The sequence below is a fragment of the Trichosurus vulpecula genome, chromosome 2, assembly GCF_011100635.1.
Source record: "Trichosurus vulpecula isolate mTriVul1 chromosome 2, mTriVul1.pri, whole genome shotgun sequence".
NCBI classification, from domain to species: Eukaryota; Metazoa; Chordata; class Mammalia; order Diprotodontia; family Phalangeridae; genus Trichosurus; species Trichosurus vulpecula.
Window position 1 is genome coordinate 271353793 of NC_050574.1, and position 137393 is coordinate 271491185.

General features: G+C 46.2%; 10 protein-coding genes across 16 annotated transcripts; 5 read left to right on the top strand and 5 right to left on the bottom strand.

Moving 5' to 3' along the window:
- Positions 1 to 3575: 3575 nt before the first annotated feature.
- On the bottom strand, positions 3576 to 14228 carry C2CD2L (C2CD2 like). 2 transcript variants are annotated; one of them, XM_036744796.1, is made up of 14 exons: positions 13587 to 14228; positions 11327 to 11422; positions 10693 to 10812; positions 10391 to 10501; positions 9788 to 9904; positions 9540 to 9675; positions 9117 to 9225; positions 8835 to 8899; positions 8612 to 8739; positions 8322 to 8496; positions 7715 to 7816; positions 7383 to 7516; positions 6704 to 6989; positions 3576 to 4639 (listed from the first exon to the last, which is right to left on the bottom strand). In XM_036744796.1, exons 1-14 carry the CDS (start codon positions 13941 to 13943, stop codon positions 4428 to 4430), a joined length of 2148 nt encoding a protein of 715 aa, XP_036600691.1. In that variant the 5' UTR covers positions 13944 to 14228; the 3' UTR covers positions 3576 to 4427. The 2 variants fall into 2 exon arrangements, with proteins under 2 accessions (XP_036600691.1, XP_036600692.1); XM_036744797.1 differs by lacking the exon at positions 13587 to 14228 and adding an exon at positions 12452 to 12968.
- An 8592-nt stretch (positions 14229 to 22820) lies between these two features.
- DPAGT1 (dolichyl-phosphate N-acetylglucosaminephosphotransferase 1) lies at positions 22821 to 30621 on the top strand. Its single transcript, XM_036746986.1, has 9 exons — positions 22821 to 23262; positions 24395 to 24515; positions 24927 to 25140; positions 25733 to 25879; positions 27179 to 27263; positions 27691 to 27879; positions 29574 to 29661; positions 29814 to 29969; positions 30122 to 30621. Exons 1-9 carry the CDS (start codon positions 23099 to 23101, stop codon positions 30185 to 30187), a joined length of 1230 nt encoding a protein of 409 aa, XP_036602881.1. The 5' UTR covers positions 22821 to 23098; the 3' UTR covers positions 30188 to 30621.
- Positions 30622 to 33909: 3288 nt separating this feature from the next.
- LOC118838270 (histone H2AX) lies at positions 33910 to 34907 on the top strand. Its single transcript, XM_036745514.1, has one exon. It carries the CDS (start codon positions 34006 to 34008, stop codon positions 34441 to 34443), a length of 438 nt encoding a protein of 145 aa, XP_036601409.1. The 5' UTR covers positions 33910 to 34005; the 3' UTR covers positions 34444 to 34907.
- Positions 34908 to 35149: 242 nt separating this feature from the next.
- HMBS (hydroxymethylbilane synthase) lies at positions 35150 to 42503 on the bottom strand. Of its 2 annotated transcripts, none has more exons than XM_036745511.1 (14): positions 42314 to 42503; positions 39558 to 39611; positions 39195 to 39267; positions 38723 to 38772; positions 38574 to 38629; positions 37768 to 37845; positions 37459 to 37536; positions 37269 to 37344; positions 36969 to 37082; positions 36602 to 36640; positions 36237 to 36356; positions 35966 to 36019; positions 35676 to 35762; positions 35150 to 35596 (listed from the first exon to the last, which is right to left on the bottom strand). In XM_036745511.1, the coding sequence occupies exons 1-14, from the start codon at positions 42341 to 42343 to the stop codon at positions 35423 to 35425; spliced, it is 1083 nt and encodes a 360-aa protein (XP_036601406.1). In that variant the 5' UTR covers positions 42344 to 42503; the 3' UTR covers positions 35150 to 35422. The 2 variants fall into 2 exon arrangements, with proteins under 2 accessions (XP_036601406.1, XP_036601407.1); XM_036745512.1 differs by lacking the exon at positions 42314 to 42503 and adding an exon at positions 42017 to 42027.
- A 988-nt stretch (positions 42504 to 43491) lies between these two features.
- Positions 43492 to 55466, bottom strand: VPS11 (VPS11 core subunit of CORVET and HOPS complexes). The gene is made up of 16 exons (XM_036745238.1): positions 55286 to 55466; positions 54778 to 54926; positions 54541 to 54676; positions 53711 to 53874; positions 52917 to 53164; positions 51668 to 51869; positions 51085 to 51236; positions 50602 to 50788; positions 50013 to 50159; positions 49712 to 49900; positions 49455 to 49616; positions 49096 to 49235; positions 48796 to 48998; positions 48533 to 48704; positions 45263 to 45485; positions 43492 to 45074 (listed from the first exon to the last, which is right to left on the bottom strand). Exons 1-16 carry the CDS (start codon positions 55452 to 55454, stop codon positions 44910 to 44912), a joined length of 2808 nt encoding a protein of 935 aa, XP_036601133.1. The 5' UTR covers positions 55455 to 55466; the 3' UTR covers positions 43492 to 44909.
- A 12206-nt stretch (positions 55467 to 67672) lies between these two features.
- On the top strand, positions 67673 to 85903 carry HYOU1 (hypoxia up-regulated 1). 3 transcript variants are annotated; one of them, XM_036744598.1, is made up of 26 exons: positions 67673 to 67766; positions 68450 to 68547; positions 68690 to 68783; positions 68972 to 69050; positions 69247 to 69401; positions 69595 to 69671; positions 69875 to 70056; positions 70280 to 70395; positions 70523 to 70715; positions 70956 to 71090; positions 71288 to 71370; positions 71514 to 71646; positions 72282 to 72466; positions 72911 to 73049; positions 73307 to 73367; positions 73511 to 73590; positions 78377 to 78562; positions 78676 to 78848; positions 78949 to 79036; positions 79160 to 79282; positions 79463 to 79596; positions 79925 to 80009; positions 83600 to 83840; positions 83954 to 84019; positions 84104 to 84154; positions 84294 to 85903. In XM_036744598.1, exons 2-26 carry the CDS (start codon positions 68466 to 68468, stop codon positions 84359 to 84361), a joined length of 3009 nt encoding a protein of 1002 aa, XP_036600493.1. In that variant the 5' UTR covers positions 67673 to 67766; positions 68450 to 68465; the 3' UTR covers positions 84362 to 85903. The 3 variants fall into 3 exon arrangements, with proteins under 3 accessions (XP_036600493.1, XP_036600495.1, XP_036600494.1); XM_036744600.1 differs by having other exon boundaries at positions 67715 to 67766; positions 68425 to 68547; XM_036744599.1 differs by having other exon boundaries at positions 67723 to 67981.
- A 16885-nt stretch (positions 85904 to 102788) lies between these two features.
- Positions 102789 to 110491, top strand: SLC37A4 (solute carrier family 37 member 4). Of its 3 annotated transcripts, none has more exons than XM_036744213.1 (9): positions 102789 to 102857; positions 104492 to 104856; positions 106358 to 106590; positions 107005 to 107248; positions 107769 to 107927; positions 108223 to 108308; positions 108860 to 108973; positions 109514 to 109652; positions 109794 to 110491. In XM_036744213.1, exons 2-9 carry the CDS (start codon positions 104709 to 104711, stop codon positions 109958 to 109960), a joined length of 1290 nt encoding a protein of 429 aa, XP_036600108.1. In that variant the 5' UTR covers positions 102789 to 102857; positions 104492 to 104708; the 3' UTR covers positions 109961 to 110491. The 3 variants fall into 3 exon arrangements, with proteins under 3 accessions (XP_036600108.1, XP_036600109.1, XP_036600107.1); XM_036744214.1 differs by lacking the exon at positions 102789 to 102857 and adding an exon at positions 109167 to 109232 and having other exon boundaries at positions 104177 to 104856; XM_036744212.1 differs by lacking the exon at positions 102789 to 102857 and having other exon boundaries at positions 104180 to 104856.
- Positions 110492 to 111585: 1094 nt separating this feature from the next.
- On the bottom strand, positions 111586 to 114130 carry TRAPPC4 (trafficking protein particle complex 4). The gene is made up of 5 exons (XM_036744215.1): positions 113875 to 114130; positions 113397 to 113571; positions 113129 to 113232; positions 112133 to 112259; positions 111586 to 111927 (listed from the first exon to the last, which is right to left on the bottom strand). The coding sequence occupies exons 1-5, from the start codon at positions 114047 to 114049 to the stop codon at positions 111849 to 111851; spliced, it is 660 nt and encodes a 219-aa protein (XP_036600110.1). The 5' UTR covers positions 114050 to 114130; the 3' UTR covers positions 111586 to 111848.
- A 407-nt stretch (positions 114131 to 114537) lies between these two features.
- On the top strand, positions 114538 to 118905 carry RPS25 (ribosomal protein S25). Its single transcript, XM_036745261.1, has 5 exons — positions 114538 to 114629; positions 114878 to 114973; positions 115833 to 116016; positions 118681 to 118776; positions 118864 to 118905. Exons 1-4 carry the CDS (start codon positions 114627 to 114629, stop codon positions 118770 to 118772), a joined length of 375 nt encoding a protein of 124 aa, XP_036601156.1. The 5' UTR covers positions 114538 to 114626; the 3' UTR covers positions 118773 to 118776; positions 118864 to 118905.
- Positions 118906 to 118947: 42 nt separating this feature from the next.
- On the bottom strand, positions 118948 to 127344 carry CENATAC (centrosomal AT-AC splicing factor). Its single transcript, XM_036745260.1, has 11 exons — positions 127170 to 127344; positions 124824 to 124987; positions 123693 to 123791; positions 120844 to 120910; positions 120697 to 120759; positions 120233 to 120297; positions 119904 to 120003; positions 119740 to 119770; positions 119339 to 119431; positions 119134 to 119266; positions 118948 to 119046 (listed from the first exon to the last, which is right to left on the bottom strand). The coding sequence occupies exons 1-11, from the start codon at positions 127287 to 127289 to the stop codon at positions 119016 to 119018; spliced, it is 966 nt and encodes a 321-aa protein (XP_036601155.1). The 5' UTR covers positions 127290 to 127344; the 3' UTR covers positions 118948 to 119015.
- Between the last annotated feature and the right edge of the window lie 10049 nt (positions 127345 to 137393).

Here is a 137393-nt window from a genome sequence, read left to right on the forward strand (position 1 = left end):
TAGCTACGGCAAAATTCCAACTGCTGCAAAATTATGACCACACTTGGCCCCAAAGAGAAGATACCTCTCTTCTTTATAGGGATTGGAACACTGGATAATGTCAGACTTTGTTCCAATATGTTAATTAGTTCGGTTGAAGTGATTTTTTTTTTCTTTTGGTATGAGGAATGGCTCTCTTAGGGGCAAGAGAAGGGATACATTGGGAAATGTAAGTGACATAAAAACAAAGATATAAAAATTTATTCGAAATTAAAATTTTTAAAACTTTCTATGTGTAACCCTATGTTTCCAAATTCAGTGTTCTTTTTTAATGTTGTTTTTAAATTTTTAACTGAAACACCAAATAAAATGAGCTTTTCTATATGCAAGGTAGAACAGTGAAAGGATTGTTCATGAAATGGCAAATCTATTATGTACAGCATGATTTTCCTTTTAAGAATGACAAATTCAACATGTAATTTTCAAAGCTGTAAAACTTGTGTTTCTTGTCTGGCCTTCTGTGCATCTTTTAAAATGTTTCAATCTTTCTTTTACTTTTTTTTTTGCTACACTATCCTTACCCCCCACCTTCTTTCTACCTCCCCAACTCCAAACAACTAAAACTAAAACTAAAATAAACAAAACCCTCTTGTAACAAATGTAATCAAGCAAAACGAATTCCTGCCTTGGTTATTTCCACACAACAGTCTTATTCTGTACTCTGGATCCATCACCTCTTTATCAAGAGGTAGACAGCATGTTTCATCACGAGTGCTTTGATCATGGCTGGTCATTCAGAAAATCAGACAGTGCCTAAATCTTTCAAAGTTGTTTGTCTTTATAATATCGTTGTCATTGTATAATTTATTCTCTTGGTTCTGTTCACTTCACTTTGCATCAGTACATCAGTTCATATAAGTCTTCCTAGATTTCTCTGAAACCAGCCACTTCATCATTTCTTAAAATGCAATAGCATTCCTCATATTCACATAACAAAATACATCTAAGTGGCACAGTGAATAGATATCTGGGCTCAGAACCAGATAGATCGGAGTTAAGGTTTGGCTTTAGACACTTTCTAGCTGTGTGACTCTGAGCAAGTAATTTAATCTCTGTTTGCCTCAGTTTCTTGAACTATAAAATGGGGTATAATAGTACCTGTTGGGTGGCTAGGTGACATAGTGGATAGAGTGCCAAGCATGGAGTCAGGAAAGCTCAACTTCCTAAGTTCAAATCCTGCCTCGGATACTTACTAGCTGTATGACCCTGGACAAGTCACAACTTTGTTTACCTCAGTTTCCTCATCGGTAAAATGATTTGGAGAAGCAACGACAAACCACTATCTTTGCCGAGAAAACCCCAAGTGGACTCATGAAGAATTGGACTCAGATGAAATGACCGAACAGTAACAATGGGCTATTAGATGGAAATGAAATCCTACACTAAACGTAATCCCTGGGAATGATCATTTTGGATCTTTCAAATGGCATGGTTTAAGGACAATAACCTGGCACACAGAAGACCTGGTTCTCGGGGACAGCTAGGTGGTGCAGCGGATAGACTGCCAGGCCTGGAGACAGCAAGATTCATCTTTGTGAGTTCAAATCTGGCTGCATGACCTTGGACACATCACTTAACCCCATTTGCTTCAGTTTTCTCATCTGTAAATGAGCTGGAGAAGGAAATTGCAAGCCACCCAGTATCTTTGCTGAGGAAACCTCAAATGGGGTCATGAAGAATTGCACACAACTGAAAATTACCTATCTCTCAGGGTTATTGTAAGGATCAAATGAAATAATATTTGCAAAAAGTGCTTAGCAAAGTGCCTGGAACAAATAATTTTGATCATTCTTGCTTTGTAGAATAGTTGGATATCTGGTAGTGCTAGGCTCCCTTCCCCCCCTTTTTTTTTCATAATTTCCCTTGACATTCTTCACCTTTTGTTCCTCCAGATGAATTTCATTATTAGTTTTGATTGGTATGGCACCGAATCAGTAAATTAATTTAGGTAATATTATCATTTTCATTATAACAGTAAGACTTAGCAATCAGCAATTAATGTTTTCTCCAATTTTTAGGTCTGTCTTTATTTCTGTAAAGAGTGTTTTGTAATCGCCCTTATATCATTCCTCTCTCTGAGTGTGTTGGCAGGTGGACTTTCCTGTATTTCTTTCCATGGTATCAAACTCCCTTCCTTGTGGGCTCTGGGGTAGAAGGTCCCCAACTCCTCCAGAATCAGATGTGATTATTCTCTCTCTCCTCCCCTTTAATGATTCTAATTTTTCCCCACCCTCCAAAACACCTTTCTCCACCCGATCCATTCATGATGTAAATATTACGTAGTTTCCTAACAAGAAGGACTGAGGTAGAAAAAGTCCTGGACTTAGGCATCAGGACACCAGATTTAGCATCTAAGTGTGTCTGTGTGTGTGACCTTAAACAAATTTACTTAATTTCTTTGAACCTCATTCGTCTAAAAAATGGGAATACTGCCTCATAAAGAAAGGTTCTTAGAAATCACCTAATCCACATACTTCCTCTAACAGATAAAGACCTTGAAGCCTAGAAAGGTCACCTACTTAGTGTTCATTCATAGAATCAGACCTATAGCTGGTAGGGACCTCGGAAGGTCTCTAGTCCAACTCCCTAATTTTACAGGAAAGAGAGTCCTAGAGAGGGTAGGTAACTTATCCAAAGTAACTGCGGTAGCTAACATCAGAGGCAAAATTGGGATTCCTATCCGGTTCCTCCCCTGGACTTTATCCTCTCCAGAAATTCTTCATCCTGCATGATGAAATCGACTTGAAAACTCACATCTCATCAACCACCCCAGCCCCTGGGGCCTTTTCCTCCTTCTAGCTGGAGACTATGGAGGGGAGAAATCAGAGCTCCTCCCAGCTCCGTAAGGACAGTGATCAGGGAATTCTCCTCATCATTTCCCACCTGGTTGCTCTCCTGGATTTCATGATCTCCAACAACTCATCATTCTGTAAGATAAAATCAACTCAAAAACTCACACCTTCCTGAGACCATTTCCCACCCCAGCCTCAGGACTCTGTGCCCCAGAGCCCAACTTTAAGCTCCTTTTCATGTGTTCTCTTCTCCAGTTAAGATTGTGAGCTTCTAGAGGACAGGGACTATCTTATTTATGCCTTTCTTTGGATCCTCAGCACTTAGCCTGGCACAAAGTAGATATTTAATCAATGCTTACTGAGTCTGACCTAGAAGTAAGCTGCTCCCTGGCCTGACCTGTATTATGGCTCCTTATCACTTCCCTGTATGACCCAACACATGGCCATACAATGAGGCACTCAAGGCTTTTGGATAAGATGAGAAGCTCTCATGTCTGGATTGAGGAAACAGTTTGCCTAACCCAAAGGCCAAGTCCAGACAAAGTCGTCCCTATGTCTCAACTGGTTGCAGGGATGTGGAGAGAAATTCCTTGCCTCCCTCTTCAATGGTCCTCCTACCCATCAGGCATTTTACAGATGAACCTCACACAAATGCCACTAAACCCTCTCAGCCTCCCTAAGTCTGTCACCCCCCCCCCCATAGTGGCTCCATCTCCCAACTCACAGATTAACTACTGGTTTTTGTAAACTCCAATTTAATTTTAATTCAATAAGTTAAGTTCCAGGCCATCACACAGCAATGGAAATCATTGTCTCCTGAAATTCACAAAGGTGCAGAGTTAACGCTTCCTCCTTCATCACACATTCCTTAAATAAAAGCCAGTCATGGCCGATACTGGCCTGGGGAAAGTTCCCGCCTGGCCCCTGGCTCCTTCCTTCTGCCTATGGAGAAGGCATCAAGTACAAAAACAGTAATAAAGAGGGAGGGAAGGATATGGAGGGTGTTGGGGAGGGGGGGAGTACCTGCCCCCCATCCCGGGCACCGGCCCGGCTTCCTATGAGCTGCCAATGTACTGTAGGGCAGACATTGGTGCTGGTCTGAGTGATGATCTGAGGCCTAGATACCCCAGGCCAAAGGAAAATGCCCTATCCTGGGGCAAGAAAGAAAGGGCACCTGGGAATGAGGCCCTCTTTTGTCCACTCACCCAACCCCCAGCCCACTGAGGGTCAGAGACCACATGTATAAATAGAATAAATAAAGGGAGAGAGGGAAACTGGGCATCCTGGGACTTCTATGAGGGGATAATATCATCAGTAGGCACCAATTCTGGGTGCAGCCCATGTGTACCAAGACTAAGCCCTCCTGCATGCTCCCTGCCCTTAACTACCCTCTTCTTGATTCTCAGAATTGTATGTCTGACACTCTGAGCCCCCATCATGAGTACCTAGAAAACTGGCCCAAAAGTCCAAGGGGTTCCCAGCATCCAGAAGACTGCCCCCAGCCCAGGTTGCCAAGGGGCTGGTAGGGGGTGTGGTAGGGGGAGGGCAGGGCTGAAATCTCAGCCCTTTCGTGGTCCTGTGGTAGTTGGGAGACGCTCAGAGCTGGGGACTGGGGCTGCCATTAGCCTTGGGTTTGGATTTAAAGGAAAATCGCTTAATGAGGCGCCGGGAGAAGCTGCCAGCCTTCTTTCGGACACTGGGCACGGCAGTTGCATTGGAGAGGTCGTCGTGTGACTGGCTCAGTCCTGCCTCCTTCTGTCGTGGTCGCCGGCGGAAGATCAACTTCGTCCCACTTCGAAGGAAACTCACTGTGGGGGTTGAGGCAGAGAGGAGACTGAGACCCAAGAAGTCTAAAGAGAAACTAGTGCACAGGATTGGGGGGAGGAAGGATAAAATGGGGAAGACATGTACACAGTCTAGGGCTGTGGCCTGAAAGGTCCTGGGCATCCCTGGGGGTGGTACTGGAAATAGAGCGCAGAACATCCTTCCTGTCCATAAAATTTGGAACCCTGATGCATCTTCAAACCCTACAGCTCAGGAGAGAGTTAGGTGCTTAAGCTCTTCAGGCTAGAAAGATGAAGGCTGACAAAGGGGGGCAGGATAGTGGGTAACATCCCCAAAACAGGCCATGACGCTGTTCAAAATCCTTCCATGGCTCCCTATCGCCTGTTAGGTAAAGTGTTCTCTCCTAAAATAAACTTGGTTTAGGTCTCTCCTGGCCCCCACCATACTCTGTCTTATGTTATGTTATGCTTACCAGTGAACGTACTTATGCCAGAAGAGTAGATGGCCCATTTTGAGGGGGCAAGGGTTATAGCAGTCACTTAATAAAGGTTGGAGAAATTGAAGAGAGTTAAATCCAAACTCCCTTTTTCCAGCCTTCTATAATCTGAGGCCAGGATTGATTTCTAGCCTTTTCCTATACTATTTCTACACTATACTAGAGAGGCAGCTGGGCTTGGAGTCAGTAAAACTCAGTTCAAATTCAGCCTCAGCCACTTCCTGGCTGTGTGACCCTGGGCAAGTCATTTCACCTGTGCCTCAGTTTCCTCCACTGTAAAACTGGGATAATAATAGCACCTGCCTCCCAGGGTTGTTGTGAGGATCAGATGAGATAATGTTTGTAAAAAAACACCTAGCAAAGTACCTGGCACATACTTAGGCACGATATAAATGCTAGCTGTCGTCATTATTACGTGTAAAATGAGAATCCTTAACAGCGCCTACCTCACTTGGTTGTTATGAGGATCAAAGGAGAGAATATTTGGAGAACACCTAGCAGAGGGCCTGGCACATAGAACCACTTAATAAATACTTGTTCTCTCCCCATCCCCACCCCAGCCATTCTTCCAGGCCCAGCCCACAGGTCACTTCCTCTGGGGAGTTTTCCCCAGTCCTCATGACAACTACAAAATAGGACGTGGTCCCTACCCTCAAGGAAGTTAAAATCTTTCCTTTCTCAGGTCTTCCCATAGTATTTTCTTCTCATGGCCTCTGGATTGTAATGATTTTCCATTTTCATGTGTGCTATGCCCCCCAGTACTGGAATATAAGCTATGTCAGAGCAGGGTCCATGCTGGACTTCAAGCACCTAGCAGGGTACTCTCTATATCTTAAGTGTTTAATGTTTGTTGGGTTGTTGACTCAGGCAAGAGCCTCTTAAAGCTTGAAAAGAGGTAATTCAGGACCAACTAACGAAGGCCTACTTGACACAGGAAACAATCAACTTAACTCATTATCCCAAGCTGGAGCAGAGGCTAAACACGGAAAGAGGTTCCTGAAAGGCTCAGATGAATTCACAGAACGTTAAAGCTAGACAATAGGTACGTGGAATGGAGGAGTCGAGAAGAGAACTGGGATGCTTTCTGGTAAGCCCCTGCCCTTTGAGGCTCAGGACAAAGACTACCATTCACTTCCACAAAATGTGTCACAATCACAAACAAGCCTAGTCTGGAATCATTCTGGGTCTCATCCAATGTGGCAATTCTTACGTCCTCAGGGACAGTGGGGTATGGGATGGGCATGAGTGAAGGTCAAAGTGAAGGTGAGACAGACAGAGAACAAAAACTGCAATGAAACCTATGGGAGAAGAGAAACTGGTGCAGAAGAGGAATTAAGATCAAAGGGTAGTTCTGAATCCATGAGGAGACATGGAAAACAGACCCAGAGAGCATGGGGAACTAGCTAGATCTGTTAGATCCTAGCATCTAAGGAATCCCTCTGTGCCCTCGACAGAGAACCTGGTGATCTATGTAGAGTAAGGTCTGGCACACTAGGCTGCGGTCGATATGCCCCTGGGCGAATGGATCCTAGGTCACTGACCCACGAGCACCAAGGAAGAAGGTGGGAGAGTCGTTCTTCCCACTTCTTACCTTTGTGGTCCTTGAGGCTTCGGGTCTCCAAGGCTCCCGTAGAACCGGTTTCTGATTCCACATCATCCACAGAAGGCCGTTCTGAAATGTCTGAGCGAGTTGTCTCATCTGTCTCCTGAGTACCTGCTGGACTACACAGGGCTTCCAGGGGTCCAGGGGACATGGCTGGAGGATCCAGGGGAGGCGAAGAGGGGTCCCCACTGCTCTCTACCTCACTCTGCATTGAAGCCTCCAGAGAGGCTGCATAACCCAAGGACAATGCCAACTCATCTTGGGCAATGGGAACCTGGGCAGGAGGCACAGGCAGTTAGAGGCCAGCAGGACACCCTTCCCAGTCAATGAATAAATCAAAAAAACATTTATTAGGCAATTCCTCTGTATGCCAGACACTGCGCTAGGCAATGGAGATAGAAAAAGCAGAAATAGGAACTTACATTCTAATAGGGAGGAGGACAAAAACATATATAAATCAGGATCTACAAGGTAAACTCAGAGTAGAAGGAAGGTAATTTTGGAGGGGATGGCACTAGCAACTGGGGGTGGGGATGAGAGCCTCCTGGATAATGTGGTACTTGATATGAGTCTGAAAGGAAACCAGGGATTCTTAGAGTCATCCAGAATGGAAAGCCACAGCCAGTGCAAATACATGGAGGGAAGATGGCATTAGACGTCTCATCACCTTGGAAACACCAGAGATGATGAGGGTGCTACGCTTGGTGGGGGTCTTCTTAGCTGGACGTCCGCTGGGTTCTGTCAGCTGCCGGATTGCCGTTTCTGCCACAGGGTCCAGGCCATTGGAAAGGTGGCTGTCCCCTGCCAGAGAGTATAGACTTATGAATCCTCCTTGTCTAGATCCCAGAGTCCTTCTTGGGAACAGGGCTCTCCCAGCCCCGCTCCCGATTGCTTTGATATCTGGTGCCTGGGTGTTGGCATCATTCTGTGGCACTGCTGCCTCCCACTGTGGTCACTGCGCGCGCGCGCACACACACACTCACACACACACACACTCACGGCTGCTGCTGGGGGAGGTGCTGCTGGGGACGCTGCTCTCACTCAGCACAGTTGTTGTTTTCTCTGTTACCTCCACCTTGGATGGGGAACGGGAGGGGGAGTCTATGGATAAGGAGAAAGATCAGTGAGTTGAAAGCACTTTCAATTCCACCCCTGCCCCCCAATAATTTTTCTAGGCAAGTCAACACTAAGGTACTAAGTAGCTTAGGGCCAGAGAAAGGAAATGCAGGTGCTGGGGAGGTGGAGGAGACATAAGAAACCCACTGGTGTATGGACAGAGACCATGGAGGCCCAGAAGGTGGGACAGGGAGACCGGAGAAGACGAGTGAGGAGATGGAAAAGAATGGAGAAGGAAGAAAAGAGACAGATGGCGGGTAAAAGGTAAAATGGAAAACAGAAAGGACTGGAAACTGTGTCCCCAGATACGGGAAGACAGAGACAAGTGGGGGTGATTGCAGAAGTCGGGAGCGTCCTTGGAGTTCAGGGTCTGCAGCCATACTTTTGCCACCCCTCCTCCAGAAGGCTAAGGTCAGGTTTAGCTGACCAGAGCCCTGTCTCTGAGGGTTTCCCGTTCCTTCCCAAGCCTCTTCGCTGTCTCCCCTTTTACCTAGCTTGCCATCAGCTCGAGGCCGGGACTGGACAGTAGTCACTGTGGTGACGATGGTGCCATCAGGCATGATGGTACGATCCAATTCAATCTTTTTAGTGGGTGTGATGCTGGGTCGTGGGGTGGGTGGGGCTGGGCTACTCAGGTTCCCAGGGGAGCCCTCTTCATATAATAGCTACCAGGAAAAAGGAGAACACAGAAAATGGGCATCAGGGCATGGGGTGCCACCTCCACGCTGACAGTGCCCCTTAGGAACGTCGCCATCCCCCAATAGAGGGTCAGTTTCTCACCTCTAATGCTAGAGTAGCAACTGGTCCTGAGGTCTTTCCTGGCCCGGGAGTCAGGGGACAAAGCTGCCTTCTGGATGTCTGCCTGGAGGGGGAGCCCACGGGCAGTGTGGCATGGCCCAAGAGTACATCTACAGAAAACCAGGGGTGGCATGGTAAAGAATGCCCTCCTCAAGGCCAGGTCTACCTCCCCCCACTCCAGGATACCCTCTCTGTGCACACTCACTGTCTCCAACACTGCTGCTCCTTAGCACCTTCAGCGTCAGCTCTCGGCTCTGGGGACCTATTTCCCTGTGGGTCAAGGAAGGGGGCAGGGGAAGATTATCGATCAATTGGGAAGCTGTATCCTCCTAGGCAACCCCTCTCCTCCCTGTCGTGGAGCCATCACCCTCCCAGGGTCCCACTGAGTTAAGGGCAATTGACCAAGGTCATCTCTTGGAGACAGCTTCGGGATGCCAGGACAATACACGATGTCATATGGGAGAACGAGAGTGATAAGATTCCTTACAGAGCCAGCTCTTCCATCCACTCAATGTCTGCAGCAGCTCGTACTGGTTTTGTCCACTTCTGCTGCTGAGGGCTGTCCAGCTCAGCCACGCAGCATAACTCCCCATTTCCTGAAAGGGAGCCAGAGGTCAAAAGTCAGTGACTAGGCAGGGTACAAAGGTCATTTAGAGCTGAAAGGGACCTTAAAGTTTATCAGTTCTAACCTCCTAATTTCATGGGTGAGGACATTGAGAGTCTGAGAAAATAAGTGACTTGCCCAAGGCAACACAGCTAAAAAAAAAAAATTAGGAGCCAGGATCAGAGCCCTAACTCCAAACATTTCAAACATACTACAAAGAGTCATGAAGGAAGAAAACTGGTTTAAAGATAGAACACCAGAAACCTCAGTGGCCCCACCAGCCCCTTCCCCACTCTAATTGCTCACCTCCCAACTCGCCTCCTGACTCGACTCCTGTCTCCCCACCTATGTGAGTTGCTCTTAACTGTCGTAACAGAAGCCGAACAGGTTTGGGGGCAGCTGGTTGAACTGGGGGCCCTGTGGTTGGCTTCTCACAGGACACCTAAGAACAGGTGGAAAGGAACAGGGAAAGGAGATGTTAAAAGTCCCCAGAAACATAGATTATAGGAAACAGCCAGTGATTTCAGCTCTGATCTCCTCAGACATCTACTCACCATGCCCCCTGGAGCTGGGCAGGCCCTGAGGTTCACCATCATGGCAGGTTGTGTACTGACAATGGTATCCTCAATCAACTCCTGTATGGTAGACAGATCCACCTGTTCTTCACTTCTCTGCAACGACGGCAAAGAGAGGGTAAGGAATCACAGCTCCCTAGCCCTTTGTTCAGTCATGTCCCACTGACCCTATTTGGGGTTTTCTTGGCAAAGATAGTGGAGTGGTTTGCCACTTCCTTCTCCAGCTCATTTTACAGATGAGGAAACTGAGGCAAACAAGGTGAAGTGACTTGACCAGGGTCACACAGCTGCATCTGAGGTAGGATTTGAACTCAGGTCTTCCTAACTCCAAGCCCAGCACCTATCCTAGCTGAACCACCTAACTGCCTTCTCCCCTAATTATCTGTGATTCTCCATTGAGATTTACCACATCTACCTCCTAATCCCCCCCTCCCCCGATCCACTTTCCCTTAGTCCCCTCTTATCTAATCCTCCAGGCCTTCCCAACCTAGTGCAGGCCCCTCTCTTACTTAGTCTCTTCCTATCTTGTCCCAACTACTCTCCACCACCTTACCTGCTTCCCCCCAACCCCAACCTACTCACCTCCTTTCCCTGCAGCTTGGGACAAACTGTCATGTTCAGCTCAGGACAGTCCTTGAAGGCCCAGGATACCAGCAACCCCTCATTGGCTATTTCTTCCAGATTGACCTTCAACTAGGAATGGGAATGGGGGGTGAGGGGGAGAGATAGAGGAGGCACATGGGTCTAGTGCTCACCCATCCCTTATCAAATCATCTTCCTGGTCTCCATTCCCAAAAGGAGGTTATGATTTAAATCTCAAAACTGAGGCAACCTCATCCTCCTCTCCTTACTCCTAGTCCCCAACATCCCCCTTTCCCTTCTACCTGTGCTGGAAGAAGTGTCAGGGTGACATGGTAGGTCTCCATGGAGACAGCAGCTGGGGACTGCTGGGTCACTGAGACTGGAAACTGAACCTCCTCGGCAGACAGCTGGCAGTGAAGGACCTGAGAGCGGCACAGGGAGGAGAGAGAGGCAGAGCTTCAGGCCCCCTCTCTGCGCACACATTTCAACACAGATCCTTCCCCCCTTCGTTATCACAGATCTCTGGGGAACTAGAGGGAAGCCCAGAACTCTGCCACAAGCATTACCTCAAGCCCAGAGCTGTGCTAGGCAGTGGGGGAAAGATGAAGTTTAGCTAAGTCATGGTCCCTACCCTGGGAAAGTCTAGTGGAGAGATAGGACATATACATGGATAACAATAACACACATGATCGTTTTTATTCCAGCAGAGAGACAAAAAAGCAAAAGGCACTGTGATATGAGATGGAGGGGGAAGGAAGGGCACTGAAAGGGATGGTTATGGAATACTTTTGGGGGGAGGTGACATGTGAGTTGGGCTAGAATTCAACAGGTAAAGGAAATTAAAGGAAAGATATAGAGAACTGATAGGATTCTAGGAGTTCATCCTATGGATCCAGAGTTGGCTGTCACCCACCCAAGCACTATACCACCCCTCACCATACTGTGCTCTGATTGGTCCATGCAGGTCACGTGACTGATAGAAGCATTGGGTGGAAGCTGGGGTACCTCTTCGAAAGTGATCTGGATGGAACTCTAGAAAAATAATTGGGGGTTGAGAAAAGGGTCAGGCTCCCTGGAGCTGACCCCACCCCCATCAGAATTGGTCTGTTTCCATCTGGCCAGGTTCCTGGAAGCTGCGGTCACTTCAGCTGCAGGGTTGGCTCCTGGCCTCCCCCTGGACCAAGACCTGGGTACAGGGAGCTCTCCCTTCTAAAAACCCCTCCCCACCAGAGGGCCTGGTTGATGCCACTTCTGCAAAAGAGTGGGGGGGAGGGGGGGAGGCAGGACCAAGAAGACAGAGGCACCTGTTCACCGTGAAATTCATTCTCCCCACCCCCAAGCAAAGAAGGCTATGGATTATCCTTTAAAAAAATAATAAAAACGAGGGAGAGGGGACCAGGATGCAGTAATAACAACAATAATTCATAATTATTGATTACTTCAAAGTTTACAAACATTATTCCTAAATATCGAAATGCTAGGGAAGGAGTGGTTGAAGCCTCAGGCTTGTTCTGAGGATAGAAATCTATTGGGTGGAATGTTTCAGGTTGACACATAGGGGTGGGGTTGGAATTTTGTTTTAAGGATAGGGGAGGGAGTGTCAGAAATAGAGAGGTTTTGAGAATATAGTCTTGTCCCAAGATCAGCAATATATACTGAGCTAGGCATGGCTCTGGGGGACAGAAAGGACCGGAAAAACAGCCAGCATACAAGATTCAAGTCCCTAAGGGGCCCAGGATGTGAGCTAATTCTCCCAGCCAGACACCAGGGTGAGATTAAGAAGAAAGCTCCTTAGCTCAAACCTCAGAAGAGCTAGCTCCTAAATCACCCAGAGCTCAGCAGGAGTGGCATGGGGACACTATAGATGGTAAGCTCACCCAGGGTTCAAGAAGGGGTACAGGCCAGGAAGAGCTCACTGGTTGGGGGGAGGGGCACAAGTTGGCTCCTTCCCTAGGACTTATTGGCAAAGGGAGCAAATCCCCAGAGCTCATTTGCCTGGCAAAACAAGTCAGTAAGTGCTTCTGATCCGGCAGCCTCCCCCCATTGCTGGCTCAGACCCACCCACTAGAGGCAGATGGATGCTGCTCAGGCCCCAGACTCCCAACACCTAGGGTAGTCCAATGTTCAGCTGAGTTGGCAGTCTTAGAGAAACCTCTCTTCACCTGAGGACAAGGTGCACAGAGCTGGGCACAGGGGAGGGAAAGGTCAAGGTTTGGACTGTCAACTGCCCCCTTGACCCTAGAAGGCACAAAAGGGAAATATAACAAGTCTGTGTTAGCTGCTAATTCTTCAGAGCTATTAAGGGAGCTGGAGAGGGACAGGAAGTTTAATAGTTTAATAAGGAATCCCTTCCAGGAACTGAGCTAATGTTCCTAGGGGGTGGAGCGGGAAAGGGGGCAGAAATAAAATGTTTGGGCTGGGCCGGTGGGGGCTCCAGAGGAGGGAAGTCCAGCCCCCTCCACCCCAGTCTCGTGACAAATGCTTCCTGCCCCACTTCCTTGGTGGTCAGATGTCCCATGGTGCAATCCCGGGGACATGAACTGATCCCTGGTCAGGTTGGAGCCTCTGACTGACCCTTAGGGGACAGGTCCAGTTGGGTCCCAAGCGTCTCATACGAACAACTCCCTTCTAACCCCGTCCATCTATCTATATGGAAGAAGATATAGAGACTGAAAGAGCTGAGACTGCTAGGGAGGAAGCAGGTAGCAGTGGATTTTGGAGGGAAGGTCAGGGATTTGGGACACAAGGAGTGCCTGTTAGAGTCTGGGGAGAGGACGGTAGCAACCAGGTAGATTCCTAAGGCTGCTCGGTGCTTCCTATCCAACCGGCAACCCTCCCACCGCCCAATCACCACCACCACCAATACCACAGCTCCAGGTGGAGAAGCAGCTCCCTCAATACAGGGATTAGCGTTGCTATGAGAACAGCAACTTCTCCGCCGGTTTTGGACAGCTAAGGTTCCCCCGCCCACGGGGACTGGGGATTGGGGGCATAAAGCGGTCCCTGCACCCCTCACCTTCACCCACACCCCTTTCTCCTAGGTGAAGGGTTTAAGGGAGGAGGAGAAGGCTGAGGGGGTAACACACACACACACACACACACACACACACGAGACCTGCTTTTTGTGCACCTGAACAGTCCTCCTGCTCCGAACGGGAAAGTGGAACCAAGCCCCCAAGACCCTTCTCCAACTTACCCCAGCCCTGCAGGCCTGCTCATTGAGCGCTCGCACCCAAGCTCGCTGCCAGTTTTCCCGGAAAGACTTGAAGGCGAAAAGTGAGGCCAGGAGGCCCCGGACACCTGGCTCCTCCGGAACGCCAGCCCGGTTGGACCGTAGGCGCAACAGGGAGCGCCACACGCCCAGCTCTCGTAGCGACCCCCCCGGTTCGGCCACCCCGAGCCCCGGCCCCGGCCCCCGGCCCCGGCGCACTCGCCCCAGCCATACGCCCCGGGCGTACTGCAGCAGCCAACCGGCCACGGTGAGCAGCGAGGCGGCGAAGAGGAGCAGCAGAGCCGCCCAGCCCACGTCCCGCCGCCCCCAGCCCGGATCCATGCTCCGCGCGCCGCCCCGGCTCGGGCTCAGTAGCCGCCCCGGGGGAGCATGGCCCGGGCAGCCCTGCGGCCGGGGAGCGGGGGCGGGAGTGGGCTCGGTTGCGCGCGGAGCTCGGTTGGAGCTCGGGACTTCTTAGGGTTCGGAGGCAGCCGGGGCGGGGGCCGGGGCGCCGGGCTCGCTCTCGCTGGCGCCGGGTTCTCTAGCCTCGCCCGGTCACATCGCGGGCCGGCGCCGGCGGCTCAGCCTCGGCTCTCTCTCCCTCTGGCTCCCCCCGGCCTGCCTGCCTGCCTGCTCGCCTCCTGCCCGCCGCGCTGGCTCCGCCGGAGCTGGCTCGGGCTCCGCTCCGGGGGCTCCGGGGGCTCGGGCCGGCGCGGGGAGGGCTGCGTGCGCAGAGCTGACACTGACAACACCGCCGACGCCCCGCCCCCACCGCCCCTTAAAGGGGCCGCGCCCGACCGGGCGGGGTGTCGGAGGAGCCAGGAGCCCGGGGAGGCCGCCCGCATGGGGCGGGGGCTGGGGGTTCCAAGGAGGCGGGGTCGTCACTCGCCTCCCCATCCTGGGATGGGGGAAGTGCGCACGCCCCGCATCCCAACGCACACCAGCGGGAGTCGGTGCAACCTTCAGAGTTGCCTTCCACTCCCCCCAACCCCCGCCCCCTCCTCTCCCGCCTGAGGTCACACCCCTGGGGGACTTCGCTGACCCCGAAGGAGCCAGGGCGCTAGCAAAGTCCTGCCCCGCCTTCCAGAGCCACTTGTCCCTGCACCCCGTCACTCCTCCACGCCCTCCCTTTTGGGCTGAAGCGGGGATGAGGGGCGTCCCATGGCAGGGTCAGATGGAGGAGCTAAAAAAGGGAGGGGGGGATCCTGGCCATGGTGAGGAGCTAGGAGATGAAACTGGGAGGAGGTGGGGACGGGAGCGGGGGCAGGATGCGCTGTATTGAACGCGCTGCCTCCTCAAGCTATATATAGAGAGCCTGTACCTTCGAATCCTATTTCCAGGTGTCAGGGCCCTGGGAGGAATCTGTTTTCGGGGGGATGGAGGGAATCTGGTGTCGGTTCAGCTTCTGAATTATCTCCTTCGTCTAGCTATATACTTCCATAGGAATACCTCCTGCCTATGGAACCGGATGGATAAGGTAGTTTGAGTGGTGGTGGGATAAAAGCCTTGGGAACATCTATGGCAACCCTTAGAAGACTCAGGCTCCTGAAACCCAACAAGCAGAAATCAAAGGAGGGGGCATTGTACACGTACTCGGTCCAGCCCTGGCTGTGGGAACCAGGACAGGATGATTTAACCACAATAGGATGGAATTGGGGCTATTCACTACCTGCCAGGAGACTGAGGGACAGGGCCGGTAAGGAAGGGTGCAGAATGCAGCCCCCGATGAGAATAGTTTCTTAGATTATTCCTTTAATAACCTCCTCGCAAAAAACACGGAAAGAATGGAGGTGGGCATTCAGCCCCTTCTTTTGGAGAAGGGAGGAGAAGGGGTTAAACATCTCCCTTTTCCTTTCTTCTTACCCCCTCCTCCCAACTCATAAATCCAGCTACTAGTCAGGGGAGTGACCCAAACCGCAGTAAACAATGGAGTGCGAGACGTTGGAGAGCAGGACGAGTCGGATCTAGGCTGGGCTATGGCTGTACCAGCCCCAGGGGGCCTGAGGGGGTGGGGATGCAGGCTTAACTAATGTCGGCTCTAGGCCCTACAGCACAGCACCTCTCCTTGGGAGGCTTAGAAAGCGCAGAAGTTTCTCAGGTTTATATCCCTAATCCCAGAGGATTTAAGGGACTGGAGATTCGAGGAGCAGACTACAGGTTTTTGGCCTGAGGGAGTGGTTAGTAGTGAAAGGGTAGCTGGGGTTGGGGGAGCCCTGCCTTTCTATATCCAGGCCCTCTTATCTGAGCAAAGTGTACACATCAAAGCCAAACTGGAGGCCCACTTCCAGAAATCCAGGAAGCACTCTCCCACTACTTTGGTGGCCACAGGTCCCTTTTTTCTTTGAACCACAGTAGCATCTCTTCTAGGAGGCAGGCTAGGGTGGTGGGAAAAGAACAAGACCTGGGTTCAAATTCAGTCTCTGATGTTGATGCTAAACGGCTAATATTTTAGCACTTAACAGTCATAGAAAAGCAAAACAGAAAGGATTTTACAACCCTTCACTTTACAGAACTGAGGCCCCAGAAGTCTTGTCCAAGATCACACAGTTAACAGTTGTAGGCTGTCTTATCGTTCTTATTTTCCTAACTAGATTGTAGGCTGCTGGGGAAGGGAACTACATCTGAAACCCCTCATTGAGTTGGCTTCAAAGAATTACAATACTTTCTCAACCAGAGGGAGGATCCAAAGATTGGACATTGCTCAAGAGGTTGGGAGGGACTACAGATTCAGCCCAGTAGTGGGACACACACCTATGATCTTCTAAACCCACGAAGGAAAAATCTAGTGATTGGCTGTGGGAATGGGTCACACCCCTTGGGCCAATATGAAAAAAACAAGTTGTAGAGCAGCTTGACAAGGTTTCACTTCTAGCCAGAAATAAAAGAAAATTTAGGGTCTCAGTTGTCTGGTTCCTCCTCAGTCTCCTTTGCTGGATCATTGGGTTGAGGGTCCCTCAGAGCTCTGTCCTGAGTCCTTTTCTTTCCCATCTCTATAACTTTCTCCCTTAGTGATCTCTACCTAAAGAACAGGCAAAGGAACGCAGCTAAAGAGGAAAGACTTTCTGAGGGGTAGATGAGGAGGCATGTGCCAGGCAACTCAAACTACTACTATTACCCCAATCACCAACTCACTTCAGATCCGCCATAAGGAGAGCCCAGGACCCCAAACCCAAGAGCCTTGGGAAGAGCAGGGCATCCTGTCAAACACCCACAGCTATCATCTATCAACGCTGCTCTTGTGAAGATACCACTTGGCAACTGCTTCCACAGGCACTGTATTAGGTGAAGCAAAGCATGGTTTTACCACTCAAATTCTTGGCCTTACCATTGCTTTTGCTGCCTCACCCTAAGAACCAGGGGACCTTTCTCTTTGACCTGCATTTGAAACTTTTATGTGTTGTCTCCCCCATTAGAAGATCTTTGCCTTACTTTTCTATTTGTATCCCCTGTGTTTTGTACAGAGTAAGCCCTTAATAAATGCTATTTCATTTATCTCCCGTGGGTTCATAAGTAAATCACTTTGCAAACTTTAAATCCCTATGTAAATGTCAGCTGTTATTCAACTTCCAGATTTATATATCTAGCTCTACACTTTTGCTTGAACTACCATATGACCAACTGCTTGATGGATATCTCTACCTGGAGAGACATCAAGAGCAACATGTCCCAAAGAGACCTCATTATATTTCTTCTTTTTAATTCTGAATTGATACACCAAAAAAAATTAGCACTTCTTTTTTACAAATAACACAAAAAGAAGACTGCATGTGAAAGTAAGAAACTTCCATTCTTCTTACTTTTAAAAAAAAGTGTATAATAAATTTGAACTGTTACTTTCAAAACTGTTTTGTTTGTTCCTTCCATACTCAATCGGTACACTCTTAAAATTGTATCAATGACCAACATTTTTCTTTTTTTTTTTGGTATCATCATTGATAACCTCTGCCCCAATTAAAGACAAAAAGAAAAATTCCTTGTAACAAAATAAATACAGTCAAGCAAAACAAATTCACACAGTAGCCATATCCAAAAACATGTTATTTCTCTGCTATAATGAAATATATAGGGTTATAAAGGAAACTAATTATATTGAAATACACTTATCAAAATATAACATGCTTCATCTTAGGTCTTTTGGGGACACAGCTGGTCACTACTTTGTCATTCTTAAGTCAAATTTGTTTTTCTTTACAATGTTGTCATCATATAAATTGCTCTAGTTCTGTTTACATCACTCCATATCCTTGCTTCTTAGGATTCTCTGAAATTATCTCTTTTCTCATTTTTGTGGTGCAGTAATATTCCATTATATTCATATAGCACCATTTATTCAGCTCCTCCCCACTTGATGAATATGATGAATATGCTAAGTGTTAAGAACCTGGATCTGGAATGTCTGGCTCTGGGTGTTGCCATGATCAGACTGGTCACTGCTATGTCCATTTTACTCTAGGTTCTAGAACCACCGGAGGACTTTCTCAGTGGGGCCCTCAGCTCTCGCTGTCTATGGAGACAGAGTAAACTTACAGGCTACATGTGCCTCTTGTAGTGTCTGGTCACTTTAGGAAGTTTCTGGTTTAAATGAGGGCATTGGCTTTTCTGGTGAACCCATTGCCTATTACCCACAGGCTTCTAGTTGAATTCTTAGGCAGTTCTAGTGTATTTTTTTAGGTTTTTGATAAAGTAGGTAGGTGGGGGGAGAACTGAGTTGCCTGCCTCAGATCGAATAAGTTAATGTTGTCAAGTGCTCAACACAGTGCCTACTATGCTCTGTAGGGCATCCTCCCCCCAAAACTATATTGAGAGGGAGTCCAAACTTATATTTCTCCCTAAATGCATGATTCCCTGAAACCTCATGATGCTGCCCTTAGCCTTCAGGTCACAAAGTTTCTTTTGGAGTCATCCTTGACTCTTTCTCTTCCCCAACTCCTCTATCCTATTATTTGCCAAGTTTTGTTGATCTCACCTCTACAACTCCCAGATTCATTCTTTTCAATATTCACACAGACTCTAACCTTGTTCAGGCCCACGTGACCTTATACCTGTACTGTTATAAAAACCTTCTAATTGGTTTTCTTGCTTCTAGTCTTCTCTCCCTCATCAATCCATCCTCCACACAGTCATCCAATTGATATTCCTAAAGCCTAGATCTGACTGACACTCCTTCTCCTTACATCTTTGATGGCTCTCTAGAAATAATTTTTTGGATAAAACACGAAGTTCTCAGCCTGGAATTCAAAGCCCTCTAGAATCTGGCTCCTGCCGAATTGTCTTATTTTATATTACTAGCCTTCACAAAATCTCTATACTAGTCAAATGCGCTAGCTTCTCAACTCCACTGTCCTCCTATACACCTATGACATACTTCCTACCTTCTTGCTTTTACACAAGAGGTCCTCTATACTGCTTCTTAGAAACTATCACCTGAAGCTTAGCGGCTCCCTCCCACACAGTGCCTTTACCTGACTCTTCCTCTTCTGCCATTGCTTTGTACGCACTTGTGTACATGCTATCTATTCCCCAGTAAAATATAAGTTCCTCAAGAGCAGGCATTATTTCATTTTTGTCTTACTATCTTCAGTGATTGGCACCTAGCCGGTATCTAATAAATGGTTGTTGAATCGAGGACTCTTCCTATTCACTGGTCTTTCCACCTCACAAAGTTCTCCCGGCTGAACCTTAGCTGGTTTTAGTCACTAGAATTCCACTTTTTTCTCAAATTCCCAGTTACAGCATCCAAAGCACTTTCCCCAGAACGAGGCAAAGGTAGGCAGTACTAGTATTTTTTGCACATGAGGAAACTGAGGCTGAGAGATGAAGTAGTTTGTCCATAGTCACACGGCTACTAAGTGGTAGAACCAGGATTTGATTCCAGGTTAGTATTCCATGTTCAAGAGCCCTAATTCCTTGGCACTGTGCTTTACTTCTATTTATTGTGTTTACTTATGTAGGTCAGTGTTTTGTCCTAACCATTCAACTGGAAATGCATCAAGGGCAAGGATTGTGTTTCCTTCTTCCTCTAGCTCTCCCATTGTTCTTGTACAAGATTCTATACAAAAGCAATATGGAGTCGGTGTATGCCCTGACATGCTTCTGCCCTGCCCACCTCCTTGGTTGAATGGGGTAAAGACAACATGGCTAACCTATGTTTCCCAGGTCTCTGTCCAGCTAAATCCTTTGAGCTATCAGGGAAAATGTATGGAAACTTAATAGAGGAGGAAGATAAGGTTTTATTTTTATTTCTCAGATTAGGTTAAAAGGACTTACAACAGAAAGGAATCCTAGCAATCCAGGGTTTCTTAAACTTTCTTGTGGACCCCTTGTGGCACTACAGTGAAGCCTATGGGCCCCTTCTCAGAATAATGTTTTTTAATGTATAAAATAAAATACATAGAGTTACAAATGAAACCAATTATACTGAAATAGCTATCAAAATATAAACAAAAAACAAAATCCACAGACTCCAAGTTCAGAACTGATATAGTTGAACCCTTTCATTTTACATGGAAGAAAACTAAAACCCAGAGAAGGTATGTGAGTTATCTAATGTCACATTGGTAGAGAGTAGTAGAACCAGGATTTGAATCCAGTTCTTTGATTTCACATCTAGTGTACTTTCCAACTTTGCCATACCTTATGGCATATCATATTAATATATTATAAAATAGGTCAAGTATAAACTAATGCAAAGTCTATTCTAATCATTTCCTGGTTCTATGACAGATAACATTCCTTAACAGGTCAAGTTCCTTTTTAGTGAGGCCTTCACACTCTGGATAATAAGACTTCTATAGAAGAGGCAAGGCAAAGTGCCAGGTTACTAGAACAAAACTCAGGCTTGCCTCCACCTGACCTAATAAAAAAAGGTATTAGGTACAGATTATCTCTAATACCTTGTAGCAAACTCCCTTAAGGCAAATAAATGGTCGGTTGAGTATCTGTACAACCTCATTCAGGGAGAATGTCATCAGTCAGAATCTTAACCAGTAGTTCAGATTATCTCCAGAAAAGTAAGTATAAAAAGACCTTCTCTCCTATCTATCTAGCTGTTCTGATACCTCATCTGCCTACTGCCTGTTCCCTACACCTAGTAAGTTTCTTCTCTGTCCCATTCTCACCGTTTCCCTACCTCTTCCTCCACAAAGTCCTCCTTGTACTCCAGGTATATGCTTTTGCCTCCACTATTCCACACACAGAAAGGGACCACTGTGGACTCTCTCTAGATAAACCTCCACAGATCAACAAGAAAGAGCTAAGTCCTGCTTTTCTTTCTAGCCTGAAAAACCTAGTTAGCAGAGACTTCACCTCCTACTATATTGATGAAGCCTCATAATAATAAAAATGTTGCATTTGGAAGATGTTTTAGGTTGGCAAAGCCTTTTCCTCACTATCTCCCAGTGAAGTAGGAAGATCTCCCTTACAGGCCATCTCTTAGAGAAGAAAAAAACAGGAACTTAATGGTCCCTACAGTCTACAGAGCCACCAGTCAATTAGGGTTGAGGCTAAGCACCCTGAATACACAGAACCTTATCCTGGGCAACAGAGAGGGGAAAAGGGGGGGTGGTCCTTGCTCTGTGAGCAAGTGTGACGGGAAAACTTGACACATAGGCAAAACATATAGGAGACATGAAACATACAAAGAAGTCGTAATACCTAGACCTCCTGGCTGTTCCAAGAACAAGATACTCCATCTCTCAGCTCCCAGAATTTTTTCTGGCTGTCCCCCATACCTAGAACACTCTCCTTCCTCCATTCTGATTACTGATCACCCTGGATTCCTTTAAGTCCCAATTAAAATCCCCTCTTTTACTGGAAGCCTTCCCAATCCCTCTTAATTCTAGACCCTTCTCTCTGTTAATTACTCCTGTTTATGGTGAACATAGCTTGCTTGTATATATTTGTTTGCGTGTTGTCTCCCCCACGGATAGTAAGCTCCTTGGGGGCAGTGACTGTTGCCTCTTTTGGATCTCCAGTGCTTAGCACAGCGCATGGCACACGATAGGAACTTAATGTTTACTGATAGATTTATATAAACGGGCATTTGGGGAGGATGAAGAGATAACAATAATGAGATGGGAGTAACCGGAGCTAAGAATATTGAATCAGGGGAAGTTTCACTGATGGAACTGAATTAAAGCCTAAAGATTGTCGATCTAACCCTCGTTCCTATAGGAATTCCTGTGAGGCTTGACCAGGGCGTCCCAAGTCCCGGATTCGCTCCTGGATTTCTGAGAGATGGTGGGTTGCTGTAAGGGCCCCAGCTCTCCTGGGAGAACAAGAGCATCATCACCTGATGCACGAGGGCCTGTGGGCGGCAGAGCCCTGCTGATGAGCTGTTCTTACAAAGGCCTCCTAGGAAGCAGCTCCTAGGAAACCAGCAAATACAGAACAGACACTTGTCTGGATGCTCCGCGCTCGGAGGAAGCCCAGCGTGGGCTCGTGGCGGCGGCTCTAAGGCCCCCTCCTCTTCACCACCCTCACCTTCCATCTTTACAGCTGGAAGGTCCTGAGCGGGACTAGCCTAGGCCAGACGGGCCGGGCAGCCGCCTCAAAGCTGGACTTGGGGGCTGCTGCCAGCGCTGGGGAGGGGGGTTGGACAGGGGCCCCGCCCCCAGCCGGCATCTGCAGACTGCAAGGAACCAGGGAAAAGCTTGGCGGGGCGTGGGGGGGCCAGGAACGAGTGCTTATGAGGCTTCTCCCCTCCCCTTCTTCCCAGCCGTGGGATTTCCCGACAGGCACGAGCTTCTCACTGGGGCTTGGGGGGGGAGGGGGGCTCCGGGATCACTTGTTTGTACCAGCAAGAGAAGAAAAGGTCGGCCAGCCCGTCCCGCGGCGCCCGGCCGGACAGATTGGCGAGGACCAGACTCTTAAGGCCTCGGCAGGGGCTGGCCAATGGGGAGCCTGACGTGGAAGCCGACTAGAGGAGGTGGCGGCCACGTGATATGAGGAGGCGTCCATCTTGAAAAAGGGCGAGGAGTGATTTCCGGTCTGGGATGTGCCGGTCCCTTTTCTTCTATTTACTCTGTGATGCAGCCCAGCAAGGTTGGGTTTCAGTCCATAGTACTATGCCTGTGCCTTGATACCTCGGAGGGAGGGCGTCCTGTAGAACAGCGCCACCCCACTGCCGCCTCTGCCCACAAGAAAAATGGCCGCTCGCCGCCTTCACTTCCCACCTCTGCGATCGGCACAGAGGAAGTGCAACGCTAAAAGAGTCCGGCTGGAAACCTCAGCTGGGCAGGTGCGGCAAGGGAGTGGCCGAAGAGGTAGCTCGCTCGGTAGCTTGGCAGGGCTGACTCGGGCGCCCGTGGCACGGCCAGCGCCGCTGCCGCCGCCGCCTCCTCCGCCTCCGCGAAGCCCTCAGCCCCCTCGTGGCCCCGGGCGACGCAGCCCGTGGCCAGCCCCAGTTGTCTAGAAGGGTACCGTACGTCGGCGGGCTGTGGTCCCCGGGCCCCCCGAGCGGGCTCCTAGCGGGGCTCAACCCCGCTAGGGCGCCTTTCATGGCTATGATGCGGCCCTTCCCGGCGCTGCCGCTGCTCATCAACCTGGGCGGCTCGCTGCTGGGCTTCGTGGCCACGCTCACGCTCATCCCGGCCTTCCGCGGCCATTTCATCACGGCTCGCCTCTGCGGCCTGGACCTCAACAAGACCAGCCGCCAGCCCATGTGAGGAGGGCGCGGGTGGGGTGACGGGAGACGAGGGTGGGGGTTCGGTAAGGGGAGGGGGCGGGACACGGGGAGTGGGAGGGGTCAGAGGAGGGGGGGAAGCGGGGCCGAGGAGGAGGGGGACAGCTGGGGATGGGGAGGAGGATCCCGCTAGGGATGGAGTGGAGGGAACTAGAGATGGGGAAGAGGAGGTCAGCTGGGGATGAGGAAGAGGAAGCCAGAAATGGGGAGGTGAGGGATACTAGAGATGGAGAGGAAGGGGCCAGCTGGAGGTGGGGAGGAGGGAACAGCTGGGGATGGGGAGGTGGGGGATCCTAGGGATGGGAGAGGAGGGAGCCAGAGATGGGGAGGAGTGGGGTGCAGTGGAAATGGGGAAGAGGGGACAGCTGGGGATGGGAAGGAAGGGGGACCCGAGATGGGGAAGAGGGAGACAGCTAGGGATGGAGGGAAGGGGGACAAGTAGGGATACTGAGGAAAAGGGACAGCTAAGAGTGGGGAGGAGGAAAGGGAAGTTCCAGGGACTAAGGAGCAGTGTGGTTTGAGGAGAGACAGAGACAGCCTGGAGGAGTTTGGAAGACAAGGGACAAGAAAGAGGACAAGTGACTGAGTAGAAGAGAGAAAGTTAGGAACAGAAATGGAGAAGCCAAGAAGGGCTAGCCAAAGGGGCAGTAGATCTAGGGGGGGGATAAAAGACTGAGCTTTGAAAACAGGGCTGAAGAGAAGAAGCCAAGAACTTAGGCTACTTGGGACATGAGGTCCAAGGGAGACAGAAGAAATTTCTTGATAGAAAGAGGACTAGGGGTGAGATAGGAAAGTTTGCAGAGAGTACTGGGCCTTGGGGCGTCTGGTTTGGGGAAGTGACAGAGAAGTACGGACAGGGGGAAGATATCAGGACAGGGGATGCTATTTGTCAGAGGATAAGGATGTGTGGAGGGGATAGGGTGGGATGTTAAGAGTGATGTCCTTGGAAATAGGGTCTTCTCAGACACTAGCAATAATATCCTCTTAGTTGGGACATGGGTGGAGGGGAGGAAAGAATGGGAGGATATGTTCCTGGGCTGGTAGACTCTGGAATCTAGTTCTGGTGAGTGACGCTATGTTTCCCCCACTCCTCACCTGTCCTGTGTCACAGCCCCGAGTCCCAGGGTGTCATCAGTGGTGCAGTTTTCCTCATCATCCTCTTCTGCTTCATCCCCGTTCCCTTCCTAAACTGCTTTGTGGAGGACCAGTGTAAGGCCTTCCCCTACCAGGAGGTTAGTGGACCTGACCTAAGGGAGGCTCATCTGAGGATTTAAGGGTTTTTTGATTTGTTTTATTTTGGGGGGAGGGGGAGGGACATACATGAAGGTTGGTGGAACATGAGGGAATAAGGTATGGAACTGAACAGCATAGTGGCTGTTGAGAAGAGGGCTGGGCTTGGACTTAAGGCAAACCATCTGAGTTTGAACTCCGTGGCTTCCTCCTCGAAGGCCTTAGTCTTCCCGTCAGTAGCATGGGAACAATACTTGTACCACATAGCCCATAAGGTTGTTTTTGAGGAAAGCAGTTTTTTGAGTCCAGAATGCAATAGAGAACTGTTGGGCAGGCTGAGGAATTTGCCCTTGGGCTGGTAGGGAGAACTAGGTGTAGAGGGAAGGACTGAGCCCTCTCTTGTTTCTCCCCAGTTTGTGGCCCTGATAGGTGCCTTGCTCGCTATCTGCTGCATGATCTTTCTGGGCTTTGCGGATGATGTTCTGAACCTGCGATGGCGCCACAAGCTGTTGCTGCCCACTGCTGCCTCTCTACCTCTCCTCATGGTCTATTTCACCAACTTCGGCAATACAACAATCGTGGTGCCAAAGCCTTTCCGTTCCATGCTTGGCTTGCATCTGGACCTTGGTGAGAAGCACCCTTCCTGCCTCCCAGAATCCTTTCCCTGTGGCCCTTCTCTCTGTAGCTTAGGACCCTCTTACCATATCGATACCCTAGCTGTGTACCTCACTCAGCTCGGTTTTGAAGCCTTTGCTTTCACTGATCCCCATATCCCACTGTGTTCTTCTTCTGCCCTTCTGTCCTCCCTCTCCACCCCCAGATTCCTTCTGATAAATCCCCACCCTGCTCTGTATTCACTTTAGTGCCCCTGGTAAGTGTAATCTCCGCTGATCTTTTCAATCAAGCAGGCATTTATTAGGTGTCTATTAGATGGGGATACAAATACAAAAAGAGATGGCCCTGCCCTCAAGGAGTTTATATCCTACTGAGGGGGATACATGTTCACAAATTTTATAAAACTATAGTATATATACAAAATAAATTCAAAGTAATTTTGTGGGGAGGTGGGGTGGGGAGCCAGAGGAGAGAAAGTAAAACTTGGAATCAGAAGAGGCCTCTTAAAGGAGATGACACTTGAGCTGAACCTTGGAAGGGTGGCAGGAGGGAAAAAGGGACATCATTCTGTCTCCCTATATCTGGTGACTTCTTCCTCCTCCAGGCATCCTGTATTATGTCTACATGGGACTGCTGGCTGTGTTCTGTACCAATGCTATCAACATCTTAGCAGGGATCAATGGGCTGGAGGCTGGACAGTCTCTAGTCATTTCTGCCTCCATTATCATCTTCAATCTGGTAGAGCTTGAAGGTAGGTTTGGGTGTGGAGGGGAAGATAAGGGACAATAGTACTGGAGGTATAGAGGGTGAGCAAATTATGACTGGGAAATTCAGCAGGGGAGGAAAACGAGAATAAAGACAGTTGATTAAATTGTTGATTTTTTTTTAAACAATGTTAGGGAAAGCTGAATGGTAAAAGAGCTACTGACTTCATCTTGGAAGATCTTCTGTCTGGTTGTGGTTCTGTCGCCATGTAGCTCTGTGACCTGGGGGGGAGTCACCTCAGTCCTCTGATCCTTATTTGCATAGACCATGAGAGGTGGAAAGAACCTTGGAGATGATCTTTGTTGTGGTTTCGTTTTGGATTTTTTTAACAAATGTTTTATTGATGCTCTTTTCTTTCCTACATCACTGTCACTTCCCAGTGACTCCTGGAGGTCATCTAGCCCAGTCTTCTCATTTTAAAGATGAGGACACGGAGTCTCAGAGAAGGGCAGTGGCTTGTCCACGGTCATACGGCTAGTAAGTGGCAAAGCCAGAATAGGAACTGCATTCTGGCTTGTAGTGTAGCAGTCTTTCCACCGTGCCATAGCCACGGACACTTGAGAGCATTTTAAGGTTTGTAAAAGCCTTTGACATGTAGTATCCTTCTGAGTCAATAAAAATTTATTAAGAGTCAATGATTATTTGCTTGGTAGTGGAGATATGGAGATGAGAAATGAGGAGTCATTATGTAATATTGGCCTATTTATCAATAAAATGACATTAATATTGGTACTTCCTATCTTACAAGAAAAGAGTTTGTAAACTCTAAAGTGCTGTGTAAATGTGAGTTTTCATCATTCTTGAGAAACAGTAGTGTGGTGGAAGGCATGCTGGACCTGGTGGTGAGAGGCCTGGATTCAAAGCCCAGCTCCAACTCTCACTAACTGTGTGACCATGGGCAAGTCACCTAACCTCTCATCCTCTGTTTTTGTCATCTGTAAAATGGGGATAATAAAGTATTTGCCCCACCTACATCATGGGATTGTGAAGAAAGTGCTCTATAAACCTTAAAAGTGCTATAGAAATGTGAATTGTTATGTAATGCAAGTTGTTACTGATAACCACCATAAGGTATATATGGTGAAAATAGCTAGTCTAGGAAAGCTTGGTGGAAGAAGTGAAATATCAGAAGCTGTCTGAAAGAAAAGCCGCAGTGCAGCATGCATAATGGAGTTGGAGAGGGCTGTGGAATAGCTCGGGGCATAGGTCGGTGTCAGGAGCTTGGCATTAAGCTGAAGGAGCAATTTATCACCTGAATGATTGATCCTTTTTCCTGTTCTGCAAGGTGATTACCAGGATGACCACGTCTTTTCTCTCTACTTCATGATTCCATTCTTCTTCACCACTTTGGGACTGCTGTATCATAACTGGTGAGGAGCTATGCAGAGGGTATGTGTGGTTATAGTTGTTAGTAGGAGCCTAGGTCAGGTGCTGAAGGATTTTCATATCTGTTCAGGGATTTTTTTCTGGGTCCTCAATCAAAAGTGTTTTTAAATGCCCAAACCCCCATATGTGGGAGTCTTTGTGCTAGGGAGTGAAGTACTCAGGAATACCTAGGGGTGCTGTGCCAAGACTGTGGAACTGTTAGGGACCATGTGAGGTGGGGTGGGGGGAAGACTGGTGAGGAGAATGAAGTGGGGGGTGGAGGAGTATGGAATGTTTCAGCCCCAGGTCAAATTTTGGTGCTGATGGCATCAAGTAAGGAGCTCTGTGTGTGGTGGTGGGAAATGATGCATGCCTGGTGATAAAGGTCAGTGATGCTCCATGCTCCTGCTTCAGTTCACCTCTTTCCCATAGGTACCCTTCCCAGGTGTTTGTAGGGGATACTTTCTGCTACTTCGCAGGCATGACCTTCGCTGTGGTGGGCATCCTGGGGCACTTCAGCAAGACCATGCTCCTCTTCTTCATGCCTCAGGTGTTCAACTTTCTCTACTCCCTTCCACAACTTCTCCATATCATCCCTTGTCCACGCCACCGTGTGCCCAGGTACCTTTTTCTACATGGGATTATGAGGGAAGGGGAGGAAAGGAGGACCCCGTTGGCATAACAAAGGGATCTAGATGATGACTTTGAAGAATAGTCTCAACACATGGTGACATTTAAACAGATGTGAAGGTCTGGTCTCATGTAATTGTGTCTAAGCACATGGATGAAGGGACATTAAGTACATTGCCAAGGACTAGGAAGTGATACTGAGTTCTGATTATGACATCCCTCTTCAGCCTTACACCTACCATGATGAATTTTACTCAGTGGGAAGATGAGTTAAAAAATAAAAAGATGAGTGGCAGCTGGGTGGCGAAGTAGATACAGCATCCATCCTGGAGTCAGGAGGACCTGAATTCAAATGTGAGCTCAGACAGTTGACACTAGCTATGTGACGCTAGGCAACTCACTTAACCCCAGTTGCCTCACAAAGTAAAAATAATTACTTAATTAAAAGATGTAACCTTGGTTTAGGTGCTGGTGAAATGCTTCCTGAGCTGCATCTTTAATAATTAGAGTAGCCTGAGCAGTGACGGGAGCAGCCTAGTTGAGATCTCCAAAACTATGAGGAGAAAGCTTGTGCTGTTTTCTAACTCGTTATCCTTTCCCTCAGACCTTCTCTCTTGCTGACTTAGCTGCTTCTCCCAGTGGTGTGTGCCTGAGAAATACATAAGTGTTTCCCTTGAGAGTGCTGCCATTTACCTCACCCCCCACGTTCGCAACCTTTAACACTATCTCTGATAATTCTGCCTCTGCAACATATCTCATTCCTTCCTTTTGATTCCCACTGTGGCTGGCCTTGTATGTTCGTCACCATCTTCCCGGGCTTCTGCGGTAGCCTTCTGACAACTTCTAAAACTTCCACTTTCACATTTCCCTCGTTCCAATCCATCCTTCATAATGCTGCCACAATTTCTTTTTTGAGTAGATCTGATCATTTGAGTCCTACTCTGAACCCCTCACTCTTTACTTTGTCCTCTGAGTAAAGATCATGCTGCTTTGCCTGGCATTCAGGGCCCTCTGAAATCTGGCCCTCACTACCTTGTCGGCCTTCTGTTACTCCCCTATATCCTGTACTTCAGTGAAACTGGACTGCTTACCACCTATACATTATTCTCACTTGGCTACCTTTCCTCAATACAGTTGCTTATGCCTGGACTGCCCTTTTCCCCATCCCCACCTCCTCAGTCCTTTAAAGCTCAACCTTTTACCCCTAAGAATCCTCCCCTTCACCTCCCTCCTTCCTCCCCCACCCTCCCACTTGTGCCATTTAAGTATTTATATGGACCTTGACTTATTTAACCTCTTACATATTTAATTTCTCTATTTGTGTATGTCATATACCTTGACTAGATCTTAAGTTCTAGAAGGATGGGAATTGTCTCATCTAAGCTTTGTTTACATTTCATCCAGCACCTAGAGTAGTGTTCAGCACACAGTAGGCACTTGTTTGTTGAATCGAATAATTCAAATGTACATATTTCCAGGTCTATAAAACTTTCTTCCCAGTCCTGTGAGGTAGGATTATTATAATCCTCATTCTACAGATGAGCAAATTTAAATTCACAGAGGCTATGTTACCGTAGCGCTCCACAGCCAGTGAATGTTGGACCCTAGAATGGGAGCCTAGGACCCTTAACTCTTTCTGCAATACTCTGCTGCCCCTTGAGTATCACACCCCATTTCTTCTGCAGGCTCAACACCAAAACAGGGAAGCTGGAGATGAGCTATTCCAAGTTCAAGGCCAAGAACCTTTCTCTCTTGGGCACCCTAATTCTGAAGGTAATGTTGACATACAAGTAGGTGGCCATGTACTACTACGGGCCCATGGCATGGGAACTCCAGACCAAGAGCAGTCGTGGGGGGAAGGTTTGGGCCATTTCCTCAACGGATGTGAAACATGGCTATGATTAACCCCCACCTTCTGCCTCCAGGGTGCAGAAGCCCTCCGACTGGTGGCTGTCCGTCGAGGTGAAAATGAGGCTGGTGCCTACATTGAGTGCAACAACATGACGCTCATTAACCTGCTTATCAAGATCCTGGGGCCCATTCATGAAAGAAATCTCACTTTGTTGCTTCTGCTCCTGCAGGTGATCCCTTGGGCCAAGATGGGCATGGCGGGTCCTTATCCCTCTTCCTTATCTTTCTTCTGTTTTCCAAATATCCTCTCCCCAGCCTGGTTACCTTCCTGAGGTCTCCCACTCTGTCTCCTTTTCTTATGACTCTCTGTTTCTCCTTGCAGATTCTGGCTAGTGCCATCACGTTCTCCATTCGATACCAGCTGGTTCGGCTCTTCTATGATATTTGAGTCTTTGACCATGACTCTTTACTCCATAACCCTCTGTGCTCCTGTCTCATGTGGAACCCTTGTTGGATTAAGACTGTATTCCCCATAAGCCTATTGGGCTTCTCCCTCTCCTTTACTGTCCTCCAAATTATCTCCTTGGGAGGTATCCTACCCATCCTACCCCTCAGTAATTATTTATTGATTATATTTGCCCTGTGAACGTCCCTAAATTGAAATTTTTCTCCCTTTCCTGAAGCCTCCTCTGGGGCAGGAGGTAGCTATTTCTTGGAAGCTAGGTTGCCATTAGGAATCAGGCTAAGTTCCTGGTGGTTCCTAATGGTTCCACCCTGAAGTGATGTGTTACTGGGAATTAAGTGTTTTGATTAATGAGGAGCAACCTGACTGGTCATTTGCTCCTTTTGGTGATAATAAATGTGTTTGGTTCACTTTTTTAACTGTGGGTGTAGCTCTTGTTTTCAGCTAATTTTGGGGGTAGTGGGACACTTTCCTGCCTGCTTCCCCCAATAGGCAAATATCAAATCCTGACCCCCCTCTCTGTCCTCTTTCTTCCAAATACTGAGCTCCTTCCCTTCCCTGCTGGTGGGGAAAACAACATACTTAGTTAACTCATGCAACCTATGTGGAAAATTACATTGAAGAAAAAGATTCAGATGAGATAGCTATCTTCAAGCGGTCTTTGAAAAATTGCCATATGAAAGTATTAGACATTTTTGCTTGAGTCTAAAGAACAGACCCATGGCCAATGAGTGGAAGTTACATAGGAACAGATTTTGTCTCAGTAAGAGAAACTTTCAAAAACAAACACCTTATCAGAGCTATGGACAAATGGACTGAACCACTGCAACAAGTAGCCAACTCACCAATCATTGGAAGCTGTTTAAGAGATCACTAACCACTTGTCAAGGACTGCCACTGACAAGACTGATTGATTGAATGAGTGGATGAAGCAAGTGTTTATTATGTGCTTACTATGTGCAAAGCACTGTGCTAGGTGCTGGGAATGCACATAGAAAAGTCTGGCAGGCAGGTGGGTCTTCCTCCCTAGGCGCTCACATTGTAAGGGGTGGGGGGGGGGGAGGGGGGTTGGACATACCACATGCAGAGTTTCAGCCACAAGTGGAAAAGTGGCATGGTTCTTAGGGTGCAGTTGCAAAGGAGCTGGGAGCTGGCAAGGTTACTTCCACTGATAAAATCATATCGATTTGTGATGAATCATTTGGCAGTGCCAGGGACTTTGAGGGAAAGACCCTTCTTTTCAGGGTCTTGAGTAAGCATGGCTGCGGCTCCATCTCCACAGGGGCTGCTTCTTCTCGGGATGATGGCTGAGGATACTGGGCAGGAAGCATTGACCCAAGGTGTTTGTCTTCATAGCCCTGGGCTGTCTCCATCAGGGTCTTTGGCGGTGGGGGTGGGGTCCCTGGTGTCAGTGTCGGTGATGGTGCTTTAACTTGCCCCATACATAATGTCTCATGTCTCCCCTTCTTCTGCTTCATCTAGGCTGGTTTGCTAGCCTTATGTGCAGCACTTGGAGGGGATTGCTGGCCCTTTCCCCACAGGTGTTGCTTCCCCAGGTGGTTTTGAGGGCTGGGCTAGAAGCAGGACTGGTGCTCTGGGGGTTGCTGACACTTCTAGGGTTCCTGTGCTTATCTGCCTGTTGGTGGCAATTATTTCTGGTGCTGATGACAAAGGTTGAGAGGGATGATTGCCCTTTTAACTGCACAATCTTAAGGAGTGGAGATGAAGGATGAGGGAGAAAGACTAATCTCTGAGGAAGGCATAGGACCAAAAGGTAGAAATCTGAAAAAGGCAAATTTAGGTTTTATATAAGGGAAAATTGCCCAACTCTTAGAGCTATAGAAAGGTAGACCGCCTTGGTACAGTAGTGGGTTGCCCCTTCTTGGGTGCCAAAGTCTTAAAGCTGAGGTTATACTGTGTTGTAGATTGGATTCTACCCAGGCAGGGATGGATCCAGGAGTGGAGAGCCTTCGACCTCAAGGCCACCTGTGGCCCTCTAGGTCCTCAAGTGTGGCCCTTTGACAGGAACTTTGAAGTTTGGATTTGGTCAAAGGGCTGCACTTAAGGCCGCAGGTTCCCCATCCCTGGTTAGGTGTGTGGATGGATGGAAAAAAAGCATTTAAGTGCTGACTCTGATTTAGTTGTTTCAGACTTTTCATGACCCCATTTGGGGTTTTCTTGGCAAGCATACTGAAGTGGTTTGCCATTTCCTTCTCCAGCTCATTTTACAGGTGAGGACCTGAGGCAAACAGCTGCCCCCAACAACCACAAATGTACAAAGCACCGTGCTAAGTGCTGGGGATATAATTAGAAAAGTTTGAGAGTCCCTGCTCTCTAGAAGCTCACATTCCAAAGTGGGGAGGGAACAAAATGCCTTCAGAAGTCCCCTCCCTCTTGTAAGAGAAGGTCCTGGTGGTCCTTCGGTAGGGGTGGGAGCCAAACCAGTTGGGTGGATTTTTCCCTTCTGGTAGGGACTGATGGGCAGGGACCTTTCTTGCTTATTTTCACACCACTCCCCACCCAAACTGTTGATTTTAAATAAAGGGGCCTGGGCTAGAGGAAAATCAATTCAAAAATTAATTTAAGAGAAGTTTTGACTTAACTTTTTGACACTTGGTTTTTCCATCGCCCTTATTTCTCAGGACATCCCTCTCCTACCCATTCAACTGTCCCTAGTAACAAAGAATAAAGGGTGGGGGAAAGCTGCAAAACGAGGACTCACTTAGCACTGAGTAAGCACCTACGGTGTGCTGCTGTTGGACAGCTAGGTGGGGCAGTGGGTAGAGCGCCAGGCCCGGAGTCAGGAAGACTCCTCCTGGTTTCAAATCCAGCCTCAGACACTGACTAGCCGTGTGACTCTGGGCACGTCACTTAAACCCGGTTTGCCTCAGTTTCCCCATCTGTAAAAGAGGCTGGAGAAGGAGATGGCACAAACCACAAACTACTCAAGCGTCTTTGCCATGACTGAACAGTAACAAACGCGGGCTAGGCCACTGGGGGCGCCGATACAAGGGCCTTCCCCCTCAGTGTGGAGGGGAGATGATAGGGACACACGGAAGCAAGGCCGGGGGGGGGGGGGGGGGGGCGGGGAATTGGAATGAGGCGGTGCCCCGGCCTCTGCCCGCATCAGACAACTTCCGGTTTTCCGGGGGGGGAGGTGCCGCTTTCAGCTGGTTTTTGGTCATAGCTGACTCTCTGTGACCTCATCAAAGATAATGAAGACGCCGGAGCGGTTTGCCAAGTCCTTCTCCGGCTCATATTACACATGGGGAAACTGAGGCAAACGGGGTGAAGCGACTGGCCCAGGGACGCACAACCAGGAAGCGTCTGAGGTCTTCCTCCACGGCGCCATCTAGCTGCTCCGGGGCGCCCTCTTGCCCCACCCATTTTCCTTTCTCGGCGCCTAGGCCGTTTGAATCTCGCGCGCTTCTTATTGATTGGCCGCCTGGGGGAGCGGGAAGCTGGGGTGGGGAGGGGTGAGACGGACGCAGCCGGCCCTCTAGTTTGCTACTCACCGTCATCTTCCCCGGGTAAGAAGAGTTTTCAAATCCGGCCAATCGGTAAGCACGCTCGTACGCTCCGGAGGAGGAGCCTGATGGCTGACTCCAGCCAATTGGAGGCGGCCGTCATGACCCAGCCAATAAGGAGCGAAGGGATGCTGTGACCGGCTGCCTTAAAGGCGGCAGCTTTGCACGCGGACCGGCATTTAGACTGCGGCGAGAGTTTGGCGAGCGTCTTTGCGCAGGCGCAGCCGTTACTCGCGGCCGTTCTCTCCGAGGCAGTCTCGCGCTTTATACGTTAACATGTCGGGTCGCGGCAAGACCGGCGGGAAGGCCCGTGCCAAGGCCAAGTCTCGCTCTTCGCGAGCCGGGCTGCAGTTCCCCGTGGGCCGTGTGCACCGATTGCTGAGGAAGGGCCACTACGCGGAGCGAGTCGGGGCCGGCGCGCCCGTGTACCTGGCGGCGGTGCTGGAGTACTTGACGGCCGAGATCCTGGAGCTGGCGGGGAACGCGGCCCGGGACAACAAGAAGACCCGCATCATCCCCCGCCACCTGCAGCTGGCCATCCGTAACGACGAGGAGCTCAACAAACTCCTGGGCGGCGTGACCATCGCCCAGGGCGGCGTCCTGCCCAACATCCAGGCGGTGCTGCTGCCCAAGAAGAGCGGCGCCATCACGGGACCCAAGGCCCCGGGCAGCAGCGGCAGCAAGAAGGGCACGCAGGCCTCGCAGGAGTACTGAGGGCAGCCCCGGCTTCGGTGCCGCGGCCGCCCGGCCCCCGCGCACCAGCCGCCACCCAAACACCACAAAGGCCCTTTTCAGGGCCCCCCTCCCCCCTCACTGAGAGAGCTGCTCCACTCGCCTGCGTCCCCCAGCCCCGCCCCCTCCCGGCCGCGGGAAGTCCGGAGCCGCGGCCCAGCGGGAGGGAGCCCCGTTTATTCCGACGACTCTTGGCAGCTACTGAACAAAGCACGGGACTATCGCGCGCGGGGCGGCTGGATGGGGACCGGCGGACCACCAGCTTGGGACAACTCTGCGTGCCGCGTCCCGGCCCGCGCTCAAGTTCCATCCCAGCCCGGACCTCCGGCTCCTGAACTGAATTTTCTCAGCTTAGACTCTTTGCCTTTATCCGGGGGAATGGAGAGACTGTGAAAGACAATTTGTTAGTTTGAATAACTTAATTTTATTAAATGGTTTTTTTCTAATGAAGTTTCTTGTGTTTCTTCAGCGTTACTGTAGTTGGTGACAAAGCTGCTGGGTCTCGGAAGTTAGCAAAAGGCAGCGATAATTCGCTCAGCCATTTTTCCTTGGAGGGGGTTTGGGGCTGGGATGTAGAAAGGATTTTTTTTTCTATGTAAATCAGCCAATATGCATTTAAGTGCAGGGCACTGGAGAGAAGATACTCGAGTGGGAATGGGATGATTGTAAATAAAAATTCCACAGAGAGTCGGGTGAAGTGTTTTATTGACAGATTTGGTTACATTCAATGTCTGCGACTCCACAGAAGACAGACTATCCTCCAGCCCCTAGTATAAAGGGGGTCAGGACAAGGCACTAGGATGCTTAGCAGCAACAGGTCCCCCTTCCCACACTTGAGTCTTGGATGATGCAGTTTTTGTGCCCAGGGATAGTCCCTGTTGAGTTAGTTAATGGGGGAAGGGTTCAGGGCACCCCAGAACAAATCCGATGTTCCTAGGCAGAAAACGCCCTCAGGGCTAGATTAGTGGGCATCATTGAGCTGTCTTGCTATATCCAGGATCTTCTTGGCTCCCTTGTTCAGCAGCAGGTTGGCAAGACTGATACCCAGGTTTTCAGCTGCCATTTGGGCTCCCTGAGATACATTCCGAGCAGTGATGCCCACCCGCTGCACATCATCATCTGGGCCATCTTCATGCTATAGAGGAGAAAAAAGTTAGTAGAGAAGAAGGGGTATGATAGAACCCTTGTTTGCCCTGCCCTAGGGGTCCTAATACCTGGGCTGAGACGTTGATGGTTGTCTGCATGGTTTCCTTCAGACTATCTGAGCCATCCAGACTCCAGACTCCTCCAGTCAGGTATAGCTAGAAAAACAGAACAGGTGACAGCCTTACTAGAGGGAGTTCCATAGGGGCAGAGAATCATCTTAATTAATTGTATGCTCTAGCACCTAGTAACAGAGTAGGTTCTAAATGTATATTGAAACTAAAGGCCCACCATTCATTATGGAAAGGTTATTTAGGTGTTCTATGCCACCTCTGACCCCAAGACAAAATAAAACACTTACCTGCCCATCCTTGAGAACTGTGTGGACTGCCACAGGCACGCTGCAGCCTCCTTCCTACAACAAGACCATGGCTGTGAGCTCCGAGGATTCTGATAATATACTTTCAATCACCCCATCCTAAGAGACCGGCTGGAAACAAGTGAGGGGGAATGTGGAGTGGGGGGAGGGAAGGGTTCATACACCTAGGTTTTCCAGTCATTCAACTAATTGATATTTACTATGTACATAGCATACTGAGGCGCACCCTCCCCAAGTGAAACACTGGTCCTACCAGGTGCCTCAGGAAAGCCCTCTCAGCAATACATCGGAGTAAGGTCTCATGATCATGTAGCACACGAACCAAATCCAGCACTTCCTGGTCCTTGGCTCGGACCTCAACACCCAGGGCCCCCTGGGGAGAGACCCCACATTCCGTCAGGTTCCTTTTCACACCAAAATAACCTGGTTAAGTATTGGGCTGCCAAAATTATTTCCTAGTTGTCCAGTGAATACAGGCTCTATCACTAGGTGTATTTCCACCCCTGGGGAAGAGGAAGCCAAAGGCTACAGATTCCTAGGCTGGGAGGAAGAGAAAGGACCCAAAGTGAAGTGCCCACATCCCCAGAGGTCAAAGATGGCTTTCGTGACTGAGCATACCTGGCCCACAGCATACAGACATTCTTCAGGGTACAGGAGCTAGAGGGGCAGAGCAAGCAGTCAGTCGTAGGAGACACAGAAACTGGGACAGTGGGGGCGGGGGGGGGACCCTACCAAATAGCATGACTGAGCAAGGATGGGAGCCTGGATTCCAGGTTCCTAATTCCAGCCCTTCCCAATCTGGATCTTGTTTTCCCATTTAGATGATAATGCCTGAGTGAGGGGTAAGGTGATCTTGAGTAGCGAATAAAGAAAAGGCTTTTTTGGGGGGATAGGGGTGGGACATGATTTAGCACCTAACTCAGGGCTAAGTGTAAAACTTCCTGGTCCAAAGGATGTAATGAGTGATGGGGAAAATAATTCTTACCTGCCCTACACGGCTCTGCCAACCCATACGTTGCAGTCCAGCTGCTGCCAGGATAATGGCACTAAATTCCTGCTGTTCATCCAGCTTCCGAAGCCTAGTATTGAGATTCCCTCTCTGCCAGGGTACAGTGTTAAGGGCTACTGCTGAGGCTTCTCCAAGGCCCATGGCCTCCCCAGCCCCAGGCATTCAGGGCCTACTCATCCTGTTAGCTGCATAAGCTGATCAGTGAAAAGAACCCTCCCTACCTTACAGATCTTTCTGACTCTGGTTATGTCCCACCTCAAACTGCCAAAAGGATACAATACTTTTGAATTCCAGATGTGGAAATTTCCGCTGCAACTGGGCTGCTCTACGAAGGGAGCTGGTCCCTACCACACTGTAAGGTCAGAGGGTTTAGTCAGCACAGAGTAACCCTTACCAATCCTTCCCCTCCCCTTCTTCAGCAGTTGCCTTCCCACCCCAATCCCACCAATCGTTTCCAGACTCTTACCTCCTCTCTGGCAGGGTACCCAAGGTCTGCCCAGCATATTTAGGGTGGAAGATAACAGCATCATAGGGGCTCTCCCGCCTGGGGTAGAGAGAAGGGTTATAATGACGGGGACCAGGTAAGGTATTTGATCAGTTCAACCAAATTTGACCCGAAGCCATCCCAATCTGTCTTCAAAGAACCAACCAAAAATTGATCACTGAAGTCAAGAGAGTAATAGTGAAGGCGGAAGGAGAGGTAACCAAAGAAAGAAATGCCAAAATGAGGTGCACAACTCTCCCCAACCCCCTTGACTTCAGGATTGCCTCTTACTTGCAGACGGCACCGATAGTGAAGGCTGGGGGCAGTACAGTGGGCAAGTCCTTCAAGGAATGCACAACCAGGTCCACTCTGGAAGAGACAGAGTCAGGGAGAAGAGGAGAAAAGTTACAGGAAGCAATGGTTTCCCATGACCTCCCTATCTCCTCTCAATGCTTTGGGGACGAGGAAAACTAACAGCAACTCCAATCTCTACAGCACTTTAAGGTTCCCAAAGACCTCTCCCCCCACCCCCCAACTTGTGAAGGAGTTAAGTGTAAGCATCATGAGTATTTTACAGATGAGGAAATGCGCTCAGAAAAGACAAAAGCCCAGCCAAGGTCACGAAGCTGGCGAAGTGCTAGGGCTGGTATTCAAAGCCAGGTGTCCTGACTCCATATTCTGACCTCCTTCCATTATACAGTACTGCCCTGCACTACATCTCAGGAACCAAACAGAAAAGGTTTATTCTTGTTATCTAGATGCCCACACACCATCTCTCTGTACCAAGGTATTACAGTGGCCACTTGCGTTCTAAAGTAAGAGCTCACTCCAGGAAATTAAGGACAGGGCTGTGATCCTAGCAAGGATGATGCAATCTTTTAACTCTGGTCCCAAAACTACTCCTCCTGAAGTCCATCCACCCTCAGCCCGTATCTTTTGGGTGCCAAATCCTTTGGTCTTTGCAGTGACCAGGTCCCAGGACATCTGCGATCCCAGAAAGTAGAAAGGTGGTGAAGAGGCCCCACACTATACAGGCACTAGAAGAATCCTGGGGTGGCCTTCAGGGTTTAGCTCTCCTGCCTCACTTCCCCACTTACTCGTTCTTTTCCAAGGCATACTCCAGCTCCTTAGTGAATAGGCTTTTCTCCCCAATCTGTCAGGGAAAAGAGAGGGGCATTGTGAAACCCATGGAGCTGGGAAAGATTAGCAGAGACTAGTAGGAGTCAGGGAAGGAGTGAAGGGTTACCTTAGACAGTGCAGTATCCAGGATCTTGTCCCCAGTGGTGGACATTGCAACTAGAACAGAGTGATTGGCCAGTCAACAAATAACTGAGTACTTAAGATGTACCCCCCAATACCATGCTCCTACGATTATATGCTGTGCTAGCTACTCCGGTGGGGAGGGAGAAAAGAAAAATAACAGGGTTTTTGCCCTCAAAGAACTCACTCTCTGCATGGAGGGACAAAACAAATACATCTAAAAAGTTGAAAAGATCAAGCCATATATAATGAGGACCAAATGAGTTGTACAGACAATAGGAGGTCACCATGGCTGGACTGATGAGGGAAGATTTTATGAAGTGGGTAGGAATGGTTTAAACGGGTTCTTCCATCAGATTAGAATTTAGAAGTGCTACTCTGCCTTCTCCCCTCCTGGGGCTAGTAGCCAAGTTCCCTGCTAATCCCCTCCCTCCATTACAGACACTTTGAGAACTCACTGATTTCAAACTGCAGACCAGGGTACAGGTCCTTCAGCATAGCCACCACACTGTCTGTCTGTATCCTTGCCAGCTGGGAAGCAAAGATTGGGCTCAGTCCTGCCCTTCCCTCCCCAATGCCCAGGAAGCTAGTCCAAGACATACGGAACATACACCAGGGCAGGGAAACCTCAATGGGGACTGACTAGGGAGGACAGCAGTACAGGGGATCTGACCATAGTCCAGTGCTCCCAACAGTTTTACCCCCTCTCCAAAAAATTACAGCCTTAGATTATTAGATTAGAGACCAGACTAAGGCCTATGTCCCCTGTGTCCCCCAAACTCAGATTCCTGATGCCTACAACAGTGGGAACCCCATCTCACCTCACTCTTGCGGGTACCCACGCGGATCACTCTCATCTTTGGGCTGTTTCCGTCCTGTGGAGAGAGAATCTGGAGTTGTTACCCTCCACTGCACCCTTTCCCCTGAAAATCCAGAATCTCAGAACAAGACAGACCTCAAGAGACTGCCAGAAGGCCACTCCATGCCTGTGGATGAGGATAGCCTAGGTTTTTCTGGGCAGGAGGGTTACTCTGATGCCATCCCCTCTACCTTCTTCAATGTCCTAAATTAAATTTCAAGTGACCTTCCTGCCTTACCTGGGAGAAATAAGTCTTTTCCAATAGCCAAACAGAGATGAAGGGTACCGACAAGCAGAAGTTAATGCAGCTATACCTCCCAACAGGTCTCTGAACCCTAGAAGGGAGACTGAGTAAGGGAGTACTTAGAGGAGGTCCTGGATCCACCCAGGTGGTCAGGGAGATAAGTGTCATCAGGCCAGCCACAAAGAGGGTGGGGTCAGAACTGGAAGGGGGGGAGGGAAAGGGGAAGGTGGGGAAACGTTCTCTGGAGCAACACTGCAAGTGGCCACATACTGGACAACTTGTGCTGAGTCACTGATAGTTGGAGAGATGAGATCAGTGACTGACACCAAAGTGGACAAAAACCCCACCTACACAACCATTGGTGTTACCCAAATGCTAAAGTCACCATTGTGCCTTGCCCTAGTCAGTGATGGGAATGGGATGGAAGGAAGGAAGGAGGAGCCTAAGAGGAAACAAACTCATCTCCATCAGTCTGTTGTAGAGGCACAAATCTCTGATTTCACCACCAAAGAAACTCCTAGGCACAGAAACTGAGACTTGGAACGAGAAGGGACACATTCCTTCCTCTTGCTAGGGTTCTCTGAGAATATCTGCCAAGGGACCAAGGAGAAGGCCCTATCCCCTGAAGGCCAGAATAAAGGATCATGTTTAATCAAATTTATGTCCAGCCACTCCACCTGATGCCAGTTTTCCCTGCCCTAGCCCCATCAGGGTGGACAGGGAGACTTACTGTGGCTAAGGTCCATCACAGCCATCTCCCAAATAAACACATCCAAAGAGACTCTGAGCAAACCAAAGTCAAGACCAAAACCCTTAACCTACCTAACAGGGACCTCTGCTGTGTTCCAGCATGTTTGCTGGACAGGTGGGCGAGCCCACAGAAATGAGTCAAGAGCATTCCAGAGCTCGGAGACTCCAAGTGGGAATACCCTGGTATGCCAGAGAATCTTTTAGTTCTACTGAATAGCGTGGACAGTGGAGATAAATTCTCCCTTTCTCCCCAGTAACCCAGATACACCTTGGCCAATCATGGTTATGGCGTTATCTCAGTGACCAGCAGGAGCACTTGAGGATGACTTAAATCAGGCCATATTAGGATCAGTGTGAGGAAGAAGAGATGTTTATTTACCCAAAAGAAGCTGTCATTAGACACTAGGAAGAGAATACTTATTCTGCTTGACTCCAGGCAACAGTGACAGAAGTGTTCAAGCTGACTTGGCCAATCATTTGTCAGGGAGGAAGTAGATAAAGGTTGTTACAGTACATGACCTCTGAGATCGATTCCAATTCCAAGAGTCTACAGAATGTTCCTAGAGTCTGGAACATAGGCAATGTGGAGTTACTCCACCAAGTTCACGTGAATCTTGCAAAGCACATCAACCTTTGCACCACAAATGATGGAAATCATATTGAAGATGTTATTTGTTAATATTCCAATTAAATAAAATATTGAAAATTTCATTCATTTCATTTTTTGAAAATATGCATTTTTGCCTGTGTCCAGACTTTAGGAACACCCTGTACAATTGATCTTTGATTATACGGAAGTAGCTCCTGGTGGAGAAGGGGGGACAGGTCAAGTCTTGGCCCAAACCAAACGGCTCCCTCAAACTCCAAAGCCTAGAGGGGACCAGGGAGTTTGAAGCAGGGCACCTGTAGGCTAAGGTGGGGCGGGAGGGAGAGAGACAAGACGAGGAATATGGGTTAGTAAAGAAGGTTAGAAAAGAAGCAATTCAGGAAGGTGTGGAGTAGTCCCATCCCCTCTGGATATGAGGCGCAGAAGAGACTTCAAAGATTATCCAATCTAAGGGCTCTTAACCCGGGGACCATGACTTTGTGTTGCTAATTTTTTAAAAAGTAATTGTCTTCCAATGTAACTGGATTCCTTCGTAATACCATATATTTTATTTTATGCATTTAAAAAACTATTCCGAGAAGGGGTCAATAGGGGTTCAAAAGGGGTTTGTGACACCAAAAACGCCCAATCCTCTCATTTTACACAGGACAAAACTCTGGCCCAGAAACGCGGCTCGTAGATCTAAGAACCAAGAGCTCGCTCCTCATTTCACACGCGGCGCCTGGTCCACTGACGGAAGCCAAGGAGCCAGGAGCGACCCTGCGGTTCCCTCCCCCGCCTCGGCCCTTAGTCAGTTTCACACACACACGCACGCACGCACGCACGCCGCTGGCTGCTAGAGTGAGCCTGCCCCGGCAGCACAGGCTCGGAGACCGTGCCCTGCATTTCCTCCACGCGGTATTCGGCCTCCCCAGCAGCCGGTCCGCTCACATCCACCGCCCACCCTGGGCACCTTCAGTCAGGACCACTTTTGCTACTGTCTCTTTAAACCCCATTCAAAGCCCAGCACCAGTGACAGCCATTTCGACCAATAGGTTCCGGAGGACGACGTCCGACAGCCAATCACTTGTTCGCTACACGCAGAAACGGAAACAGAGTCCGTCAGGATAGGACTCACCCCAGCGGCCGCATCTCCGCTCCCGGACATGACTCCGTCCGCAGAGTGAGGCTGGAGGGTGCGCGCAAGGCGACACCCCTGGCTTGCCGGGAACGCGAGACCCTCAGGCCTGCTGGGGGGGGCCCGGGGCACGTGGAGTCTGCGTCGTCCCGGCTGACTCCGGCTCCCCGACACTCGCGGAGGCCCTTGCGTCACTTCCGCCGCGTCCCTTAAAGGGGCAGACCCTGGCACGGCCCGAGGCGGGAACTTGAGACCTAGAGAGGGGCGGGCCTGAAGCACTGCCTCAGCACCTACTCCCAACTCAGCTTCCTTCTCAAATTTAGGGTTCGTGTAGAAGGGCAGCCCTGCCAGAATCCGTATTACGTGCAGCCCTGCCAGGCTGCCTTCTTAAAAAGTTACCCTAACCAAAGAAAACAGCTGGAAAAGACCCTTGACAGCTGAGGGAAACTGAGGCCAGAGAACCAAAGTGACTTCTGTGTGGTCACACAAGGCATAACCAGCAGGACTGAGTCTGGACCCTGCCCATTGATTCCAGTTCTATAACAATGCTCAAATGCCTTAACTTCCCCTCATACCCCATTAGATTGTGAGCTCCTTGAGGGCAGGGGCTTTCTGCCCCTTTTTGTATCCCCAGCAGTGTCTGCCCCATAGCAGGTGCTTAATGTTTATTGGATTGGATTATCCCAGAACACATGTGAAAATGAACAGGAATGCCGTGTTCCTTCTTAGTGTTACATTTTGGTTATGGCACCGATATGCTGGTGAAGGGCCTTGAGACCATGCCAGGAGTAGGAATTGTTTCTGTTTTTGTATTTGTACCCTCAGCACCTAGCACCATCCCTGGCATACAGACACAAATGTTTGTTGATTCGAAGGAAGGAACAGGGGATGTTTATCTTTGCTAGAACGTAGGCAGACATGCAATCTTCAGGTGTCTGAAACATTGCAGTATGGAACTGCTTGGTCAAGCCCAGAAAATAGGAACGAATGGAACAACACCACAAAGTGTTTTGCAAATCTTCAAGTGCTGTACAAATGCTAGTTATTAATAAATAGGAACAATGAGTGGGAATCACACATTTTGACAGAATATAAGGAAAAACTCCCTAAAAGATGCATGCAGCCTGGAGAGGTGGAGTTCCTCTTCCTCAGAGGCCAAGAAAAATCTAGATAACCACTTAATTTTGTAGTGAAGAATTAGTAATCCTTTATTAAGTGCTTATTATGTGTTAGGCACCAAGAATATAAGTACTACAGATGAACCAAAAAACTTATGAAGGAAAATTACCCGTTTTTACAAAGGAAGGAAAAAAATGATGCTCAAAGTCTCTGGCAATAGGTTTCCTGACTAGTCCAAAGATCACATTATACTACTTCAAGGGTAGATAACTTGTCCAAGGTGAGTGGGAGGGAGGGAAGAAAGAAGGATGGGGGTAGACAATTTATTAATGGACTACCATGTGCCAGGCACTTTGCTAAGTGCTTTAAAAACATCTCTCATTTGATGTTCACAAACCCAAGAGGTAGGTGCTATTATCCTCATTTTATCGTTGATGAAGCAGGCAGAGGTGGTGACTTGCCCAGTCACAGCTAGGTCCGTAAACAGTGGAGGGAGCCTACCTAAAACTCCAGTCTGACTTTCAGGCTAGTTACTATTACAATGCACCCCATCCTCAAAACCAGCACATGCTGATAACCTATATGCAACTCATTCACAGCTGTTAATACTGATAGGATGAGATAAGAGCAGCTTGATTTTCATAAGATAGCACAAACTTAAACTGACCCTTTCAAAGATGAATTATAGAGTTTTTAAAGAATCATTTATTCCCTATGCTCCCCCCTCCCATTTCAGTGTGCAGCTAACACATCTCCTAGCCCCCTTGCCACAGCCTCAGCCCCAGAGGATCTCCATGGGAATGATGCCTAAAATATTTACCAAGGGACAGAGCAAGTTGTCTTGGGTGCTAGTTTCTGCACACCCCTGGACCTCAAGCTACGGATGTCTCACATTTCACCTTGTTTGAGAAGCCAAGAGACCATTAAGCACAGGAATGAGGTAGAGTAGCACCATACCCGTTGAGTATTTCTGGGGGAAAATGTGGCTGCAAGAGGTGGGACGAGTGCACTGGGCAAGCACATCAGGAAGGGCCAGAAAGGCCCCAAATAAGTCATCTTCCCTCCAAAGGTGTCCTGTCTTTTTATTTACAAACTAGATGCTTGGACTCAAGCAGAAACTGGTGTTCTGGGCTAAGAGGAAAGCAGCTATGGTCCATGTATGCAGAGGGCTTATTTGGGTGGCTTCCCTTGCTCCGATGAAATTCCCCATCCTCTGAGGGCAGCAATCAGCACTGGCAAGGGGCAGGCTAAGTAAGGGCAAAGGAGACAGTGAGAAAGCAAATCTCCACTCCTAAGTGTTAAGTCAGAGATGAAGCAGGGGGAGAGGGGCAGTTGCTCTTCCAACTGTTCATTGGGACCTCCCATTGGGGAAGCATCTTTGTTCATAAAATTAGTCCCTGAAGCCCCTTGTTATTTGTTTCCTCCTACATCCGTGCTTGATCGGCCTTCCAATGTCACTCCTCTGATCAAAGTGTCCTTAGGTACCCCGCCTGGAGTGCATGAGCAGGTCTCGCTGCAGACCAGCCTCCAGGCTGGTGCCCACTCTGCCCACAGGTGGATCAGTCAGCAGGGTCAACTTGTTGAAGACACCACGTCCAAAGTAGTCAGCGATAACAGAGAAGCTGTCATTGGAGTACTTGAGCTGGCAGGCAGGAAAGAGAGTATAGTTAGAACAGGACAGGGAAAGCTTATTCGTGCACTCACTCACTCCACTGCTACCCTCTGTTCAAAGGCCACAGGCCCCAAGAGGAGATGCAATGCCCACCAGTGCTCCCTACAGGATTCCTGTTGGTCTTGGAGTCTTACCCAACTCCTCTTTGCCATTCCTACCTGATGCTGAAATTGATCGTGCAAATCCCGCTTTTGCTCCTGGGCCCGGATCATGTCCATAACCTTGCGGTTCTCGGGGAGGCAGGTGGGGCAGTCAGCATCACTTTCTGAGTAGCTCTCAAAACAGTGCTGGTGGAATGAATGGCCACACAAAAAGTGGACAGAGGGCAGCTCCAGGGCACTGGTGCAGATACTGCACTTTGTCTTCTGGAAAATCTTTGGGCTATAACAGAAGAGGGATGAGATGTGAAAGTAACAGCACAGAGGGCAAAAAACCAGGTATCAGAAAGACAGGAGAACTGAACTTCAGAAGTCCTGGGCTAAAGCTCTGACCCTGAAAATCTTTACCCTTAACTATGGCAAGTCAAAGAATGACAGAACTTAGTACTAGGAAGAACCTTAGAAATCACCTAACCCAATCACCTAATTTGAGAAATGAAGAAATTAACATTCAGAGCCAAAGCAATTTGTACATAGGCATAGCCACATAGGAGCTGGGATTTAAACTAAGATTATTTTGCTCTAAATCTAGTGCTCTTTATACCACTCAGTACTGCCTCCCCAACCCCCAAGAGGGAAAAAAAATTTCTATAGTACAGGATGGAGCAAACATGGCCAGAAAAATCAGAGGGTGTAACTGGACTAAGAGCTAAATAAGAGTCATCAGTGTGACAAGACTGATAAAAAAGCTTATGCAAATGAGGTTGCATTAATTCAAATATAGTGTCTAAAACAAAGGAGGAAATAGTATCTGTTTCTTTGATGGTACCACATTCCCTGAGTAACCCAGGCCTGAAACCCAAGTCATCTATGACTCTTCCTCCAGCCCACCACCTACCTTGCTGTCACACCTCCAAAGCATCTCTGGAATCCTTCTCCTCCCATAGCCCCGCCTACTCTGGCCCTCAGTGCTCTCCAGATGACTATAGCTGCCACCTCCAGGCCAACCTTTCACCATTGCCACTCCATGTGGGCTTCAAAGCCCTTCCCCAGCATCTCCCTTCCCAGAGATAGTTCATGGGCCTCCCCTCCTGTGCACTGTGTTCATCTGAATCCAACAAACATTAAGTGTACATAGCACTGTTCTACCGAAGCACATTACTTGCTATTCCCCAACCTCATCCTGCTCTGTCCCTATGCATTTCACATGCTACTGACCATGCCTGCCTGGGAGTCACCCTTAGCCCCCATCTCCAGCTCCTGACATCCTTCCCCTGGCCTCACTTAAGGCCCAGCTCAGACCGATTCATGGCTGTCATCCAGTTAGAAGTGAGTCCTCCCATTTCCGGTCTCATATTAATGTACCTCTCTCCCTCTGGAGAGGCAATGTGGCAGGGGTCAGAGAGACACCCCTGAAGTCAGGAAGCCCTACGGCTTTCAGTCCAGTCTCTGACATACACTGACTGGGTGACTCTGGGCAATACACATCTTTCTCAAACTAAGCTGCTGGAGCAGCTGCTGATCAGCATCAGGAGAGTTATTTTTTTCCTTACCATGGTTTCCCTACACCAATGAAATTATAGATCTAGGGAGGAAAAAGAATATTTGCATTATTACTGTGTCTCACCCCATTAATTGAATGTTGAGCTCCTTGATGACTAAGACTACTGTCTTTCATTTTTCTAAGCTCAGGACCCCACAGAGCAGGGCTCTGAGCTTCTGCTGAATGAATAAGTGGTCCTGGGATGCCCCGACTGGTCCGATCACACTGGAATGCTATCTCTGTTCCATTCTATATAGCATGGACAAACTAGTGACTGACTGGAATAATGAGAAGGTTCCATGAGGATGTGTTGAATGATACTGGAATAAAGTTTAGCCCCAGAAAAGAAGTGAGAAGACTCATCTCCCCCTCTTCTTTGCAAAGGTAGGGAGGGAACTATGGGTATGGAATACTGCATACATTCTCAGAGCCCTCCCCCTCAGGGAGTCCCATCTTCCCATCAGGACACAGATCAAGCACTATTTCCTGCAGGAAGTCTTTCCTGGTTCTTCACCCCCCCACAACTAGTGCTTTCCTCCCACCCATAATACCCCACAATTAACTACTCTGTGTGGATGTGTGTACACAAGCATGCATCGTTAACTTTATATCGATGTCAGATATGTTTTTCTTTGTACTTGTCTCCTCCATTAGAATGTAAACTCTTTGTAGGTAAGAACTGTTCCATTCTTTGTACTGGTAACCCCAGCACCTAGCATGGTGCCTGGAATGTGGAAGATGCTTAAGAAATACTTGAAGTATGCTGGTGGTTTTTGTTCTTTTTCCACTTTCAAACCTTTGTTAAAGAGGGCTGGCTTAATGGAGAGGAGGGATCTGTTTGGAAATGGTGATGGTGATGATGAAAAAAAAAAAGACAGCAATATGAATGAGATTTTTAAAAATTACCCGGGGAAAGGTGATGGGCGACATGACAGCTATTTTCAAACATGTCAAAGTTTAAGTGCAAACAGGGAATAGACTTATTCTGCCTCTCTCTAGAGGCTAGAACCCCAATGGATGGAAGCTACAGGAAGACTGACTTCTGCGTGAACATAAAGGAAGAACTGCCTAAGAGAGCTATTCAACAGTGGCATGGACTGTCCCATCAGAGTCAGCTTACCATCACTGGAGATGTTCAAGCAACTCCTACAGGAATCTGGTCTGGAATGTGGAAAAGGATTCCTGCTTGTAAAATTCAGACTCAATGACCTAATGAGTCACTTCCAATTCTAAGAAAATATGATTCTCAAAAACTGGAAGTGGTAAAGAAAAAGAAAAGTCCCAGGGCTCATCAAAGCTTTGTATGTTCATGTTAGGCACCTGCATGCAGCCCATGCACATTTTCTCCTTAACTTTTTCACAATTACTACCCAGATTTTCTTTGGTGACAGCTGTCATTACGCCTTCTCTGTACTTCGTAGTAAAATCCTTTGTCTGCTATAGTCAACTGTCAGCACTACACATGATCTTTATAACAAACCTTTTATTCCAGGCTTAAAATTCCTTTCTCACACCAAAGCTGGTAATGTTAAAAATAAAGTTTATGAAAACAAAATATAAATTAGTTATATTACATCCCAAGCTAAATAAAAATGATTATTATATAACTGACTACTTTCAATTTCTCATACTATGAGAGCTCTCTATTGAAGCAGATAGTTAAGAATGAACTTTATTCAACTATGATCAATATCTGACCCAAGAAAGAGGCTCAAAAAACGACCACAAATCAAGCTATTGCATACAGACCCATACCAGATTCCTTCCCAAGCCTAACCCCCAAATACCTGGTCTTCAGCTCCTGGATCTCTTGGCGTATTCGGGTGGTTTCTTCCCGGTACCTTCGCACCCGAAGCTCATCTTTCTCAATTTGTTGGCTCTGCTTTTGCAGCTTCTGTACCAGATAATCCTTGATGACAGACAACGTGGCAGTTGAGTTGTGAGCCAAGGTCTGTACCACTAAAATGAGGGGAGAGAGGAAACGATCTATGAGTGGGCAGAACCTCATTCAATGAGACCCAGCTCACAACATCCCAGGCCAATCACCCACCTAAGAGGGGTGGCATGAGGTTCTTGCTCTCGATGTGTTTAAGCACAGCAGCAACATATTCCTTGCAGTCTTCTTCCTTTCGGGCAAAGTAACTGAGCGCTTGCTCCCATAGAGAGGGCTCCTGCTCCCCATGCCGTTCACAAACAGCGATTACCTGTCGGTACTGCTCATGCTGCATATGGTAATGCATGATCTGCTGGAATCTGGGGCCAGGGAAGGGAGTAAGGTCAGTGACCAGTCCTGAGAAGTCATCTGGACTCTTCCTCTTACCCCAACTTCCCTAACCTTCCCAAACCTTACAGCTTTCCTTGCTCATAGAGGTATAGGACCCCATCTTGAAAATCATGCATCTGGCAAAGAACCAAGGCCTTATCGAAGACATTGGCAAAGTGGCCACTCTTCAAGAGAGAGAGTGCCTCAGCATGGAGCTTCTCCTTGACCTAGGGGAGTATGAAGGGAGAGCCAATGTGAGTAATAAATCAACTATTCCACACTCCCTCGATCCCCTTCACCAAATGGAATTCAGCCCCACTACTGCCCCTTAGTGGCTCTAAAAACACATAGAGCCACTCACAAGCAGACAACCCAACCAAAAGATCTGAAACCCACCAGTACATTTTCATTTTCTTATGGCTACAGTATACCTCCACAGACACTACCTGTGGGTCCTTCTCATGAGCCCAATTTTGTAGTCTCAGCTCTAGCAGAGTATCATAGACACCCTGGGATGAGTCTGCCTGCACCTCAGTCATATGCTCTAGGAAGGCCTTCAATTCCCTTGGGTTGTTGGCAAAAATAGGAATGAATTCCTCAGAATTGGCCTGGAGAGCACAAAATGAGAAAGGAAGAACTGGTTGGCTAGGCATGCTTGGCTTTCTTAGCATGTGGTAACTACCATCCTCAATGTCTTCCTCACCCTGCACCCAGGTCCATCGCTCTCAGCAGCAGCCTCTGCGCAGGGCCGATAGTCAGTACACAGGACCTTCAGCAGTTGGGTGGTTTGTTCTGGCACATGATGCATGAGGATCTTGCCGTACCGCTTCATGTTGCTTTCTGCCTGCTCAAAGGGCAGCTTTCCAATATACTGTAATGCCTCCTGATAGTTCTAAGAGAAAGGAGGGGTGAAATTATACCCCAGCTCAGGCCCACTGCTCACTCCTCCTCTGGGGTAGCATCCTGAGAAGGCAACTGTCTCCTGCGTCTAAGACCCTGCCCACCTTGATGTCCTCTAGCTGGACCTTCAGGTACCACTCATGGTGAGCGTGGTTCTCAGCCAAGTACAGGGCATGGGAATAGTAGCCGGCCTGCCGAAGGACCTTGATGGCCGTTTCTACATCAAAGTGTACTTCACTTTCACTCTTTGTCTACCAGGGAAAGAGGAACCAAAGTCAATATTAACAAATAACCAGCAGAAACATGCACCAAAAATGAAGCCCAGAGATAAAATATTCCAGACGCAGAAAAAGACCTTTTCATTCATTTCTTCTTGGAGAAACCTATGTGTGAAACAGTTCCAATTTCCTCATTTCCCAGATTTAAGACATGGTGGCTGAGGAAAAAAGAAACACCAGGAAAGACGCCCTGTTTTTCTACTGTCTCTCACTTCCCAGGATGATGAGTATTCCCATTCTCCTGTGCTCCATTAAACAAGGATAACAATACCAACCCTACGAGATTATTGTGAGAACCAAATGAGGTGATATACATAAAGTACTTTGCAAGTCTTAATACACAGTATGGAGAATGACAATTCTCGGGTTTAAGTATGGAGAGTTGGACCCTTAGAGACCCCCACCCCCCCAGCACCTTGATGAATTCCTCTAGCTTGGAGCTGTCCTTGAGCTTTGTGTAGCAGTTGAGCAGCAGGGTGGTGTGGTCAGCATTGGCCAGTGATTGCCGGTGCAGGGTTTGTAGATAGGCAGTCAAGTTGTGGATGCGCTGGGCATCCAAGAATTTTCGGATCACATAGGATGGCTCCAACTTCCCAATGGTTCTGAGAAAATGTGTATGTGTATGTTAAAAAGGGATACCAATATTTAGTGCAAAGAAAGGAAGAAGGGTCAAACCATAATTACAAACAAAACTAGAGCTCTTCTGAAATAAAGGATGCTCATTTGTACTTAATTTCATGCTAGTTAACAAAACATTAAAATGCAGATGTTTCCTCCCCAATCCCACACCTTTTTTCTTATTTGAAAACATCATAGTTTCTGCAATCTCTGATGTGTTTCTAGGTATGGCTAACCTAACCTAAAAAACTTGCCTCTGTAAGTTCATATCCATACTGACCGGATATACTGCTGGACAGCGCCATCATGGTTTCCCTTGCTGTAGAGGTGGTCCCCATACTGCATAAAGATCTGTGCCAAACCATCACTATCCAGGTGTTGGCTTTTGGCCAAGTTGATTGCCATCTCAAACAGATTCTTTTTGAACAACATCTGGTAGGGGGAAATGTGGAAAAAAGGGAGAAGTGGCACTGGGGAAAAGGTTTCCCCCAAATTGCCTCTCAACAGCATAAACCCCACAAGCTGAAAGTCTCAGAGTACTGAATCTACTCAAGTTCTAAAATAGAGAAGACCCATTAAGATAACTCCTAAATCAACCCGAGAACAATCTGCATATCTAGGATGACAACAGGCAGAGGCTGGCTCTCCCAAGGATGCCTCGAGATGCTTCCTTTCAGTACCCCAACCCAGACCATTCACCTTGTAATTCTATCCTAGGAAAGCTAAGTAAAGTTGCAGAAACTCATAAGCCCCCGACCTAGAAGAGGAGAGACATCCCAGCGCAGAGGATGAGGGGCAACCCAATCCTGGAGTTACTGCAGCTAATTCCTTAGTGCCTGCTCCAGGGAACCTGATGATCTTGCCTCCAGTTTAGTCTGGGTGTCCTTTTCCTGAAGCACATGGACTCGCCCATCCCGAGTCAACACATACAGAGAGCCCCACTCGGCCAGCACGTCTACCACATCCTCAAAGACGGAGCTGTAGGCAATGAACTTGTTGCACAGATCATAGATGTTGAGGATCTGCTTGTCGGAGCTCTGTGAGTCCCTGCTGGTGAACTCTGACCTGTAAAAGGAGGAACAAGGGTCAGGCTTGATCCAGCCCCACTTCATCTCCTCTCCTCTACCCCTATTTCTCCGTTAGTATACTCCCTCAACATTATCCTTCCATGCACAACAATCCACCTTTTATAATCTCTAAGAGATTTATCTCTAGATAATCTCTAATCTCTAAGAGATTTATCACAAAACACTAAATGAACCTATAAATAAATGTGCCTCCCACTGAGCTGGGTAACATACAGAGAAAACTAGTATCTGATCCTCCAAACAAAGACAAAGCTCTGACAGACACTGATGGGACAGAAAACTAGTTCATTCACTGAACAAGTATGTGCTGGGAAAGGAAAAAAAGCAGACCTGCAAAAACACCACAGAGACCAACTACAACCCTGTAAACGAAGACACAACATAGCCACCACACTCAGGTTAAACACAACCACTGACTAGTACTAGTGTGTTCAAATTAACACAGCCTCTCTTTCCTTTAGTATAAGGTAAGTTAACAAGAGCATGCAGTAGCACCTACAATCTCCAGTCTTAAATGCTTGGGTTCATTTTGAAAAAGATTTCAAGAAAGAAACTTTGTGTTTTGAGTGCTTATTAGCTGTGTTAAAAATCTATTAAAAAAAACCACAACCAAATATTTACTGCATACAAAGTACTAACTGAAAACATTATACCAATAACAGGAAAGCAAATTTTTGACATAGAGACTTAAAAGTCACTTAGACTTTTCTTCCAAACTACTAGTCCTAAGATTTACCAGCATTGATCCTAACATCTCCCTTGCCTGAACTACATTTATTTAGGTTCCCTGTTGGGTTTGATACACAAGGAATGATAAGCAAACACCATGAGCTAAAAAGTTCTAAACAGAATAATCTCACTCCTAAATGTTAACCAGGGAAAATGAAGCAAAGTAAAGCTGGCAAAAATTCAATCATTAAGACTTAAAGTCCACTTCACCCTGGGAATTTGTAGTTTTCTTTTCTTACACCCCCTCTCCAAACTTCTCGATCCCCAGCTCCTCCCTACCCCCAAGCCTCCTTACTTGGGTGAAATCTTGCGGTCCCGGGAAACAATAACAAGATAGCCACGGAACCAGTGGGCAATGAGCTTATGGCCCTCGAAGGCAAAGCAAGGGCCACGCTCATCAGGCTGATATAAGTAAACACACTCATCCCCAGCAACAATAAACTGCAGGTCCTGGGAAGGGTCACTTAGGGCTGAGCAGCGCAGGCCACAGCCATGGGTGTCTAACTCTATCCGAGGGTAGTCCTTTCCAGACAGACTGTAGGACTGCAGAAAAAGAGGAAATACACATAGTCACATAAGGATCTTCTTCCTTAATCTACCCTCATTTATCACAGGCGAAGACATTTTCCTCCTTTATCTACTGCCCCTCTAACTACTTAATAACCATTATAATGATGACATCCTAAGAAAATTCCTAAGGGGTTGTGTAATCAAAGAGATCACTTCTCCTTTTACAGATGGGAGCAACTAAAGACTAGAGAGGTTACATGACTTGTCTATGGCAACTTGTCAAATCAGTGCCAGTGAAGACTAGAATCCTCCCCAGTCTTCTCAACCTAGAGTTCTTTCCTTCCTCAACATATTAAGAAAGAGAGAAACAGAACAGAGGCAACGGATGAGGGCTAAAGATGGAAATGCCAAGTATCTAGAACCTCTCCAATTAGCTCTCATTCCTTTGGGACATTTGTTAATCACAATAACCTCATAATTGAGTAGAAGACAAGAAAAGGGAGGGAGAACAAAAGCAACACAGAAAGGTAAGAGTTATTCCCCCTGATTGTTCACCAAGAAAATGATCCAGACCCATACCTGCACATTCTCTGTGGTCACCACGAACAAGTGGGTAGTCTTGCCTGCCTGGCGGAAGGCCAACCCAGTGACAGGATAGCTGCCTTTGTGCAAAATCTGGGTCTTGCTGTGCCGGTCCCTGGTAATATCACCCTTATTAAGGGTAACACTACCATCTGTAAAGCCTGTAGAAGGTAATCAGAAAGAGAGTAGTTAGGTGGCTTTAAAGAAGCCAGAGAAAGGAATGGGGAACACATACACATGTTCATTCCAAAATACTCTCCTTTATCTCAATTTCCTGTAACATGGACAGCTGGATGGTTTATACACTTTTTAAAGTCAACTCGACAATCATTTATTAAGGACCTACTACGTGCCAGGCACTGTGCTAAATGCTGGGGATACAAAGAAAGGGAAAAAAACCTAGCTGTTCTCAAGGAGCTCAGTCTAATGAGGGAAATGACATACAAAGAAGACAGATACAGGATAGAGCAGAGGTAATCCCAGCGGGAAGGCACTGAGATTAAGTCAGAAAAGGCTTCTTCCAAAAGGTGAAAGAATTAAATCCTTGGCCATATGACAGACCCCATAATAATAATTAATGTTACTGAAATTAATAAAGTGTTTACTAAGTAGCAGAGGGGGGATTTGAAGCCACTTATCTGATTATCCTCCAGTGCTCTCACCATACCACCTTCACAAATACCAATCAGTTCAAAACCATGTGTACAAACAGGGGGCTTAATAAATGACAAGAGAAGCAATGGCTGCCCCACATACAGCGCTCTGAGGAGTCTGGTTCTCACTACAAGGACCTATGCTTCTGCCCTCTTCCATTCTAGTTTGCTCACCAATAGCCATAAAGTTGAGATTCTCATGAACCGTCAAACAGGACACCACAGTTGGCTCTGACCCCGGGATGGCGGGGAAGATGCGGGTGCAGAGGGGATTCCCACCATCTCTTTTCTCCAGATTCCAGACCTTCACCTACGGGCAGAGCTCGGGCACATTAAACCCGGTCCCCCCTTCAATCGACCCCCGCTTTGAGACACTCCCTCCCTTCTTTTCTAATCACTACCGGCCCTTACCAGGGGATTGATGCCCTCTTCGTCCTCTCCCACGGAGGCCAGGATGTTGTGCTGTTTCAGCTGATATAAATGGGTGACCCGGAGCTTGTATGCCTGGAAGCCCGTGAGTTGCAGGGAGCGGGGCAGAAACCAGATCTGTCCTTCCATGTGTTCAGGGTAGTCAAGGAACCCACGACCCGTATCTACCTTTGATCTCCCCTAAGTCCCCCATTTTACAACCAGAAAAAAACCCAGAAACGATGAAGACGGACCCAGCACAGACAACCTCTGGGCCCCATTCGGGTCCCGGCCCGCTGGGGAAGTATGAGAATGGGGGAACCCCTCCTCTCAGATCCCAAAGGGTGGGCAAGGCCCCTTCTCGGTTCAGGGGTCTCCCAAAACGGGACGGGGGATGTCGGGTTTGGAAAAACTTGCTCCACTCAGTTCTGGCCTCAGGAGGTCGGGGCGCGGCCCCGGGCGCTACGACCCCCTTTCAGGAAGGGGGCCGCCCCGAGTCATGGAAGGATATCCCCAAAGACCAAGCTCCCCCGGCCCGAATCGCAGACGGTGATGCCCGGAGGGAGGCTGAGAGGCCTGGGTGGCCCAGATCCAGGCCCGGCACCATCGCTCACCGCCGGCTCCTTTACCAGTTCCTTGTCAAAAAACACGAAGCGGCGCCACTGCAGGTAAGCCGCCATCTTGTCCCCAAGCCTCCACCTTCCGTGGGGCAATCACGTGAGCCCTGCCGGAGGGTCACATGACGGTGGATTCGGTGTGCCCACGTGAGGTAGGTTGTGTATGCCGGCAACTTCCGGGTCTCAGACGTGATCACGTGGATTCCTCGGCCTGCCGCGGATTGGCTGAAAAGGCGCGGGGCTGGTGCTCATTCTCACCTTGCGTTGTTATACCAACGACCCCATTTCGGGCTGTGATCGTGAAGCTTAGGGGGCGGGGAGGGGGAAAATGGACATTGAGACGTTTAGCGCCGGTTGCGAGCTCCTGTCTTGGCACTCGCCATTCATTCGGGCGACGAGTGTTTGATTAAGCGCTTGAAGTATATGTATTGACACTTTGCAAAAGTGTAAACACTTTTGCTAATAAACATTTGAAAAAATGCTCAACGTCAGGTGAAGTTAATACCCGTCAAATTGTCAAAAATACATGAAATAAAATTATTTCACTTAAAAATAATTAAATGCAATACAATTATTGAATTTTAAAATACTAAATGCTAAAAATTACTAATTGCTAAAAATACTAATACTAAAATTTCATCAAACTAGCAAAAATAATTACGTGCAGCAAGATTCATGAATTAAATGCACACTCATTCAATTGATGAAATTGCAAGCTTGTAAAGGTGGACAGGGCAGCTAGGTGGCGCAGTGGGCAGAGCGCCAGCTGGAATCAGGAGGACCTGAGTTCAAATATGGCCTCTGATACTTAACTAGCTGTATGACCCTAGGCAAGTCATTTAACCCTGTTTGCCTCAGTTTCCTCAACTGTAAAATGAGCTGGAGAAGGAAATGGCAAAATCATTCCAGTATCTTTGCCAAGAAAACCCCAAATGGGTTCAGGAAGAGTTGGATGTGACTGAAATGACTGTGGCCAACAATCTGACAAGAAGCAATAAAAGTTACAAAAATAATCATACCCTTTGACCCAAAAATTCTATGGCTGGAAATATAAGTAGAAAAACGTTATTATTAAAAGAAGAAGAATCATTGGTCCAAGCATTTTCATAGCAGTAGTATATGTATGGGGAGGGGGAGAGGGCAGAGAGTTGGTACAACCCTGACCCATTTGTTTCCCAGTGCAGTTGATGAAATCACAGGAGAAGCCAGGTAGCTGAGGTGAGGGGCTATTGGTGTTTTTAAATAAAGTCACTCCACCTGCTTATCCATTTATAAAATGTGAAGGAGTTCATCTTCCAGCCTGCCACTGGCTGGAGAAGACTGGCCAAGTCTCTAGGAACCTTTGAAAGATAGCTTGCCAGCTCTGCGAATAGTTGGTGAAGGGAACACCTTCAAGGAGTCCTCTGGCAGTCCAGAGAAGCTGGCTACGGGGGAAGAAGGGAGGTCTCAAAAATGGATTGGTTTTTGCCTTGTTGTATCTCTGGGTGGGTGGCAGGGGAGCTGGAGTACTATTTCTTGTCCTTCAGCCGTGAAATATTGCACGTCTTGAGGTTGGGGTAGGTAAGAGACGCTCACCACTAGTGTATGCTGAAGTTTGTGCTTCTTCTTACCTCTAATGTGTGTATTTGAGGGAGAATGTGCCCTAGCATTAAGGGGAGAAATGTTTTGTTGACACTCTTCTTCTTATGCTGTCTTAATAAATGCTTTAGCTTTGAGCTAATTTTGTCTACTGTTAAAGAAGTGTGAACCCCACAGTAACTTCCCGCTGAGGGATCCAACTTGGGAATGAAATTTGAGGGGTATACATACCATATCTAATTGAAAAAAATGGAATAGCCATGCAAGTAAGACTAACAAGTATGAGAAATACAAAGAAATCTGGAAAGACCCTTATGAAATAATGCAAAGTCTTAGAGAGAAGAACTGAAAGAATAAAGCACACACTAATTGTAATCATGAGGAAAAATGAATGAGATGAGATGTACAAAAAATCTTGATGGAGAATTGGAAGGAAACACTGAAAATTGTTGAGATGTTTCATGCATTGTAATTAATTTAACTGTAAATAAACTAAGTTTAGTTTTCTGTATTGATATTCAGTGTTTTTTAATAATGTTTTTAAAAATGTGGTTAATAAATAAACACAGTGCACAGAGATCCCAGTGATCTGAATATAGCTACTGTCTCTCTCTCTCTTTTTTTTTTTAATTTCTGTGGAGATCCTAGGCCTCAGGAAATGATGGACAGAGAAAGAGACACAATGATTTCAGATGATCCCAGCACAGTAAAATGATTACTCTTTCCCCTGAATCAGAGAATCAGATCAATATGATCCCCTCCCCCACTGCTTTTTTTTTAATAAGAGCAGAAACTACTCATTAGAAAAACTTCTAGACTTGGCCTTCACTTACTGTTCCATCCTCTGACAACTTGACTGGAACTTCGTTTGAGATAAAAGAACCAGAAGCAGACAGATTGCCTTGGTGCTAAGTAATGAGGTGACTGGGGGACACTAGTATAACCTGACATCACTTCTGAGTGAAGAGTAAATACCCTGCCACAGGCCGGTGTCACCCAGAGCCAATGAGGGCTGGAGCTACTAGACTTCCTTTGGCTGCTGAGGTGTGGGAAATTTCCTGCTCCTCGTGTTTTTTTTTTCCAAACAATGAGCCTGATATGAGAGGAATGAAAATCTCTCCCCATTTTCCCTTTACACGTAAATATTCATGGATTAGAACTATTTCACAACTGCACAAAATATGGGGGACAGGGAATAGGTGTAGTGAAATGTGTGCAATTCTATACACTTAATTCCATGTAATTAAAACCATGTGATTAAAAATGTTTGTCATTCCCCAATTCAGAAATGGTCAAAGGATATGAACAGACAGTTTTCAGAGGAAGAAATTAAAGACATCTATAGGCATATGAAAAAATGCTCTAAATCACTACTGATTACAGAAATGCAAATCAAAACAAACTCTGAGATACCACATCTCTCCTGTCAGATTGTCTAAAATGACAAAACAGGAAAATGATAAATGCTGGAGAGGATGTGGGAAAATTGGAACACTGTTACATTGCTAGTGGAGTTGTGAACTGATCCAGCCATTCTGGAGAGCAATTTGGAACTATGACCAAAGAAAGCACTATCAAACTGTGCATACCCTTTGACCCAGCAATACCACTTCTAGGGCTGTATCCCAAAAAGATAATACAAGTGGGAAAGGGATCTGAATGTACAAAAATATTTATAGCAGCTCTTTTTGTGGTAGCAAAGAATTGGAAATCAAGGGGATGCCCATCAATTGGGGAATGGCTGAACAAGTTGTGTATATGAAGCTAATGGAATACTATTATGCTATAAGAAATGGGGAAGATACGGACTTTATAATAACCTGGAAAAACCTACACGATATAATGCTGAGTGAGACGAGCAGAACCAGGAGAACATTGTACACAACCACAGATATATGGATTCTGTGAGGACCAACCTTGATAGACTTCACTCGGCAATACAAGGCTCAAAAACAACTCCAAAGGACTCATGATGGAGAGAGCTGTCTACATGCAGAGAAAGAACTATGGAGTCTGAATGCAGATTGAGGCAAACTATTTGCTCTCCTTTTTTTCTCTTTTGTTTTTGTTTTTGTTTCTTCTTTCCCATGATTCATTCCATTGGTCATAGTTCTTCTTTACAACTTGACTATTGGGTAAATAAGTTTAATGAGAAGTTATATGTAGAAGATATATTGGATTCCATGCCTTCTTGGGGGAGAGGGGGGGAAAAGAAAATCTGGAACTCAAAAGCATGCAGAACTGAGTGTTATAAACTAAAAAATAAAAAACTTTAATTTAAAAAAAAGTTTGTATTTATGAAAGCAATGGGAAGTGATCTGACAGAATAGACGACCTATGGGGTGCATGGAGAATCGTAGATTTAGAGAGTAGATTTCACTTTTTAATTTTTTTTGGTAAATATTCCATTTTATTTCCTAGATCAGGGGTTCTTAATCTGTGATCTGTGAACTTGTTTATTTTTATAATATCTTGATGACTTTTGTAATATAATTGGGTTTTTTGTCATACTTTCGTAATATATTTGTAATTTGTACTTTTGTAATCCTTTGTAATAAATATCTTACTTTAGGTACTTAAAAACATTATTCTGAGAAGGGGACCACAGGCTTCACCAGACTTCGAAGGGATCCATGACTCAAGAAAGGGTTAAAAAACTTTTTTCTAGACTAAATTGGAACTTTGATAGCAAGGGGTTAACAAGGAGGCTACTTCTAAGTTAAATGAGCCATATCTGATGGTAAACAGTACAAGTTTTTTCAAGCTTGAGGGTCCCCTAGTGGCACAGTAAGGAGCTTCAGGGTATTAGAAAGTGACCGATTGATCTGTCTGGTATTTGCCAGAAAGAAGAGAGGCCTGAGCTGGCAACTCAAGTAGATAACCTGGTGGTCAATTTAGATATAGGGCAGCTTGGTGGCAAAGTGAATAGGGTGCTGGGCCCTGAGTCAGGAAGACTCATCTTACTGAGTTCAAATGTAGCCTCAGACATTTAACTAGCTTCATGACCCTGGGCAAGTTACTTAACCCCGTTTGCCTCAGTTTCCTCATCTGTAAAATTTCCAGAGAACAAAATGGCCAACCATTCTAGTATCTTTGCCAAAAAACCCCAAAATGAGGCCATGAAAAGTTGGACACGACTGAATAACAATTTAGATATTGCATTCATTGAATTAAACTCCCTTGCTGGATATTTAACACAGTGACATTCCATCTCCTGGTTGGAGGAAAGCAAGCATTGAACTACAAAAATAGTTCAATTTCATTATCACTGAGATTTTTAAAAATTATTTATTTAGCATTTTATTTTCCCCAATTACATGTTAAAACATTTTTAACATTCATTTTTAAAATGTCAAGTTCTAAATTCTCTCCCTTCTTCCTTCCCCACCCCCCCCAATGAGAAGGCAAGCAATTTGATATAGATTATACATGTGTAGTCATGCAAAACATATTTCCATATTAGTCATATTGTAAAAGAAAACATAGACCAAAAAAAAACCTCAAGAAAAATAAAGTTAAAAGTATTTTCAATCTGTATTCAGACACCATCTGTTCTTTCTCTGGGGATGGATAGCATTTTTCATCATAAGTTTTTCAGAGTTGTCTTCGATCATTGTATTGCTGAGAATAGCTAAGTCATTCACAGCTGATCATCTTACAATATTGCTGTTACTGTGTACGATGTTTTCCTGCTTCTATTCATTTCACTTTGCATCAGTTCATATAAGTCTTTCTAGGTTTTTCTGAGAGCATCCTGTTCATCATTTCTTTTTTTAAAAGAATAATTTTGATATATTTAGTATTTGATTTTTCCCCAATTACAAGCAGAAATAATTTTTAACATTCATTTTTAAAACTTTGAATTTCGAATTCTCTTCCTTCTTCTCTCCCCACCGTCCTCATTGAGAAGGTAAGCAATTTGACATATACTATATATGTGTAGTCTTGCAAAACACTTCCATAATAGTCATGTTGTGAAAGAAAACACAGACCAAAAATAACCTCAAGAAAAATAAAGAAATTAAAAGTATGCTTCAATCTGTATTCAGACACCATCTGTTCTTTCTCTGGGAATGGATAGCATTATTCATCTTAAGTCCTTCAGAGTTGTCTTGGATTGTTGTATTGCTGAGAATAGCTAAGTCATTCATAGCTGATCATCTTACAATATTGCTGTTACTTTGTACACAGTACATTTCACTTTGCATCAGCTCACGCAAGTCTTTCCAGGTTTTTCTGAGAGCATCCTGCTCATCATATCTTATAATACAATAGTATTCCTTCATAATCATATACCACAATTTGTTCAGTCATTCCCCGGTTGATGGGCATCCCCTCAATTTCTAATTCTTTGCCCCCAGAAAAGACCTGCTATAAATATTTTTGTACATGTAGGTCCTTTTCCTTTTTGTTTTTTATCTCTTTTGGGACACAAACCTAGCAGTAGCATTGCTAGGTCAAAGAGTATGCATGGTTTTGTAGCCCTTTGGACAGAGTTCCAAATTGCTTTATAGAATGGTTGAATCAGTTCACAATTCCACCAGCAGTGCATTAATGCCTCATTTTTCCCATATCCCCTCCAACATTTGTCATTTGCCTTTTCTGTGCTATTAGCCAATCTAATAGGTTTGAGGTAGCAGCTCAGAATTGTTTTAATTTGCATTTCTCCAATCAATAGTGAGTTAGAGTATTTTTTCATATGGCTATAGATAGCTTTAATTACTTCATCTGAAAACTGATCATATATTTTGATCACTTATCAATTGGGGAATGGCTCTTATTTTTACAAATTTGACTCAGTTCTCTCTATGTTTGAAAAATAAGGCCTTTATCAGAGAAACCTGTTTCAAAATTTTTTCCATAATTACTATTGCTAATTGTATTTCCCTCCATCCTATCCCCAATCCAATTTATTCTGTTCTCTCTCTCCTTTCACCCTGTCCCTCCTCAAAAGTGTAAGACTTCTGACTACTCCCTCCCCCAATCTGCCCTCCCTTCTATCACCCTACCCCATCCCTTCTCTTATCCCCTTCCCCTCCTACTTTCCTATGGGGTAAAATAGATTCCTATAACCCATTGAGTGTGTATGTTATTCCCTCTTTGCTGTTCATCATTTCTTATAGCACAATAGTATTCCATCATTTTTCCCACATCCCCTCCAACACTTGTCATTTGCATTTCTCCAATCAATAGTATCACTGAGACTTGAGATAGTACTCAAAACTATGATGATGGAAGACTATCTGGCCTGAGACACTAGCTGTGTGACCCTGGGCGAGTCTCTTAACCTCTGTTTGCCTCAGTTTCCTTAACTATTGCATGGGCATAATCATAGCACCTACTTTGCGAGGTTGTTTTGAGGACCAAATGAGATATTTGTAAAAAGTGAATGCTTATTCCCTTCCTCCCCTTCCTTGATTGATGAGTTCAAAAAACATAAGTTTGGCACAGAGCCTTGAGGTTGAAATGATGAGGGACTTCAACTCTCTGGAAGAGCACGGTCTTTGTCGACAGCAGAGTGGCTGATAAATTTTGTATTGCATTAACGAAATTCTTAAAAAATAAAAAAGATAGAGGAAACAATAAGGGGAATCAGCTAGTCTAGGTCTGATTTTGACTAAAAAAAGGGAACCACTTCCTGGAGTGGAAATGATAGAATAGAATTTGTGGTAAAGGATAAGAAAGCTGGGTATGGTCTGAAAATATAACATACTTTTTGGGACAGCAAGCTTCAAGGGTTCAGAGAAAGAATAGGAAGGATACTGTGGCCCAAAATTCCATAGGGAAAGCTGGCCCAAGAGGTGGGAAGCCCTCAAGAATGAATTTCTATAGACAAATTATTGCAATGAGGAAAAAAAGGCAAGCTTTCTAAAGAGACTAACGTGGCTGGACAGAGATCCTTATCCACCAGTTCCTGTTTAGAAGAGACACGCATGTAAGTTGAAAGCAAGGGCAGGTGACTGAAGAAGGATATAGAAGTGTGGTGATTCCTGTAAGAACAGAATTAGGACCAAAAAAGCTCAGAATCATCTTACATTATTGGTTTTATTGTTGTTGTTTAGTCAATTAGTCCTGTCCAACTCTTGGTGACCCCATTTGGGGTTTTCTTGGCAAAGATACTGGAATGGTTTGCCATTTCCTTCTCCAGCTCATTTTAGAGATGAGGAAACTGAGGCAAACAGGGTAAGTGATTTGCTCAGGGTCACATAGCTAATAAGTGTCTGAGGCTGGATCAAAACTCATGAAGATGAGTCTTCCTGATTACAAGCCCAATGCAGCTGCCCCTAGATACTTTACAGGTTCAAATTTTAAAGCTGGCAGAGATCCTATCCAATTCACTCATTTTTCAGATGATGAAACTAAGATTCCATCCACTGGGGAGTCACTGACCAAATTGTGGTATATGAATATAATGGCATATCACTTTAAAAATGAGAAAAAAAATTAGGAAGTGAAATGACTGCCCTCCATCACATATTTATCAAGTAGCAGAGCCAGAATTTGAATTTTGGTCTTCTATCTCCAAATCTAGTGCATTTTCCATAATACCACATTGCCTTTGTGTTTATATAAGGGGATTTGGGGAGATTAGAAACAAATTTGCATCTTTTTAAAATTAAGTAAATATTTAAGAACACTGGGACTTTGACTTCCCCAATGACTGTGTTTTCACAGAGTCCAGATAAATGAAACAAAGCATAACGTGTGTCTTATTCTTCACTTATAGTCTACTACCTCACTACCACATTTAAGACTGGCCACTTCATTCATCAAAGTTCTGATATCTTTCAATCTTGTTTTCCTTTAAATTATTGTGGTGATTATGAAAATTATTCTCCTGGTTCTGCTTATTCACTACATCAGTTCACATAAGTCTTCCTAAGTTTCTCTGAATTCTTCATATTTGTCATTTCTTATAGCATGATGACATTCCCGTTACGTTCACATACCATATATATGAATATAATGGAATATTATTGCTCCGTAAGAAATGATGAAATATTCGAAGGAAACAGGCAAGACCTTATGATCTGATGCAGAGTGAGATAAGCAGACCTAGGGAAATATTTTAAGCAATGACAACATTATAGAGAAAAACAACGTTGCAAGACTCTGAAACTCTGATTAATAGAAATGATAAATCTTTAGTCTGGAGGACTCACCAAAGATGACTAATTCCACCAGTCTTCTGCCAGAAAGGTGATGGGACTTAAAATCCAGAATGAGATTAGCATATTTGGACATGACCGATGTGGGAATTTGTTCTACTAGAATATGAATGTTTGTTGTGAGGGTTTGAATTTTTTTTCCTTAATTGTTTTAGATTTTTTTTAAATTGTTTGTTTTTGTAAAATTGTCCAAAGAGGGTGGAGTAGGAGAGAGAGAAAATAAATACTTGTGTGACTAAATAAAGGTAAAAAGAGGGAGTAAGACAATAAATGACCTTTGAGCTCTGAAATAAACCATTTACAATTCAGCTACTCCTCCGTGGATGGGCTCTCACTTTGTGTGTATATATTTTAAACATTCACTTTTATAAGATTTTGAGTTTTAAATTTTCTCCCCCTCCTTCCCTTCCCTCCTCCCCAAGACAATGTGCAAATGCATATATTTTTGTAACTGTAGTGGAAAATGTGAAAAGGAGCCATTGTAGAAATGGTCCACCTGAAAAGCTGTCCTTCGGACCTCAGTTGGGAATCCTTGGTTCAAAACATCAAAGTTCTTCGGAAGTTAAATAAGATTCCCTCTTCCTATACTCTGTAATTATGTCTGGTGGGTGTGGGTCTACACTAGCACTTCCCAGGGTGACTATCATGGGTTTGCCTTTTGGATTATTACCAGCCTCGAAGTTGGAATCATTAACAAAAAGAAAGGTGTGTGTATAATTGTGTGTATACATGTATTTGGATATATACAATACAGAAAACATTCTCAAAGTGGAACAATGAAGCTTGTTCAAATTTACTTATAGGAGGAGAGAATGTTTGAGGACTGGAATTAAAAACTTTAGCCTCCTTTTATAGGTACAGGTGTTGCCACTCAGGATTAACAACCCAAGTAGCTTCTGGCAACTATCTCTTCCCCCTCCCCCAAATTGCTACCTCTACTTGGAGAAACCTGACTTTACTGCAGCAGCGCAGGAATACTCTTTGCTAGTTACAGATGGAAAACTTTGTAATGAGCATTCCTCTCTTCCTTTCAGATTTTCCATTTCAGTGGGTAGAGATCACCACTGAGATGACTGGGAGGACTTCAAAGGCTTTTCTTCTCTCAAAAAACTTTCCTTTTCCGGTGAGACAGAGGGTGAGAGAACCACATACTTTTCTTCCTCAAAAGCATTATGGTTATGGTTATTTTAAGTCTGGTATCTTGCAAAAGGAAGCCAAGGCTTCAGAGGTTGAGATGAAACAGGGGAAAGGAACAGCTCACCGGTTAAGGCTTCATAACCGATAATTAAAAATTGCTTATTTCCCCTGCTTTTTTTTCTCAGCTCTAAAGCGCTGGCCTATGAAAAGGAAAACAAGCTCCTTGAGACTAGCAATTAGTTCATTCCTTGTGCTTATATTCCCAGCATGTTGCACAGTGCCTGGCATAGTGCTTAGTAAATGCTTGTAGATAGTTTGCAAAGGATCATTCTCACTCAACATTTTGGTATGTCTTTGTCCTTCATTTCTCTTGGCTTAGGATTTTGGATTCTCTACTTGGGTCAAGCAGTCCTTCGAATAGGTCTTCCTTTGATACTTGCTGCTCGTGGTGCTGCCTTCCAGGATTGGTGTATGACAATCCTTGACACCCCCAAGTTACAAAATCTTTCCTTTATGGAGCTTGTCCCTATTCCTTATAAACTCTGGTGAACTTTCACACCCCACTAAGAAGCTTTTCTCAACCCTATCAAGCACAGATTTGTTAACTAACATGCTTCCCCTCATATTTAGATATGAGATTTTCATGATAACTTAGTAACACGCCCTTGTTTGTATGCTTTGTTTACATGATTCTCTTCCTTTTTCATCTATTTCTTGTCTCCTGTTTTCCTAAACCGATGAATTCCCACAAGGTAGGGACGGTGTCCTTCATGCTGATCCTCTTCATGGTGGGCCCCGGATGGTGTTGGCTGATAATTCAGAACAGGAAGCAGTGGGCAGAACAGCTTAGATGTGACTATCAAAACTTTCCATCGTACTGGAACTTCTTCTTGTGAAACTGGCCATTCTCTTTCAGGGTCAGAGAACAAAGCAGGTGTCCTTCTGGCACACCTAAACCCGCCACATCTCTCTGGGGAATAGATTCTGAAAGCCAGGAGAGGCTCTTTATTGTTGTAGCAGCTACCTCACTCCCACCAAAACATATTGCAGGATATAGTGGTCTTTATTGTATTGGTCAAGTATTTATTGACTAAGTATCCAGAAGCATGCTATGTGGTGTGGGTGATGTTCCAGAATTCTGCACTATGTAGACACTCCTTGTGAAGTGAGCACTAGGAGTTAGGAGACCTGGGTTCCTTATCCTGGTTGTGCTACTGACCAGTTATGGTCAGGGGAATCACTTAAATTTTCTAGGACTCAGTTTCCTAATTTGTAAAATGGAGAAGTTGGACTAGATGATCCTTTTTAGCCCTGGAATTCTGCATGTATCAATGAAGCATTTGCTACTGCTCCCACCTTGGAATAATATGGAGAAACAGATAATGACATGAGTAAATTAGAAGATGATAAGGAGGGTACGTTAAATCATAGGCATAATAAGACTGCAGAGAAGAGAAATATGAGTGAGGACTGGAGTAGTCAGGAAAAGCTTCCTAAAGGAAGGCAATCTTGATTTGATGGTTGGAATTGATGGTTGGGTTTTAAATAGAGCTAGAACTGTGGCCTGGAGTCAGGAGGTCGGAGTTCAAATGTGCCTTCAGACACGTACTAGCTGTGTGACCTTGAGCAAGTCACTTAACCCGAATTTGCCTCAGTTTCCTCATCTGGGGGTAATTATAGCCCCTACCTCCCAAGATTATTCTAAGGATCGAATGAGATAATTGTAAATCGACTAGCATAGCGTCTGGAACGTAGTAAGCAGGACACAGATGTTAGCTCGGAAAACAGGCAATGGGGTAGAATGTGGGTGGTGAGAGGCGGGGTTGGTAAAGGGGAAGGGGGAGCCGCAGACCGGGAATGAGCAGAGATGATTTTGCCGAGCAGCTATTATAAATCTGAGCTCAAACTAGGCTGGGACACCCTTCAGCAGACAACCCTACTCCATGCCAAAAGTTTGATTGCAAAAGTTCTGGGTGTGCCATTGGAAAAATACATCTTTTTAAATGTGAGTCGTGAGGAGAAAGCATTGCAGCGCATCAGTCCCAACCCCAGCCGGCCAGGAGCTGAGGGACTTCTGATTGGAGAAACCCGGGGCAATTCGAGCTTTCCGGTTAGCAACGCGCTCTAGCGACCTGCGGGCTCCTTAGCTTCCAGTGGGGGCCAGGGCGCGGGGGGAGGATTGAGGGGGAGAGGGGGTAGGGAGGTGGAGACTAGGGGGCCTGAGCGGCCTTCAATCCTGTGATGTGGACCAATGGGAAGGAGGCTCCGGCGGTTTCCCAAGGCGGAGGGCCTCCCCCACCCCTCCCCCCCGTCTTCAAGGCAGGGGTTGGACGAGCCGCTCAGGGGGCGGGCCTTCGACGTGGCCCAATGGGAGGTCGCGCCGGGCGGTGAGGGGGTGGGGCTGGGCGCGCGGCGCAGGTCCGGGTGTCGGAGGCTCCAATGAGCTCGCGCCGCGTCCGGGCCCGGTTGGTGCGCGAGACGCCGGGGAGAGGTTGGTGGCTCATGTAACAGTTTGCAAGCCCGAGGTGGGGAGTTGCGGCGGGTACGGGGGCTCGGCTCGCTCGTTTTTTGTCTGCCGCGCTCACTGCCCCCGCGCCGGGGCCGGCAGAGCGAGCCCGCGAGGTCGCGCGGCGGGTGGGCGGAGAAGCCGGTACGGGGGCGTAGCAAGGCCGGCCCGGTGCAGCCGGCGTGCGAGCGCGGCCCGCGGTGAGTGCCGGGGCCCCGCGTGTCGCCCCGGAGCCACCGGCGCCGGGACCGGCTCTGGGGCCCCGGGGTCCGTTCTCCCTAGAGGGGAGCGAGCACCTGCTGGGCGCCGGGCAGCCCCCACCCCCTCCAGAGTACTCCCAGCCCCACCCTGCCCCCCTCCCTCCTGGGGGTACCCCTTGTTTGACAGCTCCTCGGGTGGATGTCCGAACCCGAACTGCCCCCTCCGCCTTTTTGATCGGTCACTCGCTGGAGTCGAGGGTTGATTGCTCGTAAACCTAGACCGTAGAGTCTTTTTCGGGGGGGGGGGGCGGCCCTCAGACTTGGGGAGAGGTGTCGGGGTCGCCTCAAGGTAAGAGGAGCAGCCTAACCTGGTGGGGGAGGATAAGTTAGGATCTGACAGCTCTCCATTAACACCCCCACCCCCACACACCTAGGAATTTCAGGTTTTTACTTTCTCTTTTCCCCCAGGCGCTCAGTGGCTAAAATGGACAGAAAGAGGAGACCTGGGTGGCTGCCCTGCTGGGCCCTGGTGGCCGTGTTCTTGGCAAACCTGTTGGTGTTGACTGGTATGTATGTATCCCACCCCACCCCCACCCCACCCTCCCTTCCCTCAGTCTGGAGTAGGTGGGTGAAGTTGCTTCTTTATTCCACCTCCTTTCCAACTACACACATATACACACGCTCATGTGCTTTCTAACTGTCTCCTAGACACCCTTGCAGTGATGTCTGTGGATCTGGGCAGTGAATCAATGAAGGTGGCAATCGTCAAGCCTGGTGTACCGATGGAAATCGTCCTGAACAAGTGAGGGCAGTCGCTTGGGGAGGAGGGGTGGGGGTGGTAGGGACATGGGGTGATGGCACCTTAATTGGCGGCGGGGAGGGCTTTTCTTCCAAAACATCGCTGCGTAATTTTTGTTGTAGATAGGGAGGGCGTCTGGGTTCTAGCTCTTTTTCCTCAGGTATCTCATTCCCTTCCCTCTCTCTTCTTAGGGAGTCTCGGAGGAAAACACCTGTGGTCGTAACCCTGAAAGAGAATGAAAGATTCTTCGGAGATAGTGCAGCAAGCATGGTGAGCTAGAGACCTTCCATTCCCATTGGTGGCAGGGATCTGGACACAGGGGCCTCCAGATAGTGTCCCCTCCATAGTCTATGGGAAATGTAGGGCAGTTGATACTATACTCCCAGACTTGATTAAACCCTAAAGGGCAGAGGGTGTGAAGTGGTATCTTGGGGTCACCATGACTCCTCTCTCTATCCTTATCCAGGCCATCAAGAACCCAAAGGCCACAGTTCGGTACTTCCAGGACCTACTGGGGAAGCGGACTGACAACCCACATGTGGCACTTTACCGGGAACGATTTCCTGAGCAGGAGCTGGGCAGTGACCCACAGAGGCAGACTGTTCAATTCCAGCTGAGCCCGTGAGTGACCATTCAGCAGAATGTTTATTAATGTTTTTACTCTGTGCAGGGGAGGAGGAGGGGTGGGTAGTAACAGTTGCCGAAACTGGTTTCCCTCAAAGTGCCCATCTCTACACTTTCAAGTCTGTGAAAACAGTCCTTCTGACATAGTGTCTGAGTGTTCCCTCAGTCCTCTATCTGATCCTTCCTTTAGGCAGCTACAGTTCTCTCCTGAGGAGGTGCTGGGCATGATTCTCAATTACTCTCGTTCCCTGGCTGAAGATTTTGCTGGTGAGTGGCAGGGATGCTGATGGAAGACTGGTGGCTTGGGTATAGGGGTGAAAGTGGGGGGATTGCATAAAGGAGTTGGGGTACAAGGTTGGGAGGTATTGATTAGATCATGAATAAACCCAAGCATGGGCAGCAAATGTGGAATTTGGGGGTGAAAATGGGGAGAGGGTTTGCGAAATGGCACCCTCTTTTCCCCTCCACAGAACAGCCTATCAAGGATGTAGTGATTACCGTGCCAGCCTTCTTCAACCAGGCTGAGCGCCGGGCTGTGCTTCAGGCTGCTCGTATGGCCGACCTGAAGGTGTTACAGCTCATTAATGCCAACACGGCTACTGCCCTCAGCTATGGAGTCTTCCGCCGCAAAGACATCAATGCCACTGCTCAGGTACTGAGAAGGGAGGGAAGCTGGGAGCACTTGGGCTGGGGAGGTTCCGTTGGTATGGCTTGGGTGTCAGAATGCAGAAACAACTCTCTAGTGAGTCCCTTGGTCCATGTTTGTCAAGTTGAGGGTTGGGACAGTCTGGAAAAACAACCTGGTTGGGTTTCTCTGTTGATGAGACAGCTGAGTATAGTGTGTGCTGACGTGCTTGCCCACACTCTCCCTTCAGAATGTGATGTTCTACGACATGGGCGCGGGTAGTACTGTGTGTACCATCGTCACCTATCAGACAGTGAAAACCAAGGAAGCTGGTACTCAGCCCCAGCTGCAGATCCGTGGTGTGGGGTGAGTGGTCAGCACGTTTGGAGGGGGAGTGGGGGGGAGGGTTCTCAGGTTTGTGTTTTTTAAGTAGTGAGGGGGGAGATACAGGGGTTATGGGTTCTCTTCTTCATGCTCCCTTCCTCTCACCTAGGTTTGACCGAACTCTGGGGGGCCTGGAGATGGAACTTCGACTTCGGAAACATTTGGCAAAACTCTTCAATGAGCAACGCAAGGGACAGGGAGCAAAGGATGTTCAGGGAAACCCTCGGGCCATGGCTAAGCTGCTTCGTGAGGCCAACAGGCTCAAAACCATCCTGAGTGCTAATGCTGACCATGTGGCACAGGTGCCAGCCAACCTTGGGTGTCACTTGGAGGACGGGGCAAGGCCTCAACCCCTCCTTCTTTTCTCCCTCTGGAGCCAGGCTCCCTGGCCAGAGTTATGTCTCTTGACTGGACTGTGGGCCCTTGGCTTTTTCTGATCCCTCACTTTTAAACTCCTCTCCCCCTTCCCCACTCCTTCCCCTCCCTGTCCTGCTATACCCAGAAAAGGGAGTCCTTAGCACTGTCCTTTGTCCCTTCCCCAGATTGAAGGGCTGATGGATGATGTGGACTTCAAGGCAAAAGTGACTCGGGCAGAATTTGAGGAGCTGTGTGGGGACCTGTTTGAGCGGGTGCCTGGGCCTGTGCAGCAGGCTCTCAGCAGTGCTGAAATGAACTTGGTAAGAAGAGGTGGTCAGCATTGCAATGGGGCGGGGGGGGGGGGGGGGGGGGGGGAAGGGAGGAGGATGAACCCTGGGGCTGTGTGCCAAGTGGTGAGACAGGGAAGGGAGGGTAAGCCATCAGGTGTGAAGAGAGGATGGCAGGGGAGAAGGGTGCTGCTCATTTCTTTACTCACGCTGTGCTTCCTCCTGCTCAGGAAGAGATTGAGCAGGTGATCCTGGTAGGTGGGGCCACTCGGGTCCCCAAAGTGCAGGAGGTGCTGTTGAAAGCTGTGGGCAAGTGAGTACTGGGGGGTTTGGGGTACTTTTATTTTTTTAAGGTGGGAAGAGGTAGCACTGGAGCTGGGGGACAAGGTGCCATGCTGAGTTATGCAGAACATTTAGGAAGTTTTCCTTTCTCTTCCTCTTGCCCCTCAACCCCAGGGAGGAGCTGGGGAAGAACATCAATGCTGATGAAGCAGCTGCCATGGGTGCTGTGTACCAGGCTGCTGCCCTGAGCAAGGCCTTCAAGGTGAAGCCCTTTGGTGTTAGGGATGCCACAGTCTATCCCATCCAGGTAAGCCTGCCTCTCCTCCCACCTCAAGGACAGCAACCTCTGTCTCCTTAAGCCTTTTTTCTCTTTGGTTTCTATTTATTGAATATCTTTTATGTGCCAGGCAGTGTGACAGGTGCCAGGGATACACGGACAAAAACAACATAGATTCTGCCCTCAGGGAGCTTATGCTGTAGCCACACATCATCCTACCCACTAATAGAGGGCCCATCTTAGAGCCAGGAAGACCTGGGCTTAAAAGCCGTGCCTCATACATACTGGCTGTGTGACTCTGGCCAAGTCACTTAACCTTTATCTTCTTGGCCATAGAGGTCAAACTCAAATAGGGGTCCCTGTGGGCCTACATTGACTTAGAAAACTAGAAATTAACATTATCTATATTGTATTGTTTATTTTAACATTTCCTAGTATATTTTAATGGGACCAAGATTGACACTTCTGTTTTAGATGACTATATAAATTGCAGAAAGGCATCCACCTGAGTGGGTGGAGGAAGTTTCCTTGCCTAGGAATCCCTGGTGCCAGTGAAATCACCAGTCCTATCTGTCTCCACCTCCTGTCTCTCCTAGTCTGGCTTGCCCTTCCTCCTCTACCTTCCCATTTACCAGTACCCCTACTCTGTTTTTCCCATCTCATAGGTGGAGTTCACAAGAGAAGTAGAGGAGGCTGGCCCTCGGAGCCTGAAACATAACAAACGGGTTCTGTTCTCTCGAATGGGACCCTATCCCCAGCGAAAAGTCATTACTTTTAACCGCTACAGTGATGACTTCCATTTCCACGTGAACTATGGTGACATGGGCTTCTTGGGGCCTGAGGATCTCAGGTGAAGATGCGTGAGATACGGGTCATGGGATATGGATCTGAAGGCTGGGCCTGGGACTGCAGTGTTGAGAGGAAAGCTTTTGGGGGATTTGAATGCTTTTAATGAGGGGTGGGTTTAAATATATTTCAAACTGTTTAGTATGTCTTTTTAGAAAATACTTTGAAATTGTTGCCCTGAAAGAAAGGAATTGAGAGTGAGGCAGGCCTAGGCCTGTAGAAAGTGATTGGAGAAGCAAGAAGTCACATAGACCATGAAACCAAAATAATAAATCCTTGGAGTTGAAAGGGACCTTAGAAGGCCCCAGTCTAAACAGCAAGCTCCTCAGAAGTCCTGCACTCCAGACACCAGGGTGGGGAACATGGGGGGTTTTGTCTTGGGCCACTTTGGAGCTGAGGGTGTGTCGGGATCGCCTTGTGACTCCCACATCCTACTCCCCTTCCCCAGGGTGTTTGGCTCCCTGAACCTGACCACAGTGAAACTGAAAGGAGTTGGGGAAAGCTTTAAGAAGTATCCTGACTATGAGTCCAAGGGTATCAAGGCCCACTTCAACCTGGATGAGAGTGGTGTCCTAAGCCTCGATCGGGTAAGGCGTTAGCTTCTGGTGGAGAAAAGGGGGGGAGCCCAACACCCATTCAGCCCTTGGCCAGCTCCATGGTAGGTAAAGGCCTGTTCTGGGCACTGGAAAAGGTACTATGTGGAAGAGGATTAGGACACCAGAAAATGCCCAGCTACATGGGGAGATAAGATATACTAAGGGAAAAAACCAAAAAGGCCAAATACAAATGAAGATCTAACCTGTATGGGGTATTTGGTGACATGCTGTGTGGCCCCTGTTTCTAGGTGGAGTCTGTATTTGAGACAACAGTGGAGGACCGGCCTGAAGAAGAGTCCACTCTCACCAGTAAGGAAGGGGCCAGACTGGAGGCTTGGCATCAAGGGTTGTGCTGGTGGGCATGAGTCTGGGGAAACACCTGCTGGGTTAGAAGTAGAAAGGGGAGTGGTGCTGCCTCGCAGTCCTCTGATCCTGTGCCCTCTTCCCCCTAGAACTTGGCAACACCATTTCCAGCCTTTTTGGAGGTGGCTCCACCCCAGAGGCCAAGGAGAATGGGACAGACACTGTGCAGGTGAGCCCGGGACTCCACCTCTTTTGTAAACTCCTAGCAAGGGATCCCTGAGCCAGTTCAATTGAGCAAATGTTACCTGAGTACAGTGCAGAGAGGACTCCCACACAGGCCTTGGTGCAGATCTGGTAGGCACTGACCGCTAAGCCCTAGAGTCCAGTAGGAATATTATACAAGTGAAGAGACCATGTGTCCTTTTGGTGGCATGGTGGCGGATGGAGGCCTATACCTGGGGGCTCCAGGAATCTCCAGGAAGGATCACTAGTAGAGCAGTGGATATCCTCCTGAGCTGTGTGTTTGGTGAAGTGTGGTGACTAGCCCATATGTGCCACTGACTTCAGTCATGCTTTGTGTCTATTTAATATTAGAAGTATACGTTTGTTGTAATGGGAAATCAGAAGCTGCCTTGTTTTTTGTACAGTGTCTGGCCTCTGGTCATCCCTATGTAAACAATCCCTGATGGAGAGAAAGGCACTGTGAAAGAGCATTGGCCTGGGAGCCAGAAAGCTGATTCAGGTTCTGGTCTGCCTTTCACTTTTTGGATGTCTTTAGGCAAGTCCCATCCACTCTCACAAACTTGGTTTTATCATCTGCAAAACAAGTGTGTTGGAATCGCTAATCTCTGCAGTGGTCCGTTTTCACCCTCATCCTTCTGTGACTGAGTGAATGCCAAGAATTTGGAAATTGACTCACAGGCAGTAGGGAGCCATGGAAGGCTTGTGAGCAGAAGTGTGATATGACCAGATGTGTTCATGAGAAAGGTGATTCTGGCAGTAGATGAAATTGGGGTTGGGGATTTGAGGAAGACCTGTCTGAAAGTTATTATAGACATAGGAATGAGATCCTGAACTAGGGTGACTGCCATGGGAATAGAGAGGAAGGGACGGAAATAAAAGAGATTGCAGAGACAGGATTCACAGTACCTGGTAGCTGACTTCTTCCTTTTATTTCATAGCCAAGTATAACCTCGAGGTTTCAAATGTGGGAGACTAGTTTGTTTTTAAATACAAGGATGAACTTTATTTCAGTTAGGGCTGTCCAGCTATGGAAGGGACAGCCTCAAGATACAGAGACCCTCATTGTTGGAATTGTTCATGCAGGGGTTTCATTGACTGTTTTGTTGGAGATACCCAGGAAGGAGTTGGATTAGATAAGTTATGTCCAATTAAAATTTCATGTTTATTTTAAGGTTATGCTCCTTGTCCATTTGTATCACTAGGATATAAATCTTTCTAAACTGTTTGCCTTCACAAAGACCTGTTAATTTGATTAAATATTGATTAGGACATGGGACTCTGTGCTATACTGTGGGAGTTCTGGAAGTAGCCCAGTGAAGCCAGCTGGCTTGATATGTCTCTGGACTACTACGGTCCATCCAACTCTGGCTTTCTCTTATTCCATAAGAAAGGCCAATTCACTGGTCTTAGGCTGGGCAGAAGGGTCTAACCTGGGGCTAAGGGTTACCAGGTTGACCTGTGGGATTGGCAGGTGGGAGGTAGTTAATGGATTATTAAAGAGGCAGACAATGGGTCAGGGCTGGATGTGGGACGAGTGAAGCCAAAGTGGGGAGAATGAATGAATCAGAAACATTTAAGCACTCAGCATGTACTAAGCTCTGTGCTTAGTGCTGGGGATAGAAATAAAAGTGAGTGAGGTGCTGCCATCAAGGGATTTCTGTTAGGAGAGAGGTGGCCAGAGTGTTCCAGTGGGTGGTGAGTGGAGCCTTGTGAGAGTCCTGCCCTTTCTGGAAGTAATGGTAGTTCCAAGCTGACTTGTTCCCGGAGGGCGTGGGTGAGATGGCAAGAGAAGGAAAGAGAGGAGCCGCATCACAGCATCTCGGAGATAGATGAGACCGCAGGGCTCTTTACTTCAGCCTCTGTCTGAACAAGAATCCCCTCCCCAGTAAGTGAGCTTTGCTTAAAGACCTGTCAGTGAGCAGGTAACATACTACCTCTGAAGAGAGCCAGTTACCCTTTGGGATAACCAATTATTAGGAAGTGTTAATTTACCGTAGTCCTCCAACGGACCAGGTCTGTCCCTTCTGTGAGAGTCTGAGCCCACACCTTTCTGTTAATTTTTCGTCAGCAGTCTATCTGGTGTGCTTGAGGCCCTTTCTCTAATTTTTTTTTTTTTTTTGCTTTTTGGCAGGGCAATTGGGGTTAAGTGACTTGCCCAAGGTCACACAGCTAGTACTTGTGTCAAGTGTCTGAGGCCAGATTTGAACTCAGGTCCTCCTGACTCCAGGGCCGGTGCTCTACTGACTGCACCACCTAGCTGCCCCATTCTCTAATTTTTCTGATGTCTCTTTGCTCCACTTGAAGCTTTGTCGCTTGGTTATCTCTGGCTCTCAGGACGTGACAGGCCCATCTGTTTCTCTCTTCTGGTCAGACATTTCTCTGATGACATCCTTTACACCATTCTTCTGTGTAATGAATGCCCCGTTTGTAATGTAGAGCCACCTGCTTAGTGCTACCATGTATGCAACTCTCTGTTGTCTTTTAGGGGATCCTCAACTTCAAATCTGCTTCTTGGCAGCTTCTACCCTTTGCTCCTAATTCTCCCCAACACTTGGAAACAACTATTATGTCTCCCCCTTCAGCTTTACCCAAGTCATTTCTATCCTAAACTTACCTCATTCCCTCGCTGCTAGTCCCTCCCAAATTACCTTCATTTTATATGTATTGTGTATACATCTTTATATGTTCATGTCATCTTCCCCATAAGAATGTCTCTCTGTAAGGGCAGGGAGCATTTCCCTTTTACTTTTGTATCTCTCGCATTTAACACTGTGCCTGGTTTACAATGAACAGAATCTGGGGCACTCCCCTGAAGGACCTTCTCAAAGTGGAGAAGACACATGCCCAGTTAATCAGCCAGTTTAGAATCCATCTAATTGTGCTGCTGTCTAGCCTCTGTGTCTCAAATGCTTTGCTGAAATCTGGGTCAGCGACACAGTACTCCCCCATCTGCCCCTCTAGTAACTGTACCCCTGAAAGGGAAGTAAAGTTACTTCTGGCCTCACCTGGCCTTTTTTCTGAAATATATTTTTCACTGAATTTTTTTTTTTTGCATCACCATAATTTCCCCCAATATCCTTCCTCCAAATAATCATCCTATATAACAAATAATTTTTAAGCCAAAAAAAAGGAAAGGAAAAAATCATCACAACTGATTAATACATTGGAAAAAAGTCCAAAAATGTGTTATGTATGACACCTCCACAAAGAGGGCAGGTTGTCCAATTACCTTCTATGACAGTATTCCCTTTTTTTCTGTCTCTGGAGTAAATAATATAGATGATAGATAGTAGATTCGTGCTTGAAGAAAACATCTCCACCTTTTTGCTTGTCTTGTCCCGTAGACCCAGGTGGGCTGTCAGGGCTCCAAGTTCCCTGGTATCCCCTCTTACTGAAACCTCACTGGCTCTCTGCTTTGCTGCATTTCTAGATTTCAGTCGCTCTTATCTCTGAATGAAGTGTTCTTTTATTTTGCCAGAATCCAAGGCGTGTTCGCTGGCTTATTGTTTGCAAACTCAACTCCTTCCTTTTTTGAAAATCAAGTAACTTCCCCTGCCTAGGCCTATAGCCCCTAGTTCTTTCAATGACAACTGACCTCAGTTCCGCAGTCACGTCATTGATTTTTCCCAGCATCCTGGGATGTGGTTAGTATGTCTGAGGCTGTCAGCTTAAACCTGTCCAGGGCAGCAAAGTATCCTCATTCTCTCCTTACTCAATTCTGGATTCCAGATCTTTATTAGTCATTTTTGTTCTTGTCCTTTCTAATCAGGGGAGTGTTGATCTGGATAGAGAAATACTTCAACCCCCTCCTGTAAATCTTACACAGAGAGTCCATTGAACATGTTGGGGACATTCCTCTAAGTCTGGACATGAGGTGGGTGCCAGGGCAGCACCCACATCATCCATCTTGCTCTCTGGCACTCCCACACATTCTTGTAGTCATACTTTTCTGTCTGTCTGTGGGATATTTTCAATACTACTTCTTATGCCCAACATGTTCTTAACACGCAGCAACCTCTTTAGGCCCACTGTGCCATTGCCCTTTGGATGGCGAGCCATTTTTATTCTTTGTAGAGTGGTTTTTGCTCCTGTGTAGCATCAACAGAAGAAAATTGGTGTTAAGATTTGGTTTTATTTTTTATTTTGCAAGAGTATGGACAAATAGATCCTAATGAGCCCTTGTTAGGCATGCTTCATACCTGGCCAGGAACCTGTCATTCTGATATTTTTAACCCTCTTATATTTTTGTCTAATTTTATTTTATCTTTGTTACTTAGGTCCAAGTGTTCTTGAAAGATTTGTATGGGAGTGAAGTGCAGATGTAGGGTGATGAGGGAATGGAAAGGTAGGATAGGTTGTTAAGAGGGGGATTTCATGTTTCAGGGTTTTGGAAGTGGTGTTCTCTGCCACAGCTGGTGTGTGTGTGTGTGTGTGTGTGTGTGTGTGTGTGTGTGTGTGTGGTGCCGATAAAGAGGGCTATCTTGTTGATCAGGTTGGAGAACTATATGGTTGTTTTGCTGGAGGGGATCAAATAAAAAATCCCAGAGGGCTGTGCAGGTGATGAAGTGGAGTGGAAGGCCATGAGCCAGGGGCTGAGCCCACTACCAAAGCTTCCTTCTCTTTAGAGCCAGCATCAATAGTAGGGTCCTTGTTGGCTCCTTTTGTGTTTCTGCATCTTTTCCGCCTGGTGACCTAAGCTATGAGCTCAGGGTCCATGATTCGGTCCAGCCAGTAGTCTCTGACAGTATGATTTTTCTTCTCACTCCCTTTAGGAAGAAGAGGAAACTCCAGCTGAGGGGAGCAAGGAGGAACCTGTGGAGCAGGCAGAACCCAAAGAGGAAGCCAAGGTCCCAGGCGAAGGGGACACTCAGACCCCAACCCCTGAGCCAATGGATGATGCAGCCCCCAAGGGAGAGGCTGCACCAGAGAAGGGTGATGGGGAAAAAACGGAGGCCCAGGTGAGATTTAAGGGGAGAATGAAGATTGTGAAAAGGTCTGTAGAGCCGGGTAGATCAGCCCCTGGATGCTTGGGTATGAGCCAGAGCTTTTCATGTTACCTTCCAATTCTCAGGAACCAAGTGACCAAGGGGAGCCAGGGCCAGAGGGCAAAGCGCAGGCTTCTGAGGAGGAAAAGAAGCCGAAGGTGGCCCGAAAGCAGAAGATGGTTGAGGAAATTGGAGTGGAACTGTCTGTGCTTGACCTTCCTGACCTCCCAGAGGATGAGCTGGCACGTTCTGTGCACAAGTGAGTCTCAGCAGGGGGTGGTCGGGGGAGCAGGGCAAGCATCTGACTCTGCATCTTCCTGGAGCTGACACACCTTCTTTTACCCCCATCACCACCTCAGGCTTCAGGAGCTGACTCTTCGAGACTTGGAAAAACAGGAAAGGGAGAAGTCAGCCAACAGTCTGGAGGCCTTCATCTTTGAAACCCAGGTCAGTGGTGTGGAAGAGGGTAACCGAGGCAGCCTGCAGGTTGTCCTTATCTGCTTGCCCAGGGACCGAGATGGGAGGTCATCTCCACTCTGCCCTCAGCTAAGGTGTGTTCTGTGTCCCCAGGACAAGCTCTACCAGCCGGAGTACCAGGAGGTATCCACAGAGGAAGAACGAGAGGAGATCTCTGGGAAGCTTAGCTCAGCCTCTACTTGGCTGGAGGATGAGGGCTTCAGTGCCAGCACCAAGGTGAGGAGCACAGGGGTCAGAAGTCACTGCTTTGGATTCCCTCCACTCCTCCCCATAAAATAATAGAGTTGCTAAGTGTGGGGCAAGGGCCGTGATTCTCAGATTTGTAGGGGGAAATACTCAGAAAAGTCGGGGCTCGGACCTCTAGGACCATTGTCCTTCCCTGCTGCCATCCATCAGGAACTGAAAGAAAAGTTGGCCGAGCTGAAGAAGCTGTGTCGGGGGCTTTTTTTCCGTGTGGAAGAGCGAAAGAAGTGGCCTGAGCGGCTGGCAGCCCTGGACAGCCTCCTCAACCATTCAAACATTTTCCTCAGGTGAGCAGCCAAGGGCTCCATGTCCCTTGTCTCTGCCCCAGCCTCCCTTGCCTTCCTCCACCTCTGACCGCCCTGACTCCCAGCGTCCATAAAGCGTTAGAGATCTCCTTGTCTCATGCCAGCATTTTATACAAGGGACTGACCCATGGTCTCCTCCTCCTCTGACCGCCCTGACTCCCAGCGTCCATAAAGCATGAGAGATCTTCCCATCTCACGCCAGCACTTCATACAAGGACTGACCCATGGTCAGGATGCCAGCAGCTTTCTTCCCCCTTTCTCCTTCCCAGCCCTCTGTCTCTGAGCTGATGAGCTCTTGTTTGACTTCTAGGGGTGCCCGGCTAATCCCAGAGATGGACCAGATTTTCACAGAGGTGGAACTAAGCACACTGGAGAAAGTCATCAATGAGACCGGGGTAATTAATTCGGATGTACTGCCGTCCGAGCATGGACACATCTCGAGGCCAGCTGCTTAGGGAGACCCAGCTGTGAGGTTCAGTAAAGAGAGGGCTGGAGTTGGGTCAGAGACTGAGGTCAAAGCTTGTCTCCAGCATTGCCTGGCTGTATGGCTGTTCTTCCCTCTCCGCTCCCTCATCTGTAAGATGCGGAGAATAATACCTACCTCACAAGGGAGGATCGGCCGAAATCGTGTGTGAAGCACTCTGTGAACGTCGGAGTGCCGTACAAATGTTGGTTATGTTGTTATAAGGGCCAGAGGGATGAGGGTTCCACGTTCTTGAGGAGTTTAGTCTCATGCGAGGGATAAAAGTTACAGGAAAGAGGAAGTGACGGCCTGCTTACTTACAGCGCTGTACAGTTTACAAGGTGCTTTCTTCATGAGGCCGGGCACTTGGTGCTAGCTGATAGCAGCCATTTTCTTTCCTGTTTTACAGATAAAGTTACGTGATTTGTCAAAGGTCGAAGACTAGTTAAGTCAAATAGGCAGGCCGTAAACCTTGGTCCTGCTGACTTCACATCCTGTGCTTTGTAGGCTCACAAAATCTGGGGCCTTTTCAGTAGGAGACAGTTGAACCCCTTTGTTTTGGAGATGAAGAAATGAAGGTCTTGAGAATGCTTTGCCCAAGGTCACATGCATAAGCAGATTCTGTGTCCAAATCCCCAGCTTCTTCCAGAATCCTGGAGCTGAGTGCTGAGGGCTAGCCCAGTGTTGTAGCCATTGGTCGCCATTCAGGGGCAGGAGAAAGTACTCTGGGCAAGGGAAGGTTCCAGGGACCAAGGTGTGAGGTCTTCACGGTCAGCTGGTTCACTCGGCACTGGAGGCAGGAGTGCCGTCCAGAGCATTTGGAAATGAAGCTATAAGGGAGGGGGAGAATTTATTCAGATCCATGCAGAGTTGGACAAAACATTTGAGCCAAGGAGAATGGGGTTCAGTGGGAAAAGTGTTTGCTTCGTCCCTGCTATGTTTAAAGCGCTGTGGTAGTTTGTCAGGGTAGAACTGCCCGCTATCTCTGACTTCTGGCTGCCTGGGGCTCTGAGAGGTTGGGTGATCGGTTTGTGCTCACAGAGCCTGTATGTTGTGTCCCAGGTGGGTCTTCCTGATTCCAAGGCTGGCCCTCTTGCATGTGACCATTGTGTAAAAGGTGTTGGGAGCCTTTTATTTATACAAAGAGAAGTAAGACCAGATCCCTGCCCTCATGAGTTGGTGCTCTAGGAGAGAGTGTCCAACAAAGCTAAAATACAGAAACAGGACGTGGGCGGTAAGTTCAGTTTGATGTCTGTGGAAAGAAATGTGTTTTCTGATTGAGAGGATGGAGGAGGAGGGATTTGAAAGACAGGTGACCTCTCAATGTGGATTTGAAGGAGGGCATCCCTGGGGTAGGGAATGGTATGAGTAAAGAATTAGAAACAGGAAAGCACAAGACATCCAAATAGTCTCCTTTGGTGGGAACTTGGAGCACATGCAAGGCAATAGATTGTTAGGGCATTGAATGCCAGGATAACAAGTATAACCTTTCATTCAGTAAGTAATAGGGAGCCAGTGAAAGATTTTGAGCAGAGGAGTGACATGATTGGTTCCTCTGGCATCCCTGTGAAGGATGGATTCGAGGTGGGAGAGGGAAGGGAAGGGCAGAGTAGGAGGCTACCACAGCCATCCAGGGAAGGTGTAATGTGGCCTTGTGCTCCTAGGACAGTGGCTGTGAGAAGAAAGAGGAAGGGATGAAACACTGGAGTAGCATGGGAAAGAGCTGGTAACGGACTGGAGGTGGGAGGTGAGGGAGGGGGGAATGACTGAGGCTGCTGAGCTTGGTAGGGGCAGGTCTGGAGCAAAGGCTGGGATTGTTGAAACCTGGGAGCAAATTAAGAGAGAAAGGAGAGCTGCGGTCCCCATAGAGGGTCCCTGAGAGAAATCAGCAGGACTGTGTCCTTAGCCCTGTGCTATGACTGGGGGGATCCAAGAGAAATACAAGACATTACCCTGTCCTCAAGAGAGCTTATCTTGATCAAGAACAGCCCTTCACAATGTTATGGAACTAGAAAACAATTTGATAAAGTGCGTTATTAAATGCTTAAAACACTGAGGACATTTAGGTGACTTGGGTGCAGGAGTGGACCATAGAATCTCAAAGTTGGAAGGCATTGCAGAGGTCATCCAGCTTTCCCCTGAAGCCCTTCACTAACGGGGGCTTAGAGTTTCTGGGCAGCCAGCTCCGTTTTTGGATAGCTTTTCCTTTTTAATTTGAGCCAAAATCTCCCTCTCTGTAACTCCTCCGTGGTTCCCCAGCCACACAGAACATGTCCGATCCCAGCCTTCTCTCAGACTTTGTTACCTTATTCGTAAAATGAGTAGAATTGGACCAGATCTGTCTCTAAATGTAGGTTCCTGTGAGTCAGGGTCCTCCCCATTTCCTCCAGCTGGCTGGGCGATGTGCATTCAGATCCCCTCAGACTCTTGGTTTGTCAGTGTCACTTCTACACTGCACAGAGCTGAGCACCACACTTGAGACAGGGCCTGGCGAGGTCAGTGTACGTACAGTGGAGCTGTTCTTTCTCTTAAATCACGGCATTATCTCTTTGACTTAAGATTCCATTCGTTTGTTTGGCCTCTACGTCAAATGGAATTTGTAGTCACTCAACAGGGGAGTTTGTGCCCCGATGCCTCTGGGTCTCTGCTCTAAGCAGACCTTCCCCACCCCATCTTTGTACAGTGAAGTGTTCAAATCCAAATGTGCAGTTTAAAAGTTTTCTTCATGCAGTTTCATGTTGAGATTTATTCACCCTTGAAAGAAGCTATTATGGACAAGTGGGTTAGTGGACACGATGAGCCACAAGAAAGTTAGGCAGGATGAGGATGGACAAAGAGGCAGCTGCATGTGGGAGGTCTCTCAGGATAGGGATGGGCCTGAGTGCCAGGCGTTACCGGAGACTGAGAAGTGAGGGGGACGGGAAGAAATAGAGGTGATGAGTGCAGACTCAGTGATTCATGAGACTTAGAGCGGGGCGTGTAGAAGGATTAAGGGAAGGGAGGTGTTTTGGAAGGTGGATTTTTATTTTTTTTTCCTTTTTGTTGGAGCTGGAGAGAACAGCAGTGGGAAAAGAGCCCATCGGATCAGCAGGCACCTGTTAAAGATTTGTGCAGGGATATGATATGATGAAAGTTCTCTTTATTCCAACAAGCAGTTAAGAGTCTGCTCTGTGCCGGTATTGCTAGGCACTAGAGATACAAATACAAAATCAGTAAGAGTTTAATATCCTCCCGGATGGAAAAAAATGTTATAAAAAGTTAAACCTAGCCAGTGCTGAGAGAGAAAGGTAGCATAGTTTAGCCAACAGAGGGCTGCCCTCAGAGTTCAGAAAACCTGGGTTCAAGACTTGCCTCAGACACATAGGATTCTGTGACCCTGGGCCAGGCCACTTAACCTCTCAGTGCCTGTAACAATGAAATCACAGACATGGGGCCAGCCGCACTGTCGGAGCTCAGTGCCTAGGTAGGCTTCCAACCTCAGCACCTGGCTGTCCACTGACGGAGCCCTGTCCCAATCCCCAGGCCTGGAAGAATGCCACCCTGGCAGAACAAGCCAAACTCCCTGCCACCGAGAAGCCAGTTCTGCTTTCAAAGGACATCGAGGCAAAGATGTTGGCTTTGGACCGTGAAGTTCAGTACCTGCTCAACAAGGCCAAGTTCACCAAGCCCCGGCCTCGTCCCCGGGACCAGAACAAGACCCAGACTGACCCATCACAAAATCAAAGTGCCAGTGCCCAGGAGGAGAAGGTCATTCCACCACTGGGTGAGAGATGCCTGGCCATACCCTGTGGCCTTTCTTGGTGGTGGGGGGAAGGTATGTGACCTCTCCTGGAGCCACCTTCCCATTCATTTCTTGCCCTTCCTTGTGACCCACAGATGAAGATGTGGAACCCATCCCAGAGCCACCTGCCGCTGGGGAAAAGGCAAAGATTCCTGACTTAGGTGAGCAGGACAAGGAAACAGCCTAGAGCTTGCCTCTCTCCTCCCCCCCCAAGCTGATGCTGATCTTTTCTCTTCCCACCATAGGGCTTGATCTAGGGGACACTGAGCCTTTGGAATTGAGTGGACCAGGGGCAGGTAGGCCTTGAGCTAAGTACATGGCTCAGTGGGTGGAGGGATAGATGTCTCTAGGGAAACACTGGTGAGGCAGATCTCTACCAGGAGGAGACAATGTCCTTCTGCCCCTGCCTCATTCAGTCTTTCCTTCCTTCCATAGATTCAGAGCAGAAGGAGCAGCCGCCGCCACCAAGGCCACAGGAGACCCGGTCGAATGATGAGCTATAGCTGCCCCCTCCCCTGTCATCCCCTTCCTCCCAACCACCTCTATTTATTGTCCATTGGGGGGAAGGGGGTGAGTCTTCCCCCAGGGGTCCCTGAGGAGGGAGAATGAAGAAGCAGCCCCTGGCTCCCTTTTTCTTCTGGTGGGAGACATTAGGAGTTGAATTAGAGCTGCAGCCTCTTTCCCAGGCCCTGGCAACACAACATCTTGAATGTTTTAAAATCACCCCAAGTTCTCTTGCTATGCCAGGAGGTGGGTGGGGACTAGCATGCGAGCAGGCAGTTGATGTGGGCCATGTACAGGGGTGCATTAGGAAAGGGAGGGACTCCTGTTTGTACCCTTGGAAATAAACATCTGCCTGTGGGAGAGGTGAGGAGTAGTGGGAGGGCTCCAGGAGAGATGGGGGACTGCTGGCCTGGGGGTGTCTGTTCTTCCCCTCTGGATCTCCCCACCCTCCCCATCCCCCACTCTCTCCACATCTCCATGGCCACTAAACAAAATGCTGTCCCATGTGCACTTATTTAAGGGGAGGGGAGGGAGGGAGACTAAATGAGCCAGTGTCCTCTTGGTCACTAAGTTGGGTATCTGGCTTCCTAACCATGCCCTGTCTTCTCCTTTCTCCACCCCCACCATGTTCTTTCCCCTAAAAGAGGCAGCCCAGTTGCATTTGCTCCCAGGTGTTACTATCGGGGCTCCGCTCTCTTGCCCATGGCCTCACTTCATATTGGAGCAGGGGGTTAGGAGGTGAGGAGGCATAAACTGACCTGTAAACACCTAGGACATCCCCTGTAGTCGAGGCAGGAAAGCAGGGATGGGTGAGTTAGAAATCCAGAAATTTTGTTTTGGAGAAGTTAGGTGGACTGAGCTCATTCACTGTGGGTGTAGAAATAGGTAGGAAAACAGAGTTTGGGTTGTGGGTGGGTAGATGGGGTGATGCTGACTGAGGAGGGCAGGTATGGGGTGAAAGCTCCCAGCAGGTACTGTTGACATCTCTGGTTCTGTCCCCCATGTGCTCTAGCTATTTAATCTCCCCTTCTGCCACTGTCTCCCAGGCACAGCCTCCCCCCTGGGCAGACCAAAATGTGCTTTCTACTGTGAGCCCCAGCCCCCGGGTGGGGGAAGACCATGGCGAGACTGCCAAATGCCTTTTGATTCCTCCAGAATGCCAGGAAAGCCAGAAGTTGGAAGTAGGGGTGGTGGGTGTTAAGTCAGTTCTGAAGGGGTGAAGGTTTTTAGCCTCTGCTGTAGATCCAGGAGTGGAATCCCTTCCCTGCCTGCGGGAGCCCAGCTCCAGGGCTCTACACCAGGGGCTAAGCTGGAGGGAAGCCATGTTGTGTCTTTGTCTCCCATTTTTTTCTTTTTTTTTTTCTTTTTTGCCACATTGGCAGAAACAGGGACCTCTAGTGGTCTTGCCTCCCCTCCACTCCTGTGCATTTGGGTTCTTTGACTAGGAGTTGAGGCTGGTTGGACAGTTTTGAGTCAAATTGTACTTTGAGACATTGTTAATTGAGAAATGGTTTCAATAAAATATTCGCTTTTCTACAGCCTGTCTCTAAGTGTCAGTTTTCTTTCCTTTAAACCTCAAACAAGCTCTGAAAAATAGGTGAGGGAAAGGACTGAGCCCTGTAGCAGGGAAGACAGGAATCTGGCACAACTTGTAGGCTTTTGTAGTTGGGAGACCTGGAAATCACTCCCTTGGTACCTATCACCCCAAAGTTGGCTCTATAAGCAATATGGTGTACATAGATAAAAAGCCCTTTTGTTGGAGGGGCTTTGGGAAGACGGGTACATTTTTCATCCTGGAAAGCAATTTGGAGCTTCACCCCAAAAGTTAATAACAATGCATACCCTTTGACCCAGCGGTCCTAACTGCCTGTACCACAGAGGAAAAGCAGAAAAATTCCTAGGTGATATACAAAATACAGGAGTTCTTTTGTGGTAGCCAAAAATTACAAAGTAAATTAGGGCAGGAGTGTCATGTTGGCAATGGCTAAACAAACTGCATGGATATAATGGGATGTTATTCTGTTGTAAGACATGACAAGATAGATAGTCCTGGAGGGAACTGGGATGACCTCCAAATGGATGCAGAGGAAAGTGGGAACCAGAACAAGCTATACACCGATAACAGGCCTCTGATTGATGCAATGAGAAAGCAGGAGTCCAAAAGTATGCAGAAAGAAGGCCCCTCACCTGCCCAAGAAGTCTACTGAAAATGCAGAGACATTTTGGGCTTGGCTAAAGTGGGACCATGAATAGAGATCTCGAAAACAAAACTGCTTCCCTTTGACTTTCCCTTACTCTAATTTGTTTTGACTCGGAAGCCATGTGCCAGGCCCTGAGGAAACAAAAATAAAACAATCCCTGCTTTGTGGGAGCTCACCTCAACGCACTCACCCCACAGGGAGAAGGCCAATGAACCTAGAGTGAGAAGACACTAAAGAAAAGAAATAGCAATCAAAGTGAACAAGTGTTCAGTACCTACTATGTGCCAAGTGCAGAGGGTACAAAGAAAGGCAAAAACACTGATCCTGACCTCAAGGAGCTCTCGTTATAATGGGCAAGACAACATGCAAATGATTGCGTATATCGAGACGTACGCAGAGTACATAGAAGGTAATTTCAGAGCACAAGGCACTGGGGCAGGGGCTGGGTTTGGGTTTGGGAAGGGTCTGTAGAATGTAAGATTTGAGCTGAGTCTTGAAGGAAGCCAGGAACACTTATGGGGTGGAGGTGAGGGGGCAGAATTTTTCAAGCATGGGGTCAGCTAGGGCAAAGTCTGAGATAGAGTGTCCTATGTAAGGAATAGCGAATTGGCCGTTGAATCTGGAGCATAGAATTTGTGGATGGAAGGAATAAGTAAGAGAACTGAAAAGGCAGGAAGGGGCCAAGTTCGAAGGACCTTAATATTCAAATGGAGAATTGTATACTTGGTCCTGGAGGTAACAGGAAGGCACTGGAATGTATCAAATGGCGGAGTGGGATGGTCAGATCTATGCTTTAGAAAATCACTTTGGCACTTGAGTAAAGAATGGACTGGATTGGGAGGAGCCAATGAAGGAGGCCATTATAGATGTCTAGGCCCAAACTAGGGTGGCGTATGTGTGATTGGAGACGAGGGGCACGTATGGGATGTGAAATGGCAAGATTTGGCAGTGAGTTGAGTATAAGAATGAAAGAGGGTAAGGGGTCAAGGATGGCATGGAGATCTTGAGCCCAGGTGACTGGGATGATAGTGGTCTGCTGGACAGTTTAAAAAGAAAAAAGTTTGGAAGAAGAGAGGACTGGGGGAAGTTCTGTCTTGGACATGTTAAGTTTGAGATGCCTAACAAGACCTTAGGTTCAAAATGTCTAAAGGCAGTTTTGCCAAGTGTATTGTTGGTTTAGATATAAACTTATTTACAAAACTCCATGGAAGGAGATGGCAGAAGATTGTGAGTCAATGTGGCTGGTGGTTTTTTGTTTTGTTTTTTTACAAAATGAATAAAAGAAAAATGATGAAAGAAAAAACAAGTCATAGAAAGTTTGACATGATAACATCCAACTAAGATCATCCCAAGAGTATTTATAGATGAAACTAAGAGTAAAACAAACAGAAACACAGGCAGTAGAAGAAGCTTGCCAGCATTTCTGCAACAATCAAATCTTATCTATGACGCTGGAATTACCACTTTTGGACTTGTAACCTTTTTTTTTATAAATTTATTTTTTTATTTTTAGTTTACAACACTCAGTTCCACGAGTTTTCGAGTTTCAAATTTTCTCTCCCTCCCTCTCCTCCCTAATCCCCACCCAAGATGGCATGTAATCCGATGTAGAATCTACATATACCTTCACATTGAACTTATTTACATAATAGTCCAGTTGTAAAGAAGAATTATAACCAATGAAATGAAGAATCGAAACCAAAAAAGGAAAATAATAAGAGAGCAAAAAGTTTACCTCGATCTGCATTTAGACTCCATAATTCTTTCTCTAGATGTTCATAGCTTTTTCCATCATGAGTCTTTGAACCTTGCATTGATGAGAAGAGCAAAGTCTATCAAAGTTAGTCCTTAAAGATACCGTGTGTCTGTAATCGTGTATCTCCTGGTTCTGCTCCCCCTCACTCAGCATCAGATCATATAAGTCTTTCCAGGTTATAATGAAGTCAGTCTGCTCCCTATTCCTTATAGCACAATAATATTTCATTACATTCATACACCACAATTTGTTTAGCCATTCCCCAATTGATGGGCATCCCCTTGAATTCCAATTCTGTGACACCACAAAAAGAGCTGCTATAAACATTTTTGTACATATGGTGGATTTGTAACATGATATAATTTTTGAGAAGATGGAATTAGAGTCAGCAACAGGACCAGACCATATGCACTTAGAAGATGTCCATGTTGGAGCCAACACAATTTTGGAAGCAATGAAATATGCATTTTCAAGATATTTTGGAAAAAATATCAAACAACTGGAAAAAACTTGTGGATTCACCTTTCTCCCCAAACTCACTTCTCTTCTGAGCTTCCCAGTTACTGTAAAGGGCATCACCACCCCTCTAATCACCCAGGTTTACAACTTTGGCCTCATCCTCTACTCACTATCCTCACTCCACATATCCAATCAGTTCCCAAACCTTAACATTTCTATTTCCACAACTCTTTCATATCTCTCTCTTCCATACTTACACAGCCATCACCCTGGGGCCATCTCCAATCGTCCTGATCCATATCTGGCCACTGGACCCAGACGGCTCTGGAGGACCAAGTGAGGCTCGTGACCTTACACAGCGCTTCCTCACTTAAATCTAATTCACTTTTAAGTTGTGGCATCACTATCCTGACATCGTGGTCCTCTTCGAGAACGAAGGACAAACAACAACCATTCTAGTGCAGGCCCGAATTACCCAAAAGCATTACAATAACCCCCTATTAGTTCTCCCTACCCCAAGCCTCTCTGGACTCCAATCCATTCTCTATACATTTGCCAAAAGTGATTGTCCTAAAGCCCATGTCTGACCTATTATCTCCGTGATCAAATATAACTCCTCTGGTATTTATCTTCACGACCTGACCGCCTTCTTCCCACCGTTCCATCTTCTTTCACATTAGTTCTTGTTCCTCATAGAAGACACTCCATTTTCGGTCCATGAGTCTTTGCACTGGCAATCTCTCATGCCTGGAGCATTTTCTTTCCTAGGGTCTGTCTCTTGGAATCCCTGATTTCCTTCAAAACTCAGCTCAAGCACCACCTTCTTCTACATGAAGCCTTCCTCGGTTCTCTCAGGTGCTAGTGCCCTCTCTCCCCAAACTACCTTGTATTCATTTTGTACATACTATATAAGTTTATTTATGCACATTTTGGCTCTCCTGTTAAAATGTAAGCTCCTTGAGGGGAGGAACTGTTTCATTTATGTCTTTGTATCACCAGTGCTTAGTACAGTCCCTGGCAGCGAGGTGGCACAGTTGGATAGAATGCTGGATCTGTTGTCAGGAAAACTTGAGTTCAAATTTGACCTCAGATGCTTAATAGCTGCATGACCCTAAGCAAGTCACTTAACCTTAAAAAGCCTTGGTTTCCTCATGTGGAAAATGGGGATAATAATAGCATCCACCTCTCTCAGAGCTGTTGGGAGGGTCAAATGAGATAACCTAAGTAAAATACTTTGCAAACCTTAAACCTATATGTGAATGCTAGCTATCATTATTAGGCACCTAATAAATGACTGTTGATGGACAGTATTATTATCATCCCAAAAAAATGTGATAGAGAACAACAGTCAACTACTTACCAATGTCAACTTTTTCACCTGTCTTTAGAATAGTGGTCTATGTACACCTCAAGGACATCCTTGATGAAATTCTGAAAAAGAAATGCTTGTTTTTCTATAACAAATCGTACGTTAACAATTGTGCAATTAAATAAGAGATACAGGGAATGCAAGATCCTGCTGTGTTATATGGTCCATTGTTACACAGGATATATACAAAGGGAGTAGGGAAGCGGAATGAGCATTTATTAAGCGCTTAGCATGTGCCAGTCATTGGGCTACATATTCTGACAAATATCGTTTGATCTTCATGATAAACATGTGAAGTAGGTCCCCATTTTACGGTTGAGGGAAATAAATCCCATCTAATGGGGAATGCACATTTATTATTCTTATACATACTTATTGTTTATATATCTTGAATACCAAATCCTTATTAGAGAAATTTAATACAAAGATTTTTTTTTTCCCATTTGACCACTTCCCTTCTTGTCTTAGATGCCTTCAGGCTGTCTGTGCAGGAGCTTTTTCAGTTTCAAATAATCAGAGTTATCTGTTTTACCTTTTGTAATAGCCTCTATTTTATTTGGTTAAGAATACATGTATTACCTATAGCTTTGAGAGGTACATGATCTGCTTCTCTACTAATTTATTTATAGTATTATCTTTAATATTAAGGTCATATATCCATTTAGAATGTATTGTGCAGTGTGGTATGAGGTGTTGGTCTAAGACTAATTTCTACTGGACTGCTTTCTAGTTTTCAAGTAAAGATAGTGTTCAATGGTGGGGGGTGGGGAGGTGGGGGGAGACAGAGACACAGTTTCATTCATTGGGAAGGACTAAGTTTCAGGAAAGCAACATACTCCTGAGGAGAGAAGATGTACTCCAAAGTGTCCTTCTAAGAGTAGGATACTTAAACTGGGATCTTGGTGGCTGCCTGGAGCTGGTCAATTTGCATGTTAAGATTCAGGGCACACAGGAGACTTTTGAGGTACACAGGTGCAGAGGGGAAAGACAAACTGGTAGTTGGCAGGATATTATTTTTGGATACACAGATGTACTAACCCTTTTTTTTTTCATGTGAAAGAGCCATATGGCTCTTCCTTTAGCTATTTCTTTCCTTTCTCATTATTTATTTATTTAATATTTTAGTTTTCCGCATTGATTTTCAAAAGAGTTTGAATTACAAATTTTCTCCCCATTTCAGATGTACTAACCTTAAAAATATTACTGTTGGTATTTTTCTGTGACCTAATCTATAGCAATGGTTTCCATGCACAGATTCTATGAATTACAGCTTCCTTTAGGGAGAGACTATCATGATAGTCTCAAGACCACCAGGCCTTATTTTACAAGATATCCTACATATATCATACAACATATGAAAAATGTAAATTTAATTTTGGTAGTGTAATGGCAAACGGGGGGGTGGGACTTTTTGTTGTCTTTTGTTTTGGAGTGCTTCTCAGCACTAAGGCAATCAAATACCTTTGAGTCTTGCCTTTGTTTGAATCAAGAGTCATTGATTGGAAACTATATATATTGAGATCTTTCCCACACCCTTTTGCTAAGTAGGTGCTAAGCCCCAGGGCCCTAAACAGGGTATATATGTTCTGAGATTAGCATTTTGTTTTGGGGCTCACTCACTGGAAGAGTGTCATGTGATTTGACCAGACAAGACTCTGGGTAGCTGTTAAGGAGCTCCCCCACCTTTGAAAATCCAGATGTGGGTGCTTTTCTCTCTGGTAACTATGTATATATTGCTATGGTCAGATGGTTAGAAGTCTGTCTGTTGATTTGTGTTATTTTTCTCTGCTTCTAATTTCTGTTTGTATTTTCTCTGAAGTTCGGGGTGCTTTTTCCCCTGAACTAAGTGAATGATATATGTATGTTTAATTAAAGTGAGATTGTAAACCCCTTAAAGTTGCTTTCCTTAGGAAAGCAGATCAAAGAATCTGTGCTAGCAGCCCTGTTGGTGTTGTTGGTCTTACACAGCCACAGTAGTGGCAAGTAGCATTGTTGTTACAGGTAACATTGTCATTTTTATTATTTTGGCACAGCCTAGCCAGGAGCATTGAATATTCCTTCAGCTATTTAGGTTGTTCTCCAGTTCTTTAAGGAGTATTTTATAATTGAATCTATACAAGTCTTTTATGTGCTTTGGGAGGCTGATCCCCAGATATTTTATGCATCTTATAGTTATTTGGAATGGGATTTCTTTTTCTATTATTGTCCTTATTTATTATTATATAGAAATGCTGTTGATTTTAAAGCATTTATTTTGTAGCATGCAACTTTGCTAAGGCTGTTGTCTCAATTAGCATATTTTCTGATTCCTTGAGATTTTCCACATAAACTACTATACCATCAGCAAACAGTGATAGTTTTATTTCCTCTTTACCTATCTTTATTCCTTTAATTCCTCTCTCTTATCTTTTTGTTAATGCTGGCATTTCCAGAACTATATCTAATAATAGTGAGGGGAGTGAACATCCTTTTTTCACTCCTGTATTTATTGGAAAAGCTTCTAATGTATTCCCATTGCATATGGTACTTGCTTTTGGTTTTAAATAGCTGGTTTTTAGAATACTAAAAAGAGGTCCCTCTATGGTCTATGCCAATACTCTTAGGGTTTTTAGTATAAAGAAAGTTGTACCTTGTCAAAGGTTTTTCTGCATCTATTGAAATAATCATATGGTTTTGGATATTTTGGTTTTTAATACAATTAATTATGTTGATCATTTTCCTAATGTTGAACCATCTTCTTATCCCTGGTATTAATTTTGGATAAATCACTGCAATCTGATAGGATTTTGTTTAATTTTTTTGAGAAAATATTCATTAATGATATTGGTCCATATTTTTCTTTCCATGTCTTATAATTCCCTGGTTTAGGTATTAGGACTATATTTGTCTCATAAAAGTATTCTGCTAGGATTTTTTCTTCCTTGATTTTTGAGAATAATTTGCATAGTATGAGTACTAACTATTGTTTAAAAGTTTGATAGAATTCTCCATCAAGTCAAGGGGTTTTTGTTTTTTGGTAGTTCCTTTACAGCTAGATCTATTTCCTTTTCTGAGATTGGATTATTTAAAATCTCTGTCATTCTGATAGCTTGGTTATTTCATATTTTTGAAGGAATTCCTCCCCTTCTGTTGTCATCTCAGTTTTGTTAGTATATTCTGATTATTCTTTTTATTTCTTCTGGTTTTTACTGTGATTTCACCTTTTGGGCCATTGCCGGTCATCTTGAGTTTTGTCTTGCTACTGGACTCCCAATACTCTGGAGGAGAGAGTGAGGCTGATGACTTTGTATAGCTCTGCCTCACTTAAAAACAATTCACTAACGTCACCCTCAGGGGACCCAACCTGCCAGTTCAAGTTGGGGAATGATGTTATTTCTTCTTTATTTTCTTCTCTGTACTTCTTCCTTCTTTTCTTCCTTCCTTCCTTCCTTCCTTCCTTCCTTCCTTCCTTCCTTCCTTCCTTCCTTCCTTCCTTCCTTCTTTCCTGCCTTCCTTCCTTCCTCCCTCCTCCTTCTCCTCCTTCTCCTTCTCCTCTTTCTTCTTCCCTCACCACATGTGGTCCCTCTCTCCACTTGAGGCATCATGCCCTTATATGTAGGTGCTGTATCCAGAGGAATATAATTTGTGGTCACTTATACTTTGTAAGATATCTTGGGGCTTGAAGGATGGATTTTTTTTTAAATTCTCTATTTATTTAATTTATAGTTGGGATAATTCTTTGTCCTGCAGTTTTCTTTTGTGATTTCTTGAAATATAGCTCTGAAAAAACAGATTTGGTTTTATAAAAGCCCATTGTGATTCAGTTGAGCTACTTGACAGTGCTTTAAATCCAAATCACTCTGGCTTTCACTGAATGGCCAACGTAGGCTCCAGCCCAAACCTCAGTTGCTCATTGTTCAGGTTTTGGTATCTTAGAGTAGTGAAAATAGCAATTGTTTTCCGTTTTGGCCAGAAACTCTGAGTTTATTCCTCTCCCAAATTGATATTTTTGTGATTGCAAGCTAAATCTTTTATTTCAGTTCTTACCCAGCATTAGTTATTGAATGGACATTGTCTCAGACAAACAGACATTGGAAAAGACCTTAATTTAAAAAGGCCAAGGACACCCAGTGCATCCTGGGCCATCTCCAGTTGTCTGGACTTTTATCTTGGCACTGGACTATGATGACTCCTGAGGACAGAGTGAGGCTGATGACTTTGCATGGCTCTCCCTCATTTAAATCCAATTCACACCCAAGTCAAGATTTTATTACCCTCATGGCATCATTGGTCCTCTTGGAGAATAAAAGACCAACAACAACAACAAATTATTTCATCTTGTTCATTTGCTGTTTGATTGATTTCATTTTCTTCTCTCTTCTTTTTAATCAGATTAGCTAAGGGTATCAATTTTATTAATCTTTAAAACACAACTTTTACTTATATTTATCATTTCTATTTTCCCCAATTTATCTATTGCTCCTCTAATTTTTTATATGTCCTCTTTTGTGCTTATTTTACATTTATTTGTTAATTCTTTAAATTTTTTTAGAATGCCTACTCAGTTCATTAATCTTCTTTTTTCCTTTTCTGTTAATATATGATTGTAAGGATATGATTTCCCTCTAAGGACTGCTTTAGTTGCATCCCAGAAATTTTATGTTGTTTCATCATTATTATTTTCTTTTACATATTGTTCATTATTTGTTCTTTGGACACACATTATTTAGGATTTCATGGTTAAGTCTCCATTTGGGACTGTATCTTTTATTTATGGTCCCTAAATCAATTTCTATTTTTATTGCATTATTGTCTTTAAAGGTTGTATTGGGTGTTTCTGCCTTTTTACATTTGTTTGCAATATCTCTGCGTCCTAGAGCAGGGTCAAATTTTGTAAAAGTTCCATGTGGTACAGAGAAATATGTATATTCTTTTGCTGTCCCAATTAGAAGACTTTGTTGATTCATACACAGCGTAAGTCTTTCAAGTGTAGTTTTTTTCAGAAATTTTTTTCAGTTCCATTTTTTTCCTTTTGTTTATCTTTCTCTTAGACTTATTCAAAACTAACAGAGGAATATTGAAGTCTCCTCTTGCTATTATGTTGCTGTCTGTGAATTCTTGAAGCTTAGATGTTTCTTTTATGAATTTGGATGCTAAGGCATTTGGAGTATATACATTTAGTAATAATATTGGTTTGTTATCTATAGTTCCTTTCAATATAATATAGTTTCCTTGTTTATCTTTTTATTTTTGATGATTTATTTTTGTTTTGTCTTATAGCATGATGGCAACTACTAATTTTTTGGATTTACTTGTTGTATAATAATTTTTTTCCATCCTCTCAATTTTATTTTGTGCATGTCTTTATTTTTTTTTAAGTTTTGTTTCTTGTAAGCAACAGATTGTAGGGTTTTGTTTTCTCATCCAATCTGTCACTCATTTTCGTTTTATTGGTTTATTTAATCCATTGACATTGAAAATTGTAAGAGTTAGATTTATATTTTTCTCCATCTATTTCTTTTCAATTGGTAGTCCTTTTCCTTTAGGATTTTGTTTATTAGTTTCTCTTTCCTGCTTTTATCTGGTTATGTATTTCTACCCCCTCCCACTTGTTCCAAAGTAAGGCCTCTTTCCTTTTCCCCTTTTTCAATATTTTCCCGTCCTCACCCATTCCCCTCTAGGGTCTTCTCGAGACCACAGATATTTTCTTCCCTTCATTACTATCCTTTGATTTGAGCCCAGAATATCAGTCCCTCCTCTCTATCCTCTTCCTTTCTTCTTCTCCATTATGTACCCTCCCATATTGTAATGTAGTCCCACAAAAGAAGCATTCACTTGTAGGGTGGGTATCTCCAGGCTCTGTCCACTATTCCCCATGTCCATCTCTTCACTGTTGCCTCTTTCAGATTTCCACCTGTATTTACTTGTCTGTGAACATATATCTCCCTAGTACAATATAAGCTCCTTGAGTTAATAGAATTTCATTTTTTTGTCTCTCACATAACAAATTATTTGTTTGTTAGTTGATTCAACTGTTTATTAATTGATTTCTTTACTATTTATACACATAAGAAGTGACAAAAAGGATATTATTCAAGGAAAATCTAATTTTAAAAAAGATGTGGGCTAGTCATATCATTTAACAAGAATCATAGATAACAGATGGAAAATTCAGATGCTGGACTCATATCTATGAACTCTCAAATTACCTAAGAGAAGGCTTCTAAGATGTTAGATGACTCCCGTGTGGAAGATTTCTGGGATGATATGGACAAGAATCACACAGGAAGAAAAAGTGTGGGTGGGTTTGTAGTAGATAGTACACACAATGATGAGATCAGAAATTCTCTAAAGTTTATTAAAAAGTATCTGTCACTGTGCTATGCCCTTCATTCCCTGCTGCATAGTCTGCCCTATAGTCTGCCTACTACCTTGCCTACTCCTAATCTTGGCTGTGTTCTTGAACTTTCTCTTGCCAAACAGATCTACTCTCACTGATACACCTTGTTATTTCCTACCTCACCACTTTTGCTCATCACAATTCCTCGCCCCAATCTCTAGCTTATCTGAAATGTTTTCTAGTCTTTCCTCTGTCATCAAATCCAACCTATCCTTCAAGACTCAGGCCAGAACCCATTTTCTCCTTGAAGCCTTCTCAGATGACTCTAACCCACAAAGATCTTTTCTGAATGCCTGTCCCTTTTAACCATAAGTCCTCTGGTCTTCTAGGACTTAGTGTCTCATTTTAAAAAATAATGTGATAGAAAGAGAACTAGACTTGGAGTCAAGACCTAAATCAGAATCCCAATTTCACAAGTTACCAGTTGTATGGCCGTGGGAAAGTCACTTAATTTCCTATTCTCAGTCTCCTTATCTGTAAGATGGTGATGATACTTGCACCACCTACGTCACAAGGTGGTTGCAAAGAATATGCTTTGTAATTAGAGTAGTACATAAATGTGAATTGTTTATATAGCTGGCTTCTCTAAGGAGAGGAACAGGAAACTGCCAAGGTCGGCCAGTGCTGTACAAGAGATTTCAGAGAACTACCACAAAGTGGCAGAATGACTACTGAGAGCTGTGAGCATTGGATGCTCAAGATTTCTCAGACTTTACCGAATTTTCCTTAGTTTGTCACAAGGAACATGGAGAGAGAGGGAACATCCTTTTAGAAAGATGTGAGTGGGAGGATACTCATTGAGCAATAGTGTTTCTATTGCTTAATGTTCCCATTCTGATCCAAACACATAAATATCTTACTGATTCTATGCAATTTACCTAGATTTCTACTAACAAACAGGATGGCTAGACCTGAGTTTGACTACAGAGGGAGTATGAAAAATCAGTATGCTTGTCAGATTCCATCAGTTTTTTTCTCTAGAGGTGGATGGCATTTTTCATGAGTCCTTTGAACTTGGATCATTGTATTGTTGAGAACAGCTAAGTCATTCTTAGTTGATCATCATGCAATATTGCTGTTACTGTATACAATATTCTTCTGGTTCTGTTCATTTCACTTTGCAGTTCTTATAAGTCATAGTTTTTAATGTGACATTTTCTTAGATTATTAGTAAGTTGGAGTTAATAACAAAATAAGAAAGTCATAAGATCACAGATTTAGAGATGGAAGGAATGTCAGAGACCACCTTATTTGTCAGTGACTTGTCCAAGGTCACACAGGTGATGTTCTCACAGGTGAGAAGTGGAACTTAAAGATCTTGTACCGCCTGAGTCAACATTCTTTTCACTATACCATGCTATTTTGTTTAACTTACATAAGCTTTTAAAAAATTTCACCTTATTTTTAAATTAACAAGCATTTTTTCTCTCCCACCCCCCTCGAAAGAAGACAAAATTATTGTAACAAATATGCATACTATTTTACCAGACCATAGCCTGCTCCAATAAAATGACTCACAAATTAAAAACAAGTCTCCAATGATAGATTGTTTCCAGAAAGCAAATTGAATTCAATAAGATTTAAATGAAAGGCAGGAAAAGTGGCAAGAAAAAGTAGTTGTAATGTAAGGGAAGAGGGGACAGGTGAAAGGGAATGAGTGAATCTTGCTGTCATTGGATTTGACTTAAGGAGGGAATAACATACACACTCAATTGGGTATCTTACCCTACAGGAAGGTGGGGGGAAGGAGACGGGGGGGGGGATGATAGAAGGGAGGGCAGATTAGGGGACGAGGTAGTCAAAAGCAAACACTTTTGAAAAGGGACACGGTCAAGGGAGAAAAGTGAATAAAGGGGGACAGGATAGGATGGAGGGAAATGTAGTTAGTCTTTCACAACATGACTATTATGGAAGTGTTTCACGTAATGATATATGTGTGGCCTATGTTGAATTGCTAGCCTTCTCAAGGAGGGTGGGTGGGGAGGGAAGGAGAGAATTTGGAACTCAAAGTTCTAAAAACAAATGTTTAAAAAAATTGTTTTTATATGCAACTGGAAAATAAGATATACAGGCAATGGTGTATAGAACTCTATCTTGGCCCACAAGAAAGTAAGGGGGAAGAGGATAAGGGGGTGGGGGGAGTGGGGTGATAGAAAGGAAGGCAGACGGGGGAAAGGGGCAATCAGAATTTACGCCATCTTAGGGTGGGGGGAGGGTAGAGATGGGGGGAAAATTTGTAAGTCAAAATCTTGTGGGAATCAATGTTGAAAACTAAAAATATAAAATAAATAAATAAATAAAAATAAATGAGAGGCAGGGTGTTGTAAATGAATAGAACTGTTCTCAAGTAACGAGGGCAGCTAGGTGGCTTCAGTGGAGAGGGTAGAGTGTCAGGCCAGGGGACTCAGGAACACTCATCTTCCTTAGTTCGAATCTGCCCTCAAACACTTATTAGCTGTGGGACCCTGGGCAAGTCACTTAACCCTATTTGCCTCAGTTTCCTCATCTGTAAAATGAGCTGGAGAAGGAGATGGCAAACCACTCCAGTATCTTTGCCAAGGAAACCCCAAAATGGGATCAAGGAGAGTCGGACACGATTGAACAACAACAACAAAGCTCTTGGCGAAAGGAAGAGTGGGCTCCTGGCTCATGTGGCTGTGTCACGCTAGGCAAATCACTGTTTCTCTGCGTCCCAGGTAGCTCTCTAAGAGAAATAGCTAACCTTTCTAGAACTGTGCTAAGGGCCCTGCACTTCTCCCTTTTGATTGTCAGAACAACCCTGGGGGAGGGAGGTGCTCTTATTATCCCCATTTTACAGGTGAGGAAACTGAAGCAAGAACTGGGCTCACACAGCTACTAAGTATTTGAGGCTGAACTCGAACTCAGAGCTTCCTCACTTCTGGCCCAATGCTCTATCCATTGCACCACCAAGGCTGACATGTGTTAGTAAAAGGAGTTACTCATAGCAGCTCCCTACACCAGTGAAATCCAAATGCTATCCCTAACTCTCTATCTCCTAAGGTAAAACAAATTTAGATTAAAAGAGTGAAATTTAGATAAAAGATGAAGGGGTAATCTTAAATTTGCCACAGTGCTCCATGACAGAAAGGCCAGAGTAGCCCTAGTGACATTAGACAGAGCTGAAGTCAACCCAGAAACTACTCTTGGTGTTCTATTTATTTATTTTTTTCTTTAAATTTTTATTAATTTTTTTTTTTGGTTTTCACATCCTCTTTATTTCCAAATGTTGTCCCTCCTCATTTCCCTCCCCAGAGTCATCCCTTGTAACACAGAGTTAAAAATAAAGCAAATGAAGTAATTCAACAGAACTACAGAGAGCCACCAGATCTGACTGTCGATACAATATTCTTCACCCATAGTCCCTCACCTCTGCAAAGAACCAATTGATCATGCAAGAAGCATTTATTAAACACTTATTGTGTTCGAGGCACTGCTAGGCATAGGAGATACAAATGTAAGAAATGAAAAAAATTCCTACTTGCAAGTTGCTGTTGCTGTTTGTCCTTTGTTCTTGAAGAGGACCATGACATCAGGGAGGTGAAGCCATGAGGTGAAAGTGAACTGGATTTAAATGAGGGAGGGCTAGGCAAAGTCACCAGCCTCACCTTCTCCTCCAGAGTCATCTGGATCCAGTGGCTAGATTTGGATCAGCACAACTGGAGATGGCCAGGATGCAGTGGGGACAGAAAGGAGGGACGTAGATTTTCCTGTATCTTCTTTGGGACCAGGCTGTCATATCAGAAAGTACATATTAAAAGAGATAGACAAGGACATTATCTTATGTGCTATGTTATTCAGTCATGTCTGACTCTTTGTGCCCCATTTGGGGTTTTCTCGGTAAAGCTATTAGAGTGTTTTTCCATTTCCTTCTCCAGCCTATTTTACAACATGAGGAACTGAGGCAATCAAGATTAAGTAACTTGCCCAGGTTCACATAGCTAGTAAGTATCTGGGGCCATATGTGGAGTCAGGCAGGCCTGTGCGCCACCTAGCTGCCCCTATGTTATACAAAAACTTAAAAATATGTAACTAGTTATTTATATATTTAAATATATATTCAATATGAAATATATATGCATTTTATAACTGCAGTAAAATTTGTAAAGGAAAGTCTCACAATCTTGAAAGAAGCTAAAAATCAATAACAGTGAGAGATCTTAACACTACTATCAGAATATGACAAACCTAACACCAAGATATGTAAGAAAGAAATTACAGAACTGAACAGGATAATTGGTAGGACTGAATAGAGAAACAAAAAATACTGGGATCTGTGATTTTGTCGGTGTAGGTGATGAAGTCAGGTAACCATATTTTTAGGGGTGCTTGAGACCCCAAAATACCAACATGCTGGGTCCTGCTCAAATGAATTTGACTCAAGTTTTCTCAGCCAAAGAGAAATACAAAGTTTATTAAAGGTTTGCCATAATGTCTTAAGAAATCTCATCATTTGTGACAAGCAGGCCAGAGTCAAATGAATCTGAGCCCCTTCATGGAGACAAGATGAAAGTTATATACAGAAAGATTGTGAAAGGGATCTAGGGTGGTCCTGGGGTGATGGGAGGAGGGGTTTAGAGAGGGTCTTGAGGTGAAGTCTAAGGAGGAGCTTGATGGGACTGGGGTGAGGTCAGACTCCAGGGACCAAGAGAATGGGATTAAGGGTGGGCAGTAGCTGGAGGCTTCCCGGAGATAACAGACTGTGTAGAGTTGGGCTAGTTTTAGAGTAACAGATTTGGGCATGGACACTTTGATTGGATCAGGGGTGGAAACTAGCCAGACTATGGAAGGCTAGGCTAGGTTAAGAGTAACAAAGATTTGAACCTAATGATAATGAAAGGCTTATGGCCTCAGGCAAATGCCTCATCAAGTAGGAAGATTCAAGGAGAATTCAAGGGGGTTCTCACAGTCTAAACCCCACCATAGGGAACCCAGATTAGTAACCAGTATATAGTGCCCCATATATACTAAATAAATCCTAGGAAGTTGCCCGAAGTCCTGAAAGGTTAAAAGACTTGCCTTGAGTCCCATATTTAGTGAATGTCAGTCTAAATTTGAATCCAGGAGGTCCTTGCTCCAGACCCAGAGCTATTCACTGAGGCCTTAAATTCCTGCTTCTGTCCAAACTATGAAGCTCCAAACTAATTGTACATTTTGACCTAGCAATTCTATTGTTAGAACTTCATCCTAAAAATAAACATAAATAGGAAAAAAGGACCTCTCTAAATAAAAAAAAATTTATATCTACTTTATTTGTAATAACCAAAGCCTACAAGTAACCTATGCTCAATGATAGACAAATGGCTGAATTAAATATAGAATAGTTAAGTAATGGAATGTTATAGTGTGTTAAAAAAAAAAAGGAATGAATGTGAACGAATACAAGAAAACATGGAAAAGACCTACAGGAAAGGATCAGCCAAATCTGAGCTATATAGGTGCTGACTACAATTATTAATTAAAAAAATGAAAACAAAGTCAAAGGCGGTGGAACTTCAGACCAATTTGAAAAGGGACACAACAAATGTATTTGTGTGTATGTGTGTGTGATTTTGTCTGTTAATTTATTTGGTTCTAAATTGTCAAATTTTAAGAATTGGATATATGATTTTGTTTTTTATTACTTGAAATGCAAGAGGATATTTGTGACTGTGTGGTACTCCCAGTGTGTGAACTACCTCCACTAATTCAGACTGAAACAATTTTAGGATTTAGTGGCTAAATTGCCCAAGACCCATGGAGGCTGTGTCTTGCTCAAGGTCACGCAGTCATTAATCGGCAGAGGGGAGAGAATGGCAAGTAAGCAGGTGGAAGCTTGGCCCGCCTAGAAGTTGAACCTAAATTTGATTCTAGGTTTTCCTGACTCCAAGCCCGACACACGTTTATGATTATTATACTTTTTTTTGGTTGGTTATGCGTTAATAACAACTTTTAAAAAAGAATCTTAGCTCTGACGATCTCGCCTTGGAAGGGACTACAGATATCATCTCGCTTTCCCTGGGTGTCTTGAAATGATTTAAGGTCACCCTCTTTGCTCTTTGTACTGCCTGGCGAGTGACAACCTTCTCCCCCGGGCCAAATGGGCTTTAGGAAATACCAGATTGGAAATTAACAATCCCAGGCAAGCCACGCCCCTTCACCGCAGGGAGAAGAGCTCCGGCTCTGTGGGCGGAGCTTGTCCGCGCGGGGGCGGGGTTAGAACGCTGGGTGGGCGCCTGAGTGTAGGCCCCGCCCCCCCTCGCCCGCGCGTTTCTGTGGCCTGCGGGCTTGGCCGCAGCCTGCTTTCTTGCCATTCTCCGGTGGCAGCTAGCAGGTAGGAGGTGGGCGTCCGGCCGGGCAGCCGGGCGGGGAGGCGGGGAAGCGGGGAGGCCAGCAGGCAGGAAGCTGGCGGCGGCGCCGCAGCGTGTTTGCAGGCTGGGCTGGGCAAGGGCGCTGCATCTTGCGTCTCCCGCCCTCTCCCTTGGCCTTGAGCTCGCGCCACTACAGTCCCTTCTTCCGGAAGGTGCGGGGCAGGAAAAGGACGGCGGCAGGGATGGGGGCTGCACCTTCGCGCGCCTACCCCGGGATTGCACCAACCTCCCCCTACAGCCGCAGGTGTGCCCCCCGCCCCCGTTCCCCCTCCCTCCACTCAGCCCTGCCTGCTGCATGCACGTCGCACCCACACCCTTGTAGCCACAGCGCCCGGGCTCCCTCTTGCTCCCGGGCCCCGGGCAGTGTGAGGACACTGGCGCTGGGCTCAGTGCCCAGATCGGCCGTCCTGCTTCCCACCCACGTCTCTTCCCCCACCGGCTTTCACCTCCTCCTAGCCAGACCCAGGGTCCATGGTGACCGGCAATGGCCAGCGCAGCCAGAGGGGCACTCTTTCCCAGGCCAAGGACAAAGCCGCCCCTTCCTCCTCCTCCTCCTCCTCCTCCTACTCTAACTCCCCTTTGCTTTACGCTCTAGTTACTTCGCCCATAGGCGAAGGAGGCCTGGGCTCCGGGAAGCTCTTGCCCCGTCCTGGAACACAGGGCATCACTGTTCCGCTGATGTGCATGGCCCAGTGGCCACATTGACACTGCTCAGTCACCCTTTATGACCCCTCTTCCTACACACGAGAGATTGAGAGATTGAATCTCCCTCTGCCCTCCCTCCCCCTTCACTCCCTACTCACTGGGGTCCCGGCTGTGCCCCTGGTGACAGCGATGGGGGGCAGCGCGCAGCAGGAAGGTAGGTTATACCGGTTTCATTGCATTGGGTGGAGATGTTTAGGGGAATGGGAAGTGAAAGGAACAATAAGTCACTTTGATTTGATACTTTTAAGATTTACAAAATACTTTCCTGACAACAACCATAGGTGGGTAGTTAATGCTTGCTTTATTATTATCGTCACCATCTACAGATGAACAACTTCGCAGAGGTCAAGTGTGGACTAAGAGATTCACACAATGTTAGACCTAGAAGGGTTTTCAGTGATCACTTAATTGAACCCAAGTCTGGTGTGGCCCACTGAGGCTGTGCTTTAGGAATTAGGAGTTAAAAGGATCTGGAAGAAGGGGAAGCTCTGAAAGGAAGGAGGGATTCAGCAGCATGAAGGCAGGATGGGTTTCTGAGCAGTCAGACTTGGGGGGGGTTAGGGGGGAAGGAGACAAGAGAAAGGGTGTGAGTGGAGCCAGACAAGGGGGAAGTTGACACCCCTGTTCACTTGCTTTCTTGGGACTCTCAGCCTCCTCTGGGCCCTTTGGCAGGAAGAGTAATTAGGTTATGCTTTTAATCACAGCTAGATTCACAAGCAGGAGGGGAATGAAAGAATAGGGCAAAGCAGTATTAGGTATGAGGGGCAGCTCCTTCTCCAGCACCTCTGAGTGTAGAGGCGCCATGCTTTGATTGGACCAGACAGCATTGCCTTCCCACCTACTCGCTTGTCCCCTCTCTTTGCTTTCTCCACTGTTTTCCCTTTTCTTCCAGGACATTGGGTTCCAGGGAGCCGCCCAAGAGCTTAATGATTGCCCAGACAGTGGCTATAAAGGGACCTGGGGAGCCCAGCACTGGAGACAGAGACTGAAAGCCCCAACTCAGCAGTTTAGGTGTGCAACCAAGAAGCGGCAGGCAGGCTTGTGGTACCTGGAGCAGCTGGAGTCCCAGAAGGCAGGGCAGGGCTCCCTGCTCCCTCCCACTGGACATCATGGCTTCCCGGAGCTATGGCTATTACCGAACTGTGATTTTTTCTGCTATGTTTGGGGGCTACAGTCTGTATTACTTCAACCGGAAGACCTTCTCCTTTGTCATGCCTTCACTGGTAGAAGAGATCTCCCTAGACAAGGATGACTTGGGTGAGGACTCCGGGAGGGCTGGGGCCCATGGCCCATGGGAGATGGTGGGTATTTGTGGGCCTATAAGGGATACAGCATGTACTTAGTGCATGTTGGGTCTACGGGATAGATCTATGCAAAAACATAGGTTGAGGGAGGGTCCTTTGAGTGGTATGGTCTGTGGCTATATGGAGAAGGGCCTGCAAATGTGGTGGGTAATATAGAAGTATGTATGTTTGTATATAGAAAGGTTGTAAAATGAAAGCAAGATGGAAAGCCCTAGACCTAGTATAAACCGCTCCATTTTGCAGATGGAGGAAACAGGCTCAGGGCATTGAAGTGACTTACCCAAGGCCACACTGTTAATAAGTGTCAGGACTTCGGTTCTGGTTTCGGGACTCCCAGTCAAATTCTCTTTCCATTGCCCTGTGCTGCTCAACCAAGACAGATGGGAGAGAGCTCCATATAGGAGATCTGTATGTGCATGCAAGGGTTGTGTATGTGATTTCTGCAAGGGGAGGAGTGCTGAGTATGTGATCTTCAGACTGGTGTGAGTACGTGTTCAGGATCAGGTGGGCCCGGGCATGGGGCATTCACCCTAGCTGCTCTTGGAGGGGCAAGGTCTCTGGCTCAGATCTCAGGCCCTTTGCCCCGGGGATTAGAAATGGAGTGGCAGAGCTGTGCTTTCTGTCAAGAGGTGGCAGATGAGTAAAATGTGCCCCAGGGAAAGAAGAGCTATTCTGCCCCACAGTCCTTTCCCTTCTCTCCTCTCCCTGACAGCTGGGCTGGATCGTTCCAAGAGGCTGAAAAGGTCAAGGGTCATCCTAGGGCTGGTGCTGAGGGGGAGGGCTGGGGAGATGGAGGGAGTGAGAATAGGGTGGTTGTGTTGGGGAGAGGGGTGAGAATTAATACCCTGGTACCAGCAGACACATCTCTGGTGAGCCCTGGAGCACCTTACTCTCCCCTTTGTACCAGGGGAGAGTACCTTGCTTGCATCTTTTTTACCTGCTGCCCTCGTGGCCCAGTGGGCAGAACCCTTGAGACTGAGGTTCCTTTTGAAAGGGAACTGGATTACCTTGATGGGCAGGCCTCATGCCCTGACCCTGTGCTCTCCAATCCTATGGTCTCTGACCTAGTGTGCTTTGACTTTCCATTTTAACTGCCCTTCCCCTTTATTTTTAAAAATAAGTTTCACTGATGCCTTTTGGTTTTAGTTGTTTCTGGAAATACTCCCTTTCTTACTTGAAATGGAACCCTCCTCTTGCAATAAATAAAGTTTAAGCAAAAACACTGCACCATGTCTGACAAGTGTATACATTTTTCTCTAATAGTCCCCCCACCTCCCAGCCAAGAGAAGGGAGGAAGGTATGTTTCATTATTTGTTTTCTGGGACCACTAATGATTTTTCACTTAGTCATAGTCAGGCTTCTTTTAGTGACCTTGTTCCAGTCACTGTATACCTCACCGTTCCCTGATCCTTTACCTCTCACTCCCTGGTCTACCCCCCCTACCCTTCCTGCAGGACTCATCACCAGCAGCCAATCAGCATCGTATGCCATCAGCAAGTTTGTGAGTGGGGTGCTATCTGACCAGATGAGTGCCCGGTGGCTCTTCTCATCCGGGCTGCTGCTGGTTGGGCTGGTCAATGTGGCCTTCTCCTGGAGCTCTACAGTATCAGTCTTTGCTACCCTCTGGTTCCTTAATGGGCTGGCCCAAGGGCTGGGCTGGCCCCCATGTGGGAAGGTACTTCGAAAGGTAGGCATCAGCTCCTGTGCTTAGGGCTGGCCCAGGAGATGCTCATAGGATGTCAAGAGTACCCCATCTTCTACCTTCCTCCAGGGCCAATTTCTCAGGAACTCAACTCAGCTCAGATTGCTCATCAAGATATTTCAGGCACTCGTGTGGTAGCAGGGATCAAGTAACAGCCTGGGGCCTGGGTACAGCCAGGAAGAAGCCATAATCTTGGCTTTCCACTATTACTCCCTCCCTCCTTGACTCTAGCCTGTAACTCAATCTCCTGGATCCATCCCCATGCCCCTGAACAGTGTGCCAGGGCCTTAATGCCTAGGTGGTGGTGGTGGGGTGCAGTGTGAAACCCCTCCTTGGGGCATTTAGCATCCATTTTGGAGGATGGGGCAGGCACCCACCTTGCCACATTCTGCCCTTCAGTGGTTCGAGCCATCCCAGTTTGGCACCTGGTGGGCCATCCTGTCAACCAGCATGAACCTGGCTGGAGGGCTGGGCCCCATCATGGTGACCCTCCTGGCACAGAGCTACAGCTGGCGTAGCATTCTGGCACTTTCAGGGGTGATGTGCGTGGCCGTCTCCTTCCTCTGCCTTCTCTTCATCCATAATGAGCCAGCAGATGTTGGGCTACAAAACCTGGACCCCACCCCCAAAAAGAGCAAGAAGGGTGAGCCTCCCCCCACCCCATAATCATCTGTATTTGAACATTCGTTAACTCACTTGCTTATTCATTAATTCACTCAAGCGTCTGTACCAGATGAGTGGTGAAGACAGTAAGTGCTGTGAATTCTCTGCTCTCCTTAGTCCTTAATCCTTGACCAGAACTCGCCATCCAGGCCCCAAGTCTCCCTCTTTTCTCTGTCCATTCCCTGCACTGGGCTTTAATTCCCACCTGCACTAGAGATCTGTCCATCTCCTGGAACCCAGAATGTTTTCCTTAGGAAGCCCCTCATGTCCCCTGCCCCATCCTGTTTTCTTGGGCATTTCTTCTAGACATGATGTCTAGAAGGGTATATATGGGGTAGTGGACGGGGGGATTGTCCTTCAGGCTGACTCCTGGGCTCTGCAGCTGGACTTTGCTCCAGCAGCTGGTTAATGAGTGTTGGGGGCTTGGGAGGAGGCGGGGAAGGGAGATAAAAGGTTAAATCCTGGTCTCCCCCAACCCCCTCCTCTGCTTCCTCCCTTAGGCTCCCAGGATGATGAGAGCACTCTACGGGAACTGCTGCTGTCCCCATACCTGTGGGTTCTCTCCACTGGCTACCTGGTGGTGTTTGGGGTAAAAACATGCTGCACTGACTGGGGCCAGTTCTTCCTTATCCAGGAGAAAGGACAGTCAGCCCTTGTGGGTAAGAGGAACTTGCAGCCAATTCCCAGAAAATAATGGGTTGGGAATGGACAAGTTCAGGCACTCTCTAGGAGGAATGGACACAAGGCTAGGCTTGGGGTTGCGCTGGCAGTATTGTAGATTGGAGGGCATGGCATTCCCTGTATGGCCATAGCCTCTACGTTGAAGCTCAATCTTGTTCCTGGACTGCAGTGGCAAGAGATGGGTCTGAGCACCAGCTCTGCCTCTCGGTTTAAGGCAGGTCACCCCCAGGCTCAGCCTTCCTGGGCCCATTAGTACCTTTCTTTTCATTATAGGCAGCTCCTATATGAGTGCCCTGGAGATTGGGGGCCTTGTGGGTAGCATTGCAGCTGGCTACCTCTCAGATCGGTCCATGGCAAAGGTAAGTTGGCAGAGAGAGAGGATGGGCACTGGTGGAAGTACCTTAAAGCAAAGTTTTGATCTGATCACCTTCAGGACAGCTGACATAGGCATCAGGTGGGTAAGAAGGGTGGAAGTTTTTATTCCTGAGGATGAAGTAGGCATGGGAACCCAGAGATATCAGAGAGAATGGTGCTGTGGAGCAGCTGTTCCCCTTCTTAGGGGAGTGGAAATGAAAGTCCTTAAAGATGGAGTGGGCAGGAGTAGCCTCTGTGGGCACTGCCATACCTCTAGGAAGGAGAGTGTGTGGAGGAGGAGGGGCTGAGCTGTAGCAGCTGCCGGGCACGTGCTCCATGATGGAAGTGGAGGGGGGCAGTTAACAGTGGAGTTTGGCCCCAAGACAATGAACAGCCCTAGGGCCCCCAGTAGGTATGGAGCCAAGATTTAGCACTGTGGTTGGGATTGCCAAAGCCCTTTTCCCTCTGGCCTCAGAGGCTCTGATGTGTCAGAGTCCACAAGGGGAGGTTCTCTGCCTTTCTCCAGGGGCATAACACTGTTCTTGATATCACATAGGCGGGGCTTTCGGTGTATGGGAACCCACGCCATGGATTGCTGCTCTTCATGATGGCTGGGATGGTTGGGTCCATGTACCTCTTCCGTGTCACAGTCACTAGTGACTCCCCCAAGGTAAGAGGGGCAGATCCAGGACAGAGTGGGGGAGACTGTCTGGACACATTTGGCCTCCTGGACTTTAACTTTCCTTCACTCCATTTCTGTATCTTAGTTTCCCTTAACATTCTCTTGAGACCTCATTTTTCCTCTTCCTTTGGACCTCTGAGTTATCTTGGGTCTTGGGTTTCTTCCCTTTTAATACTTCCAGGATGCTGCCTTCTGGACACCAGCTCTACACCCTCTGGCTGAGCTCACGGGCTTCATGGAGCATGAGGTGTCTCATCTGTCTCTGTCTGCCTTCCACCTTTACCTTGGTCCCCCTCTCCCTTGCCCCTAGCTGATGTAAACTCTTGGTATTGCTATCACTCATTTCACTGAGCCATGCCATGCACCTTCTCCCACCCTTCTCTCTTACCATCTGGGTTGGTCTTGGTACTCATCCTGTCCTGGTGCCCTAGGGGTATCTTTTTGTTATCACTCATCCCTGGGCATCCTTTCCTCCCTCCTCATGGTGGTGCCAGTACTCTGTGGTCATAAATGTCACCCTTCTTGCAGCTCTGGATCCTGGTGCTGGGTGCCATCTTTGGTTTCTCCTCCTACGGTCCCATTGCCCTGTTTGGGGTCATTGCCAATGAGAGTGCCCCTCCCAATTTGTGTGGTACTTCCCATGCCATCGTAGGGCTAATGGCCAATGGTGAGTCATTCCCCCATCCCCACTAATGTGCTCCTCTTCTGCCCTGTTCTGGGGTCTGCTCTGGCAGCACCTTTCCTTTCTCTTTGGTGCATCCCCCTGGGCAGCCTATACTCAGTTTGGTCTTTACATCTCTCCTCACAGTGGGTGGATTCCTGGCTGGGCTACCTTTCAGCACTATTGCCAAGCACTACAGCTGGAGCACTGCCTTCTGGGTGGCAGAAGTGACCTGTGCCATCAGTACCATAGCCTTCTTCCTCCTCAGAAACATCCGAACCAAGATGGGTCGGCTGCCGAAGAAAGCTGACTGAAGGCAGGCATGGAGACATCCTTTGGTGCTTATGTGTGCTCCCCAGTCTTTACCTGGCAGTGAGCCTCTGGCTTCCCTTTTCTGCCTCTTTGCCCAATGTAGGTGTTGGGTTTATCTTTATAGAACAGGGCTCCAGTTCCCAACACCCTTTGCCTGTCAACTTATTTAAATTATAACCTTTGTTCCCAGGCTGTGACAGCTCGCCATCCTGTGCCCAAAACAAACAGTTACACAACTGAGCCTTTGTCAGGGTTAGGTCCCCTGTGCCCGATTGCCTCCCACTTTGGTATCTAGGTAGTGCTCTGACCAGAATACAGCAGTTTGGTCAGCCCAGGAGCCATGGCCACCTCACTCCCACCATGCAGAGGACACCAACATCGAGGACTTTCTAAATGAAACCTGGGGACTCAGAGTGGGGGATAGGGTAGTGGTGGCACTTTTACCTTTTATTCTCTGTGAAAAGACTGGAGTAGGGAGTGACCTCTCAAGCATTGTAACAGAAAAGAAAAAATAAGACTAGATTTGATACTAAGTGTTGTCAGCAATTTATTTCAAAAGGGGTGGAAGAGTCTGGACCCAGTTTGTGTGTTTTCTCCTCTTGCCAAAATGGGGAGGGGGTTTGGCACCACTAGAGAAGGGAAGCTGTCGCCTGCCAGCTTCACATCTTGGTGTTCAGTTTGTCTTCCTATGTGTAAGATGTGCTAGAGCATTCAGAACTTTTCAGAATACTTAACACTGTTACCTCACTTGATGTTCAAAACCCCACGATGACCTCCAGGACAAGTAGCATCCCAACTTCCCCGTGAGGTGGGTAAGGTGGCTTCGTTCAGAAAATTGTTGTTATTTTTTAGAACAAATTGTCTCCCTGCTCTGTTTGCCCTTAATGATTTATAGTTTCCAGAATGAAGGTGAGACTGTCCCACTGTCTTTTTCCCTGGTCAGATTACTCATCTGGAGTTGCATCACATTTCTGGGAAAAATGTTGACAAGAAGCAACGGACTGAGAATCCTATCACTTGAGGATCACCTGAAACCTAGAAAATTCTAGGTGTCAGATATGTGACACTTGGTCCATGTTCCACTTGGTCCTAAGGTCCAGATTTCAGTTTTGCACAAGGAATGGTGTCTTAACCCTTAGGGCTGTTTCAACGTGGAATGGGGTGGCCTTAGCAAAGTAGGAAGTTTCCCGTCAGTGGAGGTCTTTAAGAGAAGGCTAGGTACATCACAAAAATCATGAAATGTGACTTAGAAGGGCCTTTCTTGGCCTCTAGTCCATTCCATACCCAACAAGTGGCTACCTGGCCTCTGCCTGAACGATGTAATGGATGCTGGATCAGATGTCCTAGCTCCCTTCCAATGCCTATGAAGGAACTGAGTTATCCAGAAGTTAAGGGACTGGCCTAAAGTCAAGCAGCTAGTTAGTCCTAGAGTCAGAATGAGACACTAGGTCTTGGGTTACTCAGTTTTGTGCTCTTTCCATGGGATCATGCTGTTTCTCCCCACCTCCCCATCTATTTCTTTAGACATTCCCCCCCCCCATTATTTCATTCTAGTATTCTCCTTCTCTGCTTGTCTAGCTGCCTTCTATTGCTTTTCAGCAGCCCAAAAGGAGGAAACCAGGTACCCCAGGGTTCACAGGAATGTTTATTACAGCATCTTCAATCAGGTCTCACTCCTTCCATAAATAGATCTGTACAACATTGGGGAGGTAGGACCGTTATATACAGGGAAGAGAAGATGGCACATTGAATAGTTGGTTCTTAGAAGTACCACACTACCCTCTTTTGCTCAGACTCCACTCTTCTCGATGTGCTCTAACATGGAAATTTGGATCTCCATCCTAGTAAAATGGCTGAGTCCGTCTCAAGCTTTGTTCTTTGCTGGAGGGCCTATGATCCTGGCCCAAAAGTCCCAGCCTTCTCAGCCACTTCCAGGGCTAGCTTCAGATTCTGGTCAAACAGCTCACACCTGGGTTGGGCCCAGAAGCCACAAGTAAGAAGTGAAGATTATAGGGACTTAAAGTGGTACTTAATTACTGAAGGCAGAAAAACCCTTAGGGAGAACTTGGCACTTCCCTCAAACTGCTCACTTGGTTTCACATCATTTAAGCCCTTTATCCTTGACTGCTTTAAAAGGAGGTGACTTCCTAAGGGGCTGGGAAGGGACAATTTACCTGATGGGCATCTCCAAAGAGTAGAATGGATTCTTGAGGGCAAAGTCTGAGTAAATCTCATAGATCTTTCTTAAGAGAGAATCAATCCCACCTTGTCGAGGGTCTGCCAGTACTACAAACTTGATACCTGTGGATTGAAAGGAACAGTCACACAGTGCATCATATAGTAGAAAAAACCCTGAGAGGAAAACCTTGTTTTTCTTAGTCTTAGCTTTCCACAAACTAGCTATAGACAATTTCCTTTGGCTCTCTGGGCTCCAGTTTCCTCATCTGTAAAATTGGGTTGCTGGATTAGAGGACCTCAAAGGTCTTTTTAATACCCATAATCTATGGAAGAATCTGATGAGTATAAAATGCGGTACAATGGTGCCACCTTGTATTTGTATATCATTACCTTTGCAAAGCACTTTTGAATCTTATCTCCATTTTTAAGTTATAACTTTCCTAGGAAAATAGGACAGGACACACATTTTATAGATGAGGAGAAAGACCTAGAGATCTTTGTGACTTCCCTAAGGTCACACAGATTCTTTGTGAAAGAGCAAGAAACAAACCCAGAGCAGGCTAGGCTCTTCCCAATAGAGTAAGAAGAAGCTGAGAAGCCCCATCTTTGAGAGGAAACAACTGCCAAATTAACAACCAATAACCACTCAACTTAGTTAAGGAGCGGAAACAATGGCATGTAACCTCAGCAACAGCACACATTGCTAAAGCCATTTGCTTCACATCTAAATCCATTTTTAGAGACCAAGTCATATGCTGTTTGAATTTTCCCTGTGGAGAGGGGAAGGAGAGTATCTGAGCCACATGGGAAAGTCAACCTTGGATTAAAGGTTTGATTTGTGCAAAAGAACGAAGAGGAAATCCAACTATACCAGGCTCATCCCTTTGTTTAAAAACGCAACCTGGCTTTCCAACGCAGTGCCCCAAGTCCAGCCACGGGCTCCCCCCCAGCCAGCCTCCTGCCCCTGGTCCTTCCCCTTCTGGGGTCTGCACCTGTCAATGTCTGGAAGCAGTGGAGTTTGAAGGTGTCTGTCTCGAGCATCTCGATGCCAGAACTGCCCAGCTCGGGAGACAGCTGGGAGCCGATGGCAAACAGCCTGTGTACAAACAAATCGAGTTGCCGGCGTGACCAGCCTTGGTGGAAAGTGAGGTATAAGGGCTGGGGGGAGGGGAACAGCCCCAGTATTCCCAAGCTAACAGTTCTGCAGGCCCCCTCGGGAGAATGAACGCCTCTCCTCCCCCACGCGAGAGCGCAACTCACGAGTGGAACATGGAGGCCAGCATCAGCTTCTCGTTGGATGTGAGACGGGGTCGGCCGAAGCGGATAGACACGGGGTAGTTGGCCGGGTTGCCCAGGTACTCCAACACTTCCTTCCCGTCCGCAGTGTACTTGCCATTCACATCCACGCCATTGATGGACAGAACCGCGTGGCCCACTGCAGAGGCAGGGGTCGGGTCATCCCGGACGGCCGGGGACGTGCCCGTCCCACCTCCAGGACCGAAGCTGACTCTAGGAGCCACAAGTCCAGAGGCCTAAAGCTCCCCCATCCCCTCGATTTCAGGATTCTCGGGCCCGCCCCATCCCCATCCCCCCCCCCCCCCGCCTCAGTCCCCGCCCCCTGGGAAGGAGAGAACAAATCTTGCACTCTAGGAGTCTCAAGCCCCGCCTCCTCCCGGGGAAACCACGCCTCAGCCCCACCCCACCAAGCGCTTAGAACCGCGCCTAAGACCCCGCCCACCCCGGATGCCGTCCCGCTGGCCAAAGGCAACGAGAACGCGCTCGTCGTGTAGCTTGAGTAGCAGGTCCAGCGGGTAGCTGAAAGTTTTCTCAGCTTCGGCTCGAGGCGCGTAGTTGTCCAGCTGGTAGATGAGGCCGCCGGCCTTATTCACCACATAAACACTGAAGATCGCCATTGCTCCATTCGTTGCTGTTTCCGGCTTCCAGTCCTACTCTAGTCCTAAAAGCCCTCCTCCTTCCCTGATTGCTCCACCCAGGAAGCCCGGAACACGTGATCCTTGACCAGCCTATTCTGCGTTGCGGGGGTTGTGGGGGGAAGAAAAGCGTGCAATTCATATTTATTGGTCCTTCTCCCTCTCTATTTCATCATTTCTGTAAGGATTACTTACTGAGGGAAAGCATAGCGTTTTATCAATTTTTTTGCCTCGAGTTCCTCGAAGAGGATGTAGAGACATAAGCGCAACTGCGTCAGATTCCCCCAGCGTTACCATAGTAGCGGTCTGTGCAGCGTTGCGTTGGGTGTAATGCATCTTGGGACTTGTAGTCCACGCTTCTTGAACATGATCGCCTGAGTCGTAGACTGTGAGGTGCCTGCTGGGAATTGTAGTTTACTGCGTTTTAGTTCCTTCGGCGTAACACCGGAAGCACTTAGAGGCCGACGAAGTTTCAGCGGTCGCCCTTACCACCCACTTCCTTTCTGTCCGACATCTTAGCTTGGAGGCGGCAGCACCAGGAGTTCCTTGAAGCCTCACCATGGTGAGGGGCTGGGGCTTGGGACTGGGGTCCAGAAGGCGGGGAGGGAAGAGAGGGGGCGAGAAGAGGAGGGGATGTTTGAAGTATAGAGACCGCTGCGTGGTGGGAGTCGGGCGGGGCACAGCCTGGGGCCGGGGAGCGCTCTCCCCAGGTCCATGTGCTCGGGGGAGGGGAGGCCTGGGCACTGAGTACAGACGGTTGGTGTGCCGCCCTGCCTCATCGAGCATCCTTCCCTCGTTCCCTCCCCATAGCCGCCCAAGGACGATAAGAAGAAGAAAGATGCCGGAAAATCGGCCAAGAAGGACAAAGATCCCGTGAACAAGTCTGGGGGCAAAGCTAAGAAGAAGGTAAAGGCGGTCCAAGAATGGCCTATCGCAATTGGGGGTCTCGTGTGATCTTTTCCAGGCCCAGTTTCTCTGCCTTCACAGAAGAGGGATTAGATTTGTTCTCTTTGGCCTCAGAGCAAGCACACTTGTGTGATGCAGAGTTCTAAGGCAATTTATAATTATTGTCAGAAAATTTCCTGGTTTATCAGAGCAGCCTAAATAGGAGAGTGGGTTGTATTATCCATTTTATCCCTCTGATTGTGACTCCTTGAGCCCGGAGGAAACTGTGTATCTCTGACGCTTAGTACGTTCCTGAAACATAATAAGGGCTTTAATGTTTATTGGTTGACCTGTTTAAGATAAATTAAGAGCAACAGAAGAAGAGGGGAGATGACCGTGTTTGGGAAATTTGTAGCCAGGGTTCATGTTTTGGGTAGGGATTGAAGCAAGAGGATGAACTGACTACTCCCTCTAAGGTGCAGGTCTTCACTTTCTCTTAAACTTTGCTTAAGAGAGTTGCCTGAGGCACTGAGAAGTTGTTTTTTGCAGGGTTACTTAGCCCTTATCTGTCAGAAGTGGGACTTCTCACTCCAAAGCTGGTTCTCTTAGCCATTGAACTACCTTATTCAAGTCCCAGTTCTGACACCTTTAGCTTAGGAAAGTCACTTAACTGAAATTTGAGACTTTGTAAAAAGAGTTAGCAACTTTTGCCTCATCTGGTTGTTTGGAGGAAGTGTCTGAATCTTTGGGCGTAAATGCGATATGTACAAAAAGTGCTTTGTATTGAAAAATAAAGTAATTGCAAACTTCCTATGGTTTTCAACAGGCAGGGTGCTGTTAACAGTATATATTTTCTGACCCTTTTCTCATTCTCGAGCAGAAGTGGTCCAAGGGAAAAGTTCGAGACAAGCTCAACAATCTGGTTCTGTTTGACAAAGCAACATACGACAAACTCTGCAAGGAGGTCCCCAACTATAAACTCATCACCCCTGCAGTAGTCTCAGAGAGACTGAAGATCCGGGGTTCTCTAGCCCGAGCAGCCCTCCAGGAACTGCTTAGTAAAGGTAAAAACCTCAGAGCCAAACTCACAGATTTTTTGTGTATTTTAGTCATTCTGAAGATCTAATAGGAAAGCAATGTCAGAATCACTTGTTCCTGCTTCATCAAATTGGTTCGTTTACTATTTTCAGAAAAGTTTATGTACAGGACACTCCATCAGTCAGCATTTATTAAGCACTTGGTATGTGGTGGGCACTGTGCTAGGAGCTTAGGATACAAAGAAGCAAAAGACAGCCCTTGCCCTCAAATTGGAGAGGCAGCATGCAAACAGACATATGCAGAGAAAGCTGTGTGTGTGTGATAAATAGGAAATGATTAACAAAGGCACTAGAATTAAGAGGGTTCCTGTATGAGGTGGGATTTTAGTTAGGACTTAAAGGAGGTCAATAATTGGAGCAGAGCAGGGGTCAGCTAGAGATAATTCCTGGAGCTGAGAAATGGAATGACTTCATGAAACTAGAGGAGGCCAGTGTCCCTGGATGGAAGAACACATGTGAAGGAATAAGGTGAAAAAAGACTGGAAAGGTAGGAGGGGTTTATGTTATGAAGGGCTTCGAATGCCCAAGTAAGAACATTATGTATTTGATCCTGGAGGCAATAGGGAGTCACTGGTGTTTGTTGAGTAGGGAGGTGATATGGTCAGACTTTTAATTTAGGAAAATCACTTTAATGCCTGAATGGATTGGAGTGGGGCAAGATGTGACCTGTGCAGCTTATTAAAATAGCCAAGGCTTGAAGTGATGAGGGCCTGCACTATAGTGGTGACTGTCAGAGAGGAGGTATATTCCAGAGATACTGCAAGGGTGAAATCAATAGGCTTTGGCAACAGATAAGTGCTAGGGATACAAAGATAGAAGGGTCAGAGGACCTGCTTTAAAGGAGGGGGAGATAGAGGTATACACCTAGGATACAGGACAGAGTAGTAAGGTACAGACAAGGTGCTTTGAGAAATTTGAGGTGTGGTAGATACTCTTAAGGGTTAGGGAAGGTTTCATAGAAGATGGGATCTAAATTTCCGTTCCTTGATAAGCAACTCAAGTGGGTGTGAGTAGGGATTGGAGAATAGGAATAAAGGCGGGGGAGGGGGGGGTTGAAGACTGAAAGCCAGTCATGGATTTGTGCATGGATTATAGCATTGGGGGAGCCATTGTGCACTTTCCAGTGGGGGAATGATGATAGTAGTAGAAAAATTAGTGAAAAATGCTTGGAGAGAGGACAGACTGGAGGCAGGAAGATAGGTTTTGCAGGTGCCTAAGTGGGAGGGCTAGAAATAGGTTAGTTGTAGTGAGAGAAAGAAGGTAGGCTATGAGGTTGGCTGCTAGAATAATATTTAGCAACTAATTATATGTGGAAGAAGTGAAGAGTGATTCTATTAGCCAAAGGAATAGATGGGGTGGCACTAATTTTTAACATGGCCAAAACTCCTGTTTGCCAAATATTAAAAAAAAATTGTGCCACCACCATCTTTACTGGGTTTTTATAAGTTTTATCTATTTTGGACTACACATCACATCCTCAGTCCACATAAACAATCAGTTGTTGTTTCTGTTCAATTCCTTCTTAACTCAAACAGCTATAACTTTAGTTCAGGTCTTCATTACCTCAACTAAATTATTTTAATTCCTAATTGGCTTCTGTCTCAAGTCTTTGCCCACTGTAATCCATTCTGCTTTGCTGCTAAAGTAATTTTCCTTAAATACAGGTATGATCATGTGACTCCCTGGTGCCTCCAATGAGGCTTTTAAAGCCCTACATGAGCTGGCCCCAACCTGTCTTTCCATTCCTGTAGGACATTACTCCCCTTCCCACACTCTGACCTGGTCAGACTAGTATTTCTCTTCTACATCTTGTATTGTCCATGCTTTTGGTCTTGGCTGCCCTGCATACCTCTTTGACCTCTCCCTCAGAGCCCCTTTCTATAAGATATAGTTCCAGGACCATTTTCTTCATGAAGGCTTTTCTGATTCCTCTATCCATTAGTATTTTGTGTGCATTTAGATTAGCTTTACATATTCATGCTGCATGTATTTTTACATATATTTGTCTTCAATTAGAATGTGAACTCCTTGCATGTAGGAATTTCTTATATTCTCTGTACTGTTGTCCTCAATGCCTCAGTGCCTGGCAGTCTTGTTGAAAGCCTTCCAGCTTTTAAATCTGAACAAGAAGTAACATGGGCATTTGGATGGTAGTGGACAGAAAACTGGGTCTGGAGTCAGGAAGATCTGAGTTCAAATTCAGACTTAGACACTAGCTGTAGCAAGTCACTTAAATTATGCTTCAGTTTCCTTATCTGAAGTGGATAATAGCATCTACTTCCCAGCGTTGTTGTGAGGGTTAAATGAGATAATTGTAAAGTGTTAATAGTCCATATATAATGTTAGCTATTCAGTAGAGAGGAAGAAAAGGGTCAGAGAGGTTACCCAAAAGAATAACCAAAAAGAATAACCCAGCCTGAAATTGAGATGATAGATCAGCAAATGAAATAGCTTATTTATGTTCCTCATGACTAAATCTAGTTTTCCAGCTGTAGCCTTTTCCCAAGTGGGCCTGAATTAGGATGGTTATGGTGGGAATAGTGAACAAAAGGATTTAGCAACTGATCACTTGCGGGGAGGGTCAACAATCATTCTATGTGGTATTTACTGTGGTCTTTTTGTTCCCTGCAGGTCTGATTAAGCTGGTTTCCAAACACAGAGCACAAGTGATATATACCAGGAACACCAAGGGTGGAGATGCTCCAGCTGCTGAAGATGCATAAAATGGTATGGGGAAAACTAGAACCATTTCTTGAAGCAAGGGTGAAGACAGTGTGAATGTGCCATTCTAATTCTGACTTTTTTTCTTGGCAGGTTCAACATTTTTGTGTATATTTTCAAAAATAAACTAAAATTGGACTAAAACCTAGTGCTGTGTTTCCTGGGGCCACAACTGTGTTAGAAAAAAAAACATTTTATTTTACAATAATCATAATATTGCTGTTGTGGAGATTAATGATGACAGGCTACTGCTTTGTTTCCGCTTTGAACTGATGCCTGGAAAGAAAGAAAAATTCAAAGATGAGGTTGATGAAGTCAAGTTTTATAAAAGCTCTCAAACTAGTGTAGGCTGACCCTACTTACCGAGATTGCCACCGCCGTCCATTGTTCCAAACTCTGCCAAAGGAAGGCAGCCAGCCTGCACCTGTACTAGAGCAGTGATCAAAATTGGCCCCTACTCGGTCTGGGGGTAGCTTTCTCAATTTCTGTTTCTCTTCTGCAAGGGATAGGGAAAGTTTAAGGAAACAGTAAGAAAAGAAGAAAAATCAATCCCACTCCTCTCACTCACTTTCTTTGAGGAATTCTTCATAGGAAGGTCCAATCTGGTGTGCTGAGCTGTTGCAGTCTTCATCATCCTGCAACAGCCAGGGAGGGGTAGCCCCTAAATGAAAGGGAACAAGAATAATCATTTCTTTGTTATGAGCACCAAAATAGGGTTGTGTCTTCATTCTCAGTTACTTGCTCATAATTACACAGAAGTGCCCATTGTGGGATGTTGGCTAGTGTCGTGTTGGTCGTGTTGGCATGCCTTCGAATCCTGCCTCACTTTGCCAAATTTGAAATAGGGTACCTACCTCACTCACAAAGTTGTTGGGAGGGTCAAGTGAGAGTTGTTGAAATGAGAGATGTGTTCCCCTACTGAAGGCATCAGGAATAGATGGGGAGTCAGGATTAACATTTGGGTCTTACCTGAATGAACATTGCGAACTCCAGGTATGTCCTATGATTAGAAAAAAGAGATGTTCAGGATGGAGGAAAGAAGGCTCTACTTGTCTTAAGAATAACAAAATGTGAGGGAACTGGTTACCCTGCAGGGAAATTCCAATGCACACCCCCCCCCCCACACACATTACCTGATGTCCAATGAAAGTCAGGGACTGTGTGGCCTCCATCCAGTTCAGTTCTGGGGCAGGTAGTGGGTCCAAGGAGAGCTGTTGTGAGCTGGAGGCTATCCTGCAAAAGAAAACCGGGGAGAGCCTGGAGGTTGAGGTCCTGAGCCAGTAGCAGATTGATAGGTGCTAGCCATAGGCACCCAAAAATGAGACTTGGTCTCATTTCACAGATTAAGATGCCCAAAGTATTCCCTGTATGTATGTAGGAATGGTTCCATCTCATTCCCAGCCTAAGCATCTGGAGACGTAGGACCCTTTAATTTAAGACTGTTTGTCTTAAGTACTCTTACCTGTTTGTTTCTTTCCAGATACAAGGCGCCGAACAGCCCTCTTCTGGGTCCGGCACTGCCTGAGGCTGAGTTTGATTCAGGAAAAATAAATGTGTCTAGAATTCCATGCCTGCCTGTCCCTTCCCATCCCGCAGACCCCCACACCCGACAGAGTGGCAGCTGAGCTGTGCTGCCCAATATGCGGAATCCCTCCCTTACCCCCTGGTAACTTCCAACCAGACTTAGGAAGCTGGTGATGCCCCTCCCTGCTCAGGGCTCAATGCTATCTATGTTGAGCCCCCTCTGCCAGTCACCACTATCCTGGCCAGTCTGATGCCCTGGAAAGCCAAGGCGCCTTCAGTTGCAGGGTTCCAAGCAGAACAGAAGTCCATGTGTTCTTAAGGAGGTGAGATGCTGGGGAGCTCAAAGCAACTCAGAGACCAGCCATGGTGGATACTGCTCTGGAGCCTCCGTTGGAAACCAACCTCTAAGACAGACTGTACCACCTCCTGCCGGCTGCGTTCCACCTCTCGAATCTGGGCTGCCATCTGTGGGGGTGTTGGTGCAGGGAAGATTAAGATGCTGTCTAGGGCACAGGGAGCTCCAATTCCTATAACCTCAGCCTAACTTACCTTTTGAATCATTTCATCTTCTTTTTCCTCATAGGAGTCCAGGGCCTTTACCATAGATTTCTTGAATCTAGAAAGGCAAATTACAGGAACGGGAGAACCAGTCATTCTGCTCTGGGGGGCACAGCCAAGTGACCTGTTCTCCAAGGTTCTGGCCATACAGAATCCCCAGTCAAAAGTAAAAATCCTGTTTCCTTAACCAACCTACACATCTTCTCAAACACCTACTTGGCTCCATCCCCAAATCTGTGCTGCTAAGCAGTCCTCTCCCTCAGTTACTTGTCTAATCTCTCCCCCAATTGCACACTTTCCCAAACCAAATCCAGAGTTTGCACCCACTATCCTGGCATCCTTGATTATCATGCCCTTTTCCTTCCAAAAAAAAAAAAACCCCAAACTCAGGCTACTTAATGAAAATATGGGGGATGGGAAGAGACAGAAGTTTTCAGTTTTGCGTTTCCCACCAATCTGATGTTTAGTCAACAGGGAAGTAAAATCATTTGAGGAAACATAATCTAGCATTTCCTTCTACCTTTTTGTGGACTGCACAGACCAGCTCCAGCTGGTAGTATTTCCTTCACTGTGCAATTAGCAAGACCAACTAGAAACCTGGTTTCCTATAGTTTCAGGGTCCTGAGTCTGACACAAAACCCCCTTGTTTACCTTCCCTTTCCTGTGCCCATGGCTGGTTTGACTACACCAGATGGCCTGTTTTATGAGTAGCTTTGATAAAAGCTGCTTTTCACCTCAGCTGCCTGAGATGGCCATCACCCATCACTTCCTCTTAAGCCAGCCCAGTTTGGCTTCACTTTTCTAGGTGTTCTCAAATTCCATTTACTGAGAATCTGGTAATAGGTCTGCCCCCTCTCTAGCATGAACAGCCTCTAAGGATAGATCTTGATTTTATTCCATTTAGCCATGATAGAGAAGTGACAGATTTGAAGCACAGACTGACACATTTTTTTTGGATATGGCCAATGCAAGCATTTGTTTTGTTTGATTTTTCATGTTTCAACACCATGTTTATAATGGATTTTGTTTTTCCTACTTTCTCAATGAGGGATGGGAGGGAAAGAAGGCAGATCTTTGTGAAAATAAATTTTTAAAAATTGGCATCATTATATTATCTTATTATTATTAAATATCTCCTTTGTATCCTCTTTACTGCAGCAAAAAGGTACATACAAAATAGTACAGTGCTGTGCATATTAGTGGCTTAATAAATATCTGAGTTGAAATAGACTGGTCATCTCATTACTGAGGTGCACTCACTAAGTCATTCAGTGCTTCAAATTTCCCTGATGTGGGTACTCCTTCCTTTGACGCAGGTAACTACCCTTCCGTGCTTAGTTGATGGTCTTCACAAAATACCACATTATAGCCAAAAATATGTCATTCTCTGATGGCCAACTGTAGTGATTGAGTCTCTCTGAACTTAGCCAGATTTGCCTTGAACAGGACAGACAAGATGATGGTGTGTCACCAGACTCTGGCTCTGCATCTTAAAGAGGACCCATCAAGGTTTTCACTTCCTTGACATAGCCTTTTGAGAAGCCAGGATTATCTTCATAACCAAATGAGGCTCTGGTTATTTAAAAAGTTACAGGATTATGAAATACTAGAACTAGGAAGGCCTTCCAAGATCATTAGTTCAAAATTTAACTTTACAGAGTATAGTGAGGTCAAACAAATTGCCTGAAATAGCTAGTTGTTGTCAGTCAGGATAAGAACTCAAATCTCAACTCCTACTCAGCCCAGTGGGCTTTTAAAATAGTAAGTTTTATTGATGAGTTTTGTTTTTAAAGCACAGTAATTTCTGGAAAATAAGGCAGTTAAGTATAACCAACCAACACAACGACTCAATCTGACAGCCATATAGCACTATCCACCCAGTGGGCCTCCCTCCACTCCTAAATGAAGTGCATTTCCTAATCTTCAAAGTCAATATTACTTAGCATTTGGCACTGTTTTAGCAGTGACCTGTAAGAACTCTCAATGTGGAGGCCAGGAAGACCCAAGTTTAAATCCTGGGCAAATCACTTAACCTCACTTGGCTTCAGCTTCCTACTCTATAAAACAGGGGATAATCATAGCACCTCCATCACAGAGATCAAATGAGATAATACATGTAAAGTGTTTTGTAAACCTTAAGGTGTTATATAAATATCAGTCGTCATATGTAACTATAGTAATTTTGAATATTAATATTGTTTCTATGTTTCTGCTTACTTCATTTTGCATCAGTTCATACAGGTCTTCCCTTATTTCTCTGAATTTCCTATCTTCATTTCTTACAGTTCAGTAATGTTCCATGACATTTATATGCTACAATTTGTTCACCTATTCCGTAATCAATAAGTACCTACTCTGTTCCCAGTTTTTGCTACCACAAAAAGTTCTGCTATGAATGTTTTGGTATACTTGGAGCCTTTTGGGGGCATCCTTGGAATATAGGCCCAGCAGTGGAATCTTTGAGTCAAAGAGTATGAATTATCCAGTTACTTTTCTATCATAATTCCAAACTGTTTTCCAGACTCAAATCACAGCTCGACCGACAGCACATTATAGTCATCCTGGAGCTCTTCCAACATTGATTTTTTTCTGACTTTCGCCATATTTTCCAATTTGCTGGGTGTGAGAAAAAGCCTGAGCAGTTTTACTGTGCATTTCTCTTATAATTAATGACTTGGAGCAATCTTTCATGTGGTTGTTGACAATTTGAAATTTTTTTCTCTTAAAAACTGTTTTGATTATATAGGGGCCAATGTTCTTTCTACAATACTAAGGCTACCTCTGTTCATGTTTTTCCTCCTCATGTATCCATCCTCATAACCAATTAACCAATGACTTACCGGGAGTAATCTTGCTGGGAGACCAGGAACTTTTCTTTTAGCAAGACATCTGCTCTATTCTCCCACCAAAATTTGTTGGTTGCTTTCCTGTGTTCTGGACTGTGGATGAAGAGAATGATATACAATGATTAGGGATTCTTTCTTTTTTTTTTTCTGATATATTTTTCGAGACAGATTCTCCTAATCAACCCTCCATAAAATACATTTCCAGCAATCAGCTGAGCAAAGTTGCCTGATAGATTGCTACTGATAATACACGTCATTTTCAACTTTATTGATTCTTAACAAAAAAGAAAGATGTGTGCTTCACCTTTGATGATAAGGTATTATTAATATAGCCCTTCGTATGTGATCTGAGTTTTATTGCTAGGCTTTTCTTTCCAAAGGAAAGGATGGAGAAGCCGCTGGTACCATTCCATGGTAAATCACTCCTATGGTTCACACTGCATGATTAAGGATTGCAGAGACTTTGGGCTATTTTTTCCCTCTGGTACACGAAAAGCAGTGTTCAGTGACACTTCACACGTAATACCCAAAGCAGTGTTCAGTGACACTTAATGTCTTCACACATAATACTCCATCTCCCATCTATGTGCTTTTGCAATGGCTATATACAAACCCTAGAAAGTATTTCTTCCTCACCTCTGCTTCTTAGAATCCCTGGTTTCCCCTTCAAGTTGCATCATCACCTTCTTCATGAGACCTTTGCTGATTAACCCCTCTTCCCTCAAGTTGCTGGTACCTTCTGCCCAAGATTACCTTGTATTTGTCGCGCGCGCGCGCGCGCGTGTGTGTGTGTGTGTGTGTGTGTATACTATATATATACATATATATGTATGTATATGTGTGTGTGTGTGTGTGTGTCTGTCTGTCTCTATGCACAGACACACACACACAGAGAACATCTACCCTATCAAAATGGAAGCTCCTTGACAGGGCAAAGATTGTTTTCCTTTGTAACTTCAATGCCTCGCACAGTGCCTGGCACATAGTGGGCACTTAAGTGACTGTTGGCTTTGACTGATGGGTTGATCTGGCCAGGCTACTTCTTGGGCCATATTAAGGGAAGGCAGAAGAAGCGCTTGTGACCGTGTGTTTCCTGCCTATCCTTTCTCAGCGCCCTGTACATACCAGGCCAGATGTTCTAGCAGACCTCCATGCAGCACAGTCATGTTTCCATGGCTCAGATGTTTCTGGACCTCACAGCCACAGCACAGACACCAGCAGCACTGGTCATGCTCAGGAGAATAGCGTTCCACCTGGGCAGTCCGGATTGCTTTTCGGGCAGCCTCCACCTGGTAAGAGAAAAAGAGAGACTGGAGGGAGCTCAAAGTCAATCTTTTCATCCTTTAATTCGATGATCTCTCCCCCCCAGCCCCTGGCCCTCCCTTCAATTGCTTCAAATTCTTTACCATCACAGAATGACATCTAGTTCAACCTGTAACAGTCTATGAATTTATTCTGAATCCCTGAAAAGTAGTTTCAAGGTTTTGATTGAGAAGCTTCATTGAAGTACATCTTGCTATATCCTAAGGCAAAACCATTCCATTTTTTGAACAGCTCCAACTGTAGTTTTTCTTTATATCAATCCCAAATCTGCCTCATTCTTTAACTCCCACTCATCGTTCCTCATTCTGTCCCTATAGGCCCAGTATGTCTAACACCTCTTCTACAATGAAATCTCTTTAAATGCTTGAAGTCAGCGATCAGATCTCTCCTAAGTCTTCTTTTCCCCACATGACTAGTTCATTCAATGATCCTCATATGGCATCACTGTAAGGCCTTTCAGCCACCCTAGGTGTCCTCCTCTAGACATTCTCTAGTTTATCAACATTCCTCCTAAAATGTGCTGCCCAGAATTGAGTACAGTAGTCCAGATGTCATCTGACCAGGAAACAGAACAATATGGTACTTAAAACCTTAGTCCCGCATACTACCATTCTCTCAATTAACTGTGAAACTCAATTAGCTTTTCTGACTGCCATATTATATTTTGACTTACATTGAGCTTGGAGTCCAAATTCAGATGACTTGTTATCTAACCATGCCTTTGGTCTTCTACTTTGGAAGGAAGTTGATTTCTTGAACCCAAGTGTAAAAATTTATTTCTTTAATATATTTGTCCCCATTAAATTTCACCTTATTCGACTGAGCCCAATGATCTAGTCTGTTCAAATCTTTTTGGATCCTTACTCTGCCACTCAACAAGACAGCACTTCCTCTCAGCTTTGGGATACCTGCAAATCTAGTAAGCATACCACCTATCTATTTACGCCACTGAAGAAAACATTAAATAGCACAAAGTCATGAGGCACCACAGTAGAGGCCCTTGAACCATTTAATGACTACTGTTTTAGTTTTATCAGACCGCTTGTTCTGAATCCACTTATACTGTCATCTACCTACACACTCACCTTGACCATATTTCTCCTGGTGCACAAGAATAGAATGAAACTCTTGCTAACAGTTGAGTAATTTACATTACTTCCTTTATCTACCAGTTTAATAACACTGTCAAAAATGTAAATTAGCTTATTTTGGCATGATCTGCTGTGCCAGATAATTTTTTATTAATATTCTGTCAATACTGATGATCTCTTGTAGGACCATTTGTTTTCTCTGTTTGTTTTCTATTATCTGTCACCTCATAGTTGACTACTTCTGTTAAGAATGTATAAAATGGCTAGCATGTAAGAGTTTTGGCCTGACACTGCTGTAGTGATTTTTCTTTCTCTCTTTTCTTCTACTACATACTGGTAGGCATGTTGTTAATTAAGATTTAAAAAATTTAGATGGTAATTCTTGAAGAAGTCACGCTGGCTCAGTGAGATCACCACTTCCTGTCCAGATAGATATTAACTAACCATCCCTTTAATCAAGTCAACAAGCATTTGTTGTTTATTTCATAGTTTATTATATTATGATTTCATCCTAGAATTCTGGCAGTAATTTAAGTTAATATCATTCACTGGCCTGTAATTTGCAGACTATTCACTTCTCTCAAAGAAAAAAAAAAAGATACTTAATATTTAAAGATCTGTCACTGACAGTGACTCTGCGATCACAAAACCTGAGGACGTTCCTATGGGCCCAATGACTCCGGTGGTTGCTCTCTTACTTCACTTGGTTACTAAAAACCCATTAGCCATTTCTGATCTGTCTTTTCTAGGGAAAAAAGGTTCCCTTTAGCAGAGAAAACATCAGTAAAATGGGAACTGAACAGGTCTGAGATCTGCCTTCGCCATCCATCCGTTCAGCTCAAGGAGAGGTCGCCATCCTTTCTTTTCCCCAGTGTAACTTAACCTCCCTGGATTTGGCCCCAGGCTTCCCCAATGCCTTCACCTCGCGCTTCCTCGGATTCTCCCCTGATACTTTCCAGCTCCCAATTCTGCCATCCTGGTACCCAGGTTCCGCCTCTTCACCTGCCCCCTCGCGCTCCTCCGTCCCGCCCCTCCCCCACCGTGCCCAGGCCCCGACCTGGGGCAGCAGCCGCTCCAGGGCCGCCCTCAGCTGTCGCTGGTGTTTGTGGCTGTAGACATGTCCGCGGCCCGAGAAGAAGCTCTGGCGGCACAGCGGACAGCGCAGCGCGGGCGCCATCGCTCCCCGAGCCTCTTCCCCGGCCTGGCGCCTCCACCGTCGACGCCGCCTCCGAGGCCACTCCCCGCGACCTCCGACCCGGCAGAGCCCCCGCCCCTTCCGTCCTGGGCGGGCCTCTCTGCGTCCCTCCTACTGCGGCTGCGCGGGCCCCCTGCGTCCGCGAGGTGCGGCGAATGGGTGGTGTTTAAATCCATTTCTAGCGGGCGTGAGTTGTGTTTGCTTCTGGTCTGTTACGGAAGCGAAGACTGAGACCCGCTGAAAGGAAGTGACGTAGGCCAGGGAGGATTCGAACCTTCGTCCTCTCGGATGCACGTCTGGGGTTATTAGTCCTCTCCCTGAACGCCTTTTATGCTTCCTTACGTACACTGCTATACTGTGCTAGATTGAAGGACGTGGAGGGGGTGGGACTGGCACGGGATCCTGGATTTAGCGCTAGAAGGGAGCTTGGAGGCACTGATTCCAGCCCCTGGTTTGCAGAGGGCCTACGTAGACATTACGTGACTTACCCGGGGTCACGCAGTCGGTAGCTGATGGGGGTTTTGAACCCAGATCTTGCCGACTCCCGAGTCCCACGCTCTGTGCATTAAGCTCTGTACACAAAGACGGTAGAAGTAGTAGAGGAAAGATAAAAACCGTTAGAAGAAATTGGAGGGGAGGGAGAGCTCATCAGTGAGACCTCCCTTCTCTACCCCCCTTACCGCCTTCCCTGGCTTCCCGAGGCCCGACCCAAACCTCACCTCCTACAGGAAGCCTTCCTCGAGCCCACCGAATTCCAGCGCCTCCTTTCTGTTCATTATTTCCTATTTATCCTATATGCAGCTTGCTTGGTATAGATGCATGATCTCTCCCCTATTAGAGGGTAAGCTCCTCGAGGGCAGGTACTGGCATTTGCCTCTTTTGTATCGCCAGTGCTTAGCACGTAGTAGGTGCTGAATGGTGCTTAGCACATAGTAGGTGCTGAATGTTTACGGATGGGCAGCTTGGTGTCGAATTGGATAGAGCAGCAGTCCTGGATTCAGGAAGACTCATGTTCCTGAGTTCAAATGTGGCCTCAGACACTTAGCGGCTGTGTGACCCTGGCCAAGTCACTTAATCCCGTTTGCCTCAGTTTCCTCAAATGTAAAACAGGCTGGAAAAGGAAATGGCAAATCACTCTAGTATCTCTGCTAAGAAAACCCCACATGGGGTCACGAAGGGCTGGACAAAGACAACAACCATGACAAAGGTAGTACCATCCCCCATCTTTCTTTTTTAAAAAGATTGCTGTCTTGTTTTTACAAAACCTGTGCTTTCCATTGTATCTCCCCTAAACACTCCATCCCTGCCCATTATAACAAAGAATAAAAAACAGGGAAGAGACCATTGAGCAGCACTGCCCCTCACAGCGCAGGGCTGACCCTGTAGGCAACGCTCCACGCCCTCAGTCCCCTGTCTCTGCAAAGGACCGCCGTGGAGGTGGCTTTTTGTACATTTCAGTATCGGTCGTCGTTGCTTCTCTGCCCGCTAGGTGGCGCAGCAGTCAAGCGATAAACATTTATTAAGCCGCTAACCACCTACCAGGCAATGTGCTGAACCCTGGGGATACCAGAAAGGGGCAGCGCTGCGGCCCTGGACCTGGAGTCAGGAAGCCTGAAGTTCAAATCCAGCAACTAGCTGTGGGACGCGGGGCGAGTGGCTTGCCGGGTCTGACTCAGTTTCCTTATCTGTGAAATAAAGATGATGATGACACCTGCCTCCCAGCTGCCGTTGTGAGGATTAAGTGACCGCGTATGGGGCTTTGAAAACCTTGAAAGAAGCCGTGTAGATGCTAGCTTCATCATTCGCTGTTGCTATTCTTCATACTTCATATAATAATAATTATAATTGCTTTTTACATATGCTATATCCCGCTTGATTTTAATCACAGCTCTGTGGGATACTATTATTATCCTCAATTTACAGATAGGGAAACTGAGGCTGGGGAAGATTTTTATTTTTTTAATGTGATTTGCCCAGGGTCTCAGTGAGTATCTGAGGCAGGGTTCTCAAATCTAGGTCTTGCTGACACCGAGTCCCAAGCTGTGCCACCTGCTGACAACATATGTCTTCCCATGTGTTTATCCATTAGTCACCATTTCTTATGGCACAGCCTAGTAATATTCCATTAAATGCGCATACTCAAACTTGTTTAGCCATTGGCAACTGACACCATCTTTCTCGCAGACCCGTAAGTTAATTTTGTTACCATCTCCCAGAGACCCAAGATCTCCCTTTATCTCCTGGTAGACTGCGAATGAATGAATAAAGCATTTATTAAGCATTTACTATATGCAAAGCTCTCCGCTAAGCCCTGGGGGATTCAAGTAAAAAAGTAAGAGAGTCTCTGCTTTTTAGCTCACATTCTAAAAGTGGGAGAGACCACACATGCAGGGTTTCAGCTACAAGTTGGATGGCAAGGTTCCCATGGTCCTTCGGGGGAAGATGAGAATGCCTCTCCTTCAATGCCATTTCCACCGATAAAATCATATCCATGTCTGATGTTGGAACTTTTGACCACATGCCAAGCATTTTCTTTTTTGAGTAACTAGCGGAAGAGCAGCGGCCAGACTGCACCTCTTCGGGGGTTGCTTCCCAGGATGATGTCTGAGGGCACTGGGCTAGAAGTATTACTATTCCCAAGGCTTTTGAGGTCCCGAGTTCAGGGTCCTGCCATATCTCCATCAGGGTCTCAGGAGAGATGGTGGTACAGGTGGTGGTGATTTGATTTACCTAGCCCATGCTGGCTCCTATCCCTCCCTCAAGGTGCCCTGCTATTTCAGGAGATACTCCTTAACCTGTCCCCATCGCCTTAACCCTACAAGCAGGGATCAGCTCCAGGGTCACAGTGGTAAGGGCTTAATGAATCTCCATGAATAAATACTCTAAGGTTTCTCCCGACTCTGATTCTGTACTAAATTTCGGAATCACAGAATGTTAGAGCTAGAGGTTGTCTAGCATATCGAGCCTCTTACTTTTATAGATGGGAAGAAATATACTGGGGCAGTGCTGGCCTTTAAGTCAGGAGGGACCTAAGCTTAAATTCCAGGTCTGACACAGAGCTTCATTCTCCTAGACTCAACTTTCTCATCTGTAACATGGGAACAATAGTACTTACATTAATTGCCTACCTCGAAGAGTTGTTGGAAGGAAATCTCTTTTTAACCCTTAAAGCACGCTATTAATGTGAAATACAACGGGGAGATAAAGACTGGGTAAACTCCCCAAGGTCACACAGCTGCGTGGAGCAAAGATAAGACAAATCAGACTCTTGGGAACACGTTCATCTCATCCATTTGTTCCCTGGTATTTATACCAGTTACTGACAGTGCTTAATTCAATCCAGCAAACATTTATGGGCTGCCTACTATGTGCCAAAAGCATTATGCTAGACTCTGGAGAGAGATAAAAAGACGGAAATGAAACAGTCCTTCCCTGCCTTCAAGGAGCAGGGGGTAAGTAGTGGAAAACACTCCTACTCTTGTGAGGGAGGTGGTAGGCAAACAACATGTGTATGGATAAGCCTAATTAAAATACATACAGAGTAAATGCGCAGGAATTTTGTTTGGGGGGGGGCGGAGCTTGAGGGGATAGCCTATGCTAAGGCTCACAGACGAAAGAAGGTACGTAGCCTACGGGGATGGGTAAAAGGGCCAATTTGGTTAGAAAGTAAAGTTAGCAGTGGGGAGGGATGTCTGGAAAGATAGGTTGCAGCCATCCTTTGAGGGGCTTTACAGACAATAGGGAGTGACTGAAAGTTCCTGAGTGAGGGAGCAACGTGGTCAGACCTGTTCTTTGCCTGTTCTGGCAGCTGTGTGGAAGAGATAGTTTAGGAGACTGTGAGAGTAGCCCAGGCCAAAGGTGAGAAGGGTCTGAACTGAGTGAGTGGTGGATGTGCAGAGAAGGGAATGGATAGAAGAGATGCTGTGAGGGTGAAATCAATAGGACTTGGCAAGAGGCTAGATCTGGGGGTGAGGAAAGAGTTGAGGGTGACCCTGAGATTGTAAACCTGGGTGCCTGGATAGGTGTTAGAAGGAAGGAAACAAGCATTTATATAACACCTACTATATATGTGCCAGGTACTGTATTAATCGCTTTACAAACATTATCTCATTTGATCCTTTCAACAACCCTGGGGGAGAGGTGCTATTACTGTCCCTGTTTTACAGTTGAGGAAACTGAGTTAGACAGCTTGACTTGCCCCCACTAGTAACTATCTAAGGCTGGCTTTGAACAGATCTTCCTGACTCCAGGCCTCGTGCTCTATCCACCTAGCTACCTCTGGTGATGTCCTTGACAGAAACAAATTTGGAAGACAGGTGCGTTGAGGGGTGGGAAGGAGACAGATAATGAATTTTGTTTTATACATTCTGAATGCTTTCTTTATGCTTTCAACGATCCCAAGCCTCTAGAAACAAAGGTTTAACACTATGACAAGACCAGCATTTTCCGGATGCACATTCTTTCCTCCTGTCCATAACGTGGGGAGGCTTTATCCAAAAAGCTCCCTCAAGGACCTGATTAGCCTCAGTTTCTCAAAGGTAGCTTCTTGGTTATCTTGGGGCATAAACAATCCCAACTATGTGGGATCTGGGCTTCTCAGATGGTGTATGCCTAAGACCCTGATGGTCCACTGACCAGAAGTGTTTCCAGAAGGAGATAAGGGGGACCATGACTAGAGAAGCTACTATAACCTTGTTACATAGCCTGGCTGGGTTGAAGCAAAGCTTTGGTAAATATTCAGTAGGAGAGCTAGGTGGCGCTGTGGACAGAGCACTGACTATTGGATTTAGCAACTAAAAGATCATTGATAACTTTGGAGAGAGCAGTTTCAGTGGAATGATGAGGTTGGAGATTGTAAGGGGTTCAGGAATGAGAGGAGAGAATGTGGAAGCACCTCTTGTAGAAGGCCTTTTTACAGAGTTTAGCTACCAAGGGCAGAAGAGATACATGGTCACAGTTAGCAAGGGTGGAAGGATCAGGAGAGGGTTTTTGAGGATGGGGGAGATGGGGATGTCTTTGTGGGCAACAGGGAAGGAGTCAGTAGATGGGGAGAGATAAGTGGTAGAGCGGGAATGACAGAGGGGGAGGAGATGGGATAGAATGGGATTGCTTGTGTAGGTAGAGGGATTAGCTTTGGTAAGGAGAAGGGCCATCTCTTCATGTGAGACAGGGGTGAAGGAGGAAAGAGGGGCAGAAGGCATCCAAGTTATAAGAGATGAGGAAGAGGGGAGGAGAGGGAGCTCATGGTGAATGGCCTCAATTTTTTTTCTGTTAAATATGAAGCAAGGATCTCAGCTGAGAAGGTGGGGAGAAAGGGAGCCATGGGAAGTTTGAGGAGGGATGAAAAAGTTTAGAAGAGCCATTGTGGAGAATGAGGTAGTGAGTTGATAAGGGAGGTGTAGTAGGATTGCCTAGCAGCGATGAGGACCCAGTTGATGTTGTGTAACATAAATCTGTAATGGACTTCATCAAAATGGTTGCGTGATTTTATCCAGCTTCATTCAGCAGCACAAATTTAGGAGCAAAGGTGCATATGGTAAAAGTCATCCAAGGCTGAAGATTGGTAGGGTGAAATCAATGATATGATAAAGGGCTAGGGGCTCAAGAGAACTGGTTCACTCAGGGGTCAGATGGAGGAAAGAGAAGAGAATGGCTAGTGCAGGGGACATGGCTGGAGAGAGAAGTGGGGTGTCAAGGGATTGGAGGTCATGGCATGGATTAACAGTGGGGTTTGGTAGGGAAGGCTGAGGTGGAAAGCTGAATAAAAGGTGACATAAAATGATTTGGTAAGGTAAGGCAGAGAGAGGGTGGGGGAGAGGGAGAGAGAAAGAGAGAGAAATGGAAAGCTGTTAGACTATGGTCAGGCATTGGAATTCTTATACATGTAGATGGTGAATTTATAGATAATGGCAAAATCAAGGATATGACCATCTTTGTGCGTGGCTGAGGTATTAAGGGAAGTGAGTGGGTCGAGGAACTGAGTAGTTGGGGTGCTTGGAGAATCAGTGTTATATTGAAGTCTCCCACTATCACGGCTGGGGTTGGGGAGAACTTGTTCAGGAGGGAAGGGGAGTGGGGTGGGGTGTCTATAGACAAAAGCTACCTGGATTTTGATTGGGTGGTAGATCTGACTTGCATGAACCTCAAAGGAGAAGAGGTTAATGAGTGATGGAGGTAAAGGGAGAACCTGGAAATGGCAACCCACAGTCTGATGGGAAGAAAAGGCACCCACACAATTGTCAGTAGTAATTCACATCTTGACAGCTTACATTACAAAATGTCTTCTTCAAAACCATGTGAAATACATAAATACACCAAAACAGGAAAATCCACCTTATAGAGAAAGGGTTGGACAGTAGGACTAGGGAAAAGCTAAAAATCCTCTCTTTGGTCATTGATTCATTTTGTTTAAACTTCCTTATGCAAAGAGGTTTTCTGTCCATTCCAGGAGCAGCAAGGGGAGGGAGGGAATCAACTCAATTAGGATTGTGATTACTGAGATCCTATCTATTGTCTTTATCTCCAATATACTGTTTCTCCTTTCCCCCTTCCCCCCTCCTCCCCAAGACAGTCAACTGGACTAAGAGGGAGGTCAGGAAAGAAGGAGTATTCACTAGCTCAGGAAAGGCACAACAAGGGTGAGACTAATTAACCAACAAGGGTGATACCAATTAACCACAAATTAACATCATCAATTGCTAGCTGGCTGGTAGAGGGAGAGTTGAGAGGTCAAATCCTCATAAGTAGCAGAGCCGGCAAGCATTCAGTTTTCCTGGGCCCAGTTGTCTCTTGATATTAGAATTTTATCTGTTTTTATTATCATCTCATCTCCTTTCCCCACTCCTTCCTTGCTAATTCTCCTGTCCTGTGGTGTTTGAACTCCCAGATACAGGTAAGACATGTCCAAAGACAAGAAGAAAAAAGCCAAAGATAAGACCAAGGCCCCAACTAAATCCCACACTAACCCCATCCCAAAACCTGAACCTGAACCTGGACATGTACCTGAATCTGCAACGGAACCTGGACCTGCACCCAGAAATGTGCCTAAATCTGCAACGGAACCTGGACCTGCACCCAGAAATGTGCCTAAATCTGCAACGGAACCTGGACCTGCACCCAGAAATGTGCCTAAATCTGCAACGGAACCTGAACCCAGAAATGTGCCTAAATCTTCAGTGGAACCTGGACCTGCACCCAGAAATGTGCCTAAATCTGCAACGGAACCTGAACCCAGAAATGTGCCTAAATCTTCAGTGGAACCTGGACCTGCACCCAGAAATGTGCCTAAATCTGCAACGGAACCTGGACATGCACCCAGAAATGTGCCTAAATCTGCAACGGAACCTGGACCTGCACCCAGAAATGTGCCTAAATCTGCAACGGAACCTGAACCCAGAAATGTGCCTAAATCTTCAGTGGAACCTGGACCTGCACCCAGAAATGTGCCTAAATCTGCAATGGAACCTGGACCTGAACCCAGAAATGTGCCTAAATCTTCAGTGGAACGTGGACCTGCACCCAGAAATGTGCCTAAATCTTCAACGGAACCTGAACCCAGAAATGTGCCTAAATCTGCAACGGATCCTGGACCTGCACCCAGAAATGTGCCTAAATCTGCAATGGAACCTGGACCTGAACCCAGAAATGTGCCTAAATCTTCAGTGGAATGTGGACCTGCACCCAGAAATGTGCCTAAATCTGCAACTGAACCTGGACCTGAAGCTAGTCTTGAGAAAGATGAAAGTGAGGAGGAGGATGATGGGGAGGGAGAGGGAAAGGGGAAGAGCAGGAGGGGAAGCAGTAACAAGGTGACTTCCAGGTCCTGTTAAATTGACTTAGGGATCAGAGATTTGTTTGCCTGAATCTTTTTAAGACCGATGTTAGGGGGAGAAATAATTGGGAGTGGGCTTTAGCAGTGGAGTGGGGTCCAGATAGGCCTAGAACTGTTCTTAGATGAATTACACCTGAAGTAATCCACATTTGGTGGCTTCTTGTCTAGCTTCTCTCATCTCCCAATACCTATATCTAGGTAAAACCAGATGAAGATTTACAGAATAAAGCAAAAATTACAACAGTGTATAATGAAGGGTAGGGGAGGAGGGGTGTGAGAGGTCGGTTTTTTTTTTTGTCTTTGTATCCATGGTGCCTGGCACATAGTAGGTGGCTTATAGGGGAACATAAAAAGAATGGGCCCATCCAATTTGTTCCCATTAATTGAATTAATAGACTGATTGTGACATATATATGTATATATATATATATATATATATGTATGTATGTATGTATATATATAGTCCTGATGTCTCTTTAACAGCAGCTAGTGTTGGAGAAAGTTTCTATCCTCTCGACCCTCCTCCACTGAAAAAAGCCTTATCTCTCTGATTTGCAGTCCATTCCCTAGTGCAAGGCTCCTTAGCCTTTCTTGTGTCAGACTCTTTTGCCAATCTGGCGAAGAAGTCTATGAATCCTTCCTCTAAAAATCCACAGGATTATGAAGGAAACCAAATGTATTTAAATAAAGATGTAACTTTTTCCCCATTCAGTTCACTGGCCCCCTAAAATGGATTCCTTGGGAATCTATGGAGCCCAGGTTAAGAGTCCCTGCGCTATTGGCTGGGGCCTTAGGAATGGTTCTTGGACCCCATGGAGAAGACCAGTGTTTTATGTTTCAAATTGGACATCAGCAACATTAGCACCATTCAGAGAAGGGAGAAAGGGGGAAAATGTGTATGTGGGAGTGGGGTTGAAAAGAGAGATCTGTTTTGTGTCTGAGCTTGGAGTAAAGAGTGTGCAAAGCCAGTTGGGTGACATTTTATTTTGACTAGGTTTTGAGTGACAGTCTTACCCTCTTATGGTAAATGATACTTCACTCTTAAACATTTTCTAGGACCTCTTGCTGGTTTTTTTTTATGTTGTTAATTCAACATATTTATTAATTATTTGCTAAGTGATGTAGGGACTATTACTAGACTCAGTCCCTGCCCTAAGGGAGTTTAGGTTAGCAGTGTCTCCTTGTTGGACTATGAAAAGTACCCTTGCCTGAGGTGCTTGTGGGTCCATTGAGGATAACTGAGTCATAGCTGGTGTGGAGCTGAGGCTTCAGACTCTGCCTCTTAAAGAGCTGAGCAGAGATGGAGAGCTCAGGGAGGTATCAAGTGGAGTACAGACTTGGGCCCCTGAGGGTTGGGGCAGGGTTCACCTCATCCCTAACAGACTCCTTAGGCCCCAACCCTGATAGCCACAAAGCAGATTTGGAGTAGTGAAGGAGTTTCCTCAGGGCCTTTGGCAAAGGAGCCAAGAGATGGGAACAGTGGTAAAACAGGCATCCCAAGACCTGCTCTCCTAAAGAGAACAGCAATGACCACATGGCCCTGGAGTTTGAAGAGGAACTAGGGAACCAGTCATGATACAGAAGTAAAAATCTGGATCTTTCCCTGTACTGTAAGTTAGGCAGACTATCCAGATCAAGTCAACAAGTATTTATTAAGGACCTACTATGTGCTGGGTACTGTGCTGATCCAACGGAAAGGGGGTTGAATCTTAAGCAGCTTAAAGTAAAAAAAAATAGCCCGTTGGGTGAGATGTAACTTTAGGGGTAACATCATAAACCTAAAGCAGAAGTGTCAAACCCAAATACAGTTATCCCTTCGACATGATGACTTTCCCCATTGTGGTTTTGATATATTGTGGGTTGGCATAAGAAATTAAATGGGAATTTTTTCTGACTTTTATGGAAGCCTCAATCAACACCTGAAGGCCAGAAGATAACACAGAAAAAAGTTTAGAAATGCATCAAATATAGTATTGTATGATATCAACGTATTTTATCTTCTAATACGATAATAATTCATAGTTCTTCTCTGGTATGAAGGAAGGGGATTTTAAAATTTTTAAGGGATTTTCCAGATGGTGGGGGAATGATACCTCTAACTCCAGAGATGTGGAAGGGATAACTGTAGAAATGGATCCCAGCAGGCCACATAATTGACTTAGGAAACCACAAATTAACATTGTCTATGTTACATTGTATTTTAATTTCTTTTGTTGAACATTTTCCAACTACATTTTAATTTGGTTCCCTGGCAC

Coding starts and splice junctions, on each gene's coding strand:
- HYOU1 (XM_036744600.1), top strand. CDS start 67,715: ATGAGCTCGCGCCGCGTCCGGGCCCGGTTGGTGCGCGAGACGCCGGGG. Junction 70,396..70,522: donor CTGCAGATCCGTGGTGTGGG/GTGAGTGGTCAG, acceptor CCTCTCACCTAG/GTTTGACCGAACTCTGGGGG. Junction 73,368..73,510: donor AGAAGAGTCCACTCTCACCA/GTAAGGAAGGGG, acceptor TCTTCCCCCTAG/AACTTGGCAACACCATTTCC.
- VPS11 (XM_036745238.1), bottom strand. CDS start 55,454: ATGGCGGCTTACCTGCAGTGGCGCCGCTTCGTGTTTTTTGACAAGGAA. Junction 51,870..52,916: donor GACCGCAAGATTTCACCCAA/GTAAGGAGGCTT, acceptor CTCCTTTTACAG/GTCAGAGTTCACCAGCAGGG. Junction 45,486..48,532: donor ATCCAGGAGCTGAAGACCAG/GTATTTGGGGGT, acceptor CTTCTGTTATAG/CCCAAAGATTTTCCAGAAGA.
- CENATAC (XM_036745260.1), bottom strand. CDS start 127,289: ATGGCGCCCGCGCTGCGCTGTCCGCTGTGCCGCCAGAGCTTCTTCTCG. Junction 124,988..127,169: donor TGGAGCGGCTGCTGCCCCAG/GTCGGGGCCTGG, acceptor TTCTCTTACCAG/GTGGAGGCTGCCCGAAAAGC. Junction 119,267..119,338: donor TGAAGAATTCCTCAAAGAAA/GTGAGTGAGAGG, acceptor TATCCCTTGCAG/AAGAGAAACAGAAATTGAGA.
- TRAPPC4 (XM_036744215.1), bottom strand. CDS start 114,049: ATGGCGATCTTCAGTGTTTATGTGGTGAATAAGGCCGGCGGCCTCATC. Junction 113,572..113,874: donor CCAGCGGGACGGCATCCGGG/GTGGGCGGGGTC, acceptor CTGCCTCTGCAG/TGGGCCACGCGGTTCTGTCC. Junction 111,928..112,132: donor TCTTTGGAGATGCCCATCAG/GTAAATTGTCCC, acceptor GGCCCAACCCAG/GTGTGAGCTGTTTGACCAGA.
- LOC118838270 (XM_036745514.1), top strand. CDS start 34,006: ATGTCGGGTCGCGGCAAGACCGGCGGGAAGGCCCGTGCCAAGGCCAAG.
- C2CD2L (XM_036744796.1), bottom strand. CDS start 13,943: ATGGATCCGGGCTGGGGGCGGCGGGACGTGGGCTGGGCGGCTCTGCTG. Junction 9,226..9,539: donor GTCAGGAGGCGAGTTGGGAG/GTGAGCAATTAG, acceptor GCTCCCTTTCAG/GAAATGGGGAGTTATGCTGC. Junction 7,517..7,714: donor CACCTCCCCCAGCAGCAGCC/GTGAGTGTGTGT, acceptor ACTCTCTGGCAG/GGGACAGCCACCTTTCCAAT.
- DPAGT1 (XM_036746986.1), top strand. CDS start 23,099: ATGGCTATGATGCGGCCCTTCCCGGCGCTGCCGCTGCTCATCAACCTG. Junction 23,263..24,394: donor AAGACCAGCCGCCAGCCCAT/GTGAGGAGGGCG, acceptor CCTGTGTCACAG/CCCCGAGTCCCAGGGTGTCA. Junction 27,880..29,573: donor CCACGCCACCGTGTGCCCAG/GTACCTTTTTCT, acceptor TTTCTTCTGCAG/GCTCAACACCAAAACAGGGA.
- SLC37A4 (XM_036744214.1), top strand. CDS start 104,709: ATGGCTTCCCGGAGCTATGGCTATTACCGAACTGTGATTTTTTCTGCT. Junction 104,857..106,357: donor CCTAGACAAGGATGACTTGG/GTGAGGACTCCG, acceptor CCCTTCCTGCAG/GACTCATCACCAGCAGCCAA. Junction 108,974..109,166: donor TCACTAGTGACTCCCCCAAG/GTAAGAGGGGCA, acceptor TAATACTTCCAG/GATGCTGCCTTCTGGACACC.
- RPS25 (XM_036745261.1), top strand. Junction 114,974..115,832: donor GGGGCAAAGCTAAGAAGAAG/GTAAAGGCGGTC, acceptor ATTCTCGAGCAG/AAGTGGTCCAAGGGAAAAGT. Junction 116,017..118,680: donor CCAGGAACTGCTTAGTAAAG/GTAAAAACCTCA, acceptor TGTTCCCTGCAG/GTCTGATTAAGCTGGTTTCC.
- HMBS (XM_036745511.1), bottom strand. CDS start 42,343: ATGTCCGGGAGCGGAGATGCGGCCGCTGGG. Junction 37,846..38,573: donor TATGCCTTGGAAAAGAACGA/GTAAGTGGGGAA, acceptor TGTCTCTTCCAG/AGTGGACCTGGTTGTGCATT. Junction 37,345..37,458: donor GGTACCCTGCCAGAGAGGAG/GTAAGAGTCTGG, acceptor CTGACCTTACAG/TGTGGTAGGGACCAGCTCCC.